The sequence below is a fragment of the Bidens hawaiensis genome, unplaced genomic scaffold (assembly GCF_021521415.1).
Source record: "Bidens hawaiensis isolate Kalapana, Puna unplaced genomic scaffold, B.hawaiensis_p1.1 tig00020232_1, whole genome shotgun sequence".
Lineage (NCBI taxonomy): Eukaryota > Viridiplantae > Streptophyta > Magnoliopsida > Asterales > Asteraceae > Bidens > Bidens hawaiensis.
The window spans coordinates 66,662-195,725 of NW_027493080.1; the positions used below are offsets into that span (position 1 = coordinate 66,662).

The following is a 129,064-nucleotide window of genomic DNA, read 5'->3' on the forward strand; positions in this document are numbered from 1 at the left end:
CCAAAATGGACATTTAACTGGTCAAAGTCAAATAAATGTTCACTCGTAACATTTTGAGGGTAAGAAACTTTCAACTGGTCATTTTTATCACTTTGACTAGTCAACGGTCTATTTTGGTCATTTTCTCATAAAAGAAACGGGTCAAAAAAAGTGAAAAATAATTTTTTTCTAAATAACGAAAAGCTAATGGCATCGGATCAAATCTACCCATTTTAAATAAAAATTATTGAAAATTTACAAAATTCCAAACATATTTCAGGGAAATCTTTAGCTGATAGTGCAGTTGTAAGCATCTGATTCCTTTTAGCGTATGTATCAGGTTTGAATCTTGTTTCTTTTAGTTTCCCAACAAAACCAACATATTTTTGAAATTCACGTGACTAAACGATATCTTGCTAACCAGTAACCAACATAATTAGTTGAAATTTTGTTGGGAAACTAAAGGAAACAAGATTTAAACACAATTAGTTGGAGTTGAAAATTAGCAAGATATTGATACAAACAAGATTCAACTAATTATGTTGGTTCCCGGTTAACAAGCTAACGATGAGTCCTGTGAATTTTTTGATAACAGGTTTCCATGATTAAAAAAACAAATATATTTTTGGAGGCTTGAAAAGTTGCATATTATTATATGGACAATCGTGTAAAATATGTTTTTTTGTTGTTAGCCAAAATGAGGTTAGATAAAATAATATTCCATAGGAAGTTAAGCATGCAAGGTAGAGTTTAAGGTCTAACCTGTTAATGTTAGTTAGGTTTGAAAGGTGATCCAGACCTAATACACACATACCCTCATCTTTACGGCTTCTAACTACATTACCAACCTCACATCATCCACCACTATTTATTTTCTTCATATATTTTATGTATCAATATCAATACAAATGTGTGATGTTTGCTGTAGCTTTTAACTTTTTTTCGTTTAAATTATCGTTGGTAGAGTAGTCGAAACTAACGTAATAGTAGTTTTATCGTTAGTAGAGTATTCGAAGCTAACATAAATGTAGGTGTTCCTGACAATGAATCTGTATCATCGATTGATATAAACAGATAAATGACTAAGATGAGACGGTGCCAGTTTTGTAATTAGTTTCGACTTAGTAGTTGAAAATTAGCAAACAAGAAATAGCTATGTTTTTTTTTCTTTTGTGTATTTAAACATTTTTCTAACATGAAAACTTCTTTAGGTACATTTTTATTTAGAAAGATATATAATAAAATCAACTATTTATTTTTTTTTTAATTTGAGTAGTGCAATTATACGTGCAAAAAGACCTTTAACAACGGTGCGTCTTTTTAGCGGTGTGAAAGCTGATGCGCCTTCGCTACAAGAATTTTACCTTTAACTTGAAAATATAGTACCATTTTTCATATGGTGCATATGTTACCCACTCGGGCGTGCTTCTTATGACTACCTATACATAAAAATAGAAGTAATCTGAGTTAAACTTAAAAATTATAGAGAATTTTAGTGCCTTTTATTTTAATATAGTATTATATTCACAAAATGGTTCTTAGAGGGTTGGTTTATCGAATGTGTGTACGTATATGGTCTGTTTATCCCAACCGTACTCTACTCTCCTAGCTAGTACACGGTGCATGCGTCTAATCTAAGTGCCTTAGCCAGTTCATATTTGCCAGTTCATTTTTTACGTTTTTAATCAGATACATTTATTCCTGTTATATGATACACATGCCGCGTCCTGATGGCTTCTTACATTTTTAGAAGCATAATGTATGTCTTTTTTTTAGGATAACCACCTTTATATATATTTATTATATGTGTACGTGTATACATGTATCATATACGTATGCATGCATGTAGTCTAATATATAGTCTACCTAAATTACGGCCTAATAGGTTAGTACATTAAGACTAGTGAAATAAAATATGATATAATAATAATAACTTACAAAATGGCGCTGTTATTGTAATTATTTAGTTTACCATATTTAGGAAAACTGGTTGTTTACAAAAAGTCTTGAATCGTTACCAACAACTAACTTTGTAACATTATAAATTAATATTAATTAATTTAACTACTGAAATTGACAAAGGTTGTTTATAAGTAGACGTTGTAGGTTAGAAACTTGGAAAGACGTTGAAAGGAGAACGGAATTCATACAACCAAGCAACCTTCCCCCCCCCCCCCCCTCCTTCTCTCTCTCTCTCTCTATATATATATATATATATATACTAGTTTGAGGCCCGTGTATTACACGGGTAATTGTTGAAAATTTTAAACTTTGACCATCAAGTGAAATAAAGTCAACAAATTGATCATATATTGTTAATACAATTACAACTAAATTAAAATACAGAAATTATATAACTAAGATTACACAAATATGTTACAAATAGGTAAAATCTTCATTTTACACTACATTTGTGATTGTATTAGCAGATATACATTGTTTATCAAAAATCATAATCTTTAGTTCATGTCTGCTTGTAACTCTTAATAAAATAACATATAGGCCTGCTTATAACTCTTGATATAGCCATATATAGTTGTCTGTGTGACAAAAAAGGTTCTCCAGGTAAATACCAACTGTAGATAAATGATAATATATATCCATGATACTAATAAAAAAATATTCACATATAAAATATTATAGTGTTTAATTAATTAATATGATGTCATTTGAGAACATTTGCTCATGTTTATCCAAAAAAACATGATTATCCCATAAACAATATACCTAAACTTTGATGATATAATCATTCTTAGACTCTTTACAATTTGAAATTGATTGATCATGATAAATATGTTGTCATTAGTATTCCGTGTATGCAAATTTTTAATTGATTTTATATGTTACAAGTAAAAATTATATAATCAAGCAACATAAAAATCGAAAATTTAAATATAACAAAATGATTTGTTTATTTCATATGAATGTAACTGCCAGGAAAATGAAAAATACATACTAACATTAAAACCATGTTCAAATAATAGTGATTATTATAAGTTAGAAGAATATTAGAAGATATAAAGTTGCATAGAGTGAAGGTAGTGATTCTTATTGATAATCGTTGAAAGTAGGGTTGTCACTTTTACTCGTAACATAAAACCCAACCCAAGAAAACCCGTACCTGAACCCAAACTAACCTGACCCAAGAAACTCGAACCCTAGAAAATACTAACCCGAACCTAAACCGAAGTAATTCGGGTTGGTTCTCGGGTTCGAATTCTAGGTTTCGGGTCAACCTAAAAACTTTTAGTTTTAAAATCATATGTATTTTTAGGTATTAAATGCTAAGCCTTAGCCGCTGACGTTATTTGGATTTAGTTCAAGTCGATTGTTCTTATTCCACATATTACGAATCGAAAGTTTATTGTTTATTATTTTGAATATTAACAATAATAAACACTTTAATTAACACTTCAAAATTCACTAATCGTCTCTTGTCAATCTATTTGGAGAATACTTAGGGTGTGTTTGGGATTCCTTATTCAAGTCCAAATGGATTTCTTGTTAAAAGGACTTATCAAATATAACTTTTCAAAAAGGAGTTTTCAAGAAAAGTGTTTGGATTAACTTATAAACAATAAGTCAACATGTGATAAATTGGTGTTAAATTGATGGTGGTACGTAGGGTTAAATTGATGATGATAGGGATAGCTGCAGGGGTTAAATTGATGGTGGTAAGGATGTAGTTGAGAGCCACATATGTTAGATTGGTGTTAAATTGATGATGGTAGGGATGTAGTTGAGAGTTGTAGATGTTAAATTTGTGTTAAATTGATGATACTGACAAGTAACAAAAATGATAGGCTTTTATTAGAATAGATAGATAGATAGATATATACATGTGTGTGTGTGAGGTGATGGTGGGGGGTGATGCATGGTTAATAAAAATCTAAACTGTAACATAAGATTTAGAAAAAAAAAATAATTTGACTCATATAATTAAATCATAAAGATTTTATTTTATAGATGAAATTGGACAGATTCAAAAATTCTCAAATCTATACAAGTAGATGTGTAAAGTTAATTAATAAATATATATTTTTTGGAAGACGATTTTAAAAAAATAAATTTACAGTTAATTTTTTAGGTGTTAAAAAGAGTGTAATTAATAGGAAGTTAAACACCTATTATACAAGTGGGTAATTACACGTTTTGATTAACACTTTTTAGGTTTTATTTGTTGGTGTGATGAAATTCAACGCACAAGTTGATTTTTTTAACGATAGAGGATCTCATGTGTAAATCTATTTTTTCGGGACTATGTTCAAGATTAACTTCTCGACCGTAACCCCCTCATGCGCAGAAATCAGATGAAATCCATAAACCCCGTCCTATGTCGAGTTTGAAATCGGAAATGGGATGTCTAACTAGTCAACTTTGATTTGTTGTTGTAATATGTTTTAATACACATCAATATAATAGCATCTAGTTAGCCTATTACATTTGTCCACTTTTTAGGTTTTATATTCGTTGTAACACGTTATGATGCATGTGTACGTATAGGGTAGCATTAACATACAAACAAAGTTAAATAAAGCATACAAAGTGAACTAGGAAAACAATTACTTTGAATAAAATAACTACCCTACAACAAAATACAAGTAAAGTAATTAAATAACTACATACACCACACTTTACTAGTAGCGTAAAATATTATAACGCTACTTGCATTCTATTGTAGTGTAATTACTTTGTTAATCAAAGTAATTACGAAAATACCACCGTATTTATCTTCTCTCTTTGTTTTCCTCTTTAATTATTTTGCATGTAAAATTACCTTGTATTTTAACTGATCTCTCTCTCTCTATATATATATATTATAAAATATGTGTGTGAGAGAGATATACATGAATGGATGTACCAACATGCATAGAAAATAAGGCGTATATATTTTCAGTTAGTCTAGACGTTGCATCACTATCTGATACACTCTTCCTAACAGAAACCAACTCCCAATATATCATCACCTCCACCTTATATATATATATATATCTATATATATATATCCCACTCACCATCCATTACCTGATCCTGCCCTCTCTTTAATTTCTTCAACCCTAAATCACACAAACAAATATATTCATTCATTTCTTCACCTTAATTCACTACCTGATCAATCAATCCATCCATATGTGCACCCGCGGTCACTGGCGGCCGTCCGAGGACCAAAAGCTTCGGCAACTCGTCCATCAGTACGGTCCACATAACTGGAACGCCATAGCGGAGAAGCTTCATGGACGATCAGGTCGAGTACTTGTTCGTGTCCTCTATTTTTGGAAATTTGAAACTGCTCTTTTGATTTGTGTCAATCCGCATGTGATTAGTTTTTGAGTTATGCGTGTTTTAATTTTGTTTACCTAATTTTAGATTCGTATACGTTTGTTATATCTATGACATGCGATGGTGCAAAAGTTAGTTGTTGGTTAACTGTTCGTCTGGAAGGGTCTGGAATAGTTTGTTCTCTAGACGAATAGTTAACCAACAACTAAGAAAACGAGATCTGATCCATCAGTGATCAGTTACAGAGCTGATCACTGATGGATCAGATCTCGTTTCACTATTGCTAGTCAAGTTATAGATCAATACGTCTGAATTGCTATGTGGATTCGTCATCAACACGTCTGAAAAATTTTGGAACCTGTGGTTAGGTGAAAACGAGCCGGGCTGCTTGTGATCGATCTACTCGAGATTGGATTGATAAAAAGCTTGAGAAGATCTCGAGCCTCAAATAAAGCACATTTAGTTATTGAGCCCAAGCTTGAGTCTTGTATGGGAAATCGATTAGGCTCTTTGATCATTAATGAGGCTAGGATATTTTATAGCTTTAACTATATTTTAACGAGCTCGATTTAAGCGTTGGCTCGTTTAAGGTACTCCACATGAGCTTGAGTCTAGCTTAGGCTTGTTAAAGCATTAATTTCTCAAAATAAAATAATATATAATTAAAAATGTATAGATATTAAATGAATAAATAATAAGATCTCGAAACGAGCTCGAGCTTTAGAAAAAGATCTTGAAACAGCCGAGCTCGATTTATCGTAAGTCAAAACAAGCCAAGCTCGATAGGTGTATATAGTATTCGTATAATGTAATGTTAATTTATATGTTTTTTTGGTTGAAAATAGCCAAATTAAAACTCCATAAATTGCATGCAATTTCATAATAATAATAATAATAATAATAACGTATTGTTATTGTATTAAATAAAACTGTTCATTTGGTGCAGGCAAGAGTTGTAGATTAAGATGGTTCAACCAACTAGATCCAAAGATCAACCGAAGTCCGTTCACCGAGGAAGAAGAGGAACGATTACTCGCATATCATCGTGAATTTGGGAACCGATGGGCTAACATTGCGAAGCTTTTCCCTGGTCGAACCGATAATGCGGTTAAGAACCATTGGCATGTGATCATGGCTCGTAAGGTCCGCGAAAGGTCTAGTCGAATGCCCCACCATCGAACCACCACCGTGGCTATTGATCGTGCATTTAAGGAAAGATATCAGTTAGCTAATTTCCCTTACGAGCTTTCAAGAAATATTGTGTCACATCTACAACTCTCCAAGAATTTGGTTCAACATTTCAAAGTTGATGAAGGTATTGCATGCATGGGACATATTTGGTTGATAAAATAATTAGGGTTTGTTTAAATCTAACTTAACATATATATAACCGGACCGGTCATCGAATCAACCGTCTTATTGATCTACTTATTACCACTCTGATTTAAAAACCAGATCATGTCATAAATAATTTACATATATATAGGGTGATATTTACTTATTAGCACATAACACTAAATTATTGCGAAAATAAAATAGCAAGCTTTAATCGTTTAATGTTTTGATAAATGGGTTATATATTTTTAATATTTTGTACTTCTTACATAAAAAATAAAAACATATATGTTTATGTATATAAAAAAACTATCTAATTAACTCCTTTATATGTTGTTTTAATCGTTTACCTATATATTTTTGAATTATGTGTAGGTAATATAACTTATGACATACCGTTTATCGATCAATCAGTCGAAATGATATATAACACATATTGAATTTAATCATAATTCTCGCATTTATTAATAAAGAAGTTTAAAAACAAATAACAGTATTAACGGACTAACCCAATCTGTTTTGACATGTACTTAAAAATGACTCGTTTTAACTAGCATATGTTGCACATCCATTCACGTCTTGCCAAATTACAACTAAATTCAAAACATGTTCACAAGGATATTATTTCATTTTCTACGTGTTTTAAATTATTTCATTGGTATTCAGGTAAAAGAGATCGATCTTTGGAGTTCTACAACTTTCTCCCTGTAAATACCGAATCTAACAGGAGTGAAGTAATCGACCATAAAAACAAAGAAGACGTCGAGGTGGAGCAAGAAGCAACCAAACAAGAAGGGAGTGACATGAACGTACCATTTATAGATTTCTTTTCGGCCAATTAAGGCGCGTCAAGAACTAAAACTTAGGATGATTATTTGTGGGTTCATAACTCAAAGTTTGATCTCATAACACAATGATCAATCTCAGGATATTCAAACTTTATACACACTTTAAGTTTTCGATACAAAAACATTTGTGAAAGATTACCAACTGTTGCATCACAAATTTACAAAATAAATTGTTCATACTAAAATGATATGATCTTTAACTCGAGACCATTTTTAATACGAATAATAGAATTAAGTGTTGACGATACACTCTAGCTAAGAATATTGGGTACAATCATGTCATCACACATCATAAAACATAAGACTCACATCGGATGATATGTCACTAAGTATTCCGTTGGTGTAGATCAGGGTCGGCCCATTGGCCAACGAAAACAAGTTAAGACTTTAGACCCACACTTAATTAATGTCTCCAAATAAAAAAAAAAAACATTATATATAGACATATTATAATGAGTAAAGTAAATTTAAAATAATATATTGGGTGGTGGTAGGTTTTGTTATTACTAAAGTATAGATCATGCGTTCAAATCTTGTAGTAAACAATTTTTTTTCCTTTACAATTGTCATACAAAAGCCCCAAAATCTTATTTCGATTTAGGCCTTCACATTCGTTGAGCCGGCCCTGGTGTAGATCTCATCGGTAAACTGTAACACCCCGTACAAAGGTGCATATATGTATATACAAGTATTCGTGATGTATACTAAGTGTTGGGTTAACTCGTTTTGGTAATAGAAAAGGTCGGGGGACTAAAACTGCCAAAGTTGCAAAGTATAAAATTTAGGGTTCAAATTGTCCTTTCTTAAAATATGACAATGCGAACTATATTGCCTATGGTACGATTTATATTGATAGTTTTCATTCGAACTAAGCAAACTCAAAGTTGGCGCCCATGGTGTTCATGATATGTATCGTATTGTGATCAATATGTATTGATGCCAAACCAAACGTGCAAATTTTACGAGTTTGCTACATGTCTGGCTCAAAGTTAACGACCTCTACACCTAAGCTTGATCATTTACCACTTCAAACGAAAATTATCAACCTAGAACTCTCTCTAACATCTCCACGCGAACACCCATTGTTTCTCGGAGACTTTTGAGTGTTTTTTACCACGATCTTCATGTTTCAAGCTTGCCATCCAAGCGTTGAGCACGTTAGTTTGGTTCTATGAGTGTGTAAGAAGGTTAGATTTAGAGGCTCAAGTTGTTTAAATGAACTAATTTCGGTTAGACTCGCCATTATAAAAGAGACACCAATGTAATTAATCAACAACGCAAGATTAAAAAAACTATATTCCTTTTTTTTCTTTTCTTTTCAAATATCAAGACTAATTTCCTGTTTTTTGATATAACATAATTACAATCTTATTAACATATGTATTTAAGTTTATAATCTCCATTAATATTTTTTATACAACTAACATAGTAGTAACTTAGTAACTCATGCATTTGTCCCAAAAGAGTTGGAATCTTAATTATTTAAATATAAAAAACAAGCATTATATACACACCTTGATCAGAAATTAGGAGTGTGAAAACAGTTTAAAAACCCGTGAGGTCTAATTCAGACCCGGACCTGTTTTGTGGTATTCTCAAAATCTAGGATCCGATCCAATTGTAAATAACCAGGTCTAATCGGTTAGCATCTCACATGTTTTACCCGGTTCATGTTAAGTAAAACTGGTCAGACTCGTGAAACCCGACACAGACCCAAACCCATTTAGTAGTATTCTTTGGACCCTGGATTAAAGGTGCACAAATCGGTTAACTAGTTAATATGCTAAGCGGTTTTTTTTCGGGAATTAACCGGTTAGACTGGTGTTTCGGGTCGGGTAGTAAATGGTTTTGACCGGTTAGAGAAACGGTTTTGATCGGTTAGACCGAACCGATTAATAACCAGAAAAACCCGGTTTTTAATAAAATAATAATAAAAAATCGGTTAATCGGTTATTGTCACACCCTCAAAATCCACTAACGAAGTTTTACCGTCAGAGGGTGTGAACTAACAGGATTGGAATCATTAGTTATAATCAAACCATAAAACAAAGTTTCAAAACCATGAAAACGTTTACGAGTAATTAAATGCGGAAGCGTAAAACCATAGCAAACAATGTTACGTCACGCAGGACGACTTAAAACCCAATGATAATAGTTTAAAATAAGTTTTGCATAATTAAAAGTGTTTCAAGCAATGCATGTTCCTAAACCGCGCGCCCGCCTCGGCTACCTGAGAATAACATACTAAAAGTGTCAACACAAGGTTGGTGAGTTCACAAGTTTATATAAAAATAAAGCGTTTAGCGTTTGCGTTCAGCGTTTTGCGTTAAGCGTTTTGCGTTACAGCGTTTTGCGTTAAGCGTTACCAGATAGTGTTATGTCAATTATATATCTATAGGTAGCTAGCCTATAAAACAAGTATCACTAAGTGTTCGACACGGAAGCTGACTGTTTATCATTTGCCTTGCCACCAGGTCATCCAGACCATGGTATGTGTTTAACCAAGATTACACCCACTCGACCTCCAGTCGAGTTTAGCGTTGGGTGGGGTTTGTCAAACCCAGTAGTACTACTCAACAGTGACTCGCTATTATCCAAATATTAACCGGTTCGATGTTATGAAGGACTTTAGTTATTGCGTTTGCCACTTAGTCTTTACAAGTGATATGTAATCTATATTAACAAAATCTTAAATGCGTTTCGGAGTATGTTATCTACCCCAAGTGAAAAGCGTTTAAAAAGTTTAAAAGAGGAAAGTGAAACTCACTGTTTGCGAAGTATTCCCAAAATAATTCACCAAGATGCGCGTCACAGAAAAACTCTCTCTAGCGTTCTAAAACAATAAAGAGATTCTTCTAAGTGTCGGAATATTATCGAGTCTCTAGACTCGGCACATAATACCTATGCACATAACATGTTTCGTGTTTCGTTTGTGAATCGTGTGTGACTCTAACCAATGTATTTGTGATACGTTACTTGTGTAAGCAATTATATACATGTCATGTATTCATAAAGTACATCACTAGCAATTACTCCCCGTAAGGGCAATTTGGTCAACACATAACAATTAACTATCCATTATTCCCCATGAGGGCAATTTGGTCAAATCATGACAATCAATTAGCAATTATTCCCCGCAAGGGCAATTTGGTCAAAACATAACAATTATATAGCAAGTATCATGTTTCATGCATTTTCACAAAATTCAGCAGCTAGTTTCACCGAGACAGAATTCTACCTGAAAAACTAGTCTATTTCACCGATCATAGCATCACAATTAATTTACCAAAAATCATCACAAGAGCATATATGTCTTAGGTTTCCAGAACATATTTTATTATATTTTTATTCCACATAGGTTTCTCACAGTCATCAAATCATTACAGCAAACTCATAACAGTCAAATTCATGCGCAACAGAATGTTATTTGAAATTCCCGTTAAACGAAAAATCCAATAAATGCAAGACCACTTGGGTTAGGTTCCTAACTCAATGAGTCAACTTCCAGAAGTAGAACCAACTCAATTGGTCTTGTAGTTCATGAGATATAACATTTACAAAACAACCTAACAGCAGGTCTAACAGCTCAGCTTTGCACAACGTTTTTGTAAAATCATAAAAGTTAACCTTTACTTCTCCAAAAATTACAAATTTATATTCTTTAGAAACTAGACTCAACCTAGTTCACTGTAGTATCAATAATCTCAACCAATTCTCACATTTACACTTCGTTACAGTCAATTAAACATCAATAACACAATCTGTCCAGAAACTGTTTGCATCCAAACTCAACATATTAACTATCTATGGACCATCATGCATTCATATAACACTCTAGACTCCATAAACACTATCCATGCACATCAATTACACATTACTTACATTGATTAGGGTTTTTGTTTGAACTCAAATCAAAGACACAACAATTAACATGTAACAATATCCAATCTAATTATCAAATCATCATCAAATCAACAACAATCATATTAATTACATACACACATAAAATCGGCTTTTAGGGTTTTCAATTAACCCATTAAACATCAAAATCAAGTATAGAGGATGCATAGGATAGTCGATTATACCTTCCTAGCACCTTAATCTTCAATCAAGAGCTTGAGATTGAGTGTATGTATGTGTATATAGGTGACGGCAGCCAAGGAGCCAAGGGGGGGTGGGTTTCCGATCGGGATTGTGTGGGGAATAATAATAAGTTAGGGTTTATTATTATTATTATTTATAATACTACATGTTACACTTTGGCCCCTCCACTTCTAAGTATTACTTATCTAGCTTAAACTAACTTGTTTACATCTTGAGTTAACGTTTATAACCATGTTATCACATAACACATAAGTCTAACACATAATTATCACATAATTACTGTTTTGACGTTTTTCGTTTATTCACCAATCGTTTGCGTCAACTCGTTTGCGTTTCGGTGCAATTCCCGAAAGACTACACATGTAGTAAGTGTTAAGCGTCATTTAAACCCTAGTTTAAATGTAATGAGGTGTGCATTATAGATTCAGTGATCTTAAGTTTGAATTGACGGAGTTGAGTTAACGGAGTTAACCTGAAATTGACGATTGTCACATCATTCCCATGTTAAAGAATTTTCGTCCCAAAAATTTGAGTCAAGTCGTGATGAGTGTCTGAAAAAGTAAGAAAAATTTTCAGTTTGTCATAGTTATGCGTGCACCTCTACCCAGGATTCAACCAAATTGCAAATAACTAGGTCTGATCGGTTAAGGGCTCATGGGTGTTACCAATTTATATAAAGAGAAAATGGGTAGATCCATTATAGAGGCAGGGTACCAAAAAGACCCAAATACCCTTAAATATCACCCGCGGGTCAGAGGTAAGCTCCTCATACAGCACCCGCGGAGCATATGGATCACCCGCATAACTCACTAAAGGAAGAACGATGATACGTCCTAGGGACCATGCGCGGAAGCATCCAGGCATCCTCAGAAATCATCCGCAGGGTACCATCTTCACCCGCTAGGATATTCAAAAGGAAATGCCACAGGACAGCTGTAAGTAACCAACTACCTTCTAGAAGAGCTACCAAGATTGTTACTTGAAGAGTACGTGACTCTCAACCAATGAAACCTGACTTGAACCCAAACCCGTTTAATAATAATTTTTAGACCCGGAAACCGACCCTATGTTCCCTCGTATCAGAAACCCCCAGTTCAAAGCCTTTACAACCTTTTTTTTTCTAATTATAATTTAAATTCTTTTTAAAATAATAACAACAGAATCTAATCATGTGTGATTATCACGTTTAATCCACCTCTATACAAAAACCTAATCACACTCCACACTTGACAGACAGTTCATACACAGTCAACACTCAACCCTCACTAACAAACAGATCTACAATTCTCTCCGGCGATGACGTCATCATCATCCTCCGCCTCCGACGACGAGCACACATCTCCGGCGCCGACGAAAACAACTCCGGCGACTTCAAAACCGGATAAGAAAGGATTAGGATGGATGGAGTGGATTCGAGGCTGGTTCTACTTAGCCTACGAGATGCTCTTTCAACGCATAATGGCCTCTCACTTGCAGAATCCGATGCCGTTACCTCCGTTGAACGATCTCACCTGCGTCATTACCGGATCCACCAGCGGTATTGGCCGTGAAACCGCCAGGTGTCTCTTTGTTCGTTATTATTATTATTATTATTATTATTATTATTATTATTATTATTATTATTATTATATCTCTGTCTCTTTTGTTTTAATATTTTGGTGTTTATGTTTTAGTTAGGGTTTCGAGATTAGGAATTTTGACAAATTGTGAATTATTTTAGTTTAACTAATAATGAAATGAACTTAAGTTGAATTAATTAAGTAAAAATTAGAATAGAGCTAAGGCTGAATGAACAGGGGAAACAGCAGTTTATAATAATAATTATTATAAATTAGGGATGAGATCGGTACAGTACTGGAAAATATCGATACCGAAAATGACCGAATCATATATACCGAATACTGTACTGATTTTTTGATACCATTAAAAATACTGAAACAAATGTTACTGATACCGGAAACATGATAAACCGAGTACCAATACGGATTGTGTTCGGTCAGTACCGGTTTCGATTTTCTACTGATACGTACATTTTTACTCAGTTTACACGTACCAGATTTAGACAAACACAACAACATTTTGCACCAATTAGATAAACTAATGGTTTGAAATTAGGCGGATAAACTATTTGCCAAGTGTTCACTGATAATTGGTCATTAGGAGGATGATTTAGCAGTTCTTATGTCTCCTGTGGCCTGTGGGTCATTGATTCTTGATCAGGGTTGTAAAAATCGCGATTACGGATTCGATTTTTACCTAATCGGACCAATAGCTCGGTAATCAATCAAAGCCGGTCAAATTTGGGTCAAAATCCGTCAAAGCTGGTCAAAAGCTTTGAAGTGTGTGAAAAAAATTACTTCTTAATCCAATCAAGTTATACTAATTAGTCTAATCCGATTAATAAGTTTGAGAAAATATATATAATATTGAAAAATTTGTGTGTGTGTGTGTATAATTTTTGAAAAATTACATATAAAATTTTAATCCAATTAATCCTGAATAATCCCTGTAAATCGCTAGTCAGTTCCCCACCGCCCGACTAGCGCTTAGCTAGTTCTACAACACTGTTCTTGCTTTTCTTCTGCCTCCTCAATTGTTATCATAAATAATTATGGTTTCTTGCATTGTTGTATCACAATATATGGTTCTCACACGAGAAATACTGCCTTTTAAATACCAAGTTTGAAAGAATGTTAATAATAATATGGTTATATGGGAGAATCTTGATAGATAAAAGTCAGAACTGAGTAAACAGATTTACATATTTAAACGCTAAATGTTACTCTAATTTAGTTCCACTGCATAACCCTTCTCATCAAGTGGGATAATAAGCATCAGTCTTTCTCAATAGAAACTTAATCAGACAGATGGCAGTTGTTCAAATATTTTTACTAACACTTGATTCTTTTGTTTTATAAACTTATTCAGGCAGATGGCAGAAGCAGGGGCACATGTTGTTATGGCAGTTAGAAATACCAAAGCGGCCCATGAACTTATCAAGAAATGGCAGGATGAATGGTCTGGAAGGGGCCTCCCTCTTAATATTGAGGTATATGGTAACCACACATGTAGTTTATCTATCATTCACTAGGTGTTTGGTTTAAGGGCCTGGTTTGATACCAGTCAATTTATGGCATTTAAGGTGATGGAATTGGATCTTCTCTCATTGGCTTCGGTTGTGAGATTTGCTGAGGCATGGAATGTACGCTCGGGACCTTTACATGTGTTGATAAATAACGCAGGGATATTTTCTATAGGAGGTTAGTGTTTATAGTTTTACTATCTTGTTATATTCTTTAACTAATGTTTGATAACCATTCAACTCCTCATTCCATTACTTGATGAGCTGGTGGTTATCCTAATTACAGGGATTATTCAGGATTAATTGGATTAAAATTTTATATGTAATTTTTCAAAAATTATACACACACACACACAATTTTTTTCATTTTAAACTTGACTTTCATTATAAGTTGACAAGTAAACACTAGCCTACTTTTCTATAAACCCTTAGCTTATCAGGGGGTGTTTATTGAAGCTAACAGAGCTTTCAAGTTCTTATCTGCTGGTTCAAATAATGCAATTCAGTTTTATTTTTATATAGAAAAACAAAAGTTTTCAAAAGATGGATATGAAGAACACATGCAAGTGAACCATCTGGCTCCAGCACTGCTTGCAGTGCTGCTCTTACCATCCCTTATAAAAGGTTCTCCTAGTCGAATTGTAAACGTGAACTCGATCGTAAGTTCTTTTCTATATCTTATGCGTCTCTTGCTTTATATATACATTCTCGTATCTACATGCATCTTACGGTTAGTAGTTGTCACAAAATTAAGTTTAGTGAGTACTATTTAATCATATTCACTTGCTTTCTCCAATCACCTTGTTCTTAAATAGTCCTAGAAACATGAAGAAAATAAATAATGTTCTCATTTAAGTTTGAAACATGGGTTAGTGAGGTGGGTTGGATAACGGGTTTAAATCAAAATACACACTTTTTTACGTGTCAAAACAGTTATATTGGGTTGACACGCAAAAACATTTCTATCTCCCAACTCCCAAGTTTTCTCATTTTTGATACACAAGTAATGCATTTTTATGTGAAAAGAAAAGCCGTGTGTAATGTCTATATGTTCTTCTAGAAATACTTGACTTATAGTTTTTGACTTTTGTATGGATTACCAAATAAAATCCAGACCTAGTTAAATTTTGTAGTTCAACTTTTACTATGTATACTTGCATTTGTATAAATTGTGTTCTGTTTAGATGCATCAAGTTGGATTTGTGGACCCGGAAGACATGAATGTCGTTTCCGGCAAAAGAAAGTATACAAGTTTAGTGGGTTACTCAAGCAGCAAACTAGCACAGGTGTGTTTCTATATGTATGAGAGAGAGTGTTATGATCAGATAAGAAAGCTTTAAATCGTGAGAAGTCGACGGGTACAAACAAAATCTTTTTATATATTTTTTAATATCCACCATTTTATAATCTGTGGGTGCCCTTGACTTTCTGAATTAATACAAAAAAGAAATAAAAAGCAAAGAAAAAGTGATTCTTTTTTTCATTATGATGTACTCACTCTGTTTTCCTTTTGTGCATCATTTATGTCCCCACTAATTATTTTTTAAATGCTTTTCTTTATCCTTTTGCGCACACCTTAAATCCTTGTGTTTTTACGAAAAAGAAACCTATAAAGTTATAAAAACAAGTTTTTGAATTTGGTGCAAAATCATTTTTTAGTATGAAAATCCTTCTCACAATAATAAGCCTTTTCGTGTTATGAATTGAACTTTGGTTGAGCTCTTATTTCTAACGTGTCAAAGGGTAAAATAAAAAACTTGGTTTAATAGAGCGGGTCAAAAGTCAACCAAAAAGTTACAATATTATCAAATTTACATAAACTTTGTAATCATATTTGACATAGATTCATTTAAGCTTGCAGGTCATGTTTAGTAGTGTTCTCCACAAAAAGCTGCCCGCTGAAGCTGGCGTAAATTTAATATGCGTATCTCCAGGCATAGTTCAGACTAACGTTGTAAGTATTCCGAACTATATTTACTATTTTAATTTTATAAATTGATATTTAAAAAAAAATATATATGATGTGGCAATTGCATGCAGGCAAGAGATCTTCACAAAATAGTCCAGGCCGGTTATCGTCTAATCCCTTACTTTATCTTCAATGCTGAAGAAGGCAAGTAATTTATTATTGCACAATAATCTCATAATTAAACGGGTCAAAACTAACCCGTATGATGTACTTGTACAGGTTCTCGAAGCTCTCTTTTTGCAGCGACCGATCCTCAAATACCCGAGTACTGTGAAATGTTGAAAGCTGATGAATGGCCCGTAGGCGCTTTCATTTCTCAAGATTGTCGGCCCATGAACCCGTCGGAAGAAGCCCATAACGTGGAAACGGCTTCTAAAGTATGGGAAAAGACATTAGAATTGGTGGGCCTGCCTTTAGATGCTGTAGAGAAGCTCATAGAAGGTGAAGATATCAAGTGCAAATATGCACCTCATGATGATTAAATTTAATTATATTCGGTTTTGCTCGCGACATACACCACTTGCAATCCAAGTTTTTCATCCATCGGTAGCAATATAGTGAAACCACGCAGTCGATTTTGGTTTTGCAAGATATGTATGTTTTGTTTGTGTATTAGAAATTTGAGTAATAGTTGGTTTGTATTGTTATCTAGCAAGTTGTTTACCCGAATGGGTACTTTTTTGGTGTCTAATACATGCATGTTTATGTACGGTTTTGACACTCGACAATAGGGATGAGATTTCTTTCCCTAATGCCCGTACTAGTACTAATTTAGCTTATCTGGTACGGCTATCGGTACTAAGATTTTAGAATTTTGGTATCAAGATCATTGAAGTTTTAAAAAGTAGTATCCGTATTAAAATACTTGTACCAATACGTAAGGTACTCGGTACTCAATTTTAATGATTTTTCGGTCCAATTACTTTTGGTAATGGTACATGTACAAGCACACTATTGATCTCATCCCCACTCGACAAAACTAGCAACTATAGTGCTAAACCGCAAAATGTAGATTAAAAAACATAAGAAAATATCAAATGAATTTAAAGTTTTAGAGGTAACAATTTTGACTAAAAATATAAGCACTTTTATTCAGGTGTGCGTGACGCTACCCTAAATCAACCAGAAAGCTGTTAAACACGATTTAAAAATTATTTTTCTCAATTTTTTAAAAATATTATACAATGTCAAACTATTTAAAGATAAAAAAAACCCTACATTTTATGAGACTGGAACACAAAGGAAACTTTAGTGACTTGATTATAACAAACATTTTATGAGTGACCAGATCGAAACAATTTAAAAACCTTTTTACTATAATATAGAGTAATCCCTTTTGATAAGCATATCACAAAGATATCAGCATTGAATATTAACCTATTGAATGCAATTAGTTAAACGTGTTACGCGTGTACCAAATAACACGGTAGCAACCATTTCACATCACGTCCAACAAATACAGAACACACATAGTAACCATAAAACATGATATGAACCATATTCAATACTACATACCAAAAGGTAGGGTGTTATAAAGGCGCACTTATAAGTCGAACCGAAGCAACCAACATCACATCATGTCCAACGCTTTATAGACAACGTACCCAAAATAACCATACCGAATTAACATAGGAATTTCAGAACAAACTTCGATTCCCACCAAAACAGTTAAACCTCGTAAAAGCATGCATCATCTGTCCCACTCTGAGGCTGCTACTGCTAGTTGCGGACGCACCTTCGAAAAATCCCCACCAACACCGTCTGTTGGCGGGTTGGTGCAATGGGCCCAACCCATGATGTGAGGCAAAGCAAACTGCAATTCAAAATCAGCAAATATTTATTAAACTATTTAAAAAGATATATCACTTGCAATTGAAGTAAACAGTATATTTGATTCAGCATATCCATGTATGTAAATTAGTATATTAAATATGGTTAAAAAACTAGGGTAAATTATGGTTTTCGTCCTTTATGCTCGTGTTAACAGCAGATCGTATGTCTAACTTCCATTAGTACAAAAAATGTCTCAGAACTTCAATAACTTTTTTTGTTCGTTCTTTTTTTTTCAAATAAATGGCAATTTTACCCTTGTTTAAAAAGTTACTACCTTTTAATGGAAGTAAAGAAAACATAAGACAAAATGACTCTTTTTTTCACATTAATGGATTCATATTTACATATTTCAGATTTATATATAGTAAAAGACTGAAAGTTGAAGACATACACTGAAAGCTTCACGCATAACTGCAAACTCAGCGATAGTGACGGGAACCGTAAAGCGTTCATTAGTTTTCAAGATATTGTTTGTCACACCTGCAAAATAATTTGAAACAATGTTCACATTTTGCTCCAATTAACATTTATATATATAAGTCGTAAAATAACCTACTTAGAGAAATGAAATAACCATCCGTGTGTGGCTTAACTGATAAACTTTTCCTCACTTGACCCGCATCCCTGTACATCAAACATTAATATTTAACTTTTTATAAATAATTTGTGTTAGATATACTACAAAAACTAAATCATTTCAATAATAATCTACCTTGACTGCATTGACGGATCATGGAAGAATTCACAAGAATCTCCGGGGCCCAAACTTATGAAGGACCCGACTTCTGTAACCGACAAAGCAAACAACTACACAACATAATAAAATTTGTTAGATCTCAGCAAATTTAATTATATACTTTCAACAGTAATATTTTACATATAATTAGTAATTACCTGTTTCTTTTCTGAATCATATTTGCGTTCACCAATAGCAGGTCGAAAAGTCAGCATAATCACACCACGTCGGTCAATTTTTGTAAAACCAGACTGTTTAACATACAAGTTTTTTAATAAGCAGAATATCATAAAATTTCTAACTAATACAATAACAAAAACATACATCCATTTTACTAAAAGTAGGAAGAACAGGGGCAGCAGATAGAGCAGCTTTGCCTTTGAAAATTGAATAGTCTGCAAATATACGGCTAGACATTCTCCCTGAATACTCAAAATTATACAACATCTAATCAGTTTCATGAATATTGCTGTGAACAGTAAACAGTGTTGTAGAAATCGGTTCTAACTTCTAAGTGGCCATTAATTGCCAATTGTTGGGCTGCTGATGTGATTTCAACTAACCGGCCCGTAAAATCGGTAATCAGTCAAAGGCAGTCAAAATCAGTCAAATTTTAGTCAAAATCGACAAATTTCAGTCAAAAGACTCAAAATCTTAGTATTTGAAAAATTATACTTTTTAATCCAATGCGTTTAATAAGTTTGAATATATATATATATATATATATGTGAAGCAGCCTCTCTATCCCTATGGGGTAGAGGTAAGGCTGTCTACATCTTACCCTCCTCAGACCCTACTATAGCTTTGCTATTGGTGGGATATACTGAGTACGATGATGATGATATACACACACACACACACACACATATATATAATTCCAATATGATTAATCCCGATTAATTGCTAGTCCGTACTCAGTAGGGTGTAAACGAGCCAAGTTGCAAAAAAGCTTGTATCGAGACAAGCTTAAACGAGCCAGAGCCTAAAAGTAAGCTTGTTTAATAAACAAGCCCAAGCCCAAGCCCAAAACTATGATAATAAATAACTAAACAATATATATTATGCTATACATAAAATTACCATTATAAAAATATATGAAAAACAATAATAATATATAAAAACTGATTAAAAAAATAACAAACGAGTCGAGCCCGAGATATCGGCTCATTTACACCCCTAGTAGTCGGCACCCCACTGCCCTATTAGCGCCCAGCGAGTAAGGGTGTGCAAGAAACCGAAAACACCGAATAATCCAAACCGAAACAAAAACCGACGGCTTGGTGTTATGTTTTTGTAAAAAATGCACTAACAGTTCGGCTTTGGTTTTGCATGTAAAAAAAACCGAAAACATCGCCCTAAATTTTTGTTTTTTTATATTTTGTATTAAGTAATTTATAAGAATTTAATAAATATATAATATTTTTGATCAAATGTATAATAGTCTATTATTTTACAATTAACAAAATTATTTATACATAAATTCATTATTTTTTGTCAACTTTCTTTTGGCAAAAACCGAAAATACCAAAACCGAACGGTTTCAAAAACTACAAAAACCGCACCACGCACACCCCTGCTGGCGAGTTTTGCAACACTATCTCACTATTGAAAAAAAGATAATATAAATGAATAATATACCATCAGAACCATAACTCTGTCTAGCAGTAGAAATGCCAGCAGCCGCAGACGCCGACATCAAATTAAACCGATTTCCAGCATTTTCCCCAAATTTGAACAACTTGTTCCTAATACATCACAAAACTAACTTCAAATTATAATATACACAACTGCAATTACATCAATAGGTACCACCAATTCCACACGAATCGTCGATTGAACGCACGGACAAGTTTTGACGGAAAATTAGGGTTTCGGAAATCATTTTTTAACATATTAACCAATCAATAGAACACAAATAATCAACCAATTGATTGTTAATGTAGAAGTAGTACCTCGAATTCAGGAAGTGATAAAGCTTCGTCATGGATCTAGGGTTCATGGTGGACTCTGTGTTTGGGGTTTATGGAGTTTGGTGGATGACCAAGGGTTTAAGGCGCCATTGTGTTGTTTAAAACAGGGTAGACGAGTCGAGTTGTTCGCGAGTTACTCGAGCTCGGATTGGGAAAAAGCTGGAAATGAGCTGAGCGCAAGCCTCAAATAAAGTTTGTTTAGTCATCGAGTATGAACTTTGTATGAGAAGCTCGTCGAGCCATAACAAGTATAACGTATTTTTATGTTGGGTAAACTGTGGTTTTAGTCTAATAGTTTCAAATTTGCGGTATCCGTCACTAACCCTGTTAAGTCTTAAGTTTGGTCGTTAAACTCATCAGTGTGCCCCTCACGTGAGTGGCAATTTTGTTCTTTTTCTCCATAAATAAACCACAACCATAATTCGCAAGTCCCTTCGAGTAAGAAGCTGAGGCGTATTTGGGTCATTGCGCTAGTCTCTCATTTAGGTCAAGCCTATACTCCACCATCCTCGAGAAGTCTTAAAATTTCCGGGGTGATAAAAAGAAATGAGCCCTTAGAATTCTAAAAGAATTTGCCGTTACAGTTTAAACCCAAAACTTCTGTTTTCATGAAACAAACACTTTTTTTGCTGTATAAAAGAGCCTTTTGTGACCTTTTGTTTTAAAAAAATAAATTTATCTATAAAGTATACATCAAGTTATTTTAACAATTGTGGGACCGAGGAGAATGGGACACGGGCGGTCGCCCGCCTAACCACTCCTCCAAGTCAGCCCTGAACATTTACAAAAAAAACATGCATCTTGAATTGCCTCTCTAAGTTTCTATGACAGCTCATTCAAGACTAAACCTTGTATACTTGAATCCAACACAATACTGGCTATACATTATTACATTCTACACCATCTAATACTTAAGGTAAGATGTTATAAAGGAGAGTCGAGCCTATAAAGCCAAAAGAGACATGCAACCTAAGCCTAAAAAACATATATATGCAATAGCTTTTTGCCTAGAACTTATTTGAACTTTTAACTTCATTAAACCCAGAGCTAGGAGGTCCACAAGTGCCATATATATAAGCATTCTAGCTAATGTCGCGTTGAGTATCTTTTGTAACATACGAGCGGTGTGGTTGTTATGGTCGTATATATTTGGGATTGAAATACCGATAGGGCGGGTTGTAAATGAGAAAAGTCAGCATTGTTATAGGTATCTTAACCTTAAATTTTGTCTGGAAATTACTATATTAGAAATCAATCTTTACAAGTGATTGATATAAATTAGAGAAGAAATAGTATAAATACCTCAGTGATGCAACTTCCGAGACCCATGTCTTCAAACATTTGTTGGTGAAAACACAAAGCAACAATAAGTTGTTTTTATTGTTTTTCTAACCAATGGTATGGAAACACGGATTTGAATTGATTGCTCTTGCTTAAATTCATTGGTTAGAAAAACAATAAAAACAACTTATTGGTTAATAAGTTGTTTTTATTGTTTTTCTAACCAATGTTATGGAAACACGGATTTGAATTGATTGCTCTTGCTTATTGGTTAGAAAAACAATAAAAACAAGCTATTGTTTTACCGTCAGTGGGTGTGAACTGGCAGGATCGGAATCATCAGTTATAATCAAACCATAAAAACGTTTAAATGCAAATAAGTGCGGAAGCGTAAAAACCTTAATTCAAAAGCTGCGTCACGCAGGACGACTTAAAACCAAAGATAACTGTTAAAAATAAGTTTGCAGAATAAAAGTGTTTTCATTTAATGCATGCTCCTAAACCGCGCGCCCGCCTCGGCTACCTGAGAATAACATACTAAAAGTGTCAACACAAGGTTGGTGAGTTCACAAGTTATATAAGATAAATCGTTTAGCGTTTTGCGTAACCTCGTTACGGCGTTTCAGTGTTGCGTAACCACGTTACGGCGTTTAAGTGTTTTGCATTACCAGATAGTGTTACGTCAAATTATATATCGATAGGTAGCTAATCTATACAACAAGTATCGCTAAGTGGTTCGAGACCGAAGCTGACTGTTTATCAAGTGCCCGTCACCAGGTCAACCCAGACCATGGTAAGTGTTAGCCAAAATTACACCCACTCAACCTCCAGTTGAGCTTAGCGTCGGGTGGGGTTTGTCAAACCCAGTAGTACTACTCAACAGTGACTCGTTATTCCAAATATTAACCGGTTCGATGTGTGGGACTTCAAATGTTACGTTTGCCGCTTAGCCTTTACAAGTGATATATAATTTATAACAAAATCTTAAATATGCGTTTATCTCAGAAAATGCGTTTATCGGGGTATGTTATCTCCCCCAAGTGAAAAACGTTTGAAAACAGTTCAAAGAGCGGGGTAAGTGAAACTCACTGTTTGCGAAGAATATCCCGATATAGATCACCAAGTGATGCGCGTCGTAGAAACTCTCTAGCGTTCTAAATAACAAAGAGATTTTCTAAGTATCGGTACGTTTAACGAGTCTCTAGACTCGGCACATAATACCTATGCACGTAACAGATTTCGTGTTTCGTTTGTGAATCGTGTGTGACTTAAACAAGTACAATTGTGATACGATACATGAGTGAGCAATTACTTTTGTGTCACGTACTAATAACATACTTTACTAGCAATTATCCCCGTAAGGGCATTTTGGTCAACAAACAAAATTAACTAACCATTATTCCCCATAAGGGCAATTTGGTCAATTCATGGCAATCAATTAGCAACTATTCCCCGCAAGGGTATTTTGGTCAAAACATAACAAATATATAAAAACTATCATATTTCATGCATTTTTACACAACTCAGCAGTTAGTTTCATTATGACAGAATTTCTACTTGAAAGATTGTACTATTTCACCGATCATAACGTCTCAATTAATTCACCAAAAATCACCACAGAAGCATACATATCTTAGGTTTCCAGAACATATTTTATCTTATTTTTATTTCACATATTTTTCTTATAATGACCAAAACATTACAGCAAACTCATATCAGTCAGATTCATGCGCAACAGAATGTTATTTGCAATTCCCGTTAAACGAAAAATCCAATAAATGCAAGACCACTTGGGTTTGGTTCCTAACTCAATGAGTCAACTTCCAGAAGTGGAACCAACCCAATTGGCCTCGTGGTTCATGAGATATAACATTTACAACTTAAGCTAACAGCAGGTCTAACAGCTCAGCTTTGCACCACGTTTTTGTAAAATAATAAAAGTACACTTCTACTTGTCCAAAAATTACAAACTTATACTTCATGGAAACTAGACTCAACCTAGTTTACTGCAGTACCCACAATCTCAACCAATTTTCACGTTTACACTTCGTTACAGTCATTTAAACATCGTATACACATTCTGCCCAGATTCTGTTCACATCAAAACTTAACAATTTCACTAGCCATGGATCACAAATAAATCATATAACATGCTAGACACTAATACTACTATCCATGCATCTCAATTACACCATACATACAAGATTAGGGTTTCTGTTTTAACTCAAATCAAAGACAACAATGAATCATGCAACAACATCAATCTAGTTATCAATTCATTATCCAAATAACAACAATCATATTAACCATATACATGAACAAAATCGGCTGCCTAGGGTTTGTACTTAACCCATTAAACATCAAAATTAAACAACAAGAAGGTAAAGGATGATCAATTATACCTTCCTAGCACCTAGTTCTTGGATTAATCACTTGATTTGATGTGTATATGTGTGTGTTCTTGTGGACGGCAGCCGTGGAGAACAAAGGGAGGGCCGATCGGGGTTTGTGGTGTGGGGGAAAAGAAAAGAAAATAAGTTAGGGTTTGTAGTTAAGGTTATATTTATAATTATACAAGTTACACTCTAGTCCCTCTACTTCCAAGTGTTACATCTCTAGCCTAACTAATTGGTTCTTGTTTCTTGTTTAACATTCCACATAACATAATCAAGTAACACACATATATCTAACACATAATTATCACATAATTATTGTTTTGACGTTTTTCGTTCATTTATCAATCGTTTGCGTCAACTCGTTTGCGTTTCGGTGCAAATCCCGAAAGACTACACATGTAGTAAGTGTTAAGCGTCATTTAAACCCTAGTTTAAATGTAATGAAGTGTGCGTTATAGATTTAACGATCTTAAAGTTTGAATTGACGGAGTTGAGTTAACGGAGTTAACCTGAAATTGACGATTGTCACAATATAATTACTCTATTTTATAACTAAACTATTTATTTTGTTTAATAACCGTATTTGTTGTAACAGAAGTTGATTTTTATAACTAGAGTAATTGTTCTTATAACTAGAGTAATTTATATTGTTTAACAAAAATAATTCCAAGTATGCCCATAACTTCCAGATGTTAAATACGCAATCTGTGCAACTTAAAATTGTTTATACAAATGAATAGACTGACAATATGATAATGATCTAACAAGCAACACCAATATCAAATTTGGTTTTCAACCTACTTCATATTGTTTTTGAGTTAAAAGAATTTATAAACATCAATTTACAGTTTTGAGTTTCAATCGGATCCTTCTGTAAACTATTATAAGTGAACAATAATTTACAATTTATAACTGAACAATATTCTTATACAATTTTGATCTTAAGTGAACAAAAAAATCTGCAATCTCAAATCCAATCATTAATTTCAAATTCAGTCCACTTTTTTGGCTTCATGTAAACTTTTATTGTGTCAATGATGTTGCACGAGTTACAACACAACTTCAACGTATTTCGTATGAATTCTCTAAAACAATAGATGATGATTCATCATTGAAGTATCTACAAGCCATCGTCATTGTTATTATTTCGCTCTTCCTCCTTTTCACTATTAATCACAAACAACTCATTAGAAATATATTAATAATTACTCTACTTATTCATACTAATTACACTATATACGAAACAACTACTATAGCTTTGATAATTACTCTAGCTGTGAAAATAATTACACTACAACCTTAGAACAAATTACAAACACTATAAACATACAAATTAACATTGCAAACAACTACTTAGAAACATGTTGATAATTACTCTACTTATACAAACTAATTACACTATGTACGAAACAACTATTATAACTTGGATAATTACTCTAGTTGTGGAAATAACTACACTACAACCTTAGAACAGATTACAAAAGCTATAAACAGGGAAATTAACATTACAAACAACTGATTATAAACATATGAATAATTACTCTACTTATTCACACTAATTACACTATGTACGAAACAAATACTGTAACTTTGATAATTACTCTAATTGTCAAGATAATTACACTACAATATTAGAACATATTACAAAAGCATAAATAGACATATTATACACATACAAAGTTAATTACTCTATTTAATTACACTATAACCAGTAAACAAAGTAAAAAGAAATTAAGTAGACTCGTTGGATTCAACTATGATAATTACACTACTTAACAAAATAATAAAAGCAATAAACAGACTAGTTATCTATTTTGGTTCGAAGCAAGGGTCTATCTTGATTCTTTTTGTTATTTGTTCACTATAAACTAGTGTTTCATAATTTGTATTTGTATGTATATGTTGAAATTACATTAAACATGAGAGATTTGAAATCAATTTTTCTCGATCCAAGCCCTAGGTATACGAGTATAACAAACAACACGCACACAAGTGATCTGAATAATGAAATTTACCTTCAATCGCCATTGTTAGCAGATGATGTAGCGTATGAATGGTGAAACTGATTGATGATTGTAGGTTTTGAGAGAATCGTTTGGGGGGTTTGATGAAATGAATTTGGATTTAGACAATAAATTTGGGAAGTTTGTGTGAAAAAAGAGATTTCAACTTATTTACATAATTGCCACCGTGAAATTCTTTTATTCGCACGTTTAGTATGGATTTTGTATTTGTATGTTAACCTCACCCTATATATATATATATTATTTTTTTGTATTTGAATGGGACAACTCTATGGTGCCGCAAACACACTCAAAGTCTCGCAATAAGTAACAAGTTGTCTAATATAACTAGTTTTATATCCGTCTGAGTTCGGTTTTTCAAATTAATGAAATTAAAACTTACCGAAACGTTTACACACTAAAAAAAGGTCACTTAACCGAAAGATTGAACAAAATAATTTGATTTGACGTCACCAAATGACAACCAATGATATGAATTTCTGTTACATGTGACTATGTGAGGAATACAAATAGAATTAAAAATTTTTTTGATGGAATAAGAAATTATAATTTACTATAAAACGATTACAATAGAGTGGCAGGCAAACGGGCAACAAGCTGCGCCGCAACCCCCTTTTGAATAGCAAAGCCAATCCTGCTAAAAATTACAGTACCTTAACGATTATAGTATATAGTTTCTTGAATTTAATCATTTGCTCATAGAGGTGTTGGATCGTTGCCTAGCAGATGAGTGGTTATTGAAGTGGATTCTCTCTTTAGTAGTAGATGTCCAATGTTGACTAAGAGACTCAAAATCTCGTGTTAAAGAGGTGGAGGTTCGAGTTCTCTTTAAGGCATAATATTAAAATGCTCTCATTCTCTATCTCACTCACACACCAATCGCAAGCCAACCATCGTCGATTCATCGTCTTCCCGTTGCAAAAGATGTAATTTCACAAATTGGACGTCAAAATGACAATATGGAAATCGAAAGCAAAAATCCCCAAATACGACTACAGTTGCAAAATTCCCAAATTCATAACAACATTATTTCATAGCCTTAAATCCTAATTCGTTTGCAAAATCCCCAAGTTCATTATGTAACTTTGGCATAAGTATAGTAATTCAACTATGAGCTTATGTTAATGTGGACCGTTAGGCATTCCGGGTTTGAGGCTTTACACATTGGAGGATGCTTGGTTAAAAAAATTTAATTATTATAAAAGCTAATAAATTTAAAAAGACATACGATCTTGTTTAACAATATAAATGTTGCGTATTATTGGCACATGTTTGATAAATTGGTTAATTACCTATGTTTCGGTTACATACAATGTTTTGTTTGATTAAACTCTATATCCCATCAATCATAAAAGTTAAAACCAGAGAACGCTAGACATAGTTAAACAAATGTTTCTGTTACATGCAATGTGCTTGTTTGATTAAACTCTAGATCTCGTCAATCTTAAAAGTTAAAACCAGAGAACGCTAGACATAGTTGAACAAGATAAGACATGATAATTAACTAGAGAACGTTATGAAGAGTACAATTTTGATCATTTACAAGTGGGGAGATAATACCATGGTATATATAGTATAATTGAATAGTCTATTTAATGCTCTGGTTTCCTTAACAACTAATTTATACATGAGTTCATGTTTATAAATCATATGCGAAAATTCATATGATTATCCGTCCGTCCCAACAACATCAACACAATCATGTTTTCTCTCTCGCTGCAACATACGCATCGTCAAGATCATAAACGACAACCTCAATAACTTTCATACGAAATTGAGGCAATAAGGTCAGGCCCACGAGACCCGATTTGAACAATGGTATTTTGAAGACCCTTGTAAATAACCTGGTTTATGCTCATTGCTCACCCATATAGGAGCAAACATGTCAGACCTGCAACACTTAACCCACTCTTTTAATTGTATTCAAAAGATCATAGAACCGACCCTATTATAATATAACTGGGCTCGGTCTTTATGCTTAATCCTGGTTCATGCTCTTTGACCTATTAAGATAAACAAACTTTCCATCTAACTTGTTTTATTAGAACGGCAACTTTTTTTTTGTGTTCAGGTCATCTTACTCTCTAGTTTTAAGAGCCCCGCTGCCCCACTAAGTCAATAGTTTGTCTTAACCGTGCCCACGCTGGCTACAAAGTTTGGTTTGGGCATTCCCATTGGAAACCATACTGCCAGCTGCACTTGACAGTCGTTGTGCCGTCACAAGTGCATAACTCTCTGCGTAACACATCGTGGGACGAAAACCAAGGTGGGCTCGAGATCCGAACATACAACTTCGCAAGGCCTAGCTCAAATCCTTCTTTGTCATTATCCACCTAAAATAACACAAGTGAAGATCAAACTTGAGTCTCCACTAAAGAACCCCAAACCTTCGCCTAACTTGGTAAGGTTCTGTTCATTTACGACCCTAATAATAATAATAATAATAATAATAATATATAATAAATAGAAAGTTTGGTGCCGCAAGTGACTTATTGGCCATTTGGTAGCACTAAACTGGTTCGCAAAGTTTGTTTTTGTTTCTTTAGTTCAGTCATCGTAACTAATGTAACAAAAACCGAGTGAATGTCATTTTTTTGTGTTTTGGGATCGATAATGATCGGCTTCTACCAACACCCGCGTTTTACCGACTGACGTTACCCTATTGTTCCACCTCAACTTTTTTTACCTTTTTGTTTTATTTTGGTTTTAATTCTAGTACAATAACACACGTCGTCGAAACCGACCGAATTCGTGTTGACTTACCGCTCAATCCATAGCGCCGACAACACTTAAGTTTTACCACAATCCGAGTTTTACGTTGCGCCGGGTAAAAAACTAGGCAGGATATAACACATAACAGGGATATCAAGTGCACCTACCCAAAAAATTACAAACAGCTTTACACACTTTCTTTCATCGGCCGTCTCTGTAATAATAATAATAATAACAATCCTCCTTCGTCAAATTCACCAATCGGCGATTTGAAACCCTAATTCTCACCTTCAAAACCTTCAATTACACACACAAATCATTTCAGTTTGGAACGATGGATTTGGATCTGTGGCTATCGAAGGTCAAAGAAGGCCAACACTTGACCGAAGACGAATTGCAGCTCTTATGCGAATACGTAAGCGTTTATTCGTCCTCTGTATGTGTATTGTTATGTGAATGTGTATGTATGCTGTGTAATGATGAATTAGGGTTAGGATTTCATGTTTAGTGAAATTGAAACTGTTTGGAGCATGATTTGTAAGTTAATATTCATGAATTGCAGCTCGTATGCGAATACGTAAGCGTTTATTTGTCTTCTGTTATGTGAATGTGTTTGTATGTTGTGTATTGATGAATTAGGGTTAGGATTTCGTGTTTTTGTGCGAGTTTAGTGAGATAGGAATTGGTTAGTGAGAATAGGTGTTATTAATGGTGAGGATAAGAGAAGTTAATATATAGGTTTAGTTTGCTTAGAAGTGGTTATGGAGTTCAACATTGGTGAACGAAATGTTTGTGTTTATATGCATTGGAATGATAGAAACTGTATGGGGCATGATTTATAAGTTAATATCCATGAATTGCAGCTCTTATGCATTTAAGTATGCATGTACACCCCTTCTCTATGTGGTTTTATATGTGAATTTGTTTGTCTGCTGTATCTGTATGGTTTAGGGTTATGATTTTATGTTTTTGTTTTGAGTTTATTGAAATGGAAATCCTAAATTTTGTCTATAGAAATTGGTTAGTGAGGATAGGTGTAATTTAGTGGTGAGGAACTGAGGATTAAAGAAGTTATAAGATCTAGGACTCTTGGTTTTCTTTGCTTAGAAGTAGTTACTGAGTTCAAGATTCGGAACCTTCCACCTAAGCTGTGCAGGAAAGCTCAAAGCAAATCCCAAGGAACAGTGAAGCTTCATAGGGACAAATATAGGAAATGTAAACCCTAACTTTTGTATGTACGCATCAAGGTTTTTTTTAACTAAATATGTGTTCATATGTATTTGAATGCTAGAAATTGTTTGGAACATTAACTTATTATCAAATCATGAACTGCAGCTCTTATGCGAATACATATGCGTTTATTTCTGATCTCTATGTGTTTTCTCATTCGAATATGTATGTATATTGTAACGGGATGAATCAGGGTTGTAATTTCATGTTTTTTTCTACATTGGATTGTGATTTTATTGTCTCGGTTTGAGATTTTGTATGAGTTCAGCGAAATGGAAAATTTTAATCTTGGCTGTTAGAAATTTCTTAGTGACAATAAATGTAATTTAATGCTGAGGATTAAAGAAGTTAAGATCCATGTTAATTATGTTTAAAAGTAGTTATTGAGTTTGAGATTAGGAACAGTCATAGGTTGGTTGGTACTAGATGGTGCTCTGATGTAGAGTTCCTGTATGATATCAGGAAATTGTGAACCCTCATTTTTGTGATGTAAGTTAAGATTTTGTGAACTAAACATATGTATTCATGTGCATTTGAATGCTAGAAACTGTTTGAAACATGGTTTATAACTTAATATCCATGAGTTTGTTAATTTAAGATTTGCAGTATGAAATAACTGTTTACATCTTTGTCATATCCTGTTAGTTGGAGGATTCTTTCTTGTAATTATTGGGCTGTCTAGTAATACATGTAAACATTAATCAACAACAACCACTGTACCCAATACATCCCACCTGTAGTGAAGCTATTGTTAGGGTCTGTGGAGGTTGGAATGTAGGCAAACCTAACCTCTATTCACGGGGACAGGGAGGCCACTTTCAGAGAGACCCCTAGCTTCACACCGAAAAGACAAACAAACAAAACCTAACCATATAGAAAATATGAAGCTACCAATATTTGAAGAAAAAATAATGGGGGAAAACTAAAAACATATATACATAAATATAGGTAAGCAATAACACACACAGTCACCAAAACTGTAGGGAAATCTAAGCCCCTAGACAAAGCTAAAAACAAAATTGTACCATTCTCTAGAAGTCCTTAACCTTAATCCTATGTCTCTATGAACTCCTATCCTGGACATGTAAACATTAATCAAATACAACATATAGCAATAGTGAGTTGAAGAAATTAATAAAAATTTGAGATTTGCAGAATGTGATCTATAATTTGTGGGAGTTTCCAAACATTTTCAGACCTTTTTAAAGGTTTTAACATAATTTGTATTGTTTGCAGGTAAAAGATATCCTGATTGAGGAGTCAAATGTGCAGCCAGTCAATAGTCCGGTTACTGTTTGTGGTGATATTCATGGCCAGTTTCATGATCTAATGAAGCTTTTTCAGACCGGAGGTCATGCACCCGAGACAAATTACATTTTTATGGTAAATTTTTGTTGTATAACTATAAACGTCTCTGCACATTTCTTGTTTATGCTGGTAGTTTACAGAGTTTTTTAGTTTTATATTTACAATTAAAGTTTCTTGTGGTTCTTGCAGGGGGATTTTGTTGATCGTGGTTACAACAGTTTAGAAGTTTTCACAATACTTTTGCTTCTAAAAGCAAGGTAATTATTTGTATTCAAAGGGTATTAACCTTCTTTTTACCTACTTTTTACAAGCATGAATGCATTTGCACACATATACATATGCATGGCATTGCATGTCACAGTTTATGCAGTTTCATATGTATTCAATAAGCTGTGATTAAAAATAATAACCATTATTAAGACTTCAAAGATGATATTTGAAGGTTAGGGAGGAAATGCATTTGATGAAATGTCTTATCTGGCTTGAAATAACTTATCTCAAGTGAACTCATATGCACTATATGTGCATATTAGACTGCATTATAATGGTTGAACTTATATTCAAAAGGAAATTAAATTTCAAAAATCACTTTTACACGGATAGTTTGCAAATATTTCATCAAGCAGCTGAAATTGAGTTTCATTTTAAGGGTTTAAATTTTATGGAACCTTTCAAACTTGGGTTTTAAAGTTGCAATTATTAAATGTTAATCATCTCTCAAAATTTATTCTGACTTTAAGACAACATTATTATTTGAAATGAGTGTTTCAACGTATTCTAGAAATTAAATTCGAGTTTAAGATAACATTATTAACTTTTCTGTTATCTATAATCTTATATAATTTCTTGTTTTAAATGTACTTGCAGATACCCTGCAAACATTACTCTTCTACGTGGAAACCATGAAAGCAGACAATTAACACAGGTATAAGATTGTTTTTGTTTTAAAATATTTATGTTTTGTTTTTTTTTCTTAAATTACTTATGTTTTGTTTTTGTTTATGATAATTTTGTGTAGGTTTATGGGTTCTATGATGAATGCCAAAGAAAGTATGGGAATGCTAATGCATGGAGATATTGCACAGACGTTTTCGATTATCTAACTTTGTCAGCTATAATAGATGGAACCGTAGGCCCCATATTCTCTGTCGTTGTGTAGTTATGTAATATGTATCATTTTAATATGTTGCTTTTTGTTTGACAGGTATTATGTGTCCATGGTGGTCTCTCACCTGACGTTAGGACTGTTGACCAGGTTCGACTTGCTATGCAACAATTTTATATATAAAAACTCTCGTATGTTCATCTTAATGTGGTGGCTACAAGTCTACAACTTGCTATTCATGATTCTTTTCTCTTGGATTATTTTTGTTGCTTTTTTTCTTTTTATAACACCACTTTTCAGATTAGAGTCATTGAACGGAACTGTGAGATCCCTCATGAAGGACCATTTTGTGATTTGATGTGGAGTGACCCAGAAGATATTGAAACATGGGCCGTGAGTCCTCGTGGGGCCGGATGGCTTTTTGGATCTAGAGTTACATCTGAGGTAAAACCATTAATTCAAACATTGAACTTGTCACTTCGTTGCAAGCCAACCATTCTACTTCACAAGAATAATGCTTGTGTTTTGACCAAAAGTCAACAACATACTATCGTTGTTTTTCATAATGAAAAATGTAATATTTTTATTCTATTTTGAAGGTAGTCAGTGACCCTTTACATGTTTTATGTTTCAGTTCAACCACATCAACAAGCTTGATTTGGTATGCCGGGCCCACCAACTTGTTCAAGAAGGTCTAAAGTATATGTTTCAAGATAAAGGACTTGTAACAGTAAGTTTCTTTTTTTGCATTAATCTTTTGTATATATTTATTGTGCCAAGTATAACTACGAAAACTGTATTATTGCAATAGTAATTCGAATCGTTAAATCAATGATTTAGAAGGTTGTAACTTATATGCAATAAAATATACTTTTGAGTATTAGAACATGTTTAATCGGTTCTGCTTTTAGCTATTTTTTTATTTGACCCATTTTAGATAAAACACACCCCGTATCGACCCATTAGTTATTTCAGTCTTAATGTTGTTTTTCATTACTACCCGTTTTAAAACTTTTGTTCTTGATCATGCAGGTTTGGTCTGCACCAAACTACTGTTACCGTTGTGGCAACGTGGCTTCAATATTGAGCTTCAGTGAGACTATGGTATTATCACAAATTGCCTATTATGAAATCAAATATTTATTTTCGGGATTATTTAGCTGTTAATTAAAAAGAACATGTTAAATGGTTGATAATTGACCTGTGATTCTAACAGGAGAGAGAGGTAAAGTTCTTCACGGAAACGGAGGAAAACAATCAGATGAGAGGTCCAAGAACAGGGGTACCTTATTTTTTGTGATGGAGAGAGAAAGCAGAAAGACATATTACGGTGCTGAATACGTGCAACGATTATGACGGCGTAGAGCATTTTCGGTACTTGGTTTTTTGTTCACAGATTCATTCGCTTGTTTATTGTGTTACATAATTAATCATATTCATGTGTTGTTGATGTTCTCCTAGTAGACTGTAATGTGTAACTTTTCTATGCTCTTTGACTTCATTTCAATCACAAACTTTCATGGGAGCTTTATAGCAACACTAAAAGAGTAAAGACCTACTTTGAGAATTGCATCAATCCGATCGATTGTTTTATAATTATGTTCTTTGTCTAGAAGGCTTTCGGCTTTGACCCGAACCATTTAGACGAGTGTTTTGACTTTGTGTTGGTTCACCTAGAGGTGGACAACAAAACCGGTTCCTGGAACCGGTTCGGTGGAACCGAACCGGAACCGAACCGGTTCCTACCCGTTTTTCGTAGGAACCGGTTCGGTTCCGTTTCAACCCGACGATCCGGGACCGGTTTGACATTTTTGGAGGTGGACCGGGTAGGAACCGGAACCGGTTCGACCGGAACCGGTTCTAGCCGTTGGAGTAGTTCTAGCCGTTGGGAAACGGTTTTATGGCCGTTTTTTGACCGTTGGGGTTAAAAATGGCCGTTTTTTGGCTCCCCAAACACCCCACTACTAGTATAAATAGGTATTTGGTGTAATGGGTTCATCACAACACTCAAAACGCAAACCCGAACGCAAAAAAATACAAAAAAACGCTATTACAACGTTCTGAGTTCTCTAATCTCTTGTTTTCTCTTCTTCTATATTCATATTTGTTGTTATGGCTGCCTCACAATCATCGGTTGGTCAAGGTTCCACCGTCGGACCAAGTTTCGTTCGTGTTGTACCTCATAATCGTAATCAAGAGATTTGGTGCAATTGGGATTTGGTTGAATTGAGTGACCATTCATTGAAGGCTCGGTGCAAGTTTTGTGGGATTTATTTAAACCCACTTTCGAATTCAAATTTGAAGAAACACATCGAAAGACCGTATTGCAGGGCGTTGAAACAGAACGTCGAGTCGCAACAAACGCAAATGGATAGTGAAGCCGGAATATTTACATACCAAATTGATCGAGTTCAAGATCGTATGGCGAAGTTTGTGATTCAAGAAGCTTTGCCGTTTAGCCACTTCGACAACCCTCGCTTAACCGCCATGATTCGAGATACGCTTCAACCACAATACACTCACGTAAGTCGTCATACTCTTAAACGTTATTGTTTAAAATTGTGGAAGAAGGCCAAAGAGGTACTAATTGCATATTTTGAAAATATAAATACGGGAATAAACTTAACTAGTGATGTTTGGTCGGCTCCACATGGTCTACCCGAATCTTATCTTTGTGTCACACCGCTCATTGGGTAGACCTGTCATCGTGGGAAATGATGAAACGCACCATTGCTTTCGAACTCTTTGAGTATCCACATACGGGAGATAATTTGTTTGAAATTTTAGATTATGTTATAAAAACTTATAAACTAGAAAATAAAATATTTTCAATTGCATTTGATAACGCGTCGAATAATACATCGGCGGTTGATAAATTAAAATTAAAATATACGCCGATTTGCAATGGTGTATTTTTTCACTCAAGGTGTGTTGCACATATAATTAATTTAATCGTGCAAGACGGACTTGCTTCGGATGAGGTTACATCGGTTATAAACGATTTTAGAGTAATGCTACATGAAGTTTTTAAGAAAAGTAAAAAAAGACAAATGGATTATAGAAAATTTTGTAAAGATGCGGGAAGAAAAGCTTTGGGAGCTAATTGGGATGTACCTCATCGATGGAATTCCACTTGCATAATGTTTCAAAGTGCTTTGAAACAAAGAGAAACTTTACAAATGTTTCATTCTAGTCTTGCCGAGAATGATTTGGCAATCCCCTTTTCAAATGAGAAATGGGAAATTATCAATGACTTATCGACTTTTCTTGAAGTTTTTAAAACATCAACTACGAAACTATCGGGAACGTATTATCCGACAAGTCCCTTGGTTCTTTCGGAGTTATTTTTAATCGTTAACAATCTTAAAGAATTTGAAAATAAAAGTCCAATGTTTTCAAACATCATATTACCAATGAAGTTTAAATTAAAAAAATACTTTCTTGAATTGCCACCGATTTTTACTTGCGCCGCCGCTTTAAACCCAATGTTAAATGTTACGGGGGTTGAATGTGTGATAGACGAAATTTTTTCAGCCTTAGATATGCATGAAGTTGACCCAAACTTTTCAACAGAGGCACAAAATGATTTTAACTTGAATTTTAAATTTATGTATGACTTTTATATAAATAAATATGGGTCAAACATACACATGCCTACGCCGGGGGGGTCTTCATCAAGTTCACGTGCTACTAGAGTACGAGACCCCATGATTAGCCTTATGAACACCGTTCGCAACGTAACGGCTAAAAAACAAAGGGGTAACACCCCTTCAAGCGAACTAGGAATGTATAGTGCATATGATTTCTCTACCGTTTTATCCGAAGAGGAATATGGCACTTTTGATGTTTTGGCTTGGTGGAAGGTAAAGGAAACCGAGTTTCCGATTCTTGCCACCATGGCCCGTGATTTACTAACCGCCCAAGCTTCTACGGTAGTTTCGGAATCTGCTTTTTCTCTTAGTGGCAGGGTAATATCGGTGAGAAGAACAAGACTGAATTCGGAGTTGGTGGAGATGTGCATTTGCTTGAAGGATCACTTGGACTCAATCGATCGTGTTCAACACGTAACCACTCTGGAAGACGAAACACCACTTGATGTTCGAGTGCACGACGAACAAGAAGGCGTTTCTACAAGTAATTCTGATGAATAAGTCGCCACTCAATAATTACGACGAACAAGAAGGCTTTTCTAGAAATAATATGTCACAACTTTATATTTATAAGTTTAATGTTTTGTTAGTTTGTTTTTGAATATTTTAAAACATGTAACCTTTTTTTTTTGAACTTCTTAAAGTAAATAAAATGAATTTTATGTTAATTGTTTTTTTTATTTAACATGTTATACAAATACGAATCGTATAACACAGCTCTTGATTATAATTCAGCATTTGACTTGCGTAAGCCAAAAGACTATAATACATAGCAAATTCAACAAATGTAACACGATACAGATTTAAGTTCACCATTACACGATACACGATACAGACTAATCAATTCAAACACGCTGACACTCATAGCATTAAGTTCAATATGTTGTTTACCATTGCTTTGTGTGTGAACAACAAAAGTAGCATGAGCCTCTTCAGAAATCAGAAGAACACAAATCATCACCTACACAAGCAGCGGAAACGAAAAACGAAAAAAAAAATAATATTTTACACTGTAACCGGTTTACAGTGTAAGAACCGGTTTAGGAACCGGTCAGAACCGGTTCCACCGGTTCCGGGTCCGAGGGTTGGGGAACCGGTTCGGTTCCCTAACCGGTTCGACCATGGAACCGGTTTAAACAGTGATGTTGACTAATGGAACCGGTTCTGAACCGGTTCCGGTTCCTTTGACCAACCCGATTTGATCAATGGTAGGTTCACCTAGTAGCAACATTTTTTTTATCTTGAACAGGTCATATTAGTTCATCTAATTTTCTTGTAATATAATTACCTGTAATCATTTTACCAGCTGTATCGAATGGAGACAATATAGGTTGAGAAAACTATACGTTTATATGTACAATAACGTGTTTATACTTGAGTGTCACAATAATGAGTTTATACGAAAGTGTCTCGATCCAATGATGATGCTCTTCTAATCTGTGTCGCTATTAGATACTTTACATCAAAGTATACATCGCATCATGTATATATAAAATTTTGGACATGAAAACCATATTTTAATAAATTTGGAAATAATTCACAAAACACTTTACAATCAAGACATCAAGCAAACTAGTAACCGATAAAAACTGAACTGATTTCTTGTTAGGTTTGTTTTTTGGTTAGGGGCAGGGCGAATAAAGTCATAAACCGGACGGAACAACCAAAACTGAACATACATATGTGTTGGAGCTATATGTAGTCCAAGACACGGCATTCAACATTGTTACAATCTTAGTTTGAAAAATATGTTTTGTTTAAAAAACATTTTTCATTAAAAAAGTAATAGTAATCTATAGTTTTGCTATGTGTTAAAAACGTTCTATAATAATAATAAAGAATAATGATGATTAAAATAAAACTAACTAGTTTTTAATAAGTAATAATTAAAAATGAAAGATGAAGTTTTACACTCGAACCCAATACATAACTAGGAACCAAAATAAATAAGCTTGTTCGGACGAGTTGGAGGTAATGCAGTTTGGTTTATGGTTTGAAACATGTCGTGAAGCATTGGGAAAAAAGATTGATAATTTTAAAAATGTCACGTGATAAGCTGGTGTCATATCCCTTTGAAATATCATATAAACATTTTACATTTTCAAATTCCCTTTAGAAAATCATTATTATTAAATTTAAAAGACTTCTTATTATTTTTTTAAAAAGAGTCCAGAAAACACTTTTATATAGAAAAATAATAATAACGTTTCTTAAGTAAAAGAAATGTTTTAAAATAAAATTAAAAAACATTTTTGAAAAAGTTTATAAAAAGTTATAAAAAATTTGAGTATCTCCCTTACCTAACTCATTTATTTAAGCAACATGCTACTCACAAAAGCTTATTTTCATCGAAATAAAATAACAAAAATAGAAGAGATGGTACAATAATAGTGTGCAGAAATCATGTGTTTTCAACTTCAAGCCATCGAAAGCAAAGTACGAAATAATGCAATAGAAACAAAACAAACACATGAAAGAAAATGATAAAGATAACATGATTTTACCTCTAAAATATAAAATGAAAATAAAACAAACATGGTCTTTTAGTTATATATACCTAATAATTCATGGTCAAATAAAGTCAAACCAAACAACTAATAACTAAAGGCTTCAGAACAATGATTCTAAAAAGACATCTAACAAACAAACAATGGTTCAAGGCTTCATAATGATGGTTGTCTCGGCAATCATTGAAGTCACGACATAAGGATCCATATTCGACGATGGCCTTCTGTCCTCAAAGTAACCCTTTTTCGCTTTCTCCGTCTCTCTTCCAACCCTAACTGAGGCCCCACGATTTGCAACACCCTATTAACACGAAACCACTCTCACCATATATACATCACAATAACCGAGAAACCTGATAACAGGTTTCTAGATCATTGAAAAACAAGCTTTTTTGACATGTTCAGTTTTATCTGATAAAAAAAAAAAATAAAACAGAAATCAGTTGTTTTTTATTAAAGTGCTATGACCTAGATGTTGACGAATCAAGGCCATTTCTAAAATGATATTTACCCAACGCTTTTTTTGTTTTTTTTATTATTTTGAGTAACTTGTCTACATAGTTTCTACAAATTAATAAGATATGATCAAATCAAGATTAAACACATTACCCATGTGAAGTTACTCATGTCGGCGGTTTCATGTTTCCCAGTTAGTCGACGTTCATTGCCTTCTCCATAAGCAACAATGTGTTCCTTATGCCTCTTCCCGAGCTTCTCAATCGCCTTTTTTATCTCCTCGTAACCTCCTTCGGCTCTCATTGATTTTGTACTACGTAACAAGTTAACAGTTAGTTAAAATTTTATACTCTACTACACAAAAAATATTAAAATGTGTGTATAGTTGTATACGATACAAACATGTACCTATAATTCATGTGAGCACCAGCTCCGTTCCAATCACCAGGAACGGGCTTCGGGTCAAAAGAAAGAACCACTCCCGCCATCTCTGTTATCCTCTACGAATCCGATAACAATATAAGATAATTAAACATATGTTTAATTCAAATAAGAATATTTTTTGGACATATTTTAGATATATTCATGAGTGGTCACTAGAATAATAATTTTTAGGTCATCCATTTGTTTCTCGTATATATTTTGTTTTTCTGTGAAAAAGGTTATTTTAGCGAAATATATATAACTTTTATGATACACGAACATAAAGTTGACACGTCTGAATATGTTTTAAGTATTTCATGACTATATACGTAAATTATATATTTTATAAATATGTTAAAACCCAATAGAAATTAGAAACTACATAAATTAATACCTCTAATATGTAACGAGCCACCCAAACTTGATCACCAGCAGAGATGCCAACACAAGGTCCAACTTGAAATTCCCACTAGTCACAAGTAAAAATATTAATAATTCAAATTCACACATTTATTTAGTGGTGTGAAAAAACCGAAAAAACTAATCTAAAACCGAAAAAGTGAATCGAAACAAAAACCGACGGTTTGGTTTTATGTTTTAGTAAAAACCGAACTAGCGGCTCGGTTTTGGTTTTACATGTAATATAAAGCGAATAAACCGAACCGAACCAAATTTGTAGATTTTTGTATTTTTAATTTATAATAATGTAAAAAATATGTTTTTTTTAACGGAAAATTTTATAAAAAGCCTAGCGGGGAAACTAGCAAAAAACCCCAAGACAGAACCAACAAAACAAACCAGACTGCCTAAACAAAAAAAAAACCTCTAGAAAATGTAATAAATATGTAACTCAAATACTTTTGGTCAAATGTATAATAGTCTATTAGTTAACAATAACAAAATTATTTATACACTGAAATTTATTATTTTCGACTAACTTTCTTTTCAGCATAATATTTTTAAGCTCAAATGACAAAAACCAAAAAACCCGAAACCTAACCAAACCAAAACTGAAACTAAAAAAAGCAAACCGAACGGTTTCAAAAATCCACAAACCGAAGTTTTGATTTTCGGTTTGGTTAGCCCAATACTACACTAAACCGCACCATAAACACCCCTACATTTATTTATACAAGATTAAAATAAGTACAACAAAATAAAACAATAATACCTGGCCAGGCATAACTTCTCCATTGACACCGCTAATATTAATACCGGCATATAGACAAGCCTTGTTAGTGCATCGACAATGTCCCGACCAAACGCCTTATCTGCAAACGTACCACAATAATACGGTCCCTAGTCACATCAAAAGACAGATAGACTTATCATTACATAATGTTACATTTATAGTATACTGTTATATTTATAAAAAAAAAAGGTAAAGATTGTACTTGTGGTTTAGGGTAGCCTCCAACAGGCCACCCTAGCGGCCAGTTCACGTCTTTTTGTAGCAACTCTTGCTCTATGCCAAACCTGTTTTGATTCATTGTATAATTAACAATATTCATTTACAAAAAATTTATTATGTCATTTTGACGTGCGACGATATAAATGCATACCATGGTTCTTCTGAAATGACATCTTTATGGCTACATATTTTTACGGCATTGTAGCGCGTACTGCTAGGGATCGGTTCTCCTTTTGGCGTGCGCGAATCACACATCACCTATAAATATGTAAGATAATTATTCGATCTTTAAATTATATTGAACAAGTTTCAAACACTTAAAAAATTATGTGTATATCATAATGACTTGCAAGAATGTTGTTGCCTCTTCTGAATGGATCTTTGTATATTGCTTGAGGACTATAGACAACATATTAATGTGTCAGTTGGAAAAAATACATACATTTAGGACTCTAAACGAACACTTAATCGAACAAATATTTTGTGTTTGTGTTTGTTTATTTAAAAAATGAACATGTTCGTGTTCGTTTATGTTTGTTTGTTTAGCTTCTAAACGAACAGTTCACGAACATAAATGAAAATAACTGAACAAAGATAAACAAACAAAAATGAAAATATATAAACAAATGTAAATATAAATAAACACGAACAAACATAAATGAACACAAGTGAACAAATATAAAACCATTAACTAGATGACTCTTCAAGATAATATTTAATTATTTTCTATTAATGCGTAAACGGACATAAATAAAAGAACATAAATGAACATATAAAAACAAACATGAACAAACGAAACATGCGTTCGCGATCGTTCGTTTAATTAAACAGACACAAATTTTTTGTTCATATTCGTTCGTTTATTGAACATATTCACATTGCATTTAAATGAGCCGACTCCTAAAATATTGAATCGAGCTGAACTTAAATGAGCCTCTTATTTATAATGAAATAATCATTTTTATTTGAGATATAAATATATATATATATTTATATCTATATATTATGCCCTGCTTGCGGTGCGCACATATAATGTATATATGTGTGAACTCTTGGGTGGGCAAAAGTAAAATTGCACTAATTTTGACGTTATTTTACTAATCACGTGAAAATAACGTTAAAAGTGGCGGAAGGTTAATCAGGCATCATGTGGTGGCGTTGATAGCCGAAAGACAAGGGCACATGCACCAATCAGCCGGTGTCCCGATGATTGAGTGTTATGTGTCTTATGTCCAAGGCTTGATTCAAAACTACTATCGAGCCGGGGGTCTCACTGGAAGCAGCCTCTCTATCCCTATGGGATAGAGGTAAGGCTGTCTATATCTTACCCTCCTCAGACCCTACCATAGCATTGCTATTGGTGGGATATACTGAGTACGATGATGATGATGATATAAATATATATATTATATAATAACTATTATTACATAGATTATTAAAACAAAAATAACTAAATAAATAGTATACTAGTATACTGTTATACCTTTATAAAAGTATAATTATAATATTATAAAATAATTACATATGTGTATAAAAAAACAATTAAATAATAAAGGGTCAGTCAAGCTCGAATTTGGAAATAGTGTGCGAAAAAAGTAGAGCTCAAGTTAGGCTCGGCTCGTTTAAACAATGAACATGACATAAGAAGCTAAATATTGTGAGATGGAATACAAACTGTAGGATAACTTCACTGTCATCTCCAAGGGTTTGATTAGTACTTGATCCATCATAGTTCCATGTTGGTAGCTTAGAAGGATCATCAACCGGTCCGGGAAGGGTCTAATAGTAAAATCACATATATATAATCAGTAAAAAAAATTAGTAAAAAAAGTTTTTTTTATAGACTGCCAATGTAATACAACAGTATGTAATTTTTACAACTAAGATATAAATATGACTATGTGTATATAATAAGTAAGCCGCAATGCTAATTACAAGCGTTAGAAACTCGAATAACGACATTTTAAACTCGAACTTGATGCATTTACATTTACATTTTTTTTATTTTTATAAATAAAAATTTTATAAATAAAAATAAACTCAACCTTTACATTTGTTTATATATTTTATGTCAGAAAAGCTTGCTATAATTTTTGTAAAAATATATATCACTAACTAGTCTATAAAGTGACTGATTTATTTGACCCAAAATCTGAATTTACCTCTAGAATCCAAAACATTTGTAACCAAATTAAAAGATAAAAAAAAATAAAATTAAAAAACGTTGAAAGCTTTTTACCCTGGCTTTGCTTCTTATGTCCATACCAGATTATCCACCAATCCTGTTCATTGATCACAATTCAACAATCATTATACTTATGTTATGGAGTCAAATTCAATAATATAAGGGGGTGTTTGGTACAGAGAATGGAAAAGGAGAGAAAATAGAAATGGAAATGGAATTGTAGAGAAAGAGAATTGGTATGGAGAATGAGAATCATTTCTCTTGTTTGGTACACGAGAAAATAAACAGAGAACTCTACCATACCCAACCCCACCTCCACCCAACCTGACATCACTCACCACCGCAGCCCCACCACCACCAGCACCACCACCACAGCACCACCACCACAGCCCCACCACCACCACCAGCCCCACCACCACAGCCCCACACCACCAGCACCACCACCACAGCCCTTTCTTCAACCACAGCCCACCACCACCGGCTGCCGCCACCAAATCCCCTTCTTCAACCACAGTACACAAGAAATTAAAAAGATTCAAATTTTTGGAACATAAGATATAGAAAAAGGAGGCTCAGATCTGTCATCACTGTCTCTTTGGAGATTTTGTGGTGGTGGTTGTGGTGGCGATGATGATGATGATAATCAGAAGCCACCTGCGACCACCGCCGATTTCCACCACCACTGTCACCCACCTGCGACCACAATCACCCGACCATCTGAAAACCCTAACCTACCACGAACCACCACTTGAAACCCTAATCTCTGTTCACCCGTACCATCTGCAACCTACAACCGGTTACCATCTCTGTGTTCACCACTGCGAACGGCGAAGACGGGGTGGTGGTTGCAGACTTGGAGACGAGGTGGCGGTTGCAGACTTGGAGACGAGGTGGCGGCCGGAGACGGGGTGGTGGTCGGAGACGAGGTGGTGGCCGGAGACGAGGTGGTGACATGCTATGAGGAGGCTGCTGAGAAATGGATTTCTCTTTGTTTTAAAGAGAAATGGAATTCTCTAGTTTTAGAGAAATAGAAAGAGAAATAGAAATGAAAAGTGGAAAACAAACAAAAGAAATATTTCTAATTCCATTTCTCTCCAATCAAATCCCTCTACCAAACACCCCTAAAGAACATATTAACACACAAACTCTAAAACCTTGAAAATATATGGAACAACAAAAAAATAATAATAATAAAAAATGAACACAAGTTAAAAATCAATATATTATTGGTTGTTAATTCAATAAATTTATTAAATTTTATATAATTTGCTATAAAACGATTACAATAAAGTGGCAGGCAAACGGGCAACAAGCTGCGCCGCAACCCCATTTTGAATAGCAAAGTCAATCCTGCTAAAAACGAAGCTTTGGGACCTAGAAGCTGAAGAGGTTCCGTGTACGACGCGCTAAACCCTACTCAAAAATTTCACAGCCTCTGGAGCCAGAAAACCAAATGTATCTAAGGCAAATGGTAGAAAGACATGTTGATTATCTAAACAAGCTTTCTCGTGTTTAACAACTTTGCCCGATTCAGCCTTCAACGCAGCCTGACCCACAACAAACCCACGGTCCCTGAGCCCAACAAGAGGAGACACTCCTGTAAGATCCACACAGGCGTGTTTCCCCCCTGCCCACCCGAACACAAGAATATCCGCTGGTCGTAAAGTAGACCTCCATTCAAGAGGATCCGTGAGAAAGTTAACAGGGGCCTCCTTTTTAGCAGAAATCCCTGCCCGTTTAAAAACATCACACAAAACATCCCTAACCAGATCATGTCTGTATTTAAAGCCAGACAATTCTTTGTAATGCACAAACTATATTATGTTATGAGTCAAATATAATATTATCATGAACACTAATACACAAACTATAAAATCTTGAAAATATTTGGAAAATGAAAAAATTAAAATAAAAAAAAAATTATTAACACACAAACTCTAAAATGAAAATTTTTGGAAAGACAAAAAATAAAATAATAACATAATAAAAAATAACAAGGACTGCAAATAATCTGACCATATGTATTCAGCAATGATCTTATCAGTTAACAATAATATATACTATTATCAAAACCACATTAGCACACAAGCTCTAAAATCTTGAAAATACTTGAAAAGCTAAAAAGATAAATAATAATAATAATAATAAATAAATAAAAATAAACAAGGACTGTAAATAATAAAAAATATATAATCTAACCATATGTATTCAGCAATGATCTTATTAGTGCAATCAGAGACATTAAGGTTGATGAGATCAGAAAGAAGAGACATTCTAATGTATAAACTAAACTCTGCTCTATTTTATTTTCTTGGACTTGTGTTTGTTATATGTTGTTTTGATATAAAGGAATTTATGGAGAATTGAATGGAATAATTAGTTGCTGAAAACTATAAAGTTTGACGGTTTCACTATATTATGCTGAGTTTGTTATGATCATATTTGCTTTTGTGATTCAGTCATCCTTAAATTATGCATAGTATCAGATTTTTTGTATAGGATTTTAATAACATGTGGATTCATATTGTATTTTAATGTTATTATACCAATTATTATTATTTAACTGTTATCAATTCTTTGTACTTATTATGATAATTAATAAAAATATCGATTAATTGTATTGGCCTTTATTAATAAAGTCCAGTTTGTTGTATTATTATTATTATTATTATTATTATTATTATTATTAAGGATTAGAATAGTAACCAAGTTTTGAAATTGTTCCAATTAGTTCAATTATAAAATGTTTTGTTCAAATCAGATCACTAAAGTATGTAAAAATGTTCTAATTATAGATAGTTTAATTGGATAGCAGATTATGTAGGTTTTAAAAAAAAAATTGTTTGACATTGGAAAATATTTTTTTAAAATTTGACAAATTTAGTAAAATTTGAGAAAAAAAAATAAATTGAATTTTTTTTTGAAAAATTGTAAAAGAAATCGGATTTTTTTTGGAATTTTCCAGATTTTTTTTCACAATTTAAAAATTATTTTTTTCAATTTTTTTAAAAATATTTTTCAGTGTTAACTATTTAGAAAAAAAAAAAAGAAACCTACGTAATCTGCTACCCAGGTAAAATATCTAGTATTAGAACACAAATGAAACTTTAGTGACCTGATTGTAACAAAATATTTTATGAGTGACTTGATTGAAACAATTGTAAAACTTGATTACCATTTTATAGAGTAATCCCTTATTATTATTATATAAAAATAACAATTAACAGTTTTTTAACCTTTTTGTTCAGAATATATGATTATAACACACACATAACAATATAATTATAACATAATAAACATATTTTTTTTGGATGTGAGAATCTGTTACGGGTAATTTTACGGAACCCTGTTAATACTTAGCTAACCAACGGCATGATTAAAGATGGAACTTTGCCACAAGGAAAAAACACTCACACAATAGTAACCAAAATTTTAAAGCGTTCACTCTAAAGTGTCTCAAAAAATAATCAACTTTTGTAACTATTCAGTTTAAGAAAATTTGGAAAAACTAACCACTAAATAACAATCAAAATTCATATATATTTTTTCCAAACACTTGCAATCATTGTCACCAAATATGTGATATGAAAATCCTATTATATAGGGATATATTAAAAATTAATATCTAATTTCCATAAAAAAAGATATATATTATTTATAATTAAAAACAACTTTATAGTAAAAAAAAAATAAGCGGGTCATGGATCTCATCAAACTCAAATAGCCTTTAAACCGGGTTATTATTTATTATATTTCATTTACTTGTGAAATCCTTTCATTATCCTAAGTATTTTATTAACTTATGTACCATAAATAAAGTTAAAATCCAAAAAATATATAAATATTATAAACGATTAATGTAAAACCCCCCGTATGAGGGGGGATAAAAGCTAGTTATTATATAAAAATAACAAATAACAGCTTTTTTTAACCTTTCTGTTCAGAATATGATTATAACACATAACAATATGATTATAACATATGAAGAAATAAACATATTCCGTTACAGGTAATTTCACAGGACCCTGCTAATACTTAGCTAACCAATGACATAATTAAAGATGAAACTTAGCCACAAGGAAAAATCGCTCACACAATAGTAACCAAAATTTTAAAGCGTTCACTAGAGTATCTCAAAAAAATAATCAAGTTTTGTAACTATTCAGTTTAAAAAAATTTGAAAAATCCAGTCACTAAATAGTAATCAAAGTTCATATATATTTCATGTGTAACAATTTACCCGTAATTTAGTCAAAAATTCGTTCGAGTTGATCATCACCACAAACTCAACACAACCACAACGATAATTAATAAGCGTAGACGAAAACATATCCCTTAACTTTATAAATGTACTAGTTTGAGGTCCGTGTACTACCATAATTCCTCAAAATACAATATTTAATAAATAATCAGTATACAAGAAACAATAAATCCGTTAACACTATTAATACAGTCATTATACAATAGTCTTTAAAACAATTTTAAAGTAAAAGATAATTATAATTATCAAATGTTTGGAAAAAAAATAGGAAGTAAATAATAAATTAACAAATTTTGAAGCATAAATTGTAATAATGGTAATTATTATTTTACTATTATAAATTTGTTAAAATGGACGATGTTTAATATAGGAGTGACAAGTGAAAAAACTTATAGCATTATTTTATTATAGAGTATAGATTTTCTTCCAAACACTTTCAATCATTGTCATGTAAAAGACCCCAAGCATTTACATATTCATAACTTGAACACATGTATATCACATGTTATTTGGTAACACTTATTACTACAATGTCACATTTTTCACCTCACCAGGAAGCAAAAATTATTCCCAAAAAAAATTAAAACATTTTCCCAACACCGTCTTTTCGTGGGATTGACTCGTCAAGTTCCATTCTACGCCATTTCCCGACCAACGGGGCCATTTCGTCGTTTTTGTCATACAAACCTAGGAGTCCCCCGGTGTGTATAAACAGGACCTTTCTTCCTTCCCACTTGGTCGGATTTTGTGCCATGTCTTTCATCATCCCATATGCCGCCTTCCCACTACAAATAAATATAATAAACAAGTAAATAATAATAATAATAATAATAATAATAATAATAACAATAACAATAATTGAGATAGAATGGCAAAAATCGTCCTTTCCATTTGCATGAATTTTCAATGGTTGTCCTTTATATAAATGCCGGAAAATATCCTTTATGTTTAAAAACCGTATCACGCTACGTCCTTTGGCCCTAACTCAGTTAAATCTAATCATGTGCAAGGCACATGAGGGTAGTTATGTAATTTTACCTATTTTTATAATAATTAAAGCTAAAAAATAAATAATAATAATAATAATAATAATAATAATAATTGAGATAATCAATTAATCAATCAAGCCCTGTATATCCCACCGCATAGCACGCTATCGGTAGGGTCAGGGGAGGGTGGGATGTAGGCAAGTCTTTCCTCTATCCGAGAGAATAGAGAGGCTGCTTCCAGAGAGACCCCCGGCTCATAAAGCTACATACAGGTAATCATAGTAAACATACATCCTACAAGCAAAAGACACTTAGCAATACATAGATAACAAACTACCAAAAAAGCAAGGAATCTGTAACCTACTAAGAAAAGGGCATAAGAAACAAAAAGCAGCATCAAAACAAAAAAATATTCATAAACAACAAGGATCAAGACTAGCCAACTAGACCTTAAATAGAAAGCTAAGCTAACTAGGATCAAGACTAGCCAACTAGCCAATTATTAAGCTAAGCTTAATAATTGAGATAACATTTTCTCTAATAAATAGTTATGCTTACTATTCATGTTTTGTCGGTTAGAATAATCCAGATGAAAAATGATATGAACGTGAATGTTTAGTTAGGTAATCGATAAAATATATATGTAACTGAAAAAGGTATCGAGGTAGATTGTATTAAGCTTATATAAAAAAGCCCAAACCTGTAAACCGGGTCGAGGATCACACCCGTGGTTTCAGCGATTTCCTTAACAAATTTCAGCTCCTCAGCAGTACTCATCGCATATCCAAGTCCTTTGGCCTGTAAAAACAAAAACAAATATTATTTATAAAATAAAATAAAAAAAAAAAAAAAACCTTTTCAGGGTGAAATTAAAATGAGTATAAAATTAAAATCAGTAGTATTTTATGTTCTTACATTTTCGATTTTGACTATATCGCGTGACTTGACTCCAGCTTCAAGTCCATCAAGTAGACCTTGGACATAATCATAAAAGTAGTCGGGGTCGTCACACACGCAAAATGCAGTCACCTACATTTAACACATTAAATTAATAGTTTTAATTTCCTATTTAAGTTAAATCATAACAGATAAGCATGCGAAATTTATTATTTACTTTTGCTTTAAGCTCACTTAACCATGCAGCAATGGACAAACCAGCAACCGTGCCACCACTAAAATTCAATCGTGTTAAGTAAAATAATAAAAATAAAATAAAAAATCATGCTTAAAAATAGAAAATAAATCACATAAAAGAGTAAAACCTGCCACATGCTGAAATAATATCATCAAAGCTTTTTTTAACGGTTCCGTTTTGTGATTGATGTTCAATCTCTCTAATTGCTTCAATATATCCCCTACAAAATAGAAAATGTTGCATATATTGATAGGGGAAGGTTCATGTACATTTTAATATTAACTTGAGAACGTAGGAACCAATACCAATTTAAAAAAAAATGAGAACGTAAGACATAAACAATTATTTATAATAACAAAGAAAAAAACCTAAAAATTACAACAAAAGAATCAAAATCAAGAACAAAATAATACCAGCAAATACTTATAACAGCAAAAGAAAAAATCTAATAATAACAACAAAATATAAATCAGCAAATACTTTTAACGTCTCATAATCGAAATTAGCAAAAACGAACAAAATAATAACAACAAACACCTATAAAAATAAACCTAATAATAACAGCAAATTGGTTCTCACTGTTTTCATGTTAAGCATAAAATGTATTAGATCCTGTTTCTATATTTTGATATATATCTTGAGTAACTAATATGAAATATTTGTGGCATTTTTAATAAACTATATAATATGTACGAGATAAAAAATAAAATATAAAAATACAAACTCACCATGTCCCTAGGGAATTCGATCCACCAACAGGAATGACATAAGGTTTTCTTCCTTCTTTTATCAACTTCTCTTTCAATATGTTAGTAAGTGTCTGAAAATTAATTAAACACGAGATATTAAATAATATTTTGACATTCAAAGTATTCATCCATAATATTTATCAAACTCATACCAAACTTCCGATTCTTGAATATTCTTCCTTTGAAACAAGATCAATATGTGCGCCAACCAAACGCTCCACCAGCAGGTTCCCGGTCAATCCCGGGTCTTTTTCCACAAGAAGCTGCATATTAAAAGAGAAATTATTAGACCGTGTGCAGGGTTGAGTAACCGGTAACGGGTCAAAATGGGTTCAGGTTGAAACAGGTTGTTTTCAAGTACGGGAATACGGGATGTATATTATTAATCTTTTAATATGATTTAACATATTGTTTGGCCCGTTTCCCTTATAGCTTTTTTTCTCATTTGACCCGTTTATGATAAAACTCACCTGTTCACAAGTAAACGTGTCGGTTTTTTTTTATGGAACGAGATAAGGGAGGAAACTTTTTAGTACTTTTACTTTTTTAGTTTTTTATTTATATTTCAAGATATGATTTTTTAATTTATTTTTTTTGAATTTTTAATAAGGGGTTTTTGAAATGGGTTGAGATTTCAAAAACCCCTTATTAAAAAATTCAAAAAAAAAATTAAAAAAATCATAACTCGAAATATAAATCAAAAACTAAAAAAGTAAAAGTACTAAAAAGTATCCTCCGTTTTCTCGTTCCATTAAAAAAAAATTCGACAAATGTCAACCCGTTTTGACCCGTTTCAATCATTTTCTTGTTTTTTTAGTTTGACCCATTCTGACTCATTATATACATTTTAATACAACCTATTCAACCCATGGGTCACATTTGCCACCCGTAAACACAACCCAGATGAACCCATTCACAGGTAAAACGAGCTGAAATTTCGACTTTTAAGAAAAAATGACGACAACTTATGCATAAAGAACTTAAAAAACCTTTGATGTTCGTAGTATCAGAAAACAATCTAAATTCAAATACTTGGCAGCAACAGCAGTCGCACGACAATGATTGCTTTGAATGCCGCCGATAGTTACTACGCAATCTGCTCTTTGTGCAACCGCATCCGCTAACAAGAATTCAAGCTTTCTAACTTTGTTCCCACTCAATTGCATACCTGAAAGATCATCACGCTTACATAATCGAAAGGTTTTTGTTAGCATACAACAAGACATTAATTAATTAATTCATCAAAGTAAACAAGAATAACATAGACTCAAACACGCAACTTTTCAACTACAAAATTTACAAATTAGCATTTCAAATAACATTTTGATATCAAAACTATTGCATAATAAAATATACAGTAAAATGTGATACGAAATATTGCAAATTTGATGAGAAAAAATCTCCAGTCAAGTTTTTAACTTTCAATGGAAATAGCATTTCGAATAAAAAATAAAATAAAATAAGATTTTTATATGCAAAAATTGTAAACGTGAGATCGAAATTCAAGTGTACACTAGTGTATCTGTCACATCATACCCGGGGGGGGGGGGAGATGATGTGAAATCAAGTTTGTACACCTGAGTCTGTCACATCATACGAGCCGTGACTCATGAAGGACGAAAAATGATCATATGGGTTGTATGACATTGTCAGTGGTCATATCATGATATCAATCATTTCTTTGTCAATTGTACACATCGTGTGGGCCGTATGATTTTCCTCTCATACGACCTGCATGACCATTTTCCTCCTGTCATACGATACACTAGTTTTTCAGTTTTTGTATGGATATTGGATAGTGTGTCAGTTGTGTTTAGTCACATCCCTCTAAAACTAATAAAAAAACACACATTTATGTAAAAGAGACTGCTATTAAACTTAATAATTACACAACTAAACTCTAATAATAACCTGTAATAATTAATTATAATTAACAAATTGACACACAATCAATACATTATATAAAGCAGTTACCTTTAACCAAACTTCAGTATCTTTAGGCAAGTTAGGAAGATCCCATCTATGAATTGGTGTTGGAAACTGCAAAAAAAAAATCAAGAAAATCAAGAACTCAAATTTCTAGGGGTGCAAACAAGCAGAGCCGTTCGTAAGCTACTTGAGATCTCGTGAAAAAGCTTGATCAAGTCGAGCTTAACAAGCCCGACCCCGAGCTTCACTTATTGAGCTCAAGTCGCCTCGTGAGCCTGTCATTTGTGTAATTTTTATAATATATATTATAAATATATTTGTTTAATACTATTTAATTAATATATATATATATAATGCTATAAAAATAACTAAATAACATATATTATGTTATATATAAATTTAAATTGAAAAAAATATATAAAAAATTATAAATATATAAAACTCGAGATCGGCTTGTTAAAAAGCTCGATCGAGCCCAAGCCCAAGCTCAAGCCTACAAGTAAGCTGCCCGAGCCGGCTCGCGAGTCTAAATGATGCTATCATCTATATATTTTTTCTAAATTATATATTTGATAATGATTAATTATATACTGTTATTAAAAAAAACTAATAAAACTAAATAATATATGTTATTTTATACATAAAATCATAATGAAAAATATACAAAAACAATTATAAATATATATATCAAGTAACTAATAAATAGTAAACCAGCAAAGCTCGATCTGGAAAATCTACTCACAACCCGAGCTCGAGCTATGAAAATAGATCTCGAAACAAGCCGAGCTCGAGCTCCGTGTAAATTATATATAAAACTAAAATTGAGAAAAAAATATATATATATAAAAAGTTATAAACATATAAAACTTAATTACTCACTAGCTCGAGCTGTGTGTAAGTTAAACGAGCCTAATTGAAATTCAATCAATCAATGAAATCAATTCATGGGTAAAAAAGATTACAGCTTACATGACCAAGATTGAACGTATTAGAAGGAATTGGGTTTAATTTAGAAGCCCATGATGGTGGATTATATGGTCTTAGTGTCAAGAACTCAGTTGTGGAAGCCATGGATCGAATTGAAGCTTGATTTGGGCGAAATTTTGGGTTTTGATTAGTGGGTAATGGGAGTGAGAGTAGCGTGTGACTTGGGTTTAATCGACGAATCATTAACATTGTGTTTATGGGTTGAATTTGGTTGGTTATTTGTGAAAAGGATGTGAATATTGGGGTTGAGTTGTGAAGTGGGAAAGTATAAGGGTTAAATTGTTAAATATGAATTTACTTAAATCTTAGGGTGTAAACGAGTTAGAGATGGTAATTAAACCCGAACCTGATGGTAAAACATGAAACCCGACTTAATTGGAACGGGTAATACCCGATCTAGGGTTTGGACATGTTTGAGATTAGTTTTGAAATTTTTTCGTTGGTTTGGGACAGGTTTGGGATTTGTGATATACGCAATTACTCGACCCGATTACTTGATAACATTCACTCATTTACCCGATGTTACCAACATATTGTTTGGGACATTTTATTTTTATGGTAATCATTGTTTGTAACGAATTAGTTAATAGAAACCCGATGAGTTTTGGACCGGGTGTACCCAACGGGTATTTTACCAAAAGAAACCTAAACTTGGCCCATTTCCATCCCTAAAACGAGCTAATAAATCGTTTTTTTCAAGCTCGGTCTCGTTTATTACTTACTAACAAGTTTTTACACATCTTTAATTGTTTTTATATAATTTGAGAAAAAAACGTTAAACAAGCTTAAGCTCGAGTCAAGCTCTTGTAGCACCTTAAAGGAGCCAAAGCTAGGCTCGAGCACAGTTGTGTAGAAAGAGGCAAAACTTATATATACACAAGGATTGAGCTCAGGCTCGATAATTAAACAAGCTTTATCTGAGACTTGGCTCGTTTCAAAAATTTTTTATCAACCCGATCTCAAGTAGCTCGCAAGTAGGGGTGCAAACAAGCCGAGTCGAGCCGCTCGCGAGTATTCGAGATACAGATCTACAAAAAGCTTGAATCGAGCTGAACCTTAATCGAGCCCAAGCCTCAGATAGAGCTCATTTAGTTATCAAGCACGAACTCGATCCTTTTATAGGAAGATTGTTTAATTTCACGATATACATTAGATCTGGAGTCAAGTTTAAGGTCGTTTACTGTTTCTCGAAATATATAAAAGTAATCTAAATATATAAATAAATCAATTAAAAAGTATTCACGAGCCCAGTTCGAGCTAAACTTAAGGTTTTACTCTTTTAGTCTAAAATAGTAACTGAATCAAACCGAACTGAACCGTACACACTAGAGGTAAGCAAATAAACCCATTAACCGAACCTAATAGAATATTGAACCGAAACCGAACCTATTTGAAACCGATTATATTGAACCCGGTTTTGAACCGATTGAAACCGTAGATTCGCAACTTGTTTGCAATTTTCTCCACCAAAACCAATTTTCAAACCCTGTAATCTGGTCAAGAAACCGGTTTCAACCTGATTTAAAGTTTATTATTTTTATTTTATAACAAAAATAATAATTTTCTCCACCAAAACCTGATTATGTAAACCCGGTTTTGAACCGATTGAAATCGTAGGTTCGAAACATGTTCAGTTTAGGTTGAAACCGATTTTAACTTTTATTAACCAAACCGAACTACCAGTATTTAGTTTATTATTTTTATTTAATTTAATTTTATTTATCTTCACTTCTGCCTCAAGAACTCATAATAGCTTAGCTGAGCAGAAGAACATTATCAAATGAAGTGAAAACACTTCCGTACGATTTAATGGGTTGTTTAACACTAGCATGTTGCTTTCCCCAAATTAATCCCAATTTTGCCCTCACAATTACTCGAAACAATTGCTTCAGAAACCATTATTCAATTCCAATCAAACCCACAAACATTAAGTTGATCAATTTTCGATTACAATTACAACCCTGCAATTGCACCACTGTATTATCATCATCAAAACCCAATTGGGTTAAAGGAAATAATGAAGAAGAAGATGATGAAATGGGTGGTTTTGTGGTTATTAATTTTTATAGATTTGTTGTTATTCAAGAACCAGAACTTGAAGTCTCCAAACACCTTCACTTTCTACAGGTTTGTTTGTTTTTATTTTACTTTATTATTATTATTATTATGGGTGTGTATGGTTCGGTTCGGATCGGTCTTGGGCTAAAACCGAATCAAAAACCGAAACTTTGGTTTTTGAAGTTTTGAAAAGTTTAAAATTTCGGTTTTTTGGTTGTTGGTTTGGTTTGGATCGGTTTTGGGCTAAAACCGAACAAAAAACCGAAACTTTGGTTTTTTAAGTTTTGAAAAGTTTAAAGTTTTGGTTTTTCGGTTGTTGATTTTGGTTTGGATCGGTTTTGGGCTAAAACCGAACCAAAAACCGAAACTTTGGTTTTTGAAGTTTTGAAAAGTTTAAAAGTTTCGGTTGTTGGTTTGGTTTGGATCGGTTTTGGGTTAAAACCGAACCAAAGACTAAAACTTTGGTTTTTTAAGTTTCGAAAAGCTTAAAGTTTCGGGATTCGGTTGTTGGTTTGGGTTGGGTTCGGTTTCGGGTTTGTTTTTTTGGTTTCGGTTTTTCGGTTGTTGGTTTGGGTTCGGTTCAGTTTCGGGTTTCTTGGTTTTGCGGTTTGAGATTGAAAAGTTTGGCTCAAGTTGATGAATTTGGGCCTAAATTGTTATATATTAAGGCAAAAATATTTGAGTTATTGATTTATTAAATTCTAGTAAATTACTTAAAATATATTTTAAATGAAAATCTATAAATTCGGTTTGGTTCGTTTTTTTTTGTTACATGCAAAACCAAAACTAAGACCAAGCCGTAAGTTCAGGCTTTACAAAAACATAAAACCAAACTGTCAGTTTTTTCGTTTTCGTTTCTATCATGTAGTCATATAATCAAGGGAAATTGTAATAATCCGTATCAGCAATGTGACTTGTCAAAACACAATAAATCATCCATTTTTCTAATTTTAAAAATTTTAAAATATAAGAAAACATTTAAAATATAAAAATTTTAAATAGTTAAAGTGCGAAACATATAAGAAAATTAGTTTGATTTTTTTATTTATTTTTTTTGTAGACAACATACACATATATATTTAAGAAGTATAAATTTTTTAAAATATGAATCATTGATAAAAAAAAGTTAAATTATCGGCCAATGGGTCATAGTTTGGATTATTAAAATCTAATTTATTTGTAATCATTTTATGATTTAAATGTAATTTCGTTTGTGATGATCACCGAATCGCTTCTAGGGTCGAGACATACATGGTCGGATATACATAAACGAACAAGGAATCAATGCTCAGGTGATCATTCTTGCATCCATGTTTATTATTTTCATGTTGGATTTTGAATACATGGAGTTGACTTTTTTTTTATTGTTGGTTGACTTGTGCAGTACAGTGGACCATCAGAAGATGCTATTGCATATGCAAATTGGATTAAAAAAGATGAAAGATTTGAGGACATATTGGTTCAAATATCTCCTCCTATACATAAACATGCATTTCCGAGACTCAAATTGCGGTATAAACCTTCTCTTGTACAGGCAAGCTACTTTACTTGTACATCCAAACACTATTTTTTGGTTTTCTTGTTTGAGTTTTATAAACAATTAATGAAAGGGATTACTCTATAAAGTTTCATTTTTGTTCTAATCCTAGATATTTTACCTGGATAGCAGGTAATGTAGGTTTTTTTTTTAATTTATAAATAGTTTAACATTGCAAAATATTTTTAAAAAAATGAGAAAAATAATATTTAAATTGCGAAAAAATGCAAAAAAAAATCTGGAAAATTCAAAAAAAAAAAAACTGAAAAAGTGCAAAAAAAATCTTTTTTCTTTTGTAATTTTTCAGTTTTTTTTTTTGTTTTTGTGTTTTGTAATTTTTCGCAAATCAATTTTTTTTCTCAATTTTTACTAATTTTGTAATTTTTTTTAAATTTTTTTTGCAATGTCAAACTATTTAGAAATTAAAAAAAACCTACATAACCTGCTATCCAGGTAAAATATCTAGGATTAGAACAAAAAAGAAACTTTAGTGACCTGATTTGAACAATTTCAAAACTTGGTTACTATTTTATAGAGTAATCCCTAATTAAAAGTATCGAACACGGGTAGGAAAGTTATACTGTTAACTGAACCAAAATAGTTTAATAAGGGTGTGCATGAAACCGAAATGACCCAACCCAATATAAAAATGACAGTTTGGTTTTATGTTTCTGAAAAAAACAGACTTTTCGATTCGGTTTCGGTTTTGGTATCAACCGGGACAAAAAAACAATTTTAAGTTATTTATAAGAAATTAGTAAATTGTGTAGACCAAAAGTTTATGGTCCAAATGTTTAATAATCAATTAATAAACAGTTAACAAAAACATTTAATCCCATAGTTTTTGGCTGAAATTCGTTATTTAGAACCATTTTATTTTCAGCCCAAAAATCTCATGCCCAAATGATAAAGCAGAAACCGAAACCGAAACCAACCCCATTTTGAAAACTGAAATCGGATGGTCTTCAAAAACTCAAAAACCGAATTTTCGTTTAAACTTTGAGTGTAAAAACGACCCATGTAAACCCCTAGTTTAAATTTTGTGTTTTAAGCAAAAGTAGTAATTTTTTATATTGCATTTAATTATTATTATTATTTTTTTTTTTTCTTTAGATGGAAGGAGGGGTGTCACATCTTCCTTTAGTCGACTCATCTATGCGCGCAATGCCTATCTGAATGGCGGAAAAAACTATCAAATCTTAATAATAAAGATGTCATATTACTGGATGTCAGAAATGGTACCTCTTCCTTCTTGTTTACAACTTGTTTAAGTCGGGGGTAGTTTAGTAATTGTACATTCATCCCGATTCTTGTTTGCAGGTTACGAATGGGATATTGGACATTTTAACGGAGCTCAAAGACCAAACGTCGACTGTTTCAGAAGCACAACATTCGGGCTATCTGAATCAGAGGTATAATATAACAAGTAATTTGATCACATGCATAATTTTGTAGTAAAGTTTTATAATAATTGAAAATATTATATATATATATTGAGAACTTTGAGAACCATTTTGAGCCACAAAAAAAACCTCTAAAAAATATTTAAAAAAATTATAAAACATTAAAAATTTTAAAAAAGTAAAAAGAACCAAAATTCTTATTTTTCATTCCGGTTTCATAAAAAAAATCGTATTATACACATGTGTATATTTTTATTTAATCTCTAGTTACGCAATGTACACATATGTACATTATCATTTACCTTAAATTGTACATATGTGTATGAAAAAAAACATGTATGTACATATATGTACATATTATACATATGTGTATAAGTTAGCTAAATTAAGATGGTTTTTTTTTATGAAACCGGGATGATAAATAAGAAGTTTGGTTTTTTTGTTTTATGTTTTTTCAAAATTTTTGGGTTTTTTGTGGTCTAAAATGGATCTCAAAGTTCTCAGTTTCAAAATAGTTCTCACATGATCCTGATCCTGATCCGTATATATTTGATACAGGACATTGATTCAGTTTCTTTAGCTAATGTTAATAAAGAAAATACAGAGATATTAATGTATTGCACTGGAGGCATTCGTTGTGACGTATATTCTACAATCCTTAGGTATACTCCTTTTTAGCATTTTTATTTTCTTTAAACAATCTGTATTTAATAAACAAATTCTTTATATGTTTTCATAGACAAAAGGGTTACAAAAATTTGTACACGTTGAAAGGAGGAATCTCACATTATTTGGAGCGTGAAGGCCCGGTCGAATGGATTGGAAATCTTTTTGTTTTCGACTCTCGGCTCTCTCTACCGCCTTCTTCGGTCAAACATGAAGTTGATAATAATAAATGTAATACGTTTTTGCTAAATGTTATATTTGTGGATCACAAGTTTCTGAATTGAGGCATCGAAACTGTGCAAATCTGGACTGCAATCTACTATTCCTGTAAGTATTCTGTTTATTTTATTTATGAAAAATAATAATTAAAAATATAATATATATGTTCTATTTTCAGGTGTTGTTCGAGTTGTATGAATGAGTTAAGAGGATGCTGCACTTTGAAATGTACATCTGCTGATCGGCTTAGACCCGTGCTGCTGGGCCACGAAAGATACAAAAAATGGCATCATTATCGCAATACATAGACACAAAGAAAAGTCAACTTAGTCAACGGGAATTTTTTTATTAATCTTAAGTTTTTCGTGTCGTTTAAATGAAGGATGAGTTTTAGTTTGTTGTACTTTTTACCTCATCAATGCAAAAGTTTTTTGAGACATGTTATAACGATTTTAAAAAAATATGTTATTACAAAATTAGTCCAGTTTTTTATATTGCCATGCCATCAATTTATAATTATGCATGCAACAAATTAACTTTTGTTTTGTATTTCAAATAATAATAATAATAAAATAATAATAATAATAATAATAATAATAATAATAATAATAATAAAATCAAAAGAACCAGCATCCTAAATGCAAACTTTGAGCTTGGATTTCTAGAACATTGCAATAAATCTTCTAATTTTTTTCACAAACTTTAATGATGACCTAAAATTTACAAGTCCAGATTCTACCATCAACGCGAAAACCTATCACAATGCGATCGGGTTACACTGTATCAACTATTGCAATGCCTACTCTATTTTGTTTGACTTTTTACGTCTTTTGACTTTTGACCGGAACGTGTCATCTTTCACAAATTCTGACATTTTGATTTCTTGAATTAATCAACGACTAGGATCATGATGCGTTTGAATGTCACCTTCACAGAATCTCCAAGATCCATCATCTCGCCTTTTCAGCAGATAACGAATCGTGTAGGTACTGAAATTTTTTTCAATCAGTCAAATAACAAATTTTCGGAATTTTTTTGATAAAAAAAGGTCAAAATTGTCATTTTACTTTTATTTAAATTACCTGTAATAATTAGGGTTTTTCTGATAAGAATCATCCACAAGCTCAGCTGCTTCTTCGACAACAGCCTCAATTTCCGCCATTTCTTTACCTCTTTCATCTGACAAAATGTCGGCCCGAGTAACCGACAGTTGCAACAAAACAAATCTCCAAAAGCAGTCCTTTTCTTTTGCTGACTCAGCCAACCCCCTCCACTTTATTCAAATAAAATAAACAAAAAATTAATTTTAAAATTTTATCCTCAATGACAGATTTTATAAAACATTAAAACATAATCACCTGAAGAAGCATGGACTCGTCAAGAACATCAACTAGATTATGAATTTGATAACTAGGCCCGAGAGCTTCGGCTTTAATACTCTGCCATTTCTTAACAAGATTTTCAGCTTCTTCAACAGTCATAGAAATCGACCTTGTGAAACTTCTAGAATCTTCTAGACCTTCCGCTTTGTTAACCTTTTTCTTATCCTTTAACGACAGTTTTCTTAAACTGTTAGCGATAAGATTCCCTGTACAGATCCCCATAGAACATGAGATAGTGAGCCCGTGTTCACCCTTGGTCCACCGTTGGCCCAACTAGAAGCTCGCCTCGAGCCCACAAACCGAACGTTAAAAGTAGCATAACATAAACACGCCACTACTGTCATTAAACTCATATTCCTGACTACATTATTTGGACCCAACCATATATCCCAAACGTTATCATAACGCGTACCCAAATTTCTCTTGAACTGAACAGATGGATAGCTTTCGGATTTTAAACTGTTTGCTATTGGTGGCGGGCCCAGCAAATCGGATGGAGTCAACTGCTTTACAGTTGACCCGACAGTTGACCCAACAGTTGTCCCGAGACGTGAACTAGATGTATAATCCTCGCGGGGTCGCCAGTCGGATGAAAAAGATGGAGATATTGGCCTGTGGTTTAGACCGTGTGATGATTGTGTTGACTTTTTTTTATTCCTTTTTTCTGAAACCGTTTTTTCACCGATAAAAAAGTTATCCTGCGGATATTTAATATGAAAATGTTAGCGCTTGTTTGATTTAAATATAAATTTGTTTTTAATTATTGTTAACTCACCACAGATGGAGAACAATCCCTTGTGTCTGGAAACATACCAAGAACAGCATTATTTACCCATGATTCCTGGTCAATTTCGGCCAGTTAGCTATAAATGAGTCGAATAAAAAGATTCTAGAAAGAAAACGGGTCAAACGAGTTGAAGGTGGTCTGGACTCTGGAGTGTATTTTTTTAATGCATACAACCTTCTAATTGAAAGTGATTATGGTTGTAAAGTATCGATCATTATTACTGATAAACAATGACCCTATATATAGGGAAGAATACAACCAAGAAATAAGGAAAGGATATACACAATGAATACAATGATTATCTCTAAATAACTAACTATAATCTATTCCTAATTTACATAATAATTGGCTGGCTAAGACACCCCCTCAGTTTGAGCGGGCGGAGGACAGACGCTCAAGCTGGACCGAAATGATTGGAATAGCTCACGAGATAATCCTTTGGTAAATATATCCGCATACTGCATAGAGGATGGGACGTGAAGAACTTTAATGTGCCCAAGACGAACCTTCTCTCTGACGAAGTGTATGTCAATCTCTATGTGTTTTGTCCTTTGATGTTGAATCGGATTATTGGACAAATAGACCTCTAAAACATTGTCACAAAAACTACTGATGCGCGTGTTAAAGGAGTGTGAAGTTCGAGCAGCAGATTCCTAATCCAAGTCGTTTCTGCAACCGCATTTGCAACTCCCCTATACTCAGCTTCCGCACTGGATCGTGAGACAGTAGGCTGACGTTTAGCAGACCAAGATATAAGATTGTCACCAAGGAAGACACAATAACCCGATGTCGAGCGTCTCGAATCTGGGCAACCGCCCCAATCAGCATCAGAATAGGCAACCAAGTCATGTGAATCAGATCTCATGATCCGTATACCATAGTCAATTGTTCCTTGCAAATAACGGATGATACGCTTCATAGAGGCAAAGTGAGGATCTCGAGGCTCATGCATGAAGAGACACACCTGTTGAACTGCATATGACAAATCTGGACGAGTAAAAGTTAAATATTGCAGTGCACCCGCCAGACTCCGATATAATGTCGGATCCGAAAATAGAGCTACATCTATAGCACTTAATTTAGATGAAAGATCAACCGGTGTTGAACAAGGTTTGCACGAGGACATGGAAGCGCGGGTGATTATGTCTTTGGCATATTGGGTCTGTGACAAGAAAATACCATTCTTTTGCCGAGTAACCTTTATTCCCAAGAAATGATGTAGACGACCCAAATCAGTCATGGCAAATTCCCTTGAGAGCGTGCCAATAATGTTGTTTAAGAGACGGTCATTAGAAGCTGTGAGGACTATATCATCAACATATAATAATAAATATGCAATATTAGACGGGTCCTGTTGATAAACAAATAAAGACTAATCACAGGTGCTGCTAAGAAACCCCTTGGAGGTAATAAAATTAGCAAAACGGGTGTACCAAGCCCTCGGTGCCTGTTTAAGACCATACAGTGATTTCTTCAACCGACAAACGTGGTTAGGAAAACATTTATCATAAAAACCGGGTGGTTGATGCATAAAAACCGTCTCATGTAGTTCCCCGTGTAAAAAAGCATTCTTTACATCAAGTTGATGAATAGGCCAAGTCCTTGACACAGCAAGAGACAAAACCGTGCGAATAGTGGCTAGTTTGACCACGGGACTAAATGTCTCATCACAATCGACACCAACTGTTTGTGAATTTCCATTAACCACCAACCTGGCCTTATAACGTTCCAATGATCCGTCCGATTTAAATTTATGCCGAAATAACCACATGCAACGAATCACGGGACGGTCATGTGGGCGTGGAACAAGCTCCCATGTTTCATTATCCTGTAATGTCGTATACTCAGTTTGCATTGCATGCAACCAATTTGGATAAGTTAGGGCTTTGGCATAGGAAGTAGGGACCGGGGAAAGGGAGACGGTGTTGTGTATATATAAAGGGTTGGACTGGGATTCGGAACGAGTTGTCATGGGATGTTGGTTAGTAATCGGACCGGTTGGCTGGATAGGATGGGGCTGGGCTTGGGCCGAAGCTGGTATGGTCGTAGAGGGGTTGGTCAAAGGCGGTGCAAGACGAGGACGACGCGAGTATGTGAACGGGTATGGGGCCGTGACCGGGTTGGGTGTGGGCAGGTTAATGTTGGGTGTGGGCTGGTTAATGGGCCAATGGAATGTGAATCCAGGTGGGGTGGTGTCGTCCAAAAAATTGTATGAGGTAGGATGATGAGGAAGTGTAAACGGGAACACGTGCTCATCAAAGGTCACATGTCGGGAGATGTGTACCTTGACTGTGGTAGGGTCGAAGCAACGGTATCCCCGAAAGTCAGGTGGATCCCCGAGAAAAATACATCGGATGGACCGATGGTGAAGTTTATGAGGCTGAGTAGCTGATGTGTTAGGGTAACACGCACAGCCGAACACACGAAAGTGTTCGTAATCTGGGTGACGAAGATAAAGAGCAAATGTAGGTGTGTAAAAATTTAGGCGTTTGGTTGGTAATATATTGTGAAGATAAGTGGCGGTGTGTAGGGCTTCAACCCAAAACGAAGGAGGTAGATTCGCATGAATTAAGAGAGCCCGTATAATGTCGTTCAGGCGTCGAATCATACGTTCTGCCCTTCCATTTTGAGAGGATGTTTGAGGGCAAGAAAAACGGAAAAGCAAGCCGTTTTGTTAGGCAAAAGTTTTAAACGCTAAATTGTCAAACTAACCCCCTAAGTCGCATTGAAAAGTTTTTATTTTGCGGTTAAATTGGGTTAAGATTAATTGATGGAATCTGGCAAAAGTGGGAAAGGTTTCGGATTTATATTTTAGGGGGTAAACCCACACGAGGTGTGAGAAATTGTCAATTAGCACCATATAATACTTGTATCCTGTTTTACTCGTGATTGGCGAAGTCCATAAATCGCAATGAATAATATCAAAAGGAGCAAAAGTAAATGTATTAGACGAATAAAAAGGCAATCTTTTACTATTTGAAAGTTGACAAGAATTGCAAAGATTGTGACTTTTGTCCTTATTACATTGAAAATTATAACTACGATTTAAATTATCTAGAACTTGCGCCTCGGGATGTCCTAGACGATCATGCCAAAGTAAGTGGTGGAAAGCAATAAAGGTGGCTTGAGGCGGCGTGAAAGTATAAAGATTCCCGGACTGTTGTGGCGAGATAGTGTCTTCTTAGTTTTGAGGTCCTTCAAAGAAAAACCAAACGGGTCAAATTCGACAGACACTTGATTATCACGAGTAAAACGTCTAACAGAAATAAGATTTTTAATTATTTGAGGGCTATAAAGGATGTTTGGGAGTATATAAGTTCGGTTTGGTAAAGGGTAAAAGCCGGTACCTGATCCTTTAATTGGTAAAAACATACCATTACCTACCAAAATATTACGACATACAGGAGTAGAATCGGGGATAACGATTTTACCTTGGTCTTTAGTGACATGAGACTCGGCCCCTGTATCCATAACATCTGAGTTCCAAGCCATATTAGGAGAATTAACCTGCATATTAGCCATTGCAGCACTCAAATCAGTTGGGCAGATGGGGTTATACATGGGCTGGTTGAATCCGGGTGGTGCAAACTGAGCCTGAGAGTAACCGGTAGCCGGAGGGAAGCCGGTGAACTGAACCTGAGGAGCCGAGGGTGGGTCGGGTTGCTTGTTGCCAGACCATTGCTGCTGGGTCGGGTAAGGACATGGTGGAGGTGTCCACCAAGCCCAATTAGGAAACGAAGACGGTTGTCCCTGATAGGCGGTCCATGGGGGCTGTTGCTGAGATCTGCCCCTGCCTCTGCCCCGGCGATTGGAAGCCCCGCCTCTGCCTCTGCTGCCACGACGATTATTGGTGGAGTAGGAAGCTTCAGATTGCTGGTTGTTGTTGGATGAAGAGCCGGCTGAAGGCGGCGCTGCAGTAGCAACCAAAACTGTATTCTGTGAGCCCTTCTGAGCTTCAATCCGGATGACTTCGTCATTAAGCATAGTGATAGCCTGGTCCAATCAACACCCTGCTGATTAATTAGAGAAGAAGTGGTGTTATATTCAGTTGAAAGCCCGCGAACAAGCTGAAGAACAAGCCGTGATTCAGAGACGGGCTGATCAACATCGGCCAATTGGCTGGCTAAATCGGACAGCCGTTGACAGTAGTCGTCAACCGAGGAACACGTTGTCAGTGTGAGATTACAAAACTTCGTCTCAAGCGCCGCAGCGCGAGCCTTTTTGTTGCTTAAGAAGATCTTCTCGAGTTTTGTCCAAGCCGCTCTAGCCACAGTTGTATCTATAAAACGTTTCATAAGATCATCCGAAACGGTGCTGTAGATCCACTGAAGAACCAATGCATCGAGTTCTTTCCATTGGGCGTATTCGGGAGATGTGGCGGCTGGAGGGGCTGATTCATCGATATGGTTTGACACCTTATCGCAACAGTATGAAGGCGAAACAGTTTTACCCATGCCGAATAAGTAACCTTCGTTCCGTCCAAAGTCCGGATCTTGGATTGAATGTTCGACACGGAGTAGGCAGGATGAAGAGGATCGGGTTTGTTCGATGATTCAGCCACGGTTTCTTTCGTCATGGTGACGGGGTCGGAAGTATCCGGTGAGTATTAGGGTGGGATCGAGAGAAAAAAAAAATAAGAAGCAAAGAGAAGGTTATCAGATTATGGCTATGGTACCATGAAAGTGATTATGGTTGTAAAGTATCGATCATCATTATTGATAAACAATGACCTATATATAGGGAAGAATACAACCAAGAAATAAGGAAAGGATATACACAATGAATACAATGATTATCTCTAAATAACTAACTATAATCTATTCCTAATTTACATAATAATTGGCTGGCTAAGACTAATTTGCTTTATTCAGACTTGGGTTATTACAATAGTACTGTTTTGTAGTCAAATTTAGCGCATTGACTGTTTATTATTTATTAAGATAATTAAATTGACCATAAAAGTGCTTCTGATCATAGAAGCCGAAGGGCCAAATTCACAGCAGACTGACTACATAAAACAAAATATAAAGTTGATTTGGGTAATTTATTAGTCTCAAAATAGTTGACCTTTATGACCGGTATCAAAAAATGCAGAAAACTTCACTGCAGTCAAGCCTACGAGTCTAAAACACCAATTGAAAGAACATGCTAACTATCGAACGATGAAAGATAGGTGAAAATAAATGCATAAAAAGTGCATACCAGCAACTTCTTATCCTTGATGTCATTCCCTGATATCAACGTTCTTGAAGTTGCCTTGAAATTTGACTCAAGTTGCTGCAGCCTTTCAATAACCACAGCCTCATCACCCTATAAAACATGAGGGTATAACAGTCAATACGTCCATAAAATAGAATACTTAAAGGCACCAATATACACCCATTTACTTATAAATGAATCGATTTGGGTCACATGTTACCTTTAGCAGGTCAAACATGTAAAAAAATTAGCTTAGAAAGAAACAGGTCAAAAGTTGTCAAAAGAGTATTTTAAAAGTTTCAGGTCAACCTACTTGGCCCGTTTTGACCCACACCAAAAGTTACATATTTTGCCACCTCTAAGTACAGTTTGTAAATAAATAAATAAAATGCCACCTGTCCAAGAAGGAACAAACAGAAGGCTTCTTCAAGTTTTAAATCAACACCATCCGACGCTACCAAACACTCACAAATAGCTTTTGCTTTCTTAATCTACAAAAGAAGCACCAAAGAGATTTCATAAATGAAAATGAGATATATTTTTTCATATAAGTGAACCAAATATAAATGATAATACCATTTCTATTTGCTTGGTTGAAAACCCTAATGCCAAATGAGCCATCATTACAGTATAAAAAGAGCTTGTATCAACAACCGCCCTTTGATTATGTGACTCGAGTGATTTTTTGTTCTTGCGTGTATTAGCTAAAGTATCCCATGTAAGAAGGTCAACTATTTCTGAAGCTGTGAGTTTACTCAAAGCTTGATTCAAGAAACTAGACCAATCTTCTATTTGACTTTGACTTTCCACCTCTAACCCTCATCTAAGCATTTCCCGGAGAGCTGCAATTGCCCGTGTTCTCTTTTCTGCATTTTCTGGTGTGTGGGCCATCCATAATAATTCGAGTGTACACGCAGGAGCAAGTTCTTCCAAAGATTCTTCAATCTAAGTGATATGGAATCATTGAAAATTTTCAATTAATTTAAAACATTTGTGTTTAATTTGTATATGGTTTCTTTCTTTTATACCAGTTCTGGCCAAAAACATGTCCTGTGACCAAAATGCCCTTTGAACTTTAAGAAATGGCCAATTTAAGCCTATAACATTTTGACACATCATCATAGGTATTTCTATGTTTTTAAAAAAAGAGAGATAAAACCAAAAAGACCAAACCCAAACAAAACGTTTTGACACGTCAGTTTTTTAAATCTTTCTTGATGGATATTTCAACATATAGAACATATGGGCTATAAAAGTACCTGTGATAATAATGTCATTTGTTCAAGTGAAGGTTTGCTTTTAAGAAGAGTTTGAGCACGGTCCAAAGCTTCAAAACCTTGGGAAATCTTGTTCTTCTCAAAGTTTAATTTTGCTATAGCACACTTCAAGAAAGCACCTATAATAAGAAAATGAAAATACAAATTGAAGGAAAAAAGTGGGTCAATGGTCAAACCTCTTTCTGCTTTTTCTTACCTCTGCAAGGGCCATGGATAAAAGCAAATCATGAACAAAAGGCTTAGAATCAGGATGCTGCAATGCTGTCCGTCCTATATCTATTGCAAGCTTCTCTTCTCCAACCTATAACAAACTTAATTAAATATATTAAAATATTATAATAATCTAAAAGTGGAATCAACTTTACTTCTTGAAGTAGGCAAAGTGCAGCAGGCAACCAGGACCATGGAATTTGAAGAGATGACTTTGGTGGAACTTTGTCTCTTATATTACCAGCATAATCGGCTTCAAAAAGAAGCTTATCTCTCACATCCATTAAAAGATTCTGAAAATGTATTCAACTACCCAGTAAGAAAGGTATCATACTGATATTATTATTATGAATATTACAAAGAATTTAATTTACACCTGGCGAGAAACTATGGTATCCATGGTGTACCCTTCTTCAACCTCAGCCATTTTTAGATGCTTCACTGACTTAACAATCTCATCTTTCTCTGATTTATCAGGAATACCAAGAATCTGCAATATGCTCCTTGCAAGTAAATCAATATGATAACCTCTTAAGTAGGGGGCTGTAAACGAACCAAACCTCGGCGGGAAGTCCGCTTACGTTCGTTCGTATAATAAATGAACGAACATGAAGAAGGGATTCCGTTCGATTAAATATATGAACGGACACAAACAGAGGCCATGTTCATTCAATTGTGTTCGTGAACACTCGATAATGTGTTCATTTACGTCCGGTTATGTTAGTTAATGTTTGTTTGTTTATGCTTGTTCATTCAAGGTTTCTAATACTTTTTAATGAGTATTCTAATCTTATCATACAGATTTAAGAAAAATTATTTACTGTGAAACAAAAATATATAAATAAGTACTAAACAAAAGAATTGTTCAATTACCTGTTCGTAAACTGTTCATGTGTCCAATAAAAGGTTAACAAACGAACACGGACAACGCCACGTTCGGTTCGGTTCGGTTCGGTTCGTTAATTGGTTATATAATCATATTACACTGATTAATCACAGTTGAGGCTGTTAAACCCTGTAATTTTCATTACTAATCACAGATTTAAACAATTAAACTAATGAGTCACACTACCTAACCCTCACATTCATCAGGAATTCACTAATTACGAGAAATTAGGCCTGCATTTCAACATATTAACCAAAACCTAACCCCTAACATTAACGGATCGTCAATTACTTAGTAACAGGTATCTCCACCATCGCCGATCAAGTATGCTAAACACTATTAACACTATCACTAACACGAACGTCTGACATTTCATGGCCAGTTACAGACAACAAAACCGATCGTCCATTTGTGTTCACGAATTTGTGTTCGAACCGTTCGTTTGTCCATTAAAAGCTTTAACGTACGAACATGAACAAGGCCTCGTTTGATACGGCTCGTTAACAGTAAGCAATTGAAACACTAATGATTCATATTACACTGCTCAGTCCCAAACCTAGACTGTTAAACCCTAGATGTTCAGTGTTCAGTACTAATTTCATCGGGAACTCAATGATTATGACAAATATAACCTGCGTTTCAACATGTTAACCAAAACCTAACCCTAGCATTAATCAATTGCTAATTACTAACCTGATAACAAGTAACAGGTATTTCCACAATCGCCGATTGAGTATGCTTCACTCTATCAACACTCTCACCAACACAAACGTCAGCAATTTCACGGCCGCTAACCGACACTGAAACAGATCGTTCTTTGTGTTCGTGAACAGTTCACGAACAAGTTCATTTCCTTAATGTACACACACGAACAAAATTTCATTCAGCTAACTGTCCTTGAACTGTTTGTTTGTCCAATAAAAGCTTAACAGATGAACATGAACAAGGCCTCTTCCGTTCCGTTCATTAATTGTTCGTATAACCATATTAAACAGCTTAATCACAGTATTACACTGGTAAACCCTATGATTGTAACTACTAATAGCATACTCAAACAATTAAACAAACAAATCACACTACCTACCCCTTACATTCATCAAAAATTCAACAATTACGAGTAATAACGTAATACACAACTTACATTTCAACATATCAACCTAAACCTAACCCTAACACCAACAAATCATCAACAACTAACCTGATAACAAGTAACAGGTATCTCCACTATCACTAACACAAACCTCAGCTATTTCACAGCCGGTTATAGACAACGAAACCGATCGCTCCTTTGCGTTCATGAACCTTTCACGTCAGCATTCGTTTGTCTAATAAAAGCTTTAACGAACGAACATGAACAAGGCCTCGTTCGACACAACTCATTTACAGTAATCAATTGAAACACTAATTATTCATATTACACTGCTCAATCCCAAATCTATACTGTTAAACCCTATATGTTCATTAGGAATTCAATAATTACAATTTCGTTCAGTTAGCTTTTCGTTAACAATTCGTTTCTCCAATAAAATCTTAACAGACGAACATGAACAAGGCCTCATTCCGTTCGTTAATTGTTCATACAATCATATCACACTCCTTAATCACAGTATTAGACTGTTAAACCCTATGATTTTAACTACTAATAGCATATTCAAACAAGTAAACTAATGAATCACAATAATTACTAGCAATACAACCTACATTTCAACATATTAACCAAAACCTAACCCTGACATTAAGCAATTGCCAATCACTAACCTGATAACAAGTAACAGGTATCTCCACAATCGCCGATCGAGTATGCTGCTGCTGCTGCTTCACACTCTCACCACTCTCACCAACACGCACATCAGCAATCTCACGGCCAGTAACCGCCACCGAAACCGACCGTTGCCGCTTACTCGGAAACGAACCAAACGAAACCCTAGCGGACCGGTAAGCCGAACCAGTGGTGAGTCTGTTGTGCGGTTTATTGTTTGGACAGATGTAGTAGCATACGAGTAAAATGTGCGGTGAATCAATGACGGCAGCCATTGGAGATAACGCCGGTCTGTTAACTAACTGAAAATGGTTACGAGCATAAAGGAAGGAGTGTGAGTGAAGGTTTTTGGTAGCTTGAAAGGAAAGAAGAGAGGAAAGTGGGGTATGGCCAAAAGGAGTAAAAGCTACTTCTCGAATTCTGATTTGTACGTTTGCTATGGAGCAATAATCGAATCGATAAAGCCGAACCGCGATTAACTGTATACCTACCTGGTTAACCGAAATTAACTGAACCGAATCAAATTATTTATATTTTCATATGTTTATAGCTTATATACGTTTATTTCATGTACTTATAATTAAAAAAATTTAGCGGAACCGAAATATAAAATGACCGAATACACTGAACCGATTAATCGAAACCGACTGGTTAATAAAATAGGATGATGATTGAACCGAATTGTGTACACCTCCAAATTATCTCTGTTTATGGTAGAAATAATTTGATTTACCCTTTTTCTTAAGATTAATTTTTTTTATTGCACAATTTGTGACAACTGTCATTGAATTATGTTGACTTTGAACGTAACTTTGACTTTGTTGCTAATTTGATGCATTATTTGAATCTATGATGTGAAACTTTAGTTCATGACTTGACCTGATTCCTAGATATATATATATATATATTGGGAATTACAGTTTTTTTTTTTTTTAAATAATCGAAGTTTTATATAATTTACTATAAAACGATTACAATAAAGTGGCAGACAAACGGGCAACAAGCTGCGCCGCAACCCCCTTTTGAACAGCAAAGCCAATCCTGCTAAAAACGAAGCTTTGAGACTTATAAACCCTGGATTTACCCCTGATACTTATAGAAACTTCTCAAACTTGATAAGTATTTGTGAACAACTAATAATTTTTCAAATACGAAAACTATGTGCAAAAAAACTTGAAGTGTGCCCTAGCATACCATGGCTATGTAATTAGATCCTAAACACCCATAATTTTCTTAATTGGAAACTTAGTTGTAAGCTTAAACAATACCTTACCTGCATTGCACCCTTAACAACACTTTATACAATCTAATCAAATAACATATTTGATTAAGTATTAACAATTAAAATAATTATATTATTTTTTTTAAATTTTAGAACTATATAAAAGATCATTATAATTTTAATAATAATAATAATAATAATAATAATTAATTCCATTTAAAGCTCCTTAATTATATTGATGCAACCGATAGTAAACTTGTAACAATTTAATTAAATAAATGCATTTAATTAACAAAAGTAAATTAATAATAAAATATTTAGTGGGTAAAGTTAAAATACAATGGGAGACAAAAATGAAAAGTGTGAGAATAATTTGTGACCACACAAAAAACCACATAAATATTAATTCAAACTAATAATAAAAAAATCATAACTCAAAATATAAATTTTTAACAAAAATTTAAAAAACCAAAAATGTTTCCGTCATCATCCCCGTTCAAAAAAAATATAAAAAAATTGACAAAAAGACACAATGTCGAGATCAAAGACACAATGACGAAATAAACAAAAGACACAATTATAACTAAACAAATACACAATAGTAGCAAAATATAACACAATATAGAGAAAAAGAGAAACAGTGTCAAGAAAAAAAGACACGATCAATGCCGAAAATAAACAGAATACACAATGATAAACAAAAGACACAATGATCTGTTTCACTCACCATTGTGTCTTTTTTTAAGAACGAGAAAGACGGTGGGAAACATTTTTGTATTTTTTATTTTTTTTCTTTTTTATTTAATTTTGAGTTATGATTTTTTATTAACAATAAACAATTGATTTATAATTGGCGGAATGAGTTATGAGAACAGTCGATTTGGACTAAATTATGATAACTTCGACGGTTAATGCTTAGCCTATAATACCTAAAAATATATATGTTCTTAAAACCAAAAGTTTATTTGGGTTTTTCGAGTTGACCCGAAACCTAGAATTCGGACCCAAGACCCAACCCAAAGTACTTCGGTTCGGGTTAGCTTTTTCTCGAGTTCAGGTTTCTCGGGTTGGATTAGTTCGGGTTCAGGTTTCTCGGGTCGGGTTAGTTCGGTTCGGGTTAGCTATTTCATCATACTCTCAAAAACACAAACCATGATAAAAAACTCTTAGGATATTTCAAAATTACTCTAGTATGATTTTATGCCTTTGCACTTTGATTTCCGGTATTCACACACGCACAATAAAGCAATAAAAGTCATAACCTTGTTGTAATAATGATAATATAACATGGACATGACGATAGTTGGTCGTTATCTGATGATTTCATGCAAGTTTGATAAATAAAAACGCGCTTATAATTCAATTAGTCTAAACGGTTTACAAAGAGATTCAAAACCCAATTTTAATGGCACCACAACTTGATGATAACTAAACCAAATTAATCGATTATTGAGTGTAAGTCTTAGTTTTAAGAGTCAAGTTTCCGGAATACCAAATTTTATAATTTCAATCATGGGGTGGCACATCGTGGTTAATGCACATGGTGTAGGGCGTGACACGAATCGTTAGTAGTTATCAGTTTTCTGAATGGAATAAAACTATAGTTGATGAGTTTAACTTCAGAAATGGAATGGCGTTTGTGAATTGGTTTGAGTTACCCACCTGCGTAAAACTCGAGTGATGTCAATGATTTAGAAAATTATACTAGACCCGAATGAAAACGTCGAATGTTATAAAGCAATATCGATTGCTAAAAGCTACACGTAGAAGGAGAGAAGTGATTATCAAGAAGCCTTCAAGCTTGTATCACTGAAATATTCCTTAAGAATCATTATGGCATTAGTAGCTCATAATGATTTATAACTACATCAGATGGATGTCAAACCTGTTTTTTCATTTATTATGACTTGCAAGTGGATTTGTTCATAACTTAACCTGAAGGTTTTAAACCTAGATATAAGGAGCACGTGGTCTATAAGCTGAATAAATACATATATGGGCTAAAACAAGTATCACGTCTAATGGCATCTAAAGTTTGATAAAGTCATAAAAAACAATGTTTTTGAAAAACCAAGTGAACCAATGTGTTCACACACCTCACAACTTTGTTACACTTGCCATTTACGCAGATGATATCCTTATGGTAAGCAATAACCTAGATTTATAACAAGTAACCGATTGATGAAATTAATTGTTTTATTTACATATTTTTATAACGACCTATGCAATTAACAAGGTAAAAAATCGGATAATGGTCAAGAGTCGCTATTTGAGATGATAACGGTGAGAAAGCGGTAATTTTAATATCATGCAATATATATAACTAGCTTTAGAAACCCGTGTATTACACGGGATAAATTAATGTATAAATCATAATGAATAAGTTAATACAAATAAAAAAAGATAATTAAGTCTATTTATATTATGTAAAAAAACGTATTACAGATATAGTCGTTTTATATCATCAAATATATTTGAATTTTAAATCGAGAATGGGTTGTTTTACTATTGATTTACAATAATTAAACTATGTCACTGGAAATAACATGTAAAACAATGATGCATTTCGATGTGAAAGATGTAGCTAAAGTCTTTCACAAAAATGTTATATGTTCCATAACCAGCCATAGAAATAAAAATCAACATATGTACATTTCAATATTAAAGAAAATATATTTATGACACATAATTATTAAACTAATATTTTTTATATTAAGTATGTTTAGAATATAATTTATGGTATTAGTAATACAATCAATGGAGATTGACCAATTAATACTGTATGTTGAATTTATAATCAATATTATATTTAAAACTAAGATTCTTTTTTCTTTTTCATCAATAGAAGAGAAATGATTTAGAAGGGAATTTGATAGTAAGAATTAATCTAAGAATGTCATGTGTCAGAATGATTTTCTTTTATTAGTATAGGTATATATCAAAAGAAAAAACACAAAAAGTATCAATAACTGAAACGTGATTCAATCATAAGCAATGAAAGCTTCCTCCGAGTCCCATCGACCAATGAATCGTTGGTAGACGAAAGTGCGAGAATGTGATTTTTCTAGGGCTTGAATAAAAAACCGGCTATAAACAAAAAAATATATCAAAATTGAAGTTTGGGCTATTATGGCATGTTCTTAATATAATCCAAGTATACTAACCTTGAAAATCGATGCTATGAACGCTATATAGGAATAAAAAAATCAGTCAAATAACGGCTCGTAACTCCGCTAATAACAGTTCAACTATTCTAGACCGATATCGACACCGCTATTTTATAAAAGTTCGCTAACCGCCACCCCCGACTATTAAATGCATAGCTCATATCATATCATATCATATTCATATAATAACATAATATCATCACATTCATATAATAACATCATCATATCATGCCATTCACATTATAGCATATTTACATAATAATATTTATATCCAAGCTCTTATATACTCACACCAAACAAGCTTTGAGTCACACACACACATACCCAAACAACCGTCTTAACTTCCACCAAAACGATGTCGTCTGGAGTCCATCACCACCGCGGCGACGGCGGCGGCAACCTCTACTTCTGCTACCAATGCAACCGTACGGTCTCCATCTCACCCACCGCTTCTTCCGAACTCGTTTGCCCTAATTGCAACGGCGGATTTCTAGAAGAATACGAAAACCCTAACCCTAGCCCGTTCCCGCCAAATCCGTTTAACTCGTTCGATGACTCATCGCCGTTCTCGCCATTCGGTCTGCCGTTCATGTTCTCCGGCGGCGGCGCTAGGGTTTCGGATTTCGATAACCCGATCGATTTCTCGGCGTTGTTCGGCGGCCCGGTGACCCGACCCGGTTTCAGACCCGGTGAAAACTCGCCGGGTCGAAACCCTAGAGAGTTTGATCTATCGGCGTTGTTCGGTGGCCCGGTGACCCGACCCGGAACCCGACCCGGTGAAAATTCACCGGGTCAAAACCCTAGGGAGTTTGACCCGGTTACGTTTCTACAAAATTACCTTGGGAGTTTACGCTCAGGTGGCGCGAGTGTTCAGTTCGTGTTCGAGAATGAAGGTGGATCGTCGTTTCAGCTGCCATCGAATTTAGGCGATTATTTTATCGGTCCGGGATTGGAGCAATTGATCCAGCAGTTGGCGGAGAACGATCCGAACCGGTACGGGACTCCGCCTGCGTCGAAAACGGTAGTTAAAAACCTTCCTGATGTTATAATTAATAAGCAGTTGATGGAATCGGATTATTCGGATTGTGCGGTTTGTAAGGATAGTTTTGAACTTAATGAGAGTGTTAAGCAGTTGCCGTGTAAGCATATGTATCATCCCGATTGTATTCTCCCGTGGTTGGAGTTGCATAATTCGTGTCCCGTTTGTCGGTTTGAGTTACCCACCGATGATCCGGATTATGAGAATCGGTCTCGTGGCGGTGGGTTGCAGGGTAACAACAATAATAATAACAACAACAACAACAACAATAATAATAACAACAACAATAATAATAATGATAATGATAATAATAATGGTAATTCGATGACACCGAGGGGTGGTGAGAGGAGGTTTAGGATAAACCTACCCTGGCCGTTTTCAGGGTACAGTGCAGCGTCTTCTGAGGCGAGTAACAGTGGATCCGGGAATAATAATGGAGGTGATGGTGGTAGTCAAGGGAGTAGTGGTGGTGGTGGTCAGGCTAGACAAGAAGATCTCGATTAAAGGTTACAGATTAGCGATTGAAGATTAAAGACAGGTCCGTGTGAATCTGATATTGTTTTGAATTAAATGCTGGTTTTCGTTTCGTCGGTTATATACTTTGTTCTGAAATTATGTTTGTGTAAGAAAGAAATTTTGATTTGGATTATCTGGTTAAGTATTGTCTAGTTTTTTAATAGAATTGGAAGAGATTTAGTGGTTATTTTTATATTGAGAAGCCTTTTTGAATATCTAGCTGTTAAAGGTGCTAACTTCGCTTATAATTTGGTTAATCACTAATGACACTTGCTTATCACTTAATTATGAGATTAGTAATAAGTTAAGACGGTCTTAATGATCTCGTATGCTGAATTTGAAACTTTGTGAACCTGGTTATCCTTGTTTTGAAAAGATAATAGCCGTTACACACGTATGTGTATGGATGTTAACGTCCCGCAATATAAAATGACCCGTATTATTAAAGACGGGAAGGTAATCATAGATACGAGATTAGTAAATAGTTGTAATAATTTAAGGCAGTGTTAATGATCCTATCCTTAAGTATTGGATTAGGAAATTTGTGAATCTTGTTACTCTCGTTTCACGTGATATCTACATGGAAGCACATGTCCTGTGGTTGTCTTAATGATCTCGTATGCTAAACTATGAAAATTGTGAGTGTTTATTCGTTGAATTTGAAACTTTGTGAAACTAGCTATATTTATTTTGATGAGATAAGACAACCGTTATGCACACGTTTATATCTAGATACATGTATATTGCATTTATAGTTTATAGAAGTTCACATCCTGAAATACTAAAAGGACCCGTAGTATTAAACGATGAGAAGTTAATCATAGATACGAGATTAGTAATAAGTTAAGGCGGTGTTAAGGATCCTATGCTGAAGTACTGGATCTGGAAATTTGCGAATCTTGTTACTCTCGTTTCTCTTGATATATCTGCGGCTCTGCGCGTGTGCGTGCACATGCATAGGTTTTAAATTTGTACACATCGTGCAATACTTAAAAGGACCCATGTTATTAACCAACAGGGAATTAATCGTAGATACACGATTAGTAATAAGTTAGATACACGAGTAGTAACAAGTTAGGCTGTTAGGGCAGTCTTAATGATCTTATGCTAAACTATGAGAAATGGGAATATTCACTTACTAAATTTGAAACTTTGTGAATCGTACTATCATAGTTGTCAATAGCGAATACCGGACGATAGCGACAAGATACCTATATGTTACGTAACATAACTATGAAACAGAGAGTGGTATTTCGAGTTTAGCGGTGCACTAGAAGAAAATTTTAGGAATATTTTACATGTATTTTGTAATAAAAATTCCAGTGAATATGGAAGAAAATAAGTTCTTTTTTCAATCCTGAAACAAAAATCCTTAAAGAAGCTTCCTTTTCAACCCGAAAACACGTTTTTTCAATCCCGAAATAAAAAACCCTAAAAAAGCTCCCTTTTCATTCGCTTTCCATATTTATCGCAAAAAAAAGGTACCGCTATTAGGTCTATTTCTTGCGCTATTAGGTCACTACATCAGTTTAGCGCCAAGATGAGGCTATGCTAAACGCTATATTGACCGCTATGATCGCAATTGACAGCTATGCTTATTACCGACGGTTATACATATAGAATGTTGTTAGAAATTGGCTATTGTATGATCTTGGATATCTTCCATTCTTGAGTTGCTTAGTAAGAGAAGCAAAACCAATATCATTAGTGGATCTTGGTACTCTGCACTAAAAAACTCAGTTATGAGTTGTGTGTATATTGTTAGACCTTACCATACAACTTCTGGTTTCAAAGGTTGATAATGTGTCTGCATACTGACATGACATCTGCAAGCTCATTGTCATCATGTATCAGTTTCTAAGTTTAAATATTCATTACTTTAGTTATGGTCATTGGTTTTAATTTAGGAAATATTGTTTGATTCGAAAAACTATCCTTTATATCTAGCTGCCATGTATATTGATGATACTTATCGACGTATTGTTGATCTTTGAGTAAGTGGGATATGTTGAGCAAAATTCGACTGAATTTTCTTCAATTTCTTTTAATGACCATGGAACTCGTTACCAGAAAACAAACTTACATGCCCTATCAATACCATCCTAACTAACGGGATTAGAAACAATGGATGTTGGACTCAAATCTGACGGGCCCCACCAACACCCTTTTAACCAGGTGAACCCGAAACCAGTGGAAGTTGGATTAGAATATGATACTTTGCCAAGAGGAAATCATAACTTACTATTGCTTCACTCTGTTAAGGTTAATTTCGTCAATTATTTAGTCCTATCCACCCTTAATTCTATCCCAAAATTTTGGTAACTTGACTTGGCCTTTACCGTGTTCAGTCACCATGTTTTAGCCATTGGATTTTAGATTTCTTGTTCTTCATCGAGGAGTGCTTCACCATACGCCTACTACACATTAGCACTCTTGTGAAGGAGAGCGCAGTCCACTTTTCTCAAAAAGGTATTAAGTGTGGGTCGATTTCCAAATCTTGACTTATTACATACAAGTGGGTTGGTTTCAAAATCTTGACTTGTTACGTGCGAGTGGGTTGAATTCAAAGGATTTAAACACATTTATATGCAAATACGTCGATTTTGAATGGATATAAATCGATTCAAAACTTGTACCTTGTTCGAGAATAATATATTTTTGATAACTTTTTGCGCTATACTTATTTAGTAAATATGAAGTTATTGAGTGATTATAAACTTCTGTTAGAATTGTTTTGGAAACCATAAATCCAACTTGCTCGTTTAATTTATAAGTGAGACACTACGAGGTGCATAACGTGCTTGACTACTTGACGCGTAACACATTTGATCACATTCTAATATTATTCGTTTGATCCTTTCTGGCTTACGGTTTTGGCCTTTGTGATTGGATAACTGATACTACTCGCATTTAAACACGCTTCACAAATAAGATCATTGTGCTTATAGTCCTAAACAGTCTCACTCTTGATATGAGATCTGTAGTGGCCTAGGATTCTCTACATTATTGGTTTTAATACCGATATAATTCTGTATTGATATATATGTGTGTTTAGCAACCAATTATATAATAAATTGATTTCCTATAATAAGATAATTAGAAATAATCGTCTGCAAATAATTAAAATATTATATTTTAGTCGTGTAATGATCTGTTATCCACGTTAAAATAGAAATCATGTTGATGCTAATTATGTACAATAATTCAACTAAAAAGATACTATGTTCATTATATCCTTAATTGGGTAATGTTACTTTTTAGGTTGTGTCATCGAATAAACAGCAAGAGATAGTTATAATGTTATGTTACTGTTTTATACTTAAATGGTCATCTCATTAATTTAAATGTTATGGGTTAACTAGTCACTGGCTCACTGCCCCATTAAAATAATAATTAAACTATTTAAAAAATAAAAAATAAATTTGTGATTGGCTTTATGTGTGATTTCCGAAAAACAACAACAAAGGTTAATGCCCTCGTTATGGAGGGTGGCGTCGGCCAATACTTCACCCGACACGGTGTGGAGGACGCCATCACGGCCACATGGTATGAATGGTGCCTCAGCAACACACAACCGTCTGGTTAAAGTCCCTGTAGAAATAGTTTAGCATTCTACTATTTCTACATGTGTTGTATCATTTCTGATACTTGACTCGGAAGACGAAGAATAATATCTTTTGGAAAAAAAGACAACTTTTTAAAGTAATTTTTATTTTAACGAGTCGTTAGTATAAAGGTCCTACTTTGCAACAAACCAATTACATAAAGGGTCACTAGTGTAATTAGTAAAGATAAAGGTCAATACCAGCAAAGAGATACACATATAACGGTTAATTTATAAATTACTTTGCGCGTTGCGGCGGGCGGATTAAGTGCAATAAATGCACTAAAACTATCAGCCGTTGCAGCGGGTATGCCACGGGATTGCGGGAAGTCGGCCACTATCAGTTCGATTCATTGTGATAAATGTTTTGTGGCAAAAGTTTGATTAAAAAAGTAAAGATGTAAGTTGAAAGGGAAAAACTTTTATTATCAAAGTTGAGGCACCAAAAAATAAATATATGAAACTAAAGTTGAGAAGTAAAAAAATAATTGCTTGAAAGTTTTGTGGCAAGATTATAACAAACTAAAATGTACGACTACAATAATTTGATGTATATTGAGGTTTGGCTCAAAAGTTTTTTGTAAGGATTTTGAATTGGATTTTAAATAGAAAATGAAATGAATTCTTTGAAAAATATAGAGCATAGTGTCATTTTTGTTCTTGTGGTTTGACAAATAATGCGAATTTAGTTTAAAAAGTTTATTTTTTGTATATGGACCCTCCACGTTTCATAGTTTTTGCCAATTACATCCAAATCACTAACCCCGTTAAATTTAATCGTTAAGTCAGGGCCAGACATGTCTTTTCACCATTTCTTTATTATAATACTTATTTTAGTGAATTACAGTTTTCGTCCTTGTGGTTTGTCCAAATATGCGGTTTTAGTCCAACAATTTTAAGTTTGCAATTTTTGTCATTGTAGTTTCATTTCACTTGCAATTAAACCCGAATTTATTAACCTCGTTGAGTCTGGTCGTTAACCCATTTGCGTGACTCTCACGTGACGACCGGTTTTGTTGTTTTTCTCCCCAAACAAACCTCAGTACTAATTCGCAAGTCCCTTCACGTGAGGGGTTGCGGTGTATTTGGGGAAAAAGAGAAAAAGAAGGAACAAAACTGCCCCTCACGTGAAGGCACATTGAGGGTAGAGGTGCACAAATCGGTTTTTTTAAAAAAACCGGTTCGGTTATTAACCGGACCGGTTTTTTTTTGCCCGGAAAAAAACCGGTTCGGTTAATAACCGGACCGGTTAATAACCGGTTTTTGTATGTCAAAACCCTAACCGGTCTAACCGGTTAGGACCGGTTTAGAAACCGGTTAGAACCGGTTAATAAACCGGTTTTTTTATTAACCGGTTTTTTAATAACCGGTTTTTAGGTTAACCGGTTTTTTTTTTTTATTTTTTAAATAACCATTATTTTTTCACAGTATAAACAAACCGGTAACTACAAGGCAAACCGGTAACTACAAGGCAAAACGGACTGACCGAAGCCATTCTTTGCTTTCGTTGTTAGGGTTCTTTGCTTGGAAGATTAAAAACACATAACTTTCATTTATAGTTTTTACATTAAAAATACAAACATTAAATCGTTATCGCATATTCGTAACTCAAAAATACAAACATTAAAGAATGCTTAGACACGATTACATGAACAACTTGCTGTTTCTTACTCATTATTTGCCTCCATGTTTGCTGTTTCTTTAACTAATTTTCTTCGCTACCCGATCCCGAGCTATTCCTTAGGTAATCGTCGTACGCGGCTTCTTCATCGGTCATTGGTTGAGTGTGTCCTTCATTGACCTCATCTTCATACAAGCCCGCCTCATACTCCATTTCCCCCTCGAGTGAGCGTTGATGTTGTGCCCTATCTAAAGAGTCCAAGTAATCCTTGTAGCAAATCGACATCTCTATAGCTGGTGGAGTGAGTCGAGTCCTCCTAATCGATATAACCCTGCCAGAAACAGAAAAAGCAGACTCCGAAGCTACCGTGGAAGCTTGGACCGTTAGTAAATCTTTGGCCATGGCGGCGAGGATCGGAAACTCATCCTCCTTACCTCTCCACCAAGCCAGCAAATCAACATTGAAGCGGGTAGTTCTTGAAAATATTTTCTAAATTGATGCAAGGGTTTAACGCAGCAGCACATGTCAAAACAGCGGGTAGTTCTTGAAAATATTTTCTAAATTTTTCTTTCATTTTTACACCCATATCAAAATAAGGTGCACCCCTACAATGAAGTTCACTCAACTTTGTGCACATGACAGCAATTTTTGGTAAAGCAATGGGGCTTGTTGGATAGTAAACCCCGGATAAACTAGTTGTGCAAGATTTAAAATTTTGAAGGACCTCCGTAACGATCTCAATCAATAACCAGTTTCTAGGATCGTACGGTGCACATTTACCCCTACTTGACAAAATTTGATGAAACGCAATTAATGATTCTTTTTGTTGGATGGCTTTCTCAAACATATCACAAGTCGAGTTCCATCTTGTTGGACAATCCCAATTTGGCCCCAACCATTGACAATTAGCTTCTACACAAAATTTTTTGTATCTTGAAAATGTTTTATTGTTGCTAAAAACATCTCGTAACATTCTTTTAAAATTGTTTCTTTGCGTTTCGATCACGTTTAACCCATCTTGCACGGCCAAGTTGATAATATGTGCAATGCATCGGCTATGAAAAAACGCTCCATCACAAATAGGTTTATACTTTAATTTTAAATGGCCAACCGCGGCCGTATTGTTGGACGCGTTATCAAACGAAATTGAAAAGATTTTATGTTCAATCTTGTATTGTCGAATGACTTTATCCAAGAGTTTAAAAATATTTCTACCCGTGTGCGGGTAATCAAACAATTGAAACGCAACGGTTCGTTTCATCATTTGCCACGACTCGGGGTCAACCCAATGAGCCGTCACACAAATGTATGAGTCGGGCGAACCATGAGGTACCGACCACACATCCGTTGTTAAGTTTACACCAGTTTGTAAGTTTGAAAAGTATGAAATTAGTTCGGATTTAGCGTTTTTCCATGCTTTAAGACAATCTCTTCTAAGGGTCGAACGACTTACGTGTTGGTAGCGTGGTTGAACATACTTTTGCATCATCTCCGTGAATTGAGGGTTGTCGAAGTGGTTGAAAGGAAGTGTTTGTTGAATCACAAAGTTTGAAAACTTTTGACGTACCGCTTCAAGGTCGTACATAAACACCGCTCCTTGATTCGTCATCTTCGGCTGCGAACTACTTCCCGATTCGTCCTTCAAGGCCTTGCAAAAGGGCCTTTTTACATGCGCTTTTAAAGTGGAGTTTGCATCTTTGACATAAAACTTCAAACAATGTTTGCATCGAGCTTTTTGGCTACCGTTAGACATTTCGCATAGGTCGAAATGTTGCCAAACATCTTGGTTTCGTTTCGTGGGGATGACCCGAACGACCGTTTCTCACGTGTTCGAGGCACCCATGTTAACGGATGAAGCAGCACTTTGGGAGGCCATGATAATCGACTACGAAATAAGAGCGTATGGAGTGGTAATGTGGTATAATTGAGCGTGAGATAACAAAATAATCGCGTATGAAATAAACGTTTAGAGCGTTTGGAGTTGTATAATCGAGTGTGATCTAACCAATACCCAACCTAAACTATATATAGATGTTTGTGGGGGTAAAATGGTAAAAAAAAAAAAAACGGTCAAAAAAAAAAAACGGCCATATAGCCGTTATACAACGGTCAAAAACCGGTTTTTAACCGGTTAACCGGTTATGGAGAAACCGGTTAACCGGTTTTTCCACAACGGTCAAAAACCGGTTTTTTTATAAACCGGTTAACCGGTTTTTCCATAACCGGTTATTAAAAAAAACCGGTTTTTTCATTAACCGGTTTGTTAACCGGTTTTGGATCTAAAACTTGTAACCGAAATACGAACCGGCGGTTTGTAAACCGGTCAAACCGGTTTTTAAAAAACCGGTTTTCGTAAAAACCGGTTTCCGGTTTTAACCGGCAAACCGGTTCCCCAACCGGTTTTTTTGACCATCTCTAATTGAGGGGTTTAACACCCAGACTTAACGAGATTAGGGAATTCGGGTTTAACTGCAAGTGAAATGAAACCATAGGGAATAAATTGCAAATTTGAAAATTCTTGACTAAAACTACAGATTTGGACAAACCAAAAGGACGAAAATCGCAGTTCGCTGAAATAAGTATTATAATAAAGAAATAGTGAAAAGTCATATCTACCCCTGACTTAACGATTAAATTTAACGGGGTTAGCGATTTGGATGTAATTGGCAAGAACTGTGAAACGTGAAGGGTCCACATGCAAAATATAAACTTTTTGGACTAAATTCGCATTATTTGTCAAACCACAAGGACGAAAATGGCACTTTACTCAAAAATATATAATGTGTTTGGTTAGTAAACTTTTTGTTGGAATTGGAACTCTTTTCATCCTATCCCTTCCTCCGACCTGAATCCCGTCCCGGGGGGGGGGGGGGGTTACAGTTAAAATTTTCATTGGTTTTTATTAAATTTCTTTTTAAAATTAAAAGAATTAATGAATTCCACTCAATATGGGATTTTATTGAAATTCACACCATGTATTGTTGAACCGAGCACGCCATATCACATAATTTCAATTCCAACTTTTTTTTTTGTATTATGTGAAACGAAATGATGAATACTCATCATACAAGCTTGGTTTATTTCAATTAGTCTTCCGACTAAATGATATAGGGATGATTGCTAAGGATTTAAGGCTCGAGATCCTTGAGGTTTCAGATTCAAAAACTGATTTAAAGGAGTTTTTCAACAGTAGTGAGTTTTCTCATTGATGTTGTTTATGAAATCTCAAAAGCAACATGGACAGCTGACATCCTGTATCAAAAGATATATGCTCAGATACTAGTGTAGCTACAAACAAAGCAAGATAGGTTTATTTATTTTAGAGTAAACTACGGTTTTCGTCCATGTGGTTTGTCCGAATCTCCGTTTTAGTCCAATAGTTTGAAATCCGTGATTTTCGTCTCTGTTGTTTCATTTCACTTGCAATTAAACCCGACCCCACTAAACCCGTTAAGTCTGGTCGTTAAACCCATCAGCGTGCCCCTCACACGAGGAGACATTTTTGTTCTTTTTCTCCCCAAATAAAACCAACCCTACTCCACAAACCCCTTCGCGTGAGGGGCTGAGGTGTATTTGAGAAAAAAGACAAAATTGCCCCTCACGTGAAGACACTGATGAGTTTTAACGATTATACTTAACGGGGTTATTGAGGATCATGTTTAATTGCAAGTGAAATGAAACCACATGAACAAAAATCAAAGATATAAAACTATTAAACTAAAACCGAAGATTTCAACAAAGCATGAAGACGGAAAACGCAATTTACTCGTTTATTTATTTTTATTAGTATTATATATTTGAGAGTAGTATACATGTGGATTTGGGTGGATCCATATCCATAATCCATGTATAATAATAATATCCAACGCCCACAGACAGTGAGAGGACACGGTCTACACACTCTTCTCCGGCATCGATTCGCCATTCCGTGTTTTCCGATTTCAATTCTCTTCTCAGTCTATTCTTCATTCCAATTTATTATCATTCTAATAATAATAATAATAATAATAATAATAATAATAATAATAATAATAATAATAATAATTTACTACTACTACTTTATTATTCCGATCCTATTTCCTCATTTTAGGTGTTATTAATTAACAATTGCTCTCAGTTTTCAATTCCAGTACTTCTGTACGCACAGAAATTGAAGATTCGAAGGTCGATTATTGATTGATTGATTCGAGTAGTTGCGGATCTGTTGATTGAATTATTATTATTATTATTCGAATCTAAATCGTGCTTGTCAGGTATACCTAAATAATAACCTAATTAGCTTTCTGATTATCAGTTAGTGAGAGAGAAACAAGTAGTTACTATTGTTTATGATTGATATTAAGCTTTATTATTCAATATCTGGTGAGAATTTGTGGTTTCTGTGGTGAATTAGGGATTTAGGGTTAAGGTGAACTGATTTGCTAGCATTTTGGATCTGTTGTTCTCGTGGTAGGTTGAATTATTCGAATCCGAACGTTCCGTTTCGATCAGGTGTACCTAGATAATAACGTAATTAGCCTTTTGATTATCAGTTAGTGAGAGAAATAGGGAGTTAGTAATTTGATAGCTTGAATATTCAGAATCTGGTGAGAAGTTTGGGATTTAGGGTTCCAGAAACACGATTTGCTAGCATTTTGGATCTGTTATTCTAGTGGTTGATTGAATTATTCGAATCCGAACGCTGCGTTTTGATCAGGTGTACCTAGATGCTAACCTAATTAGCCTTTTGATTCTCAGTTAGTGAAGAGAAACAAGTAGTTATTATTGTTTATGATTGATATTAAGCTTGAATCTTCAAAATCTAGTGAGAAGTTGGAGCTTTCGTTTAACAAATTGGGGATCTAGGGTTCCGCAAACACGTTTTCGGACCTAATTAGTGATTGTCAATTAGTGAGAGAAACCAGGAGTTACTGTTGTTTATGATTGATATTAAGCTTCAAGAATCTTCAAAATCTGGTGAGATATTTGGAAATTGTAGTATTTAAAGGTGAATTAGGGAGTTAGGGTTCCACTTCGTGTTTGTGAAATCATTTGTGACGGATCCATCGACAGAAAATAGGGGGTTTGGTTGTGCTGCGGGTCTGGAGTGCTTGTTGAATATAGTCAGGGCCCTACGGATGGGGTCCTGCTTATCGGAAGAAAGCAGGAGTCCGCACCCAAGCTCCCCAACGACGCCAAGTTATGGGGTTAAAAGAAGGAAAAGTAAGAAGAAGACGTCAAGGAATTCTTCGTTTAATAAGCATAGGGAAGATCATCTTCACAGGGTTCCGGGGAGAATGTTCTTGAGTGGATCTAGTGAAGTTGCTTCACTGTATACTCAACAAGGCAAAAAGGGGACCAATCAAGATGCCATGATTGTTTGGGAGGTTTGATCTTTGACTTTCTTTTGTTTACTTTTACTATATATAGATGATATTAGTTTCTTTTTGCTGTATGATCTAATGCTTTGATTCATGATGATAATGTTCATCTATTTGAAAGTGTAGTCGAGTCGTTAGAATGTTAAGTTTTAACGGTTTTAGAGTCAAAAGGGGTGTTTGGATGTGCGTTATGAACTTGATTATTTAATTTGAGTAATCAGACTAGGATAAACAGTATAATGGAAACAGTTAAAGGTAGTGTTTTGATGTGCTTTGTTGCTTAAAGGTGCAATAATTAGATAATCGGTTGTTCTTTTGAATTTTTTGACTTTTGACTAATTTCAAGTGTAGAACTATCATGTAAAAAAACAAAAAGGACATTTTTTTGGGAAAAAAAGTTAGATTCATCTTGTGAGATAGGAGTAAAAGTATCAAAGTGACTTATTGGTTATTATATGGTTCGATTTTAACTCTAGATTAATAGATAGACTGATTATCCATACAATTTTCTTTGACTATTATGACTATAAGTCACAATGATAAGTCATAAGATATTCTATTTCAGAAAACAAATCCAAATACCCTCACATAGTATTGCAGTTTATGGTTATTGTATAGGTCTTGTAGAAGTTAAGAAGCTAGCTAATTACTATTGGATCAACTCATGTCATCTTTCTCTAGAAAAAAAGGGAGAGCTTGATGTTAATCAATTACTCATAAGAAAGATGACATGAATTGATTCATTTTTTATTCACTCATTGTACAATATGGTCCATTTTAGTCGATGAAGTTATAAAAAAGTGTTACATTTTAGTCCTCTTTGTTAAGAATGATCATAATACCCTTAACCTGATGATACTTGCGGTGACCTAGGTGGAACATTTTAAGGACATTATGGTTAATATTTTAAAAGACGACCAATATGATACATTTTTCTATAACTTCAGTGACTAAAATAGACCGGATCAAAGTACAAGATGTTAATTATATATTCGTTTTCCTTTTCAGAATTTTGGGTTGAGAACAGACACGATCTTTTGTGGTGTGTTTGATGGTCACGGGCCATTTGGTCACTTGGTTGCTAAGAGAGTTCGGGACTCACTCCCCTTGAAATTAACTGCAAATTGGGATGTCAATACAAAAGGCAGTGATGATGTCCTTCGTGAGGTTACCCTTAATGAAGAAACGGGCTTTAATTCTGAGGATTCAAAGACTCTTTTAGACCTTGAAACTAATAAAAACTCTGACAAATTGCAAGCGCTAAAAGACTCGTTTTTGAAGGCTTTTAAAGTCATGGATAGAGAATTAAGGATGTATGCTAATATTGACTGTTTTTGTAGCGGTACAACAGCTGTTACATTGATCAAACAGGTAAATTTGTAATATGATTTTTATTTTCTTTTATTTTTTATTTATAAAAATTTGAATTTTTAAAAACTTATGAATTACGATTTAATGACTTGATATCATTGTTTGTTGCAGGGTCAGGATCTTATAATTGGAAATATTGGGGACTCGAGAGCTATATTGTGCACAAAGGATAAAAATAATATTCTTACTGCAGTTCAGTTGACTGTTGACCTGAAACCTAATCTTCCAGGTACCTCTTTTTTCCTTTTCTTTATTTCTATATAATATTTTCCTTTTCTTTATTTTTTAACTTTTTGAAAAATGCTTTCAGCCGAAGCAGAACGGATACGGAAATGCAGAGGTCGTGTTTTCGCGCTTCACGATGAACCAGATGTGACTCGAGTTTGGCTACCTAATAATGACTCACCGGGTCTAGCCATGGCTCGTGCTTTTGGGGACTTTTGCCTAAAAGATTTTGGTCTCATTTCTGTTCCTGATATCTTTCACCGACGTTTAACAGAAAACGACCAGTTTGTGGTTTTGGCAAGTGACGGGGTATGAATATTATTAGTACCATTCCCTGCATTTTTATGGCTATTATAGCAACACTGTTTTTTTAATGGGTTGTGTTCGGGTTGACTTGGGTAGGGGTGATGTCACTGATAGATATATATTGATTGTTTTTGGGTTCAAATATTCAACCTATCAATCCGTTTGACTCGTTTAAACAATACTAGTCTGTGCTGGTTAATGTTGATGTTTTTCATGCTAATAAATATATTGGTCATTTTCAGTTCAAAGATTTAACATTTTTGTATTATTACAAATGATTATCTATTTAATATCTTCATGTAGTATTTACTTGTAATTGTTGACAGATTTGGGACGTGCTAACAAACCAAGAAGTTGTGGACATCGTGGCGTCTGCCGAGTCACGGTCATGTGTGGCTCGAACCGTGGTCGAGTCAGCGGTGCGTGCATGGAGGTACAAATACCCGACTTCTAAAGTCGACGACTGTGCAGTCGTGTGCCTTTTTCTTAACCCACACCAAAACAACATCTCAACCGCTTCCGCCACTGCTTCTATTGACCCGGTTTTGAAACCGGGAGCTGATGATGATTTGGCGGATGATGATGTGGACGACGCGGATGCTGAAACAGGAGAAGCTGGTGATGGAATAGACTGGTCCGCCCTTGAAGGCGTGTCTCGGGTCAACACATTATTGACTTTGCCTCGGTTTGCGCCCGAGGAGCTCGAGAAACAAACGTTGGAACAGAAGAAGACGAAGTGAGGTCAGGTTTTGGTTGCGATTTTCGTGTTGTTTTTTTAATTCAGTTTTATGTTATTTATTTGTTTGAAAGAAAAAGGAAAGACAAAGAAAGAAAACAAAGCCTCAACTATATCAGAGTGTTGGGGCAAAATGGTAAAGTTAGTGAAAGTCAACTCTCTTTTGAGTATAATTTGTCAAAGGTTCTGTTATATGTTAAAAGGAATAATATGTAATGTGAGAGTTTTTATTTATTTGATATTCTGATTTACATTGTAAGAATATTTTGAGGGTATGATAAATGCATAGTTCGATATTGAGCAGCCGGTGTGTACGCGTTTGTTCCATGAGTTGATGTTGATTTTTCGACTCGATTGTGATTTTCAAACCCATATTGTCATATTAAGTAGCCGATATGGCTTTGCTACAGGCGACTGATGGTTGTTTTCGAGTGGCTACACTTATGATTGTTGCTGAATGTTGACAACTAGGTCAAGGGCGAAGGTTGCTTAGGGCACGGGGTGGCCCCGACCCTCCTGTATTTTTGCATAGCAGTGTAAAGTTATCCGTTTTCGTCCGAAATTTTTTGTACGTAGTGTAAATTTAGCAGTTTTCGGCTGAAAATTTTTATACGTAGCGTAAAATTTAGCTGTTTTCGGCTGAAAATTTTCATACGTAGTATAAATTTAGCCGTTTTCAGCCGAAACTTTTTTATATGTAGTGTAAATTTAGCCGTTTTGGGCCGAAACTTTTTATTGGTAGTGTAAATTTTAGCCCTTTTCGGTTGAAAATTTTTATACGTAGTGTAATTTTAGCCGTTTTCGGACGAAATTTTGAGCCCGGCCCTCTTCGTTTGTGAACTTTTGTATTCATTTTGGGTTCGGCCTCCCGGTGTCTTAGTCCAAGCTTCGCCACTGAACTACTGAACTAGGTTTTGGTTAGCTCATTTTTCGGCCCTTGATGTGCATACCGAGTATATGCACGCATGTAGCCTTTGTGCGTAGGATCATGCTAGATTATCTAACAACAATATACAACATACAATAACCAACATGAGTATAAATGTATAATTATATATAAAATCAATCAACTAATTAGCCCTAAAATTACCTTTAGTTTGAGACAAAATCAGAGGAAACAAAGACTTATAAGACCAAAGAGGGGTGAACGGTGGCTGGAGTGAGGCGGAGGCTGGCAGATATGGGCGGAGGCTGGCCGGAAAAACTGAGAGAGGCGTGAGTTAGGGATAAGCAGTGGGGTTGAGATGTGTGTGGAGGGTGTTACGTCTGATGAGTTGGGTTGGGAATTGGGATATGTTAAAACCCATGGGCCAAAAGTCAAAACTAAAACTAATATAAAGTAAATTTTTAAAAAACGAAATACATAAAAAAACGGGAAAGAGCAAGGCTCGAACTCGGGTCATTCGTGTGGTATTGGAAGGGGGTTTCCACTAGACTAGAATGGTAATATTGATATGGGGTCCAAGTGTTAATTTATATGGGGTCCTTCAAAAATTTTCTATATCGCTTCTAAATAAATTTTAAAAAACATTGGTGTCCCGGGACCCCGACGGCTACTATGTAGGTCCGCCCCTGGCTAGATGCACACCACTGACATGTTATGCGGTCTATATGAGCCTTTTTAACATATCATACACAGTGTATAGTTTTGCTGAATGTGTTAAAAGTTAATACAATAATTTGATTGATGTGAAGTGTATCGCGTTAAAAGTTATACGACCTATAGAACCTTATACAAACAATAATTTGATTGATGATAGTTCTTCTGGATGTGTTAAAAGTTAATGCAATAATTTGACTGATGTGATGTCTATCGCGTTAAAAGTTATACGACCTGTAGAACCTTATACGAACAATAATTTGATTGATGTGAATTGTATCATGTTAAAATTATACGACTTGTAGAACCTTATACGATCTGTTTTAGAGGTTGTGAAACCTTATACAATGTGAAGTGTATTGCGTTAAAAGTTATACGAACAATAATTTGATTGATTAGAAGAGTATCATGTTAAAAGCTATACGACCTGTAACCATTATAACCATATTCCCGTGAAGTGTATTGTGTTAAAAGTTATACAAACACTACGGCCTGTATAACTATATACAAGTATATGCATAAAAACTAATCGTTAAAAATTAACCATTCTAAAGATAAAAACATCATATAATTCTATGTGGAAACAATTTTTTTATAAAAGTTACAATATTAACATAACAGTTATTTGTTATATAACATACCATAGTTCAAAATTTGTACAATGAGTAGGTACACCCTTATTAGTTTATTAAAATTTCATGACTCCAATTACATAAACCAAAATAAACACAACACTTGCAAAACACAACAAAATAAACACAATAACAACATTACAAAACCACCATTCGCCTAGTAATCTTCCGGAGCAAGCGGCTGATGGTGCGTGTGAACCGTCACCTCGGGCTGTATAATCCCGAACTCATATATCAAACCCGCAATCGCTGCCCCAATAAACGGTCCCAACCAGTACACCCAATGGTTGTTCCACCGCCACCCGACCAACGCAGGCCCAAACGCCCTTGCGGGATTCATTGACGCCCCGTCAAATGGCCCACCAACCAGAATGTTAGCACCCACTATAAAGGCTATTGCCAATGGTGTGACATCTGCCCTGATCCGACCCGACCCAGGTACCCGTTTCTCTGACCCGATCTCTCTTTTATTATTTAATATTTATACTTATATTTTACTTTTAATAATAATATATATTTTCCTTCCCGCCTCTTTCTCTCTTTTCCTTTCCGCCGTCCCGTCCCTCTCCTTCTCTCTTTCCGCCTTGTTTCCCTCTTTCTTCTCTTTGCTTGTCCTTTGTTCCTTCCCGCCTAAGGTTGTCTGCAGCTCCACGCGCCAGACTCCTTACATGGAAGCCTGCGTGAAGACATCTTGTTCCTGCGATGCGTGAAGAGAACTCTTCTCGCAGCGCGCTAAGAATGCATGTTCTTCCCGCGATGCGCTAAGAATGTATGTTCTTCCCGCGATGCGCTTAGAATTCTAGTTCACACAGCACGCTAAGGATGTGATTCTTCCCGCAGTGCGCTAAGGATTGTTGTGCCAGCCTTCGCGCTCGCGCACTCAGCCTTCTCGCGCTTAACCCTTGTATCTTCTGTTTTATCCAGCCTGTATGCTTTTGTGTTGCCTTTTCTTCTGAGCTGTTGACCTAACCTATCTAATGTCTGAATAGTTACTTTCGGCGCAGCATGCGTACCAACCCCCATTGGTTGGTAGAAAAAGTGACTGACATTATCTTTTGAGATCTGCTTTTGCCATGCTTGACCCGTACCTTTATCTGACCCGCCCATGCCTGTTACTGTTTTCCTGACAGCTTTATCTTGCCCCCTGCAGCTGCCATATCTTTTGATATCTTTTGCTTTTGGAATCTTTTGCTTTTTGAGATCTTTTCCCCTTTTCCTAGGGATTGTGTTCCCTAGGGTTTCTCTATAAATAATAACATTATTTTTCCTAACACTACACACACAAAACACTTAATCTCTCCTGTTCTCTTGCTCCTTGCTCTCTCTGCCGTCTTCCTCTCTGCCTCCGTCTTCCTCCTTGTTCTTCCTACTTTTCCGGTAATATATATTATAATTTACTTATTAATTATGCTAACTTATAATCAAGACTTAAAACAAATCATTAAAACAATAATCTTATTTATAGGTTAACTTGTGCTTGTTTAAAGTTGGTTCTTGCTTTATCTTACACCGCATCGTTTATCAAGTGAGTTATCTCGTATCTAATCCCTTTTTGCTTTTAAAGTTTTGGGATGTTCATGTGTTCATACAACTTAGAGTCTTAAACTTGTTTATGAACTTTAGTCGCGCAGTATCCCATGTGTTGAGGACGTAGACTTGGCTGTTTATTTGTATGTGTGGATCATTAACCGTATGGACGGTCTATTCCGCAGTTTTCATGGTACCATTAGATGAACACGGGAGAACTATCGTTTATGATTTTCTCTTTTGTTACACTTGCACAGTTAGTCTTGTTTGTGAGCTCAATTGTGAGCACTGGCAGTCTTGTCTCTTAGAGTTGGTCCCGATCAGATTACACCCTTGTTGAAAACCAGACATACACATGTTGCGCGCAGATTTATTGTTATCTATGTATTGTATTAAACTTGATTTCTCACCAACACGCAAGTGTTTGACGTTTATTTTAACACATGTTCAGGTTTGCAGTAGCTGTTTTGGAGCTTGTGGACACGTAGGACGTTTTTACTTTTGGACCTAGAATTAAAATGTATCAGGACAAGTTAATGATGTTTGAATGTTATAATTTATAATATATTGATTTATGTTTGATTTATGTTCTTTATTTTCCCCGCATGCGCGTGCGCGATAAAATGTGTATTAATAAATATTGACACCAATAGTGTCACGAGTAATGAAACAATATGTGGCGCCCCGATGTATAATCCGCCTTTGGTCGGGGTGTTACAGATTGGTATCAGAGCCAGGTTGACTTTAGGATAGGTGGTTAGACGTAACGGCCTAGAATACCTAAGAGTCCCTTCTCGCGCATGAGAGAAATCTCATGTTTGCGCGCTTATTGTTAATTACTCGTTATTTATGAATATGCTCGCACTTGCGCAGTATATGGTTTTATGTTTTATTCCGCGATATTTCGATTTTTGTGAATTTCGATTTTTATTGATTTTTCTTACATATTCGTTTGTTGGGTTTGAAAATCCGAAAAGTCATGGTGATACATGAATAGTTGATTTTCAATTTCCATTTACGATTATGTTCTGAGGTTGGAGACTTGAAAAGTCATGGTGATACATGAATTGTCAACCTCCAATACTCATTTTCTTGTATGTTTTATATTGAAGATTGAAAAGTCATGGTGATACATGAATCGTCAATCTCCAATACTCGTTTGCTCGTATATTTTAAATTGGGAATTCGGAAAGTCATGGTGATACATGAATTGTCGATTCTTGATTCGAATTTGTTACCTTTATTAAGTCTGCATTTAGGGTCATTTATTTTACTTTAACTTTTGATAGTATCTAACCCTGCGAAACCAAGCTTTATGAGATTATACTTTGCGCTAAGACATTAACCAAAAATTAAAACTTTTATAGAATGCCTCCGCTATCTCGCCGATTTCAGAGAAGAGAAGCCTCGCGCATGCGTAGACAGCAACGTTCCCAGGAAATGGCCGCCGCAATAGCCCAAGCTTTGAGCCAAAACAATACCAACACCTCGAGTTATAACATTAAGTCCTTTAATGCGGGTAACCCTCCGAAGTTCACAGGTCTTGAAGGAGCCACCGTGATGCTCCAATGGCTTGAGAAGATTGAAAACACTTTCCTCCATACCCAATGCCCCTCAGAAAGACGAACCCTATATGCTTCCAGTGTCCTGGAATCCAGAGCGCTTACATGGTGGAATGGAGTAGCTCATGCGCGTGGCGCAGAGGCTGCTTCTAGCATGACATGGGAGGAATTCAAGGAAATTCTTACGCGAGAATTCTGCCCTCCCAACGAAGTTAAGCGCCTGGAGGAGGAATTTTGGAATCTTAAGCAGTACAGTGGTGAAGCGCGAGAGTACGCGACGCGCTTCCACGAACTAAGTTTGCTTGTCCCTCACCTTGTTACCCCTTCACGCCGAGCCATAGAGAAATTCCTTGGGGGTCTCCCCATGGAAATTCAAGATTCTGTATGGGCCAGAAACCCAGTTACCCTCTCTGACGCCATCGAGTTGGCCGCTGTGCTCAGCGACAACCATGTCAGAGCAGGAACCCTGTTCCTGCGGGGATCTGAGAAGACCAAACCCACCAAAACTGCCCCTGAACCCGCAGAAACCAAACCTGAACCCTCAAACCATAACCAGAAACGTAGGCGCAGACAAGCTTACGCGCTCACCAACCCGCCCATAGTCCAGCAACCCGCTTACCAGCCTCTAGCATACGCCCCTCAACCTCTGTCAGCCTACCCAACACCTCCTATAGGCCACAACTATGCCATAACCAATCCCGCACTCCCTGCCCCGCCTCCTAAGAAACCTTACACAGGAAACCATCCCTTTTGCCCAACCTGTAGATTTCACCACCCAACCCAGACCCCGTGTCGACTTTGTACCCGATGTGGCCGCACTGGTCACCTTGTAGAAAACTGTAGAGTCCCTCTCGCCAACCCAATTGCGCCAACACCACCAGTCTACCCGCAAAACCCTCAACCAACCTACCAAAACCCACGGCCCAGGTCGTGCTATAACTGCGGTGATCCCAGTCATTTCCGGAACGCGTGCCCGAGACTACAAGTTCAGATTACACAAGCGAATCCGGTAAACCAGATTTCAAACCAAGTGACGCGTGGACGAGCTTTTAACATAACCGCGCACCAAGCGCAAGCGAATAATGACGTAGTTAATGGTACATTTTTACTTCACGGATTTTATGCTTCTGTACTTTTTGATACTGGCGCCGATCGAAGTTTTATCTCTCGCGCCTTCGAGCAGAAGCTTGCGCGACCGCGCAGCGATTTAAAAGAGGATTTTTCAGTTGAATTGGCTAACGGTGAAACTATATTAATTAACTCTGTGATTAAAGATTGCACGCTTAACCTTAACGAAAACGATTTTCTGATTGACCTCATCCCTATGCCTCTTGGAAGCTTTGATGTTATTATTGGTATGGACTGGCTTTCGAATAATCGCGCCGAAGTTATTTGCGCCAAGAAATTGATTCGCATACCTCGAGAAAATGGTGATCTTCATATTTACGGCGAAAAACCCTCCCGTGGTCTTAAACTTATGTCTTGCGCCGAAGCCCAAAGACTCATGCGGAAGAAGTGTATTGCATTTCTAGCCCATGTGGTTAAACCCGATGAAGGAAAGAAGCTTCGCGATATCCCTGTTGTGCGTGATTTTCCTGAAGTTTTTCCTGATGATCTTCCTGGTATCCCTCCCGCTCGTGAAGTCGAGTTCCGTATTGATCTTGTCCCTGGTGCTTCCCCCGTGGCTAAATCTCCTTACCGTCTTGCACCCGTTGAGATGCAAGAATTGGCCAGCCAACTTCAAGAGTTGACTGCTAAAGGATTCATCCGCCCTAGCTCTTCGCCCTGGGGTGCTCCGGTGTTGTTCGTTAAAAAGAAAGATGGATCGTTTCGCATGTGTATAGATTACCGCGAGTTGAACAAACTCACCATTAAAAACCGGTATCCCTTACCGCGTATTGACGACCTCTTTGATCAACTCCAAGGTGCCTCTTGTTTCTCGAAGATTGATCTCCGCTCTGGTTATCATCAGTTGCGTATCCGCGATGAAGATGTTCCGAAGACTGCTTTTCGAACTCGTTATGGCCATTTTGAATTCTTGGTCATGTCCTTCGGTCTAACCAACGCACCCGCCGTTTTCATGGATCTAATGAACCGGGTGTGTAGGCCTTTCTTGGATAAATTCGTGATCGTGTTTATCGATGATGTTCTGGTGTATTCTAAGACCAAGGCCGAGCATGAGCAACATCTTCGGTTAGTGTTGCAGAAGCTTCGAACCGAGCAGCTCTATGCTAAGCTTTCCAAGTGTGAATTCTGGTCTGATGAAGTACAGTTTCTTGGTCATGTTGTAAACAAGATGGGTATTCATGTCGACCCATCCAAGATTGAAGCAATCAAGAACTGGATTACGCCATCCTCTCCTTCTGAGATCCGTTCCTTTCTGGGCTTAGCTGGTTACTACCGGCGATTTATTTCGAACTTCTCAAAGATCGCTTTGCCTTTAACAGCTCTGACGCACAAAGGTAAACCGTATATTTGGGGCTCGAAGCAAGAAGAAGCCTTTCTGACGCTCAAGCGTTTGTTGTGTAAAGCTCCTGTTCTTGCGCTACCTGAGGGTAATGATGATTTTGTAGTGTATTGCGATGCCTCCAACCAAGGTCTCGGTTGTGTTCTTATGCAACGAGGCAAGGTTATCGCTTATGCATCGAGGCAACTTAAGGTTCATGAAAAGAATTATACAACTCACGATCTCGAACTTGGTGCAGTTGTTTTTGCCTTGAAGATCTGGAGACACTACCTTTATGGTACTAAGTGTATCCTCTACACTGACCATAAAAGCCTTCAGCATATCTTTGATCAAAAGGAACTTAACATGAGGCAACGCCGATGGAACGAACTCATCAGCGATTACGATTGTGAGATCCGGTATCATCCTGGTAAGGCTAATGTGGTAGCCGATGCGCTCAGCCGAAAACCCTGCCAGCTTAACTGTATTTTGCCGCGCACGCAGCTTCACTTCGCGCCGATTCAAAGCAACCTTGAATCGCGTATTCGTGACGCGCAGCGCGCATCCATCAGTAATGGTAACCTTCGCGCCGAGTTAGCGTGTGGCGCGGAAGCACTCTTTGTCCCTAATCTGAGTGGAATTCTCTGCTATCTTAATCGCATCTGGATCCCCTTTGATGAGAATCTTCGCGCTGATATCCTGAGTGAAGCGCACAAATCTCGGTATTCTATTCATCCTGGCGCTGATAAGATGTACAAGGATTTGCGCATAACTTATTGGTGGCCCGGTATGAAAAAGGATATTGCTGTGTTCGTAGCTAAGTGCCTGACTTGTTCTAAAGTTAAAGCTGAACACCAACGCCCGTCTGGTTTGCTCGAACAACCAGAAATTCCTACGTGGAAATGGGAATGTGTAGCGATGGACTTTATTACCAAGTTACCTTTGACAGCAAGCAAACATGATAGCATTTGGGTAATAGTGGATCGATTGACTAAGTCTGCTCACTTTCTGCCCATTCGTGAAAACTACCGTGTTGAGCATCTCGCGCAGCTTTATGTCAAGGAAATTGTCTGCCGCCATGGTACTCCTTTGAGCATCATATCCGATCGTGATGGCCGTTTTATATCTCGCTTTTGGAAATCTCTCCAATCTGCGTTAGGAACTCGCTTGGACATGAGTACTGCATATCATCCTCAGACTGACGGACAGTCTGAGCGAACTATTCAAACTCTTGAGGATATGCTCCGATCTTGTGTTCTTGATTTTGGAGGTAATTGGGATTCACACCTGCCTTTGATCGAGTTCTCTTATAACAACAGCTATCATTCCAGTATCGGTATGGCCCCATTTGAAGCACTTTACGGTCGTAAGTGCCGCTCCCCGATCTGTTGGAGCGAAGTGGGTGAAACTCAAATCACAGGACCCGAACTTGTTCAAGAGACAACCGATAAAATCGCCAAGATCCGTGATCATCTGCTGACTGCCAGAAGCCGACAGAAGAGTTACGCAGATCGTAGGCGAAAGCCTCTCGAATTTCAAGTTGGTGATCTTGTTCTCCTCAAAGTGTCGCCTTGGAAAGGTGTTGTCCGCTTTGGGAAGAAGGGTAAGCTTGCTCCTCGTTATGTTGGTCCATTCAAGATTCTCGCGCGTGTGGGAAAAGTTGCCTACAGACTTGACCTGCCGCCCGCGCTCAGTAATGTGCATCCAACGTTCCATGTATCCAATCTCAAGAAGTGTTTAGCTGACGAGAACCTTCACATTTCACTCGATGAAGTTCAAGTTGATGAATCTATGCATTTCGTTGAGAAGCCTGTTGAGATTATGGATCGCGAGGTTAAGCAAACCAAGCGCAGTCGTATCCCTATCGTGAAAGTTCGTTGGGAGTCCAAGCGCGGAGCCGAGTTTACATGGGAAAGGGAAGATCAAATGAAGATCAAGTACCCGCACCTGTTCTCTGCGCAACCTACTTCGAGATAAATTTCGGGACGAAATTTCTTAAAGTAGGGGAGACTGTGACATCTGCCCTGATCCTACCCGACCCAGGTACCCGTTTCTCTGACCCGATCTCTCTTTTATTATTTAATATTTATACTTATATTTTACTTTTAATAATAATATATATTTTCCTTCCCGCCTCTTTCTCTCTTTTCCTTTCCGCCGTCCCGTCCCTCTCCTTCTCTCTTTCCGCCTTGTTTCCCTCTTTCTTCTCTTTGCTTGTCCTTTGTTCCTTCCCGCCTAAGGTTGTCTGCAGCTCCACGCGCCAGACTCCTTACATGGAAGCCTGCGTGAAGACATCTTGTTCCTGCGATGCGTGAAGAGAACTCTTCTCGCAGCGCGCTAAGAATGCATGTTCTTCCCGCGATGCGCTAAGAATGTATGTTCTTCCCGCGATGCGCTTAGAATTCTAGTTCACACAGCACGCTAAGGATGTGATTCTTCCCGCAGTGCGCTAAGGATTGTTGTGCCAGCCTTCGCGCTCGCGCACTCAGCCTTCTCGCGCTTAACCCTTGTATCTTCTGTTTTATCCAGCCTGTATGCTTTTGTGTTGCCTTTTCTTCTGAGCTGTTGACCTAACCTATCTAATGTCTGAATAGTTACTTTCGGCGCAGCATGCGTACCAACCCCCATTGGTTGGTAGAAAAAGTGACTGACATTATCTTTTGAGATCTGCTTTTGCCATGCTTGACCCGTACCTTTATCTGACCCGCCCATGCCTGTTACTGTTTTCCTGACAGCTTTATCTTGCCCCCTGCAGCTGCCATATCTTTTGATATCTTTTGCTTTTGGAATCTTTTGCTTTTTGAGATCTTTTCCCCTTTTCCTAGGGATTGTGTTCCCTAGGGTTTCTCTATAAATAATAACATTATTTTTCCTAACACTACACACACAAAACACTTAATCTCTCCTGTTCTCTTGCTCCTTGCTCTCTCTGCCGTCTTCCTCTCTGCCTCCGTCTTCCTCCTTGTTCTTCCTACTTTTCCGGTAATATATATTATAATTTACTTATTAATTATGCTAACTTATAATCAAGACTTAAAACAAATCATTAAAACAATAATCTTATTTATAGGTTAACTTGTGCTTGTTTAAAGTTGGTTCTTGCTTTATCTTACACCGCATCGTTTATCAAGTGAGTTATCTCGTATCTAATCCCTTTTTGCTTTTAAAGTTTTGGGATGTTCATGTGTTCATACAACTTAGAGTCTTAAACTTGTTTATGAACTTTAGTCGCGCAGTATCCCATGTGTTGAGGACGTAGACTTGGCTGTTTATTTGTATGTGTGGATCATTAACCGTATGGACGGTCTATTCCGCAGTTTTCATGGTACCATTAGATGAACACGGGAGAACTATCGTTTATGATTTTCTCTTTTGTTACACTTGCACAGTTAGTCTTGTTTGTGAGCTCAATTGTGAGCACTGGCAGTCTTGTCTCTTAGAGTTGGTCCCGATCAGATTACACCCTTGTTGAAAACCAGACATACACATGTTGCGCGCAGATTTATTGTTATCTATGTATTGTATTAAACTTGATTTCTCACCAACACGCAAGTGTTTGACGTTTATTTTAACACATGTTCAGGTTTGCAGTAGCTGTTTTGGAGCTTGTGGACACGTAGAACGTTTTTACTTTTGGACCTAGAATTAAAATGTATCAGGACAAGTTAATGATGTTTGAATGTTATAATTTATAATATATTGATTTATGTTTGATTTATGTTCTTTATTTTCCCCGCATGCGCGTGCGCGATAAAATGTGTATTAATAAATATTGACACCAATAGTGTCACGAGTAATGAAACAATATGTGGCGCCCCGATGTATAATCCGCCTTTGGTCGGGGTGTTACAAATGGAGCTATCGTCCCTAATGTCCCTCGTTTATGGTCGATGGCTGTTGCGAAAACGGTGTACACCAACCCGAATGTTAGCACTATCTCCATCAGTAATGCGTTTATGGTTCCAACTCCAGCAGCCACAGTAAACCCGACCGGTCTCTGCAATCAATTGAAAGATGACTCAACGTAAAAATATATTATATTTTAGTTACCCATTTTGACCCGAACCAAATTGACACTTTTTAAGACAACCCATTATTGAGATCGAGCTCGACTTCGGGGTTTTCTTTCTCGAAAGAGCATGCTCAATTTGGCTCGTTTGTGAGAGCATTGACTTTAAAAGAGCGAGCTTGAGCTCGACAATTGAGTAGTTTTTCAAGCTGAGACTCAGCTCAGCTCAACTTGTTTATTAAATTATTTTCAATAATAAAACTTAATATTCTAAAATTCTATAATTAATATTTTATAATAATAACTACATTCATAATACGCTAATTTATGCCCGGCTCAAGCTCGTTTACTAAAAGAGCTCGACTTAAGGTTTTCTTTCGCAAAAGAGCAAGCTCGTGAGCTCGTTTATGAGAGGGCTTGAGCTTGACTCAGAAAGAGCAAGCTCGTGAGCTCGTGCTCGACAGGTGAGTAGTTTCTCAAACAGAGACTTGCTAGGCTCAGCTCGTTTATTAAATTATTTTCACGTATAAAAATATATAACTAATATTTTAAAATAATAACTACATTCATAATATGCTAATTTTATAATTATAAAATATAATTAATATTTAGAAATAACATTTATTTTCATAATAGGCCAGTTTAGGCCTGGCTCGAGCTCGTTTAGTAAAAAAAAACTTACTTCTAGGCTTGAGCTCCTTAAAACCACATTTTTTAAACTTAATATCGTACGATACCAATACGTATGGAACCGACACTATTGTTCATTTTTTCATATTTTCAGTATCGATACCATTCAGTTAAAAACATTTATATTTCGTCACCACTGTTTAATTTAACTTTTAATTAAATAACCAAGCATGTCTTATAAAAAACTACCTAATTTAAAAACATAACTAAAACTAAAAGAAATCATAATTGTATACCATTCCATCAGTGGCTAGCTTAAGTAACAAAGAAGCAACAACAGCACCAAGAAGTTGAGCCACCCAATAAAACAAGGCTCGAACCAGCGACACTCGCCCGGCTACAAGAGTACCAAACGTGACCGCCGGGTTTATGTGTCCACCCGACACGTTGAAACTCGACGCTATTGCGGCAAACAACGCTAGCGCGTGAGCCAACGACACTAGTAACCCGGTGCCGCTAGTCCGTGGTCACCACCGTACATCTTATCTGCATGGTCAAGTTTCACATCAAAATATATAAGAAATTAAGTTTGTTGATAATAAGAAATTTAATATCATTTTCAAGTAACATATTTATTTATCGGGTTATGCTATTGCTACACCACCCGCATCTGGTTTCATATCATTAAATGGCCGTCCACAAAACACTTAAGACAAACGTTTTGAGAAAAAAACAAAGAGAAGTCAAACTTTAAAAACTATTCGTCAGAACGGCCTCTTATCATAAGGGTTAACTTTAAAAAATACTGGTCAAACACTTAGACAAACATTTTGAAAAGAAAAAAAAAAGTCAAACTTTGAAAACTATTGGTCAAAACGACCTTAAGGATCAACTTTGAAAAATACTGGTCAGAACAGCCTCTGATCATAAGGGTCAAATTTAAAAAAATATTGGTCAAAACGGCCTCTGATCATAACGGTTAACTTTAAAAAAATATTGGTCAGAATGGCAGCTCTGATCATAATCTTCAACTTTGAAAAATATTGGTAAGAACGGCCATCCAGCCGACACTCAACATCTGGAGTGCCATTCTGACCATTAACAATCAAAACTTTGAAAATTCTTTTGTCCAAAAGACAGTCTAACCCTTTATAGAGACGGCGGTTAAAAACGTTATAGGATTAGATGTCATACGCTTGAAATGATCAACAAAACAGTCAACAAGCTACGCCCTATCATTTTCGAAAAATTAGTTCGTACTTAGCTATGGGATAGTGGTAAGGCTGTCTACATCTTACCCTCCTCCGACCCTACCATAGCATTGCTATTGGTGGGATATACTGAGTATGATGATGATATAGTTCGTACTTAGCTATACATATTTCTTTTTATGTAAAAAAAAAGGCAAACGGGCAACAAACATTAATACTTTTCTATATTAAAATAAAAAACAAACAGGCCACAAGCTACGTCGCTTGATCTTTTCAGAAAATTATTTTTCAAAAAATTAGTTCGTAGTTAGCAAATATTTATTTATTTTAATTCACAAAAAAAAGGCAAACGGGCAACAAACATTTATTTTTTTCTACATTAAAATAAATGGCAAACAGACAACAAGCTGCATCGCTAGCCCTTTAAAAAAAACTAGTTCGTACTTAGCGCAAGGAGGGACCCTTCGGCGGCAAAGACAAACATGAAAGTGGAAAGAAACTCCGACAAGGTAGCGCGTGCGGAATCCGGGTGCGTGGCCTCATCAGACCTCCCAATAGCGTATTGACGCGGCATACTTTCGGGTTTTGATGACTTGCAAACTTTAGTTATATAAGACCAATGACTACTTCAAATGATATTAAGTTGAAGTGAAATTGAATGAAGATGATGTTGAGTTATTTATTGATGGTTTTTAAAATGCATGAATGTAAAGAGTACATATGATGGACACTTGTGTAAAGAGTTGCATGAGAGTTTGACACGTAGGTGTGTGGTGTCATGATGGTGGTTCATGTTTGTATTGTTTTTGATAACCTTGTTTCATCTAATTGGTCATATGAGTTTTGGGTGTTTCTTGTTTTTATTGTTGGTGTTTTTAACATTTTATAGGTTAATTTCGAATGGTAAGAAAAAATCTTTAAAATATGATTATAGTAGTTGACATAAGTGGTGAAACTTGGACATACACGTTGAGTGGGGCGGGCTCAATATGTATTAAAAAAATTCATAAATTAGAGGGGGCAGAGCTTAACATTTCGGTCAGAAACGGGTAAATTTACACTATGTATAAAACATTTCAGTCGAAAAACGATAAATTTCACTACCGAGCATAAAAATGGAGGGGCCGGACTCAAAATTTTGGTCGGAAACGGGTAAATTTACACTATGTATAAAAAATTCTGCCGAAAAAGTATAAATTTACCCTACCGAGCAAAAAACGGAGGGGGCTGAGCTCAAAATTTCGGTTGGAAACGGGTAAATTTACACTATGTATAAAATATTTCGACTGAAAAAGGATAAATTTACACCATTGAGCGAAAAATGGAGGGGGCCGGGGCCACCAATGGCCCCAACTAAGCTACGCCATTGGTTGACACATGAAAAAAATTCATAAGGGTAAGAAGATGGTCGGTGTTAAACTGTATAAAAGTCATACAAGATTTTAATATATATACATTTAATTTTTTTTCATAGGGGTCGGTCGACCCCAACACTAAAGGTGTAGGTCCACTAATGAATATGACTCGTTAGGCAACAACTAAGTCTAGCATCGAATCATAAGAAGTCGACACGTGTCATGCATTGACTATAGCGAGACTAAACAGATTGATAAGGCTAAGACGGTCTGCCTATTAATCAACGTGTAGGTAGCTATGATTAGGTTAGTTCCAAAGAAGCTTATTTTCAAGTGTGTAGCAGGTATGGTGTGTGCTTGGGTCGGCTTCAAAGAAGCCTATTTTCCAGCATGAAGGTAGCTATGGCTCCGAGCCTTTTTTTCAGCGTTTAGTCAACTAATCAAACTTATCTTTCGGCTGGTAGGCACCGTTTTGGCCTTATTATTCTATTTAGTTTCCTCTGTAGCATATGTTTAATAAATGTCAATTTGTGGTGGTGCCATGTCTTTTTTCATAAGTAATAGCTTGTTTAAGTTCACGGGCCTAATCAAACTCGATGATAAAACTCAAGCTTTAACTGCTTTATTGAACGAGCTTCATGTTAAACGTAATTTGACTCGTTTTAAACTTTTAGCAAACCAATATTAAAATCAAAAGTACAAACAATTGAATTTGCCACTGCTTGGACCGGACCATTAGAATGGGTACATATTTTAATTTGGGTTTGGACCAAATCTATTTGAAACTAATATTGTGACTTATTTTTACAGCTTCATGTGCTAAACAGTTCATGCGAGTCCTCAACACAATTTCTTCAGGCCGTCTTTGAGGTTTCTAAGTGCAAAAAAAAAAAAAAAAAAAATACTAATAAGACCCTTCCATAATATTTTTTTTCATAAATGATTGTCCATTATTGATTTACTTCATTACTAAACTCAGACCCAATAACATTTTATTAAATTGTTTAATGTTTAGTGAACTTGTCCTATTTTTTTTGGCACTTATTGGCGTTTCTTATAAGCATTTTTCAAGCAAATTTACTAATAACGGTTAAAATAAAATTATATATATATATAAGGAATATTGGATTTTAATAATCCCTATTAAATGGTATTGGCTGATAATAATCCCTATTCGTTTTATCGCCACTGGCGGTCCCAAATTCAAAAAAGATGGTCCCCAATGCCCCCCGTTAAAAATGACTAACGGCGTTATAGTTTTTTCTGAATTTCAAACCAGTGTTTTAGGGCTTTAAAACAAAAGTCATGCCCTTATAGAGATCGTGCCCTAGACGGCGGCCGGGCCATTTATGCGGTCTAAGAGGGCCCTGGACTGCGCGCTTGGCAATCCATGCAAACGCATTACGCATGTCACAACATTCGTTTATGGTCACTTCATGTTCTGCATCTTTTCTAGGGACCAGTTATAATTTCAACTTAAAAACTGTCAAAACCAGACCATAAACACTTCTAAACCAGGTCCATACCTACTTAACGTATCATATTTCATTAATGAAGCTACCCACACTATAAAAACGTAAACAAAGTAGTCAAAAATGTACATGTCTTAGATCGTAGAATCAATACACGAATCAACGGCCATAAAATATGTTACACATGTTACAAAAATGCCTACCCGAATCCAAAAACATACAACCCGATACCCTCACCCGGGCCCACGCATTTTTCCCACCATATGCCTCCCTTTCTCTTCAATATTCCTTCTCTTCTCTTCAAGTTTCTCCCCCATTTTCTTCCGAAAACCCAACATTTTCGCCCTCGTGCTACTCCTTTTCAACTTATGACTATCCACTTCCGTCGCTTCATTATGTTCCTCCGCATGCGGTGACACATTTTGCGAATTCAAAAGCGCAACCTCTCGGTTTTCTTCCATTGCCTCATCCAAATGTTGTTCCTCAGTATCTAACAACAGAGTTTTCTCATCATTTGTTATCAGATGTTCATCGTCTGTGGTGTCCGTGCTGCTTTTGCTACTTGAATTGATGTCTTGTCGTTGGATTTCGTCGGATGGTTCGGTATTGGGCTCGGTGGGGGTTTCCGGGTTGGCCCAAATGAATGGTGCGGATTTTTGTGGGATCCAGTCGTTCTTTTCGGCTAACATGAAGTGTACTGTTGCACTTTCGCAGTTCGGGAGAACCATGGTTTCACGAATAGCTGCCTGTGGAAATTCGACTTAAATATTTAGCGACACAACTTATTGCCTGTTTGTTTTATTGTTTTATTTCAATATAAAAAGTAAATGTTGACATATAAAAGTAAGGGATTATATATTTTATTAAAATTATATAGACCAACTTTTTATCATATATACATACCCTAATAATAATTATTGTTAGAGGTAAAAGTCAAAATAATATTCATAGTTTATTTATAAAGTAAAATAATAGTTTGTTTAAAGTTCAGGGGCTTATTGGTAATTTGCTAAACATGAGGGGCCTGTCTTGTCAAAACGAAAGACGGGTTGTTAAATTAACCGTGCTGAAAACTAGAAGTAAAGATGAAATGTACAGCAATTTAAAAAAAAGAAAAACATTTTTAACCCAACCCGTTCCGACCCAAATCTGTTCTAACCCGAAAACCATTTTGACCTAAGCCCCTTTCGACCCGACCAAAAATAACCCTTTTCTGAATCGACCGTTCCTACCCTAACCCGTTCTGACCAATGATCTGAACCCACCCTACCCGTTTAATAATAACAAAAATTAATTATCATTAATTATTTTTAAAAAAGTGGACAAAAATGTTTATGGGTTAACTCTCACCAATATCACAATAATAATTATCAGATAATTAATTATTTCATCAAAGCATAAAGTTGCACAAGAAAATAGTCCTGACCTTAAACTTATTGATAATGAACAATGCAATATGTCCACTAGTTATCTTGTGATCACCAACAGCAGATGCCAAACTAAAATCTACATCCGGCATAGATGTGAAACCGAACCAGACTTGATCCGACGGTGGAGGTTTTATGTATAGTCGTAATGTTCCCCGAAGCGTTGTTACCCGAATTGCTAGTGAAAGTGGTACCTTCACAAAAACAATTTTTCCATTTATTTAAACTTTTTGTATATAACTAATATGTAAGTAAAAAAAAGTTAAATCGACGCGTTTAAGATAATATATAGTCCGAGCTAACACATTAATAAGTAAATGAGTCAAAACTGCAAACCTGAGAGACTTGTTTGGCAACGGAATTTATTACGGATTTCCACTTTGGTAGACTTGAAGATGTTTGCTCAATGCCTTTTAAAGTTTTAGACTCCTCTGAGAAAAAAAATAACAAATTAATTAGGTAAAGAACAATGTGGGTCGGGTCAAACCGTGCTGACCAGTTAACACTTATAAAAATATAAAAAAATTTACTTTCTAATTTCCTAAAAGATTAATACATTGAAAATGATTTCACTTGTTAACACAAATGTAAACAAGACAAGCCGCTCGCTAAAAGCTCGAAATGAGTCGATCATTTTGTAAATATATCAACTAATATATATAAAAACAATAACTAAAAATATACCTATATAATATATGCGTAAAAATAAAATAATTAAATATTTGATAAATAATAAACAAGCCCAGCCCGAGCTAAGCTGGAGCTTGAAAAACTTTTAACACTTATTATTATTATTATTATTATTATTATTATTATTATTATTATTAATATTTGTAAATTTCTAAAGAATTACCCAATTTTCGTCTTTCGTCATCCTTATGATCAACGGCTTGATTCGTTTGTTCATTAAGCTTAATCTGTTCTCCAATATGCTCAAAACCTTCTATAAGATCAGGTGTGACAACATCAACAGTTTTGGAATCCGGGTTTTCAAGCTCATGCACTTCTATTCTTGTTTCAATATCTAACACGGCCCCGCCATAATATTCGATATCAAGTTCCACTGCGACCACTTCTTTTAGATCCGATGGTACAACCCGCATGCCATGAATATATGGTGGAATAATCCCTGGATCGACACCAGTGCATATTATTTCGCCTACAAAACTCGGAGTCTTTGCAGTTGACAATATTCTCTGCATGCACAAATATAATATAAGTTGTTATAAATTTATGTCATGTCACAAAAATAATCAGGTTTTGGGTTGTGACCTGTTTAGTTAAACCGGACGATCTACTAATCCGTCCAACCCATTTTAAACAACTCGTCCGTCTGATTAACACGTTTAAAAATTTTGTTATTACTCATTAAACCATTTGACACGTTTAGATAAATGGGTTAAATCAGGGTCGTCTTCGAGAATTCCTTAAAATTTTGGGGCTCGGGACGAGCATAAAAAAGGGCCTCTGAAATCACGTTTTTAATTATGTGATAAATAATTTAACAACTAGATTGATTGGGTTGCATTTTTGAAAGCCCAATACGGACCAAAGCAAAAAATAACAATAATAATAATAAAAAGTTACTAAAATGGCCCATTAAAAACACAAGGGAAGTTTTTTCTATAAAAATAAAAACACGACCAATGGGAATTGAACCTATGACCTTTGATTCCAAATTCAAGCAATCTTTCTATTGCACCAAGGAGTCATTTCATAAACTAATGTCTTAAATCAAGATTATATATAAAATATATAAATTTTTTTAATGATTTGGGCTTTTTGGGAGAATGGGTCTGTGTCCGTTGACCTCCTTGACCCCCCTTTGGGCCGGGCTGGGTTAAACATATCGTATTCAGGTTACACAATTTGACACGGATAAAAATACGGGTCATGTTTGGGTTGAACGTTTCAACCAACCAACCCATTACCCGTCAACCTGACACGATTGACACATCTAAATAAACCATATTTGACCCGTTTGACCCACTCAGCCTAAGTGGGTCAAGCGGGTCAAATATCACCCAACATGTGTTCAAAATGCATAAATGATAAAACATCCAATACTCATATATTTCATAAACTAGATTATCAATCATTATATTGCTACAAACCTGAATATGTGCTTGCATCAAAGTCCTCAGATCCATATTATTTTTAGCATCAAAAAACAACCGCGAAATCAACAAACTGCAACACAAAGTTCCATCATCCCGACTCATCTTCTCATTACAATCTACACCCGTTTTCTCTTCACCGCCATCATTACCTTTCTTTTCGGTTTGAGAAGCCTTCAACGACCCGACAACCACATTTTCAGTAATCCTTTTATCCTCTCTCCCACTTCTAAAATTCTTTTTCGTAAATTTTTTCAAAAAGTGTCGAACTTTTGACGACGAACCATCTACTTTAATCGATTTATCCCCTATATCTACATTAAAACCTATACATGGTTTTAAAAATGAAGGGTATTCTACATTTAATGATGTCAAATAAGTGTAAAACTCTGCGCGTAAATTGTGAAACCATATAAGTTTTTCGTTGTCGTCGCATGAAGCGAGTCGTAAAGATTTACACCATGATTCTTTTTCACATGATGCCTCAAAATACATGTAGAATAATTTGCTTCCATGATATATTACTGATGATTTGTTCTCAACTTTCACAGGGTATTTTTTCGCCCTGTACGAAAAAAAAATATATTTATGAGAAAATTTAGTCACAAATTCACAATGCTGCAAAATGTTAAACTTGAAATGGGTCGGGTTGACCTGAAACACGTCATGTTAGAAAATTCCATTTTTTGAATAAAAATGTTATAGTTTATGCTTCAAAATTTCATGTACAAAATTTTCATATTTTGATTACAAAATTGGTATTTATTTCAATAAAAATGAACACCTTCGATAAAAATGTTATAGTCTATGCTTCAAGGTGTGCAAGAAACCGAAAAAGCCAATCTGAAAATGAAAAACTGAACCGAAACAAAAACCGACGGTTTGGTTTTATGTTTTAATAAAAACCGAACTTGCGTGGTTTTGGTTTTGCGTGTAATAAAAACCGAAAACACCGAACCGAATTTCTAGATTTTTATTTTTTTTATTTTACTATAAGTAATTTATAAGAATTTAATAAATATGTAACTCATATATTTTTGGCCAAATGTATAAAAGTCAATTAGTTAATTATTAACCAAAATATTATATACCAAAATTCATTATTTCCGTCCAACTTTTTTCGGCCTAAAGTGTTCAAGCTCAAGTGCTAAAAAACCAAAAACCGAAACCGAACTAAGATCAAAAAACCAAAGTTTTGGTTTCTGGTTTGGTTTTAGCCCAAAACTAGTGCTAAAAAACCAAAACCGAAAAAACCGAAACCGAACTAAGATAAAAAAACCAAAGTTTTGGTTTCTGGTTTGGTTTTAGCCAAAACTGCATAGAATTGCACCACGCACACCCCCAACGGGAAACTTAACATGTGTCCTTTTAGCTATCTTTTTATACGAAATACCCGTTTTACCCTTTAGAAAGTAACAATCATAATACAAACATTGTGGCAAAGAACACATAACAAACCATTTTCTGGATGCTAGATTTGCAGCAGAAACAGCTTCTACAACACATCCTGATAGACAAACTTGTGTGTGGGTCCCATCTGCTTCTGTAATAATAAGTGATTTATCTTTGATGCTTGCATGTTTCTTGACAGGTGTCACATCAAAGATCTCAAGTTTTCTTTTTTGTTGAGATTGTGAAGTCTTTGGGATCTTTTCTTTTTCTAATATCCAAACCCATCCCTAAAAAACACAAGGAATTTATCAAGTAATCGAACAAAGTCTTGTTCATGTTCGTTCGTTAAGTTTTTATCGGAAAAACGAAGGGTTAACGAATACCTAACTGAACGAAATTTCTTGTTCAGTTTGGTTCATTAAGGAAATGAAGTTGTTCTTGAATGGTTCAAATGAACGCAAATAATGTTTTATTTGATTTGGCTAACCGAGAATGGACAATGTCAACGCAAACAATGTTCACACTGGCTACAAGTTTGTGTTTTTTTGTAAATTTATTTTCGTATGCTAATTTTACGTATATATTAACCACATAATTCTCATATATATTTTTTTGCTTTATAGTTAATAATTCTGCTTAAATCTATATAATAAGATTAGAAAAGTACTAAAAATATTACAAACCTTTAATGAACAAATATAAACAAACGAACAAAAATGGACATAAAGAACACATTATTAAATACTTGCAAACACAATTGAACGGATATAGTCTCTGTCTGTGTTCATTCATTTAGTTAATCTAACGGAATTCCTTGTTCATGTTCGTTCATTTGCTAAACGAACAAATACAAACGAACTTCTCACCGAACAGTTCACCGAACGCTAGGCTCGTTTACAGCCCTAAATACAAATGAACATAACCAATGTTTTATTTCATTTGAATAACCGAGAATCGTATGTGACAAACGGTTCACACCGGCTACCAAGTTTGTGTTTGTTTTAACATTTTCATATGTTAATCTTACACATAAATTAAAAACCCAAACAAACAACCATTAACAAACATAAACGGACGTAAACATACACATTATCAAGCGTTCGCAAACACAATTGAACAAACACAACCTCCGTTCGTTTTTGTAAATTTATTCGAATGGAAAATTTTGGTTCATGCTCGTTCATTTATTACCATTTATTACACGAACGAACATAAACAAACTTCCAGCACAGCAAATTAAAAAAAAAACATAGAAAATTAACCTGTTTATTAAGGGAAGGATATTGGAGTTCATCTTTTATAGATTTTGCAACCTTAACCTCTTCTTCTTTCTCTCCCAACTTTTTAATCAAGAACAATACACCCGCGATTTCGACACCGATAACCACCAACGCACCAATAATGAATCCTACAAACAATGCAACAGCCACCATAGTTTCACGTATGCATGATCACATGCAACATTAAACAACAAATTGAACGTATTATAAGAATCATTGTTGATCAAATTTAGGCAGATAAGCCGTTAAAATTCAAATCTATGGAGGATGACTTTAACCCCCCAAATAATAATATTTTTGTTATTTTTCCAATCAATTTTCTAACCGGTCGATCTTTTCAGATGGAAAAATTTTAATTTATGAATTTCGCATTATTGGATAATGACCAAAATGACCCTTTTTACCGACAAAAGTCCTTGACCAACCCTCCTAAACCAAAATTACCCAAAATGGCTAGCTACGTTCTAAACTGTCGGATCCAACATATTAGAACTGATATCCGACGGGGCTACCTGACACCATTCCGTTTTTGAACCAACCACATCTAGACACGTATACACTTAAACTGTAATCCTTGGATCTAGTCCGTGGGGCTTCATATCTATTCCGTCGGGCTTCATTTTCGTGTGTAATACTATTCCGTCGGGCCCGACATAATAGATATGAAGCCCAACAGAATAGATCAATGGCCGACCGTTTAAATGTATACGTGTCTAGATGTGGTTGGTCATTTCTAATATGTTGGAAACGACAATTTAGAAAGTGGCAATTTTGGGTATTTTTGGTTTGAGGAGGTTAGTCGGTGAATGTTGTTGGTAGAAAGGACCATTTTGGTCATTATCCCTATTAAAAAGCATTGTCAGTGTTGACGCAAAAATACCATTGGCTCTGGGCGTAAAGCCACGTCATCAGGTAAAACTGATTTCTTTTTAAATATTTGTTATTTCTTTGTATCATAGTCTGTACGTGTGCTAATACAATTTTGGAGTTTATTAATTAATGTAATATTTTGTGTTTAATGGTGATACCGTGTATATATATATAGGCTATATGAGTGTTTATACCATTTTGAGCATTTACTGTATCTTTTTTGTGTCGTAAACTATATGATCAGCGGCTATATTATTTTTGGCATCTTCTAATTTATTTTTCTGTTTAGTGTTGTATATTAACTGTTTTTAGTGTAGACTGTCGGTGCCGTATTTGTTTTTTTTCCCCTTTAAATGTTAATCGTCAAGCCTGCGGTTATGCGACTAGGACTTCATTTGAATTAACTATTTAACTAGTGAATCTATTTACAGTTTTAGTATATGACCTTGTTTATGATTATAATTATGACGTTCACGACTCACTAATTTATTTCGTTTACCTCATGCTAGCCACTCGTTTAGAGAAACATATTAAACGAGTTGTGTTAGGGTTACGTAGTTAATTAAGTTTGACGCATTTGACACAAATAAAATATTAACATTCATCAATTTCAGTCAATTAACCGATCACAATTGCGATGCACAACTAGACCCTAAAAGCTAAATCTTTTGAATACAATTCTGAATTCTGTATTGGGAAATTAAACTAATATCTTTGAATACAAGCATTCAATTGAAACTTAAATTTGCTTAATATTTAAGCCTTTAAGGCTCTAGAATTACATATAATAGTAAAAAGAGACAATTATTTTGCCTTAATTAATTGATAAAAACAATACTAAACTTTGCAATTAAATCAACATAGGTTTGAACCATGACCAATGGATCATGATCAGGCATTCCTTCTTGCTTGTCTTCGCACGGTGAAATAAGTGATCCCAAGCGGCTTTCCAAGGTTGTGCTTGTTTGCAAAGTCATCGCTTTTGAAGGAAACTCGAGTTGGAAGCGCTTCAATCTCGTTGAGCATTGATGCTTGCTTGTACAAAAGCATTATGAAACGATGAACTCCGACTTGGGGGTTAGCAACTTCATATGTCACATATTTTGTGCCTGCAAATACACACGAATACTTGTAAGAAACGGAAGACGTTTAAAACCGTTTAGATACAAATTGTTTACCTTGAGCGGATGACGTCCCGCCTTTTATGTTTGTCACAATCCTGAAACACAAAATATAATATAACACAAAATAAATAAATAAATAAATAAAACAAAATAGAGTGAGAGACGAACCATGATACGACTTCACGCATTGATGGCTCGTTCGGGTTGGGTGCGTAAGGATTGACCATTACAAGGGTGTACAAGGCGTCATGCTCTCCACCTATGTGAACCATTGGGGTAATTTGAGCTGTGGTCAAACTAAGTTCACTCAATGTAATCAACATGCGGTTACCATAGTACACGGTCATACTGACCGTAGGTTCAAACGGGTCCACAAAATCTCCAACGACTTCTCCCATAACGTTAAGATACGCTCTTGGATTCACCATTAGTATTGTGTTTGTATGTTTACTAGTAATTAGTTCATTAAGATTCAAGTCTTGCTATATATATAGAGCGGGTTTAGAAAGTGACTAGTCTTGACAAGTACTTATAACATGATACTAGAAATCACATGTTACACCATATGTTTTTTCTTTTGTTGACTGAAATACATTCAACCCATAATGACCTTTTTATAAATTTTACATGATTTATGCCATTCTTTATGGCAAAAGTTTACCATTACAAAACATGCAATACATGCGCTAGCACGTTAAAACATACATGATACCGGTATTGAAGGAAAAAAAAGGGAAACACCAGTATTGTACCAATACCAGAAATTCAAAACTTGGTATCAACAGTACCAAATCAATACGAGTGCCCGTTTTGCTCATCCCTACACATACATACTACTATGCGAAACATCACTTTTGTTTTATTGACAGGAGTATTATACTACTACTACAGTGGCGGATCCAGGAATTTTTTTTAGGTGGTTCCCTCTTAATTTATAAGGTGGTTCCTACGCGTCTTCTATATATCCGTACACTATTATTTCGAAACTCGGGTGGTTCCGGGGAACCACCCGTTTGTATGCTGGATCCGCCAATGTACTACTATATGTGTTATTTGAAAATATTAAAGATAAATAGGTAAAGTAATCCCAATAATCGCTATGAGTAAACTTCTAATAATGATGAATAAATAGCCGTAATGAGTAAATTTCACGTTCGAGAATTAATATCTCATTCATTTTAGCATTGTCTTTTGCAGTATAACTCAAACGGGTAACTAATAAATTATATTAATAGTAATTACATTTATAATATTTAATATACAAGTTCTTAGAATGTTAGTCTAAAGAAAATTATGTTATTATTGTCATATTTAACATATATATCATTTATATACAAAATGTTGAAGTAACATGTAACATCCTACTTTCGGTTATATTAATAAAATAAAGTTCGTTTATTTTATAGCGGGTCGTTATCGGTTTAGTTGAATAGAATACGAGATGGACTTGTGTTAGGTAAATGGATATGGGTTATGGACTTGGGTTATGGAGGAATGAAGGAAAGACCATGGGCTTAATAAGCCCATGATCAAAAATATATATACCCTTAATCCTCCATTTAATTCATTTACACATATCCCTTACACCATCCAAAACACACACTTAAGATTCTCTCTCTAGTTCTCTCTCTCTAAACCGATATCAAGAAGGAAACCGAGAACCGACCCGAGGTAATAATAGTATTTTATTGTTTGAGCTTAAATCCGTTAGATATAATCATGAAACGACGAGCCGACACCGTTAAACCGTTTAAGTCACGAGATCCGGCTGGATTCGGGTATAAACCGAACCTATGATGAGCTTAGGAGTCACCCTAGCTCAGATTTGGATTGAACGGGACGAAAAACGGTGAAAAACGAGCAAAAACCCGTATTTCCGGCGAAATCGCATTTTTCCGGCGGCTTTCCGGCAATGACGGTGCCGGAAAGGCGGCGCCGGAAAGTGGTACGAGGTTAAGGGGGAATGTCAGGGAATGTTCTGACATTCCTGACTTAACCCTAATTCGCTACAGGAATATAGCGAATTAAAGGTGATTCGCTAGCTAGTTCGTCCATGGGAACATAGCGAACTGATTACAGTTCGTGTTCAATTCGTTAAGGGAAAGGGGTGACGAATCACCCTTGATTCGTTATGACCAGTTTGTTAAAGTAGATAACGAATTAGAAGGTCCAATTCGCTACTTGGACTGGTTCGCTACATTGACTGATTCGTTAAGAGTCCAGTTCGTTAAAGGTTCCAATTCGTTACAAGAACTAGTTCGTCATGGTAAGTCAGTTCGTTAAGGATAAGTAACGAATTAGAAGTTTAACAGAATGACAGAATGGTCCCTGGACTTAGAAAAGAATGATTTAATTACAAATAAACCCTTGAACTTTTAAGGAGCATATTATTCAATGATTCAAAATGCTAATGGAAAATGTGATAAGACAGTTAATGAAAATAAAATTTTTCCAAGCTGACGCCCCTAGAACCCCGCTGCCAGGGGCGTTGCCCCCGGACCCACGTTCGTTGAGGGTAATAATTAAACTAGAAAGACGATATGTGAAGTGATAGTTATTGATACGTATAATTATTATACAGTTAGTCGCGCACAGCTAAAGAAGGGGATAACCGTAAACGGTGAACGCAACCGCCTTGAGGTGAGTTTCTAGCCTCACTTCCTTGTTATGTTTTCGGGGCTGTGTGCATACTCGATGTGATAGTTAATACACTTATCTTAAGTGGTAAGTGTATGCCTTGTATGATTTATGTATGATGATTGTTTGACGGTGCGTGAACGATTTTCGGATATTGCATGTACCGTCAGGTGGTAGTTAAGATATGATTGATAAGTATGATGAAAGATAGGATGTATGTATGAATATATGATGTATGCATAATGTATGTATGTTATGATGATGGTACGTGAACACTCTTCGGAGATTGCACGTATTGTCAAGGAAAGTATGTATGAACAGGTACGGTACAGTTACACGAAACAAAGGAACCAGAACCTAATAATATCTGTGATGTTAGGGACCAGACCCTAATAATATCTGTGATGTTAGGGACCAGACCCGTATAATATCTGTGATGTTAGGGACCAGACCCTTATAATATCTGTGAGGTTATAGGGCGAAAGGCTCTTTAAAACGTATGATTATGTATGTAAAGGAAGTATGAAGGTAAGAATGAAAGTATATGCACTTACGTGCGTATGTAAGAAAGTTAAGAGGTTAAGTATGAAATGTAAGAAGGTATTGTATGATTATGTGATTAACTAGAACTCACTCAGCGTAGCTGACTTTTAGTATGCACGCAAGTGAGTAGGATGAGGCAGCTCGCGTGAGGAGACACGTGGCACTGAATAAGGGGCTGGCATCGGAAGACGCAAGACGTTTAAGTTTAATGTTTTGTTTATTTTGAAAGACAAGATGTTGTTTTAAGACAATAGGTGTTTTGTTATGAAATATTTTATGAAAGCTTTTATATTCCGCGAATGTTTTAATTAACTTTGATATTTAGAACTGCATTTATGAGTAAATCCAACACGAAAGTAGGGCTACCGGTAACGGGGCCTTACATAACAATGGGTCAGCCCAACTTGCATTGAAATGAAAGTTGTTAAGTTTAAAAGAAATTATGGTTTTTATTTTCTCAAAGTTGGACATGTTCCGTTAAAGCATTCTCATTTCATCCATCTTTTTAATTTTAAAAAATATACTAAAAACGAACTTCATTTTCTCCACCGTTTGTTTACCGCAACCCTAAATTATAAAAAGTTGTTATACCAACTTCTTATATATAAAAAGTTACTACTCATCATTCTTTAATTATTATGAGTGTATAAAAACGAGAAATATAATAAAATATTTATTTGTGAGTAAGATAAAGATAAAAATAGTAGATGTGTTGTGGGAGATTTTTAATAATGAGTATTAAATTTTAAATAGGTACGGATTTTAGTTAAATTATAGGATAAAAAACGATGGATGAAATGTGAATGCTCTTGGGCCCAAAAGAAATCCAATGTTCTGCATACACCTATGGTTTTAATGAAATGAAACAATTCTGCAGTCTTGTATATATTTTAAAAGTGCCCGAATCTTTGTTTCGCTTTAGGACTTTTAAAATGGTTGAGCCGCCTTTGTATACCCGTGCAAATATTGCTACCTTATATGATAAAATTGTTATATATAAAATAAGTTTCTGTAATTTGTACCTTGATGGATGTATGCATGTGATACGTGTGCATACTGACGTGGTAAAATACATGTGCATACTGACGTCGAATAATATGTGTGTGCTGACGTCGAATACATGTGCATCCCACGCATACTGACGTATAAAACGATGTGTGCGTGCTAATGTACTATATACACATGTTTCTTTTAGCTTTCTAGTCATTTATGTTGAATTGTATTTTTCTAACCTTTTTTTTGCATTCCGAATAATTCAACTGAAAATGGTAATTAAGCTTTTAAAACGACATTTTCATACCAAAGTTTTTTTTGTCCGTGCACGAACTAAAAATAGTAGTTAAGCTTTTAAACGGCATAATGATGACGTTTTAATATGAAAGTTTTTCTCGTTTGGGCGTGAACGTTTTATTTGCGCACATGGTGAGTGTTTTTATATTTTTGGAAATATTTGTTAAGGATAAGATGCCAAAATTAAATTTATTTTGGCAGAAAATGTAACTGTTTCCTTCTATTGTCTGTAAAATGATATGCAAGAAACCTATTTAATAGTATAGATTGACAGACGGGTTGAGATGAACCTGAACACAATATGTGTAACTAGGTTGTGGGGATGTAAATTGGTTGTAAATGGGCTAGCGGGTTGGGTTGTAATAAATGGTTTAAAGTTTAAACATCTCATAAATAGGTTGGTGTGTAGCACTTAGCTAAAACTATATTTAAGTTACCCTAGATATAATCACAATTAATTTAAACAACTCAAACTTAACAAGATTCGTTTATTAAACAAGCGCTATTATTCATTTATGTATTTTCTTTTCTTATGTTGATTGTTTTTTATATCAGTTGAACCGTAATCAACGGTAACAAACTTTGTAAATAATCATGAAAATTATGGTGTTACCTGAGCTTTTAATAAAAGAAGAACAATTAAGTGCATTTTAGATGATTTAAATAAAAATATTTTATTTCTTTATATTTATCGATATAACCCAAATCGACCCATTTAAAAAAATTATGCGATCAAAGTAACCAATCAAAAAGATAGATTGGAACTTGATATCACATATTTTATTTATTACACACTCCAATGAAGAACAAGTTCAACACTTGCTACTAATACATAATTATTTTTGTAGCTATAATGAACACCAACCATACAAAACCGGACACATTAGCACGACTAGAACTCTCTCTCGGTCTCGACCATTTGATATTATGAGCTCCGACCTTGTAAACCTTGCCGCTTTCTTCGTCTTTCACTTTGATGCTCGAAAAGCCTGAAAGTGGAACAACAAAGATCCATATTATAAATGTAATAATATTTTGTGACACCAGACAATCAAGTCCCGGATCGATAATCAAACACGAACTAAAACGAATAACTCTCGTTTATATTAATCGGAAAATATAACTCAAAAATCTGATTACAAACTATCAAAACCTAACTCGGTTTGACTCTTGATGAACCCTAACTCGGTTACATCAAATTCACACTAGATGAACCCTAACTCGGTTACATCTCTTGATAAACCCTAACTCGGTTACATCTCGTGTGTGCCTCTTGGATGAACCCTAACTCGGTTGCGTCTCACACCACCACAATCTATAATGTCTAACCATGACATGCTTATATAGACTAACCTAACTTGCTAGCCAAGACATTACCTATTATAATTACAATACAATTAGGAAACATAATGTAATTAGAAAACATAACCAACTATGACCGATTTGTCAATATTGGTCCTTCAAGTTCACCAACTTGTGACTTGAGTCCGAAATTACTTCCAACAATCACCCCCTAATTTCTGACTCGAAATAAGTGGTTCTTCAACTTCGAGCATGTCTCTTTTGTCCTGCTTGATTTGACTAATGATCTTGACCTTCTCGGTTTTCACAACCATCTTGGCCTTGATCTCCCCGGAACTTTCTTGATCCATAGATGTGTTCTTCGGCTCCCACGAACTCGACTACCTCTGTGACCATGTCCCCGACCATTCACTCGGTCGTCTGAACTCGCATAACCACTCATTTGGCTGCAATCCCGGTCATCTAATCAAGCGAGCAACAATCTTCCTTGATCTTCTTTTGTTCCCGAATCTAAACACGAGCACATCCTCCAAATCAAAACTTAGTCAACAAACTTGATTGCTTCACACAACCGAAATCTCGTCTCTTTCTTGATTGCTTCACACAATTTTTTTCTTCACCAGTATCACAACGCACCACCCGAGTCACTCAGGTAAACACCGGTATCACACTGTACCACCCCGAATCGCTCAGGTAAATTTCACACCTTTCACGCAATCTGAATCGCTCAGATTGATGTCCCGTAGTTGCCTCGCACAACCCCTCTGCTCCACTTCGTTGGAACAAATACAAACCAATCAAAAGCAATATTCGAATTCCTCACGACACAAAAAACAATATTGCTTCAAGGAATATTATTCTATTTTTTCTTTTCATAACATGTGCTGAAGCCCTGTTGCCTTTTGTGACACCGTGTACTCTATCTTTTATTTAATTGCAAAGCAGTATACAAAAAATCAAACCTCCTGGCTCTTGGTTCGTATTCTTCGTCCAAGAAAATATTGTGACTCTTTTTTTTTCCGTAACCCTTGTAAGCAGCCGGACAGGTAAGAACACCGCCGCAAGTCTGCCTAACCTTTTGCCACTCGCCACTGCCAGAAGAACCGTAATTCCACCGCCGTAAATAACAAGTCCGACTGATCTGCTTTAACAAATAGATACCAATTAGGAAACCCAACTTGGTTCCGATGTGCACCGATTGATAGCTTCTCCTCAAGCCACCGCTCGCCGCTGACCGATTATCGATCTCTTGAACTTGGCTCTGATACCAATTCAAGTCCCGGATCGATAATCAAACACGAACTAAAACGAATAACTCTCGTTTATATTAATCGGAAAATATAACTCAAAAATCTGATTACAAACTATCAAACCCTAACTCGGTTTGACTCTTGATGAACCCTAACTCGGTTACACCAAATTCACACTAGATGAACCCTAACTCGGTTACATCTCTTGATAAACCCTAACTCGGTTACATCTCGTGTGTGCCTCTTGGATGAACCCTAACTCGGTTGCGTCTCACACCACCACAATCTATAATGTCTAACCATGACATGCTTATATAGATTAACCTAACTTGCTAGCCAAGACATTACCTATTATAATTACAATACAATTAGAAAACATAACGTAATTAGGAAACATAACCAACTATGACCGATTTGTCAATATTGGTCCTTCAAGTTCACCAACTTGTGACTTGAGTCCGAAGTTACTTTCAACAGACAACCCATTCTAGTCTGGTTTGACCTGTTAACCCATATTAAAACCGATATGTTTCAACCTGAAATGTTTTTTTTTATCTAAATAAGAGTATACAATTACAATCATAATCCCTCCATCCGATGCTTTGATCTTCCATGTTGTATGTCACCAACTTATTTGTCATTGCAACATCTACATGCAAAATACAACATGAAAAACCCACAAACTTTTTAAAAAAAATTGTTAGCTAAACATTTAAAAGATGTCATAATTTTAATGTTTTGCCTAACCTCCCAACAAGATCGTATTCACGCCTCTCGGTTGCAGATCATTACTCAAAAAACCAATGCACAATAAATTATCCTGAAAACACAATGTAATGCAAATGATTACAAAAGATAAATAAAGAAAGGTCTATAAAACGTTAGAGCATATACATACCGGAGTTCTGAAAATATACTGACTTGGATGAACTCTCAACTTCATAGCATTGGCAAAGTGAAACGTGACAATCGGGAAAGCATTATCTACACTGCGGTATCAAATAAAAATTCTACTTCTTAAAAATGCTTAATATATCAAGAAAGCTTAAATAAAATTGACAACAAATTAAAATTTTAAGTAATGTAACTCGCTAATAAAAGAACCCTTACTTTCCCTCGCCTGCATAACACTTGAACTTGTTGTCAAATGTGTGAACGTCAACGCCCGGTTGTGCAGCCATAACCTAGGTCAATAGCCAACATTGAGAAAAATATATAAAGAAATAATTTATTTTATTTATAAAGAAATGTAACAACCAAAAAAACAATAGTTTAGTTACCATTTCCATTAACTGGCTATAAATCTGTTAAGAAAAATAAACCAAAGTTGTAACACTATCAATTATGGCTTCTCGTTTTGCTGGGTTGTTTAACATATACGCTGGAAGCGTTACAAAGTCTTTATCCACTTGAATTGCTTTCAATTCAATGCTGAAATGTGCCCTACGATGTAGATACAAAATGTAATCAAGATTTGTTGTAACAAATAATGATAATGAAAAGTATATTAAAAGAAAAGCTTACATATTAGGCAACAACGGTGTTGTATTTACTTTTGGGTGAATCACTTCCCCAATGGCAAAGATCCCACCTTTAGAACGAGTCAAGCAATGGGAAAACATCTTTTTCACCTTCATAGATGACGCAAGTTGCGATATCATCGAAGAATCAGATTGTCCGAAACCTAAAACCCCATCAAGGGCTTGTCCGGTTTTACCGAAGGTTCCCGAATGTCTCGCTCCACACCTATTTTGGATCACAAATTGTGAAATTTTAACTTGAAATCATATGATAACATTTGTAAATAAAGATTAAAACCTACACATTTTTATAGATTAATATGTAAGGTTACTTTGAAAAAAAGACCTCAACATATATGGTCAAAGTTACTAACATATTTTGTATGAATTACCTTAAATATTTTTTTCAAAGTTATAAGGATTTTGTTAAAATAAAAAAAAGATAGTTTAAATATTTTGTATTTCTCTACAAAATTAATGTAGGAATTAACTCACCCGAACATAATATACCCTGTCATATTTGTGGCCTTGAGATTCCCGGATATCTTGTTAAGTTGCACAATGTCGTTAACAATATACCCGGTGCTTGAACTGTGAACTGCCGTCACTATACTTCACAATATATGGACAACGCGTCCCCAAAACACACCGGTTATTTGATGGTTTAAGTTCAGTGGTGCAAAAATCTTCCTCGCAAGCAACGGTTTGCGAACTTGAAGACTCTTGAGGATCGTATAACGAGAGTGGGACCTTAAACGAGACACCAAAAAAGTAATTTAGTAAATATAAACTGTGAATAATATTATAAGGTAAGAATTTAAATAAACTTACTCCAAGATCACTTGTTCTTGGACACTCCACACATCCTGCACAATTCACCCACATGATATCACTCCCGGTATCAATTTGGACGTAATACTCCTTGGGTGGACTCCCGATGCGAATTTTCGTGTAGTAGATTCTAGATTTAAATAAAATAATAAAGCCAAAATATTTTTATTTTAAAATATTGTAAAAATCAGATCAAATACATAGACAATGATCTACTGCAATATGAATAATGTGTATATGATATTAGGTGGTGTATTTTCTTGTATATAATAATTGCTTGTAAATCTTGTAACTCAAAACATAAAATAAGGTTATTTAAGAACACAAAATGATCATAAAATTACACTGAAACCAAACAATATTTAGCATTTGAAAATCCAGATTTTAAAGAAACATATCAATTGTTGCTATCAATAAATAAATGTGTATTTTTTTTTCTTTTGCAAGATCTAACTCTATTTCTAAATTACACATTTTATATTATGAGAGAGAGAGAGAGCGCGCGCGCTTACCCAACGTGTGTGGGATTGCTACTGCCGCCAATATGAAGATCGGTGCCAGACAAAATTCGTCTACGATGAGAATCATGATCAATGTAAGCACTCAATGATGTATTTTTGACATGAAACTTGTTATGGACCTCAAAAACAACATTCGCAGACACGAAAGTATCAAGTTCAATAACGGAAACACACACACAAAACACAAGAACAAGCCAGAAACTACAACCCGCCATTTCGAATTAACACCGATACAATTCTTTCACAAATCACAATAAGTTGAGAGGATTGTTTAATTTTGCATGTAGTAGTATGAAACTATATAGCTGAATTTATATCAAAGATAATATTGATACACAACTGTAATGTGACCAACTAAAAGCCATAAATAAAGTAAAAGAGATAAGTGTTAATTCACATTTCTTATGTCATCACCACCGTTGCTTTCCTCCATGTTTACTATAATTAGCATGCATAACATGCAACAATAAGGCTTGAAAATTCAAATTCCACGTCATTCTTAAAAACCCAAGAACACATGTGACAATGTATGACAAATAGATGAGCTTTGTACCGATTTCGTAAATCCCGATCCTGATTTTCTCTAAAATTTGGTATTGGTACCGAAGATGCTCGGTTCAGCACCGCTACCATAAACAAAAATTTGGTAAATACGGTACCAAGCCCGATATTGATTTTTCAAAAAACTTGGTACTGGTTTTTGATAACGATATCTGATACCATTTGCTTATCCTCTAATTCAATCATATGACACTAAAAAGAATTTAATAATATATCATTATCTAGTTAATTTATTTTTTATAAACTAAACTTTCAAGTTTTATTATGTTTTGATGTAATAATATGAAATTTACCTGAATATAGCTAACTTTTTATATTTATGATCAATATTTTACTTAAAGTTTCTTATATTTAGAATTATTTTAAGTGTTTGTAAATAAATAGTTAATTTATTTTGTTATATTAAAAATATATTTTATTAAAATAAATTAGTATTTAATAAAAATATTGACTAGCTAGGCATGCCTTCCCAAAGTGAAGACGCAAGTTCAATTCCCATTTAGGCCGATTCGAAGGATATTTGAGTGAATGAACGGATCAGAGCTATAATCCTGGGTCCGAACCCGACATGGAAAGAGGGTTTACGGATTTCATATGTTTAGAGGATACGGTCTCACAATGATTGCGAAGTCGATCTTGAATATGACCCCAAAAAGATAAATTTATACGTGAGATTATTAGTCACTCAAACACTTATAATATAGAGATAACTGAGAACAGTTGTATGGTTTAACTTAAACTTAAGATGTGCAACTACCTACAGATGGTCACATAAAATCATCTTTTAATATATTTTTGCGTGTAAATGTTAAATACCAGATCACATAAAATGACAATTTACTTGTCTTTATATGTTTACCAACCATGTTTTTCTTTTCTTTTTCTTTTTTATCAATTACTATTTAAAAAAATAATTAAGAAGAAGGCCAATTTTTAAAAAAAAGTAGACAACATCTAAGGAGTTAGGGTTTGGATTATGGGTTTAAAAGGGTGTTGAACGTCTAGATACACCTTGTTAACGCCAAACAAAATTGTTTGCTCGTTAAAGACAAACATCTAACGAGTTATGGTTTGCATTATGAGTTCAAGAGGATGCAAAACATATAGATACAATTTTAGCGTCAATCAAAATTGTCTACTCGTTCTTCTTCAACAAAAAGGTTAGGTTTCGACATGAGATTGCTAAATATAATCTAATTTCGTAGTATTTTTTATGTTTTTTGTATGCGTCTACAAAGAGCCTAAGTGGTTCTCTAAAAATCACTTAGGATCTGCATTTGTGATATCTCTCTCTCTCTCTCATGTTTTAGTCTGTATTGCCAAGATTATGAAACATGAAGTTGTTCTCATCTAGTAGTGGACTATAGATGTAAGTTTTCCTAACCTAGAAATGGAAGAATAAATGAATTCATAATTGAATTAGTTACATTGACGAAATCAAATCGTTGGATGCGCCATAACTTTTACCGAACAAAACATTTATACTTACAAAACTTCATACTTCGTGTGATTGGGTATTACGCTAGAAATCTAACATCATTCTAAATGTTTATACGGTCTTTTACAAGACCCTTGACCTATGCAACTTTATATAATGTAACTTATGAATTTCAACAATCAATTCGTCATGATAACTAATAAACGTGATGTATCATTAAAAAGCAGAAACATTTTAAAATTTTAAAGTAACGTCACTAATACCAAAATGACTCCGACGATGATTCAACCCTAGTCAACGATAAATTGGCCCACCATCATGACGCACGAACACTATGTTACCAAATCTATAAAGATTTTCCGGAAAAAAAATCATAGTCGTCTAAGGACAAAAATAGCAACGAATCTTCTCATCCTATTGCTACATATCATAGTTGAACTACTACCATTGAGGAAATTCAACCGTTGTATGCGCCGCCGTTTTTACTAAACAACACATTTATATATATACTTATCAAACATCTTACTTCATGTGATTGGTTGTTATACTAAAATCCAACATTGTAAATTTGATTTTATGAGTTTCATACATTTTAATTTTAATGCATAATATACATATACGAAAAGGGATAAATTTGTCTTTTAAACACATAATTCACACGTTAATATTTAATTATTTAAAATATTTACAATTTTTCATCATCAACTTTAACCAAATTTTATTAAATTAAATAACACTTGCAAGTTTACCTACCCATCTTTAATAAAATATTGTTTTTTAATTTCAATTTTAAACCAACTTCCACTTACGATATAGTACTTGTTTCCATCAATATCTGGAAAATAATCTAGCAGCGACATGTGGCAAATTGGCTGGCTTTAAAAACTATTAGATTAATAATTAAAAATATGACGATTTAGAGAAAATTTTGGTCAAAGTAAGAATATTCACATCAATGTCTCTATCTGCTTATCAATAATTTAACTAAATATGATATTTCTCTAAATTTTATTTAAGAGAGAAATTTTATTTAACTAATCACATCAAATTAATAATCTTTATATTTATCGTGCTCACTAACACTTATTTTGTTATCCTTTCGAAGTCTTATATAGTCATAAATATTTATAGATCGAGGTGATGATAATACAACTCAATAGTTATAATAATACTATTCATTAATTTATAACTTATATATATTGAGATGGAGATAGAGAATCTGATAAAGATGCAAGTTGTAGATTATAAAAGATCTATATATTTGTTAATTAGTTGGTGGTGGAGTGGTAAAGAGAGACTTGGTGTTCCATGTGTCCCATGCTCGATTATTGCCCACATCATTTAGTTTCAGCGGCACTAGATGATTATGGGAGACAAGGTGAGTTGGTGGCGCTCAATAGTTAGATCTTTAGGCTATGTGTAGTGGAGGGACTACAAAATGGGGCGTTTAGTGCCATGTGGCGCCCAGTCAGCAAGGGTTGGGTTTTTGTTTTAAGGGTGTAATGGTGTTGTAGCCTCATATACATATACATACATACATACATATATATATATATATATATATATATCACACAGACACAACCATAAAATATTATTATTTTCTAACATCGCCGGCGACAAAATCCCCTCGCCCCGCCCCTTTTCGCCCCTCTTATCGCCCAAGGGGGCGGTGTTCTCGCCCCTTGTCGCCCCTTTCCGTCGCCCATTACACATAACCTTAGAGCATTATCATCCAATTTATCATCTCTAAATCCAAAATTACAATAAAAAACACTACATTTTCTCTCTTTTTTTCAATTATATAATACTTTTTTTACCTTTATCATTACAATTTCTCTCCCTTTTACCTAAAACCACTTTTAACAAATATTAAAAAATTATAGGGATGAACAATATCTAATCAAATATACAGAAAAATCACTGTATTTTTTCTCTCATGTCCTCACAACACCCTAAACCACTTCCTAATTTATAAAAACTCACTCACCAAATTTAATGGTTTGAATGTGATTACTCTTAAACTGAAAAAACTTTATCTCACCATACTGTCGTGTCTTCAAAAAGATTCACTAACACTGATCTTAGGTGATGAT

The 129,064-nt window shown here is 34.9% G+C and overlaps 9 protein-coding genes, 1 long non-coding RNA gene and 4 pseudogenes across 12 annotated transcripts; 6 read left to right on the forward strand and 8 right to left on the reverse strand.

Moving 5' to 3' along the window:
* Nucleotides 1-4,818: 4,818 nt before the first annotated feature.
* On the forward strand, nucleotides 4,819-6,728 carry LOC143560178 (transcription factor MYB52-like). Its single transcript, XM_077048540.1, has 2 exons — nucleotides 4,819-5,224; nucleotides 6,206-6,728. The coding sequence occupies exons 1-2, from the start codon at nucleotides 5,110-5,112 to the stop codon at nucleotides 6,610-6,612; spliced, it is 522 nt and encodes a 173-aa protein (XP_076904655.1). The 5' UTR covers nucleotides 4,819-5,109; the 3' UTR covers nucleotides 6,613-6,728.
* A 6,046-nt stretch (nucleotides 6,729-12,774) lies between these two features.
* Nucleotides 12,775-17,430, forward strand: LOC143560196 (dehydrogenase/reductase SDR family member FEY-like). The gene is made up of 8 exons (XM_077048551.1): nucleotides 12,775-13,105; nucleotides 14,475-14,595; nucleotides 14,689-14,806; nucleotides 15,151-15,287; nucleotides 15,813-15,914; nucleotides 16,490-16,582; nucleotides 16,669-16,741; nucleotides 16,817-17,430. The coding sequence occupies exons 1-8, from the start codon at nucleotides 12,843-12,845 to the stop codon at nucleotides 17,077-17,079; spliced, it is 1,170 nt and encodes a 389-aa protein (XP_076904666.1). The 5' UTR covers nucleotides 12,775-12,842; the 3' UTR covers nucleotides 17,080-17,430.
* A 579-nt stretch (nucleotides 17,431-18,009) lies between these two features.
* Nucleotides 18,010-21,260, reverse strand: LOC143560179 (single-stranded DNA-binding protein WHY2, mitochondrial-like). The gene is made up of 8 exons (XM_077048541.1): nucleotides 21,119-21,260; nucleotides 20,805-20,911; nucleotides 19,491-19,588; nucleotides 19,325-19,417; nucleotides 19,143-19,237; nucleotides 18,987-19,054; nucleotides 18,822-18,910; nucleotides 18,010-18,410 (listed from the first exon to the last, which is right to left on the reverse strand). Exons 1-8 carry the CDS (start codon nucleotides 21,163-21,165, stop codon nucleotides 18,288-18,290), a joined length of 720 nt encoding a protein of 239 aa, XP_076904656.1. The 5' UTR covers nucleotides 21,166-21,260; the 3' UTR covers nucleotides 18,010-18,287.
* Nucleotides 21,261-29,697: 8,437 nt separating this feature from the next.
* Nucleotides 29,698-34,717, forward strand: LOC143560197 (phytochrome-associated serine/threonine-protein phosphatase). Its single transcript, XM_077048552.1, has 10 exons — nucleotides 29,698-29,964; nucleotides 32,016-32,162; nucleotides 32,277-32,344; nucleotides 32,955-33,012; nucleotides 33,106-33,216; nucleotides 33,292-33,342; nucleotides 33,493-33,636; nucleotides 33,827-33,922; nucleotides 34,225-34,296; nucleotides 34,409-34,717. The coding sequence occupies exons 1-10, from the start codon at nucleotides 29,884-29,886 to the stop codon at nucleotides 34,490-34,492; spliced, it is 912 nt and encodes a 303-aa protein (XP_076904667.1). The 5' UTR covers nucleotides 29,698-29,883; the 3' UTR covers nucleotides 34,493-34,717.
* A 4,631-nt stretch (nucleotides 34,718-39,348) lies between these two features.
* On the reverse strand, nucleotides 39,349-46,097 carry LOC143560180 (glutamine synthetase nodule isozyme-like; annotated as a pseudogene).
* Nucleotides 46,098-48,509: 2,412 nt separating this feature from the next.
* LOC143560181 (D-cysteine desulfhydrase 1, mitochondrial-like) lies at nucleotides 48,510-54,088 on the reverse strand. Its single transcript, XM_077048542.1, has 10 exons — nucleotides 53,857-54,088; nucleotides 52,933-52,998; nucleotides 51,948-52,142; nucleotides 51,111-51,221; nucleotides 50,938-51,029; nucleotides 50,337-50,429; nucleotides 50,189-50,246; nucleotides 49,990-50,103; nucleotides 49,775-49,872; nucleotides 48,510-48,870 (listed from the first exon to the last, which is right to left on the reverse strand). Exons 1-10 carry the CDS (start codon nucleotides 54,061-54,063, stop codon nucleotides 48,666-48,668), a joined length of 1,239 nt encoding a protein of 412 aa, XP_076904657.1. The 5' UTR covers nucleotides 54,064-54,088; the 3' UTR covers nucleotides 48,510-48,665.
* Nucleotides 54,089-55,673: 1,585 nt separating this feature from the next.
* Nucleotides 55,674-60,114, forward strand: LOC143560182 (rhodanese-like domain-containing protein 8, chloroplastic; annotated as a pseudogene). Its single transcript, XR_013140070.1, has 8 exons — nucleotides 55,674-56,001; nucleotides 57,171-57,224; nucleotides 57,317-57,466; nucleotides 58,583-58,707; nucleotides 58,790-58,881; nucleotides 59,431-59,534; nucleotides 59,612-59,865; nucleotides 59,936-60,114. The product of XR_013140070.1 is annotated as a rhodanese-like domain-containing protein 8, chloroplastic (transcript).
* A 305-nt stretch (nucleotides 60,115-60,419) lies between these two features.
* On the reverse strand, nucleotides 60,420-71,736 carry LOC143560198 (plastid division protein CDP1, chloroplastic-like; annotated as a pseudogene). The gene is made up of 12 exons (XR_013140076.1): nucleotides 71,257-71,736; nucleotides 68,989-69,102; nucleotides 68,768-68,905; nucleotides 68,599-68,703; nucleotides 68,385-68,507; nucleotides 67,702-68,070; nucleotides 67,521-67,616; nucleotides 67,129-67,236; nucleotides 61,915-61,980; nucleotides 61,116-61,837; nucleotides 60,840-61,030; nucleotides 60,420-60,746 (listed from the first exon to the last, which is right to left on the reverse strand). The product of XR_013140076.1 is annotated as a plastid division protein CDP1, chloroplastic-like (transcript).
* A 4,144-nt stretch (nucleotides 71,737-75,880) lies between these two features.
* LOC143560183 (E3 ubiquitin-protein ligase RING1-like) lies at nucleotides 75,881-77,513 on the forward strand. The gene has a single exon (XM_077048543.1). It carries the CDS (start codon nucleotides 76,002-76,004, stop codon nucleotides 77,187-77,189), a length of 1,188 nt encoding a protein of 395 aa, XP_076904658.1. The 5' UTR covers nucleotides 75,881-76,001; the 3' UTR covers nucleotides 77,190-77,513.
* Nucleotides 77,514-87,462: 9,949 nt separating this feature from the next.
* On the forward strand, nucleotides 87,463-90,820 carry LOC143560199 (putative protein phosphatase 2C 33). The gene is made up of 5 exons (XM_077048553.1): nucleotides 87,463-87,792; nucleotides 88,795-89,157; nucleotides 89,269-89,386; nucleotides 89,468-89,691; nucleotides 90,015-90,820. The coding sequence occupies exons 1-5, from the start codon at nucleotides 87,544-87,546 to the stop codon at nucleotides 90,426-90,428; spliced, it is 1,368 nt and encodes a 455-aa protein (XP_076904668.1). The 5' UTR covers nucleotides 87,463-87,543; the 3' UTR covers nucleotides 90,429-90,820.
* An 11,223-nt stretch (nucleotides 90,821-102,043) lies between these two features.
* LOC143560200 (uncharacterized) lies at nucleotides 102,044-104,695 on the reverse strand. Its single transcript, XR_013140077.1, has 3 exons — nucleotides 104,486-104,695; nucleotides 103,127-103,376; nucleotides 102,044-102,188 (listed from the first exon to the last, which is right to left on the reverse strand). It is a non-coding gene; the product is annotated as an uncharacterized LOC143560200 (long non-coding RNA).
* A 2,351-nt stretch (nucleotides 104,696-107,046) lies between these two features.
* LOC143560173 (uncharacterized) lies at nucleotides 107,047-113,543 on the reverse strand. Its single transcript, XM_077048534.1, has 7 exons — nucleotides 113,067-113,543; nucleotides 111,871-112,091; nucleotides 110,410-110,977; nucleotides 109,134-109,491; nucleotides 108,632-108,786; nucleotides 108,295-108,489; nucleotides 107,047-107,614 (listed from the first exon to the last, which is right to left on the reverse strand). Exons 1-7 carry the CDS (start codon nucleotides 113,235-113,237, stop codon nucleotides 107,102-107,104), a joined length of 2,181 nt encoding a protein of 726 aa, XP_076904649.1. The 5' UTR covers nucleotides 113,238-113,543; the 3' UTR covers nucleotides 107,047-107,101.
* A 1,302-nt stretch (nucleotides 113,544-114,845) lies between these two features.
* LOC143560187 (protein MOTHER of FT and TFL1 pseudogene) lies at nucleotides 114,846-115,506 on the reverse strand (annotated as a pseudogene).
* Nucleotides 115,507-122,651: 7,145 nt separating this feature from the next.
* LOC143560188 (aspartic proteinase 36-like) lies at nucleotides 122,652-125,457 on the reverse strand. The gene is made up of 10 exons (XM_077048546.1): nucleotides 124,964-125,457; nucleotides 124,452-124,581; nucleotides 124,213-124,370; nucleotides 123,625-123,846; nucleotides 123,495-123,543; nucleotides 123,381-123,404; nucleotides 123,211-123,284; nucleotides 122,999-123,089; nucleotides 122,848-122,920; nucleotides 122,652-122,749 (listed from the first exon to the last, which is right to left on the reverse strand). Exons 1-10 carry the CDS (start codon nucleotides 125,185-125,187, stop codon nucleotides 122,652-122,654), a joined length of 1,143 nt encoding a protein of 380 aa, XP_076904661.1. The 5' UTR covers nucleotides 125,188-125,457.
* Between the last annotated feature and the right edge of the window lie 3,607 nt (nucleotides 125,458-129,064).

Coding starts and splice junctions, on each gene's coding strand:
- LOC143560181 (XM_077048542.1), bottom strand. CDS start 54,063: ATGTTAATGATTCGTCGATTAAACCCAAGTCACACGCTACTCTCACTC. Junction 51,030..51,110: donor ATTCAAGAATCGGAAGTTTG/GTATGAGTTTGA, acceptor ATTAATTTTCAG/ACACTTACTAACATATTGAA. Junction 50,430..50,937: donor TCGAATTCCCTAGGGACATG/GTGAGTTTGTAT, acceptor TCTATTTTGTAG/GGGATATATTGAAGCAATTA.
- LOC143560179 (XM_077048541.1), bottom strand. CDS start 21,165: ATGAACCCTAGATCCATGACGAAGCTTTATCACTTCCTGAATTCGAG. Junction 19,418..19,490: donor CTACTTTTAGTAAAATGGAT/GTATGTTTTTGT, acceptor TATGTTAAACAG/TCTGGTTTTACAAAAATTGA. Junction 18,911..18,986: donor TGGTTATTTCATTTCTCTAA/GTAGGTTATTTT, acceptor ATTATTTTGCAG/GTGTGACAAACAATATCTTG.
- LOC143560199 (XM_077048553.1), top strand. CDS start 87,544: ATGGGGTCCTGCTTATCGGAAGAAAGCAGGAGTCCGCACCCAAGCTCC. Junction 89,158..89,268: donor CTGTTACATTGATCAAACAG/GTAAATTTGTAA, acceptor TGTTTGTTGCAG/GGTCAGGATCTTATAATTGG. Junction 89,387..89,467: donor CCTGAAACCTAATCTTCCAG/GTACCTCTTTTT, acceptor AAATGCTTTCAG/CCGAAGCAGAACGGATACGG.
- LOC143560173 (XM_077048534.1), bottom strand. CDS start 113,237: ATGGTGGCTGTTGCATTGTTTGTAGGATTCATTATTGGTGCGTTGGTG. Junction 112,092..113,066: donor ATCCTTCCCTTAATAAACAG/GTTAATTTTCTA, acceptor TGTGTTTTTTAG/GGATGGGTTTGGATATTAGA. Junction 108,490..108,631: donor TTGCCAAACAAGTCTCTCAG/GTTTGCAGTTTT, acceptor GTTTTTGTGAAG/GTACCACTTTCACTAGCAAT.
- LOC143560183 (XM_077048543.1), top strand. CDS start 76,002: ATGTCGTCTGGAGTCCATCACCACCGCGGCGACGGCGGCGGCAACCTC.
- LOC143560196 (XM_077048551.1), top strand. CDS start 12,843: ATGACGTCATCATCATCCTCCGCCTCCGACGACGAGCACACATCTCCG. Junction 13,106..14,474: donor ATTGGCCGTGAAACCGCCAG/GTGTCTCTTTGT, acceptor AAACTTATTCAG/GCAGATGGCAGAAGCAGGGG. Junction 15,288..15,812: donor TTGTAAACGTGAACTCGATC/GTAAGTTCTTTT, acceptor TGTTCTGTTTAG/ATGCATCAAGTTGGATTTGT.
- LOC143560178 (XM_077048540.1), top strand. CDS start 5,110: ATGTGCACCCGCGGTCACTGGCGGCCGTCCGAGGACCAAAAGCTTCGG. Junction 5,225..6,205: donor GAAGCTTCATGGACGATCAG/GTCGAGTACTTG, acceptor CATTTGGTGCAG/GCAAGAGTTGTAGATTAAGA.
- LOC143560197 (XM_077048552.1), top strand. CDS start 29,884: ATGGATTTGGATCTGTGGCTATCGAAGGTCAAAGAAGGCCAACACTTG. Junction 32,345..32,954: donor CTTTTGCTTCTAAAAGCAAG/GTAATTATTTGT, acceptor ATGTACTTGCAG/ATACCCTGCAAACATTACTC. Junction 33,343..33,492: donor ACGTTAGGACTGTTGACCAG/GTTCGACTTGCT, acceptor ACCACTTTTCAG/ATTAGAGTCATTGAACGGAA.
- LOC143560188 (XM_077048546.1), bottom strand. CDS start 125,187: ATGGCGGGTTGTAGTTTCTGGCTTGTTCTTGTGTTTTGTGTGTGTGTT. Junction 124,582..124,963: donor AGCAATCCCACACACGTTGG/GTAAGCGCGCGC, acceptor ATTTAAATCTAG/AATCTACTACACGAAAATTC. Junction 122,750..122,847: donor GAATACGATCTTGTTGGGAG/GTTAGGCAAAAC, acceptor TTTTGCATGTAG/ATGTTGCAATGACAAATAAG.